Raw genomic sequence first — 121,896 nt, 5'->3', positions numbered from 1 at the left:
TTCCAAAGAAAGATATTGGTAAAGAGGTCCACCTATTCATGTCTTGCTTAAGTCTTGCCATTAGGGGTGAGTAGTTCTTAGAAAATAAATCCTTTAAATCAGAGGTTATATGTATGCCCAAATAGAGAAATCCAGATTCAGTAATGTGAAAGGGACATTGTGATTTAACAGTTTGTGGGGTATTTAGAAACATGGCTTGGGATTTCCCTAAATTAACTTTATATCCAGTAAACTGACTAAATCGATTGATTGTGTCCAACAAATCCCCTCAAGAGGATCCCCTCTTCTTTTTATAACAGTCTGCAAACGTATGGGGACTGAGGAGACAAGTTGCTCAAGTTTAGGAATAGGAATGTTGTCCCATTCTTGTCTAATACAGGCTTCTAGTTGCTCAACTGTCTTAGGTCTTCTTTGTCGCATCTTCCTCTTTATGATGCGCCAAATGGCATGGTGGATTGTGTTCACTGACAATGTTTTCTGGAAGTGTTCCTGAGCCCATGTTGTGATTTCCATTACAGTAGCATTCCTGTATGTGATGCAGTGCTGTCTAAGTGCCCGAAGATCACGGGCATCCAGTATGGTTTTCTAGCCTTGACCCTTACGCACAGAGATTGTTCCAGATTCTCTGAATCTTTGGATGATATAATGCAGATACTGTAGATGATGATAACTTCAAACTCATTGCAATTTTTCTCTGAGAAACTCCTTTCTGATATTGCTTCACTATTTTTCACCGCAGCATTGGGGGAATTGGTGATCCTCTGCCCATCTTGACTTCTGAGAGACACTGAAACACTGGGAGGCTCTTTTTATACCCAATCATTGCCAATTGACCTAATAATTTGCAAATTGGTCCTCCAGCTGTTTCTTATATGTACATTTAACTTTTCCAGCCTCTTATTGCTACCTGTCCCAACTTTTTTGGAATGTGTAGCTCTCATGAAATTATTCTATTGTGAATAAAATATAAGTTTATGAGATGTGTAAATTATTGCATTCCTTTTTTATTCACAATTTGTACAGTGTCCCAACTTTTTTTGGAATCGGGTTTGTATATTGTATCACATCATCTGCATTGTCTTGTATAGTCTGTATTATTTTGTCTTGTATAGTATAATGTTATTTATGTCTGTACTTTTGAGAGTCACAAACAGCTGAAACTAGATTCTGATTAATGTTTTAGCTTCCATGCATCTAACTAGTCTTCTAACATGCTACAATCTTTCATGCTGTCTGAAATCACAAAACTCAGGACTTCTGGTAGTTCCCAGAATATCAAAGTCTACTAAAGGTGGTAGGGTGTTTTTGTATTTAGCTCCCAAACTTTGGAATAGTCTTCCTGATAGTGTTCAGGGCTCAGACACACTTTCCCAGTTTAAAAGTAGATTAAAAACTTATCTCTTTAGTCAGGCATATACATAATGCATCCCATAATCTTGTGCTCTAATACATCTGACCAAATGCACATTATCATTTAGTGCTTGCTAATATTATAAACGGCAGCTACGCTCATTCCTCTTCATTGCTTCTCTCTACCCATCCCGAGGCATCCAGAAATTGTACCAGCTCCGATTATCTTTCGTGCCATGAAGATTTTTGGAACTTCAATGAGATGAGGCCAACCACGTGAGGATCTCGAGGCATCTAGAGATTTACCAGCTCTAATTGGACTCTGCTTCCTAAAGTATTCGGACATATCAAAAGGAGATGCCAACTCCATGTGGTCTTTGAGGACAACCTCCTCATCAATATAACATTTGTCAGACTGTATATTTTCACATCTCCAGTGTCACCCAAATGAGGATGAGGTTCCCCTTTGAGTCTGGTTCCTCTCAAGGTTTCTTCCTTTACTATCCAAGGGAGTTTTTCCTTGCCACAGTCTACTGAGTCATTGGGGATAAATACAAACACATTTAAATATATCTAATATTAATCTTGAATTTTTGTATTATATTAATCTTTATATTAATCTTGATTTTAACCTTTTATGTTTATGTTCTGTATAGCTGCTTTGAGACAATGTCAAGTGTTAAAAGCGCCATACAAATAAATTTGAATTTGAATTTTTTATTTGATATTATTGAATTCATATTATTGATATGAATTTGATATTATTTACGTTAGCTTCAAATGAGAGGTGGGTATCAATAATCACACCATGGTCTTTTACTGCTGCACATGATATAATAGTAAATCCATCTAGATTTACTCTGTAGTTAGAAAGTTTACTTCTGTCTGCCTGTGGTCTAAGCAAAAGCTGATGTTTCAAATAAACATCTGTGCTTTAGTCCATTTCCAATGGTGTTATTGCAGTGGCTTTGTGTTATTTGCTGGGAGAAGGGTGAACATTTCAAGAGGTGGAATGTACTGAATGAATAAATCTGTAGCTAGTATTCAAAAACCCATGGTTGTCAATGGCTGAACATGGTGCAGATCAAACATCTCTTTTCAGGCAAAATGATTTTGACAAACTCATATTACTGTTTAAAGGTAAAATTGTTTTACATAGTAGTCTGTGATGGGTGCATATTACATAAAAGTCTTTAAAAAAGTTTTAAATAATCACTGAAATCCTTTATTTAAACATAAATAACTATTAATTAATCGATTAATCGATTAATTAATTTAAAATAACCCCTAAAACTGGTCTGGGAGCACCTCCCCCATCCTGTACATCTTAATGCTTCCCCTAATAATTAAAAATCTAAATGTACAAATATTCACACATTGTGAATCTTACAGGTGTTCATTCTCTTGTTTACACACCTCTTCTATTATTAAAATATGCTCTTTTAACTTTATTCACAGACCAGCATATTCCAAACCCCCCAACCGATTCTCAATTTTGGAAATGATTATACTAAACATTCATAAAAATAATTTATTCAGAGTTAAGAACAACATGATATGACACAAAAGAGAGAAAAATTTACATTAGTGTCACTGAAGTATGAATATGGACACACAGCAAATTAGCTCCAATCCAATCAGTAATAAAGCACACATCTAAAATCACAGCTGGAACATCAGTGATTCTTATACAGGGTTCTTATTCATACAAAATTCACATTCTACTGAGTCCAGTTCTGAGATCTTCGGAAATGGTAGTGTCTGGTAGTGTTATGAAATGAACTATTTACTAGTCCACTTGGATAAATGACACAAATTAAATATGTGAATGAAACCAATGTCAAGTTAGTGTATCTCTCGATTTCTGAATGAACAAAAAAGTAGGAACAGACAATTTACAGATACAGAATGAGGTTTCCTTTTTTTATGAGTGTACACAAATTTGAATGAAATGAAATATGACTTAGGAAACCTAAGCTAAAAAAGTTAGGAAAACAGCATAACAACCCATAATAATAAAAAACTGGAGACCTCTTTCTTATTTAACACAGCAATACAAGATGCTTGTAGGGATGAACAAGGATGTGTTTTCCATGCTCTTTCTCCTCTAGCTGTTCACACCATTCTCTCCCACTCCTTTAATCAGCCTTTTACTTCCTCTTTTCCCTGCAGGGCCGCGAGGTTTGGCAAATGCCTCCTTGTGAGCATACTTCTTAGGGTGGATTTCCTCATACAAGTACTGCTCTGTCAACTCATCCCCGCTGTCTAACTCCAACTATTGGATAAAAAAGAAGTGTACATTTAAATTGTAAATGTATTTAATTTTGCTTTTGGTTATTTTAACATGGTTATTTATTAAGCTGTATTTGCTCTTCCTATGAACAGGAAGATTGTGTTCTCTTTGACACGTTTCAACATTTGAATCAACGTAAAACCTGACATCACACACACACACACACACAAGCATACATTTAAATTTTAAATGTATTTAAATTTGTATTTGTTAAAAATTGGTTTTTCTATTAAGCTGTATTTGCTCTTCCTATGAACAGGAAGATAGTGTTCTCTTGGTTTCCTTTTACATACCAGGAAATATCTGTGCAACATTTTAATCAAGATAAAACATGAAATCACACACGCAGACACAGACACACAGACACAGACACACGCACACACACAATGCATGCACACAGAGTGTAGGGTTTACTGAAGAACAACCTGAGAGACTTTTAACAGTTTCAACGTCATTGCAGCATCAGCTGCACTTATAGTTAATTAAAACACTATCAGGATTACTAATCATGTGGTATCTGTGCTAACATGAATCATTAACATCTTTGGGTAACAGTATATTATTCAATGTTTTATACAAACTTTTGTATTGTTGATTCCTATTCTCTGAATTATTCGCAGGAATACACTCAGTCAGCATAGAGAGCCCTTGTTTTATGATCATTCCAGTCTAAATTTACATTTACCTCACCACTTTTTACTAGTATTTTAAAATTGTTCTGCTAATATTTCTAGTCTGAAATAATTACTATAAATTCAGGGTAATCTGCTTTTTTTTAAGATATGAGTTAAAGCTGTACAGCCATGAACTCATTTAAGCAGAATATGAAACAAAGGGTTTTGCCTTTGTCATAGAAACATTTGGGGTACATTTGATTGTTACACAGTGGTCATTGTACCTTTTTGACCACCTCTATATGGTAGTCCCGCTCCACCTCCTCCAGCAGACGACTCTTACAGCTGGAATACAGCATTCTCTCCTTAACACTGCATAGATCGCCCGGCATTGAATAGATGAACACTGAGGCATGAAATAAAGGAAAAATTTATTAATTCATTCATTTATTATTATTCAATTTACTCACAATTAAGTCATAGCTAATTCCCACCCACTAGCTGAGCTCTAGCTGGAAAGATAAGGCACAATACTTCATTTACACCATGTAGTACACTTCACAAAGTTGGGAAAATCTAATTTTGTTTACATGGCCTCAACACATTCCCATTTTACAAACTAAGAATTTTATTTTTTTTATAAAAAAATGTTTATCTAGCAGTAGAATAACCCTACTATTCTGTGGTAAATACAAGGTAAAAGAGTGATTGAATTTTATAGTAATTGTCTAGAACTAGAATGGCATACTGCCATCTTGTTTCCTTGGTGTAAATTACTTGATAAAGTTCTTAGCTACCATTAGCATGTGTTTGCATTGATTAAGTTTTTTCTATAACATACACACCTTCAAATTGCCTTAACTTTAAGCAAGCATAAAGGTGAAACAGGAATGTTGGAAACATGTGGAAAGTTTATATTATTAACTTGTATGCATAGCTTTGTTCAAGTTGTTAGAAGTTCAAATCCCAATGAAGTTATGCTGTGTGCTAGCATCACGCAGCTATTTAAGGGAACATGTATGAGGCAGGTAAATAGAACAACTTATACTAACCAACAGACTCTAAGTAGACTCCCTCATGCAAGTGCTTATAGAGGAAGAAGTGATAGCGTGGTGTGTCTACAGGGATCCTGCTGCGAAGATCATGTGTCTCTGTGGCCCGAGTGTGCACCAGATCAATGGTCTCTTTCTCAGTGTCCAACCTCTGAGATAGTACGCACGCACACACACACACACACACACACACACACACACACACACACACACACACACACACACATACGGACACACAGACAAAGCGGCATTACATTAAATGAAAATAAGTTATAGCAGTGGTAGTGATATTTTACAGGGGTTTAGCCAGTGTCATTGCTGATATTGGAGTATATATAAAACCTCTGGATGGTACATAAACATACAAAAAGTGTGTTTTTTGTGCCTGTGTGTTGCAGTATTACCAGCTGGATGTAGTTAATGTGTTTTTTAGCAAGTTGCTGTAAAGCGTGCTTAGCCTCTGCCTGGAGCGGAAAGGCCAGGCCCTGTAAGGTCTGAGGTTTAGTTTCCACACTCATCTCTGAAGTAACCTGAAGAGAAAGTCACACACACACCGCATGGAGGCAGTGTGAGAGAATTATTCTTCCAACTGATCTATAATGACGGCATGCAGCTCAAAAAATGCAGTGGTAAATGTGGGTACGTTCGTGTGTTTATGAATGTATGCATGACATGCACAGTATTATACTCTGAGCGAACTTAGGACAGAACAAAGACACCAGCCTAAGGTAGCAGAATACAAGGAAAGAAAGCTATATATCAGCTATATTCACTATAAATTTGTTCATTTGAATTTGAGTACAGTTTCCACCAATCATTTAGAAATAATGTGGAAATAATTTTAGATAAAATTAAGTTTTGGCATGTCACACATCAAACAAATCTAAAAGATGAAATGTGATTTCAGTAATCATTTGAATCACGTTGGATTGTCCTTCAAAAATGTGTTTAATTAAAACACATTTAACATGTATATATGCCATGCATGCACTGCCTTGTTTTCACACTAGCACAACTAATAACTAACCTTTTCAAGCTAGCACACAGTGAACCGAACTCACAACACTAGACAACAAGCCTAGTCAGAGGTTTATACCTACTCACCTGCTTAACTTTGCACTGGAATCAGCAAAGGAAAAAACATTGTAATTAAAATTTGTGTATTGAAATGCAAATGCAACAAGCTTCAATATTGATTGGATTCATTTAAAACTCAAGAATTCTCACCTCTGTGGTTTTTATTCTCTGTAGCTCCTGCTCAGCACGTGTGAGAGGAGCAGGAGCAGAGATTGATGATACATGACGAAGATAACCCTGAAGACAAACATCTTCCTAATGATGATGAAAACACAAACCACACTCTTATTAAAGCCTTATTCAGTTCTGATGATGGATCAGATGTCACCTGCCCACTCCAACCTAGCAGCAATGAGGTAGGAATTTGTTTTAATACATCAAAATATTTCCTTCAAGATGAGAGTAATGGTGGATACCTATACTGGGGTCAGAGGCTAAATTAAAAATCTGGTGTTTGTTTGTTTGTTTCATTTGAGTCAGAAGGTTATATAATATCGAAAAAAAATAAAAACAAAGCTTTGTTTAATATAATAAATAATTAAGATTCTTCACTATTGATGTCACCATATAATTTTAATTCTGATTTTATTGACCCTTGTAACTGATTTGTGTAAAATGGCAGATTTTCCAGATGTCCAAACAAGACTCTAGTGTCATATACCTTATTTCATATACCCAAATTTGTGGAGTCTCAAGTACATACTGTCATTAAAGTACTAAGGTGACATACCAAATATTAGGAACTTTTAAAATTCTAAACTGTTTCTAAAATTATACTTTTTACACCTTCAAATACTTTTCATTATTACTGATAATTTGTGATGAAAAAAGGTATCAAATTAAAAAAGAAATCATACAATAATGCAAAATCGACGCATTTTTATTAGTGAGTCTCTCTCTCTCTCTCTCTCTCTCTCTCTCTCTCTCTCTCTCTCTCTCTCTCTCTCTCTCTTTGCTTTAACATTTGAGGACATTATTTGTCAAGGCAAAAATGACATCATTTTTATGACCTCACTCAACCCTGTGGAACAGTTTTGGGATGAACTAGAATGCTGACTGCACCCCAGACCTCCTCACCTGAAATCAGTACCTGACCTCACTAATGCTCTTGTGTCTAAATAAACACAACTCCCCAAAGCTACACTCTAGTAGAAATCTAGTAGAAATTCTTGCCAGAGGAGTGGAGGTTATTACATTATCTAAATTTGTGGCCACAATTTATTAATCATAACAAACTCTGACACCTCAGTGGCTCTGTACCCTGTGTGCTCTTTAGAGTCAATTAAATAAAGAAGAGGACATACCACCACATTGCCAAAGAGCTCATCTTTTATATTTCCTCCACCAAATTCTTTCTTCACTGTTGCACGAGTAGCAGCATACAACATCTTCAGTCTGGTCTAAAGTGAGGTTCACACATATTGACAAATACAGTGTTTACTAATGAGATCAAAAATGTCTTTACTGATCAGTGTTATATTCACAATTTATGTATATTAAATATTTTTTGACATAAATATACTGTATATAACGCACTGGAGACTGGTCAGGTGACCAAGAAAGAAAGATCCACTCATATCCCAGTGCATTGTGGGAGTCAAGGCGATACAGGATGTAGCAAGGCTCCTGAGGATCAAGTAAAGGAAGCAGGAAGTTGTCATAATCATTCTCCCAGGACTGAGATGGCTCACAGTATGCACCCAGAACCAACTGCTCTGAAACAGAAACATAAAAGCTCATATCACACACACACACACACAAACACACATATATTTATCCACACATACAGCGGCATACATACTAGCAAATTATAGGAACACATAGGAAAAAAACAACAGCATTACAGCCATATATGCTATGTATATACAGTATGTACAGTGATTTCATCAATCTGTCCATCCATTTCCTAAACTGTTTATCCGACACAAGGTCATGGGTTCCTATCCCAAGGAACTCAGGTCCCAAGGTACAATTTCACACCCTACTGCAGGATTCGAACACCTGGCTCTACTTGTACAATGGCACCTGTCAAGGGTTGGGATATATTAGGCAGCATGTGAACAGTCATTTCTTGAAGTTGGTGTGTTGAAAGCAGAAAAAAATTACATTTACTGCATTTGGGAGACAGCAGGAACTTACTCAGGGAAAGGATGGCACCAGCATTCACTATAGGAGGAAGGTAAGATGGCAGAGGCAGTGTGATGCTCTGGGAAATGTTCTGCAGGGAAACCTTGGGTTTTGGCATTCATGTGAATTTTATTTTAATAAGTACCAGCTACTTAAACACTATTGTAGATCTAGTACACCCCTTGATGGCAGCAGTATTCCCTAATGGCTGTGGCCTATTTCGGAGGATGATGCTTTTTGCCTCACTGCAAAAATTGTTCAGGAATGGTTTGAGGAACATGACAAAGAGGTCAAGGTCCTGACTCAGATCTCCGTCTGATTTAGCATCTGTGGGATACTAGAATCCACCTTACAATTTATAGAACTTTAAGGATCTGTTGCTGATATCTTGGTGCCAGATACCACACCTCACATTCAGAGGTCCTTGTAGGGAGACCTACGCAATACTAGGCAGGTGGTTTAATGTTCATGTTGATTGGTCTATAAATACAACAAAATAATACCACCCCTAGTGTAAAGACCACATAATGCAAATCATCTGAAAATGATGTAGACTGATTGGGAGAATTTGCACTCACACTAAAATAACCAGATATTAAGAACACTGTCAGAGAGCTGTAATAGCTTGTCAATAAGTGTTCATGTCATGTCATATACACATACAGTACAGATAACAGCATGACCTTGCTGGGGATTTCCTGAATGTCTCTTACAGCAATTTCTATTCTTAGCCCTCACACATTCCAATTATCGGTACAGATGCATACTTTCCATCAGCCAATCACTTACTCATGAGCACATTCTGGCACCCACACATTTCTAAAGTCATCCACACACACATCCCCTACATTAATCATTTCATATAAGCCTGCTATGGTGTAAATACAAACACACAAACATAAGGTGCTGAAAGAGCCTGGCATTCTTTCTGCTCTCTGTCACAAGTTAGCAAAGTCCTATGTTATGGATGCCAAACAACAGCATACTCTGTTTCTTATGTTGTAACCAATTAGATATCAGTTACACTTATGACTTAAAAGCACAGCGAATCATAAGTGTTGCAACTGTTTTAGTCTCAATCTCCTACTGAGTCACCCAGTGTTTTTCTGTCCCTGAACAAGTGACAGAAAAACAAGTCTCAGACAACACAGAAAAACCAAACATGTACATCTGACACAACTCAGACACGGTCACATAGTGTGTCACAGGGACATGGTAGAATTGATGTGTCCCAAATCATACTTGATTAAAGCTAGGACAATAAGGGTAAGCACATGAGTCTGATAAGACCTCCTGCATTTCAGTGCCTGATTATCTGATCCTTCTTAATAAACTGTCTGACAATCACAGTGTCCACGCAATATGATCGTGTCCTGTGAAATATAATCAGTCAAGTAGATGTGTAGGACACAACATTGATACCAAACAATATATGAGATTCACAGATTGACAGTCAATAGAAAGGTCTGACACATGGCATTGAAACAGAAAGACACTTTATCCACTAATACTCTATTTGATTGGCACTTCACCTGCACACAGACACACACACACAAACGCACATTGATAAGTCCTCTGATGTCAGACATTCGCATTTTTAATTCATGTAATAGGCAATATTAAAATTACCTACATGAATCAGTGGATGAAAATACACAGTTACCATCCATGACTCAAATAGGATCACCTTAGACTAAATCTCTCAGAAAGGAGGCCACATAATTTAGAATTCAAACGTATTGAGCATCTGCACATAGACACGCATACATACATTGAGGACACAGTAAATCTGTCTTGTCATACACGTTCTAGTATGGAATAAATCTGTTTAGAACATGTCAACCTCAATGTCAACTCTTGTATCACCTGACCTGACCTTTCACAATCAAAATACACCAATATGTCTTTGTCCCTTGCCCCATATTTCATCATCTCAGCTTTAGAAATAACCCAAACAGTAAACAACAAATAAAAAAATCATTTATGACAATAAAGTAAATAAAATTCAGCTTTTTTTTTTTTTTTTGTGAGTACGCAAACACTACTGCGTTAATTCAACTACCGTGGTCTTACTACTGTAATTCACAGATTGTATACTAACTAATATACTGTACACACAGACAAGTTCTATATTTTTCCCACATTTCTAAAGTGGTGGATTTTTTTATTTACACCCAGTGGTGTTGTTTTGCTAAACAAGGTTATTTTTGTTCAGGTCTTAATATGAACTACTCAATTGTTGCTTAACTTCTTTAGACTTATTAAAGTGTTGTGTGTGTGAATTTGCCGTGTCATGCTTACTGAAAAGCTGTAACTCAAGAACATACCATCGTAGCATCCGACAGAATCTATATTATACTTGCGTAAAATATCATTGCGCTGAATGTACTGCAAAAGAGCAGTATACTAAACATTTAGAAAATAGACACACACATCCGTGTTACACGTATACATACATATATACACATATATGTACATATTTTAAGGAACAATTTGATTAAGGACATGTGGCCTAAATTGTACAATCTCTCATAAGCAGTGCTAGCAAGTTTTTTTTTTTTTTTTTAAATATTCACATTGTAGGTCTCTATTAGTAATATTTAGTTTAAATATACAGAACATGAAAATATGTTTTGTAAAAATGCTCCATGGTTTACTTTGAAGTCACTCATAAATCTTAACATTATAGGTTGTAGATGTGAAATTGACTGGTATCTTAAATCAGATTACACCATGAGATTGAACTTAAACACTGTTACGGCTCAGGGTAAATATCTGAATCTGAATCCACAATTCACTCACCGTCTCGGATCAGCACCTGGATGAGACGGCCACTCCCGTTCCTTGCTCTGGCAAGGAGCTGCCTCAACTCATCTGTCACCACCAGAACCAGAAACATGGCGGGTCAGCACTTTTACCCGCCAAGGAGCTGTGCGTGTGTACGGGGAAAAAACCTTGTCAAGTCAGGTGAAGGCCACCTGGAAGATCTTCACTGGAAACAAATAAGAACTAGAACAAGACTGCTCACTAACTGCTCTCAAGAGATTGGTATGAAGTAAGTGTTTCACGTTTTCAGCATGAGAGATCAGTGTGTGTGGCTGAGGGAGAGGGGTGTTGTAACTAGGGCAGGATTGTGTGTGCTGGGCAGAAGGAACCTGATCCTGTTGGCCCCAAATTTAGCAGTCACAGGCTTGGTGTGTCTGGCAATGGGTAATAGATCCAGCAGACTTTACACAGTGAGCAATCAGGAGGCCCAATGAGATCACTCACCTGAGATCTACTGAAGGATCATTTCACAAACTCATCCATCTAACATTCAGTTTTATAAACTGGAATAGAAATATGCTAACACTGCTACTCTGCTTATATACCTCTTCTTGTTTACAGGATTTTAGAATATTAAATATTCATGTAGGTCTATTTGTTTTTTGTTTAAAAGTTTTAAAATTAGAATTAGTCCCAATGATTTACTTAAATTCCTGAAGAAAAATCCACCATGAAGGACACGTAATATTTTTTAAAATGAACATCATTACCAATGATATCTAATATTTATTTTATAGTGAAATTCAGAGTTTTACTTTCAACATGTTGCTCAATTTTTATTTCAGATGTTTAATACCGACAATATCATTCGTTTACCTGCTGATGGAAGCACCAGGTAGATTTAGACCTCACAACATCTTGCCGTTCTTTACAAAAATGTTGATAGAGAAATTAAGTTCTGCGTCTTTTGTTTTTTGGTGCTAACAGTGAAACCCGACAGCAATCCCTCATATCTATCACCACTTAGTTTTTCTACAATGCTTTTGTAACCTTCACCCCATGCTATCAGAGCAAAACATAACCATACCTTTTCATAGGAATAATAAATATACCACCAACCAGCTAACTAACATCAGAATCGCAAAGCACAACAAAACTAATTCAAAATAAGCATTTAATGTATTTCAAAACAGAAATACTTGACTTTGCTCATTCCCTCTGGTCCGTAAATCAGAGCAAAGTCAGCATGAAACACCTCTGAAGCAGTTCAGATTTAAGTGTTTTGGGATTGTAACTTCTGGTGGCCATTTATTGAAAACTTTTACTTTTGTACAAATTCAGCCCAACAGTCATAACTATTTGTGATATAAGGACAATGCATTATTAATAAAAATAAACCAGTGTATGGAAAATGGCTAAAATGTTTTACCTTTATCTACATGGGTGTACTGCTAATTCAAAATACTACTATATTACTACAGTTTAAGCAAGCAGGCTGTGAACTACTGATACTCGTCTGAGAATAGAAACAACATTAAATCAATCTGCATAGTGAAATTTGTACTCTTGGTTTAATAAGAGAAGGCCAGCAGGATATGGACATTATTACCTCCCTCAGGCTTTCACATTCACAAATTAGATTTTTATTCTTAAGGCAATTGTTCAATATTTGACTAAACCACCAATTCTGCTACAATTTGATTTTGTAGCCTCTGATTGGTACAAGACAAACTTTATTCATAATCCAGAGTAGGCCCACTGTTTATTTGCAAAAGATGAGGTAGCATATATTTGATTATGTTCTTGCTGTTGCAGATTTTGGTGTAAGCCATATTCTCCAAACCAACATTCTGATTTTACCATTAAATGATAAATATTTATTGAGCACAGACACTTTACATTTAAATTACATATTCAGGTGTCCCTCATTGCTGACATAAATTAAAATGCTAAACTCTAACCCAAGACCTTTTTTGAGAGCAAACACGATCCTCACAAATGAATGCACATCACAGAGAACACCAATTTACAAAAGAACATTATTTAATGATACAGGTATAAAATGAAAAAGAAATTAGAACATGGCATCACGGTCAGCCTATTTACAGTCCACAAAAAGCAGTTCCAGTGATCCAGAGGCAATGGAAATGCTGCCATCTGCAGGATCAACAACCCATCAACAACAACCAGTTAAATTCAAATTTCTTTAGTGCACAGCTTCATTAGTCATCAATTGTTGGTAGCCAGAAAGCCTGTGGAGGTGGAAGTAGAAGCAAGTTAAATATTTGGTTTTAACACACTTGGCAACTTTTTTAATTAAGAAAGTTCCTGATCCTGGAGCAAAATTCCTATAGTAAAATGAACGAAATCCAAAAGTAAAACGCTATAAAGTACAAAAATGCAATCTGCATCAGCATCAAATATGGAAATAATACGAATAAAGTAATTTAAATTGGGGAAATGGCATGTTTCATAAGGAATTTCGCAATGAAGTCCAATATTACCAAATATCACTATTAATGCAAAATAAGGCAGACAGATGATTGACTGTTAAAAACCCATTTTAATAATAATTAAGTTCAACCTATCAGAAGTCATTTGATGAAGTTAACATTAAATTTAAACTGATGGCATGATAAAGATCCGTAATTCAAATTGTCATTTAGTACAAAAGAACAGCATCTCACCATGTTAGAACAGGCGCTGGCAAAGGTCATGAATTTTGGGTTAAACTGTAAGCAGGTGACAGGACCTGTGTGTTTCCCATCCAGCACTGCTACTTTCATTCCACTCTCAGCGTTCCACACATGGATTTTCCCATCCTCCGAACCTAAAAAAACAACTAGTTAAGCCACAGCCTTTAAGTATTTCTCTAAAATCGGTGAATAGTAAGCTAAAATTGACTTCCTGAATGCTACACACAATAAATAGAAATAGTTTTTTTGTTTTGGACTTACCAATCATGACAAACTGAGAGTCTGGGGTGAAGGAGGCTTCCAGAACTACACCTTTACCGTTGTTGTAGCCCTGCAGGACAGAACAGGAGAACACAGTCTGACTAAAATGCTTCAAAGGAAAAGGAACTCCAGAACTTTCCATAGAAATGTCAAAGGTATTTTTGCATATAATACATTAAAAGTAAAGTTTTATATAAAATACATTAGCATAGTGACAAAACTAACACTATTGGTTGAGAGATCCAGTCAATGAGGAAAGCATACACCAAGTAATTCTGATGATATCCTACTTTTGTGGAAGTGTTCATCTTAATCTATTAATAAATCAAATCCTGTTCTTTTTTCCTTGTTTAAATTGTATGAACTGTAAAAGCACCATCAACAGAGCTTAGAGTTTATAACCTGTATTAGAAATGGTATACATGAAAATCTGACACTAATCTATGAAATAGATGCAATTAGGCTAAATAATTATTTAAAAATTAACAAATTATTTTAAACTACAGAAATGATTTTTTTTATGCATATAAAAATATTTTTTGCAAACATTTTCCATCTGCAAAAATCTCAGTTAATTAGCAATAAAACTACATACACTCCAACCATTGTTTGCTTTGCCATTCCTCACTGGGAGGGATTGCTTTTAGTGAAACACATCACTAAAAGTATTACCGAAAATGAATGTAGCACAGCCCCTTTGAAAGCATCAAGCAGCCTGAGGGTTCCACCGTTACTGGAGATCAGGATGAGTTTTCCATCGTTGCTGAATTTGAGGCCGGTCCACTCGCATGAACGCTCGTACTGCAGCTTAAACGTAGCAAATGGGCCCTAAATGAAGACAATAAAACTGTAAAACCATTTGCAAGGGTAGATTGAAGCTGCACAGAACTAACTTTTACAGAAACTCCTAAAAAGCAACAACCAAAATCTGTAAACTTTATAACAGTGTAAATTAGTTAACTACAAGACTGGATATTTACTAACTTGTTAAATGGCTAAATTATAAATAAACATGCCCATTCTGGTGACATACATTTTTCATAGGCAATTAGCTTATCTAAAAGGTTATGCACTACAAACATCTAACATGACAAAATTCCAGAAGGTGGATTTTATACTAGTCTCTCTTACTTTGTCAAATGAGCGCAAGTCGTAAAGTTTGACCATCTCTGAATTGACTCCTGCAGCAAATATAAGACCCTCTGGATCAAACGAGCACACTGGCTTCCCCTGCAGATGCATTAGACCCTGTGGCAAAAAAGACGATTCAGATCAATCTCCAAACTGATATAAAGCCTAAACATAAAGTCTGACTACAGCAAAAGCAAACAGACAGCTTACCTGACAATTGGGTGAGCGAAGATCCCATAGCCGAATAGTTTTATCCAAGGAGCCAGAGATGAATGTGTCATCAACAGGAGACATAGACAGAGCAACAACCCTGGTTAATTCAAAACAAAAGCCATAAAATCAGCAAGGATGAAAACAAATATGGCTCAGAACCCTAGGGTCCAATTTTAGATAGCTCACAGTAAATGCTGCATAAAGAAACACATTAACTTACCTCTTATTGTGCCCAGGAAAGTAACGAATGTACTTATTGTCATGAAGAGACAAATACCGAATAGTATCTGTAACACAGCAAAAGTGAGAAGCGATTAAGAACACCACATTTTTTTGTATATGCAGACTGCTATGCTGCTATAAACAATTACACATTGACAGTATTTATCATTTCACAGACCATGAAATATTGCTAGTTGGGGAACTTAATTAAAAACAAACCAAAATAACTACTAGAAAAACTTCTGGATGTGCAGATGTCCAGGTAAGAGGGTGAGACGAGCAAGCACCACCCTGGGCAAGGCAGTAGTCTGTACAGTTAGCTCCTTGAATGGGCAGAATCACAGACCCTCAAACTGTACAAACAACTACCTCAAGCCAGAGTGGGCAGAGCCAGGCATCCATGAATGAATGACGAGCACCGTGACGAAAAAATTCAGCCCCATCTTATTATCATTAATGCTTATGGTGTCAGAGCTATCGCTATGGTCAGATATCACAATTGTTTAGTATCATGGTTAGTAATTACTGAAGAACACCAGTTGTTACTCAAATTAACAATCACCTGTGTTGAACAGAACACATTTTTTTCATGTTTAATACAAGAAATCAGTGAAAATTGTACATGTCCACACTGGGAGGTCTGTCTTCCGATGCAAGTTTATTACACCTTAACACAGACTAAGTATATACACAATTAAAGTATAAATGCATTTTTGTCACATTGCCCATTACTAAAAGTAATAGCTATATAGTCCCAGCGGTGTATACAGTATTAAGCAAAGGGGAATGCATACGAGTTTAATGAAATAAGCTTACCATCAATCTTGTTCGAGCTGTACACGACTGTATTGGCGGCGTGTGTGTATCTGATGAGGTCCACACCATACTTTTTACTGTAGAGAGTACGCTTAGGTCTGCAAGGGGAAGTAAGAAAAGGGGGAAAGGAAAGAAAAGGGAAGAAAAAAAAGAAGACATTTAATTGCATAGACTTTCCTAGTGCACAGTGGACTCTACATAGATAAACTACATTGTCAAAATTACGATTTTATTCTAAAGTTTATTACTATAATTCCCCAAATACTTAATTAGTGGAGTTTTGACAGATTCTATACAGATGTTTTTTCCCCAAACAAACGGTTTTGTAAGGATTACTTTCTTAATTCAATTTTAAACTTTGTTGTTTTTATTTTTTTATTTTAAAAATAAACTTGAATTACATTTATTTACAACATGATACAAAGACTTGGAGTTTAGATTTGTAAAGTACGCAATTTAGGTAAACAAACAAACAAATAAATAAATAAATCCATTATAGATGCATAAAAACGACACTACGCAGCTATAATGTCTCGTCTTAAATAATACATAAATAGTGTTGCATAATAAATAACCGTGCAAAAAGCGGAATCTGCTTCAAGGCCATTAGCGCGCATTACACTCGGTATTTACACTCACACGTTACAGTAGAACAGGAAATTATTATTAGCTCGGATTATTTCTATATTTACTGTAAATGTTCTAAAACAAAACCCGATGTCGAGGTGAAATTTTTGCACTGATACCAGATTAAATTGAACCGAGCATCTTGTTGTTGCCTTTTCTCCCATACACCTCGCCTGTTAGCTATAAAGCGAGCTACGAGTCAGGAGTTAACGCGGGGCGGTTAGTGTGGACTACTCGAGGCCGAGGCTTTTCACACTGCAGGCCTCAAAGGATGGTTATGATTAATAACAAAAAAAACCGATCACTTACTTTCCCTCCTGGCAGTCATATAAGACGATAGAGTCGTCGTCGCTGCTCGATATCACCGTCTCGCCATTTGAACTGAAATCAAAACAATTAATTTTGTCCGAATTTTCTCGGAAAACCTTCGCGACCCTGAAACTCCTCAGCACATTGTCTGTTAGCTTCATGACGCCGTGCTGGTTTTATGCCTGGCCAGGCGCAGGCTTTGCTTTCACCTCGAATACGAGCCGGCGAGGGCTTAAATGGGATCTATTTACAAATATTGCACGGTTACGTTTTCTAACAAATAAAGCGCCCGAATATATATTTCATAATGTAAGGAAAAGCCCGCCGTTCAAGCCCGTGAACTCGGTACCGGAAGTGGCCTAAGCGTGATGTAGGTGGGACATCGTATACTACCGTAGTATGCTGTGTTTCTCTTAGTAGTGCACAGTATCAAGATTAATCATCTGGTATATTTACATCAGAATGATCAGTGACACTGCTATATTGTTTGTGCTAAATATTTTCACACTTTTTATATTATATTATATGTCAGGTGATTATTAGAACATTAGAATTAGAACATTAGAATGTGGCATAGAAGCCTTTATTATCGCCACATATACAATACAGCACAGTGGAATTCTTTTCTTCACATACCCCAACTGAGGAGGTTGGGGTCAGAGTGCAGGGGCAGCTATGGAGGAGGGGGGGTTGAGGGCCTTGCTCAAGGGCCCAGCATTGGCAGCTTGGCTGTGCTGGGCCTTGAACCCCGATCCTCCAATCAATATGTCAGGGTGGTTATATTATATTATATTATATTATATTATATTATATTATATTATATTATATTATATTATATGTCAGGTGGTTATATTATATTATATGTTATATGTCAGGTGGTTATATTATATTATGTTATATGTCAGGTGGTTATATTATATGTCAGGGGGTTATATTAGGCAGCAAGTCAACTGTCAGGGCTCAAAGTTGATATGTTGTAAGCAGGAAAAATGGGCAAGCGTTAAGTTCTGAGCAATTTTGACAAGAGCCAAATTGTGGTGGCTAGTCGACTGGGTCAAAGAATCTCCAAAACTGCAAGGCTTGTGGGGTCTTCCTGGTTTGCAGTGGTTAGTACCTAAGGAAGGGTCATTGATGTGCTTGGGGAGCGAAGGCTATCCTGTCTGCACAATCTCACAGAAGTTCATGATAGAAAGGTGTGAATGCACCCTAATCCATTATTTTCAACCACAGCAAGTTAAATGTCTGAGGTATGTTCTTTTATGTTCTGTGTGTTTTGTTGTGTGACTGGTGAAGATATGAAGGTCAAAAATAAAAAAAGTCATATGGAAAACCAACCCTCCAAACATGGGTTTCCTCCATCTTTTATTTTCTTCCCTTGATCTACTTCAGACTTTTTCACCTCTGGTCTCCTGCAAAACCCCACTATCCACCCCACCCCACCCCACTCGCCACAGGTGGAACTTTCTATACCCACCAGGTTTTGAGGTAAAAGGCAGGTTTGCAGACACAGAGGGGAAGCTGGCATTTCTAGGATCAGCATTCCTTGATGGAAGTGGGACACTGCACCACAGGCCTCCCACAATCAAGTAGGAATTATACCATGTATCAGTGAGTATACAAGGGTGTTAACCTTGGCCAGGGTTTCAGGCATTTCAGGTATAAATCCTCACATCCAGTTAAAAAATATAACAACATATAACTTAGTAATCAGTAACAGCAGTCATTTAATTAAAAACATTTGCAGAAATAATTTTTTGGTTACCTGTGACATTTTCATGCTGCCACTCTTCCCTTCTTATCACAGTTACCTGGCTTTTATTTTGAAAATGAAGAACCCACATTGCTTTGTAGTGTGCAGTCCAGCACAGAAAGTGAAACAACCTGTGTAGTACATCATTAGGTACATCTAGATGTACAACATTCTATAAACCTCTTTTGTGGTTAAGTATTAGTATCATGCGTAGTATGCCATTTCATAAACAACCATACTGACAACATACAAAATGGTTGCTACACTAAAACCTACCTTCAGAATAAAAGCTCTAATCAACTTTGGAAATGACTCACATCTCTCCAGTACCCTAACCATTCCATTCTGTTTACGAAACAAGCCCAAAGTGGTGCTTAATTAGAGCCTATGTGATGAATAACACTTGTGCAAATGCTATTCATGTCACATCATATTCATTCTCTAGTTGTTGTACAATTTTATGTATGCTATGCTGCTATCCTGAATACATGCAGAAATTAAGCATATCTAGCTATAATACAATATTACACACCGTGTGAACAGTGCACTGTGAATCACTACAAAACAAAAACACAAGAGACAGGTATAGGTGATGATGCAGATGAATATTATTAGTTGCTCAAGTTCATTTTCTCTCCTACTTGAAAAATACTACGCATGGACATCATATGAACCTCAGCCATATAAACCCTCAGCTAAATGACAAGCCACAGCACTCACAACTCACTCACGCAGGCAGTGAAACATTTCTAGTCTATAATGTGAGGCAATTGGACTACTTTATATACATTTTTAAAACCTGCATTTTTTATGTTTATTATCCATAAACAACATGTCAAGCAAAGAATCAAAGGTGAGTACGGGAGATTTTTTACACTATGCCTGATAACATATTGCAGTGTCTAGAAAACAGCTCTCTTTTGCTGATCTTAACAGAACACACTAAATAACACACAGTAATAATTCTAAGTTACTGGATTTGTAACATTGATTCTGCACTTCAGTCAATGTTTCTAAATCCTCTCAGGCTACTAAAAATGTCAGAGGCACATAGAGGGTAATTCAGTAATGAATCCATCCTCGAGTCTAATCATTAATGTGTTTTATCTTACAGTGCTGCTGAATTTTCACTCTGAATGGACAAATGTTGAATTATTTACATCATCTCTGACTGTAGTGCATCTGTCATTCAAACCACAGCTTAATAATCATACGCTTGTTCTAATATGTTATCATTTCTATAGTACAGCTAATTCACAGGGACTTGTATGGTTGACAACTGGCTGGTTTCTGAATGCTGGTTTACTTTTTAAAATTGTAACCTGAGGTTAACTATTTGTTTATACAAGTTGGTAAGGACCACACATTTGTTATTTGGTCCCGATAAATAAAAACAGGGTTGAAAGAGGGTGTACTTATTTTTTCCCTCATGACTGTACGTAATAGCAGGAACTTCTATAGCATCAGTATAAATACTACCGTAAAAGAGCATGCATGTCATCTCTTTTATTAGTAATTAAAATGAAATTGATTAAATAAAACATAAAAAGCTGCAAATAAAAGCTACATTATATTAGGACTAACACACTTCAGGCTGTTATTGAAAAATAATCAACTCTAGAATGGTAACAATGTTAATACATCTCAATACTTTTTATTTTTCTTTTAAGCATGTTAGTTTGTGCTAAATCACAGTTTTATTTATATGCATTTGAATAGCCAGTGAATGTTCATATCTTAATCCATCTGTTTTACAGGGGAAGATGTGTGCTGTAGGAGACATGTACACATTCACATTGGACCTAAGTGCATTCTCACCAGAGCAAGTGATCGTTACTTCTTCACATAACCTCATTCACGTTTCTGCTGAGAAGGTAAGTAAATATATCTATAGTACCTCATCTTTACTGCACTTTATCTGTGTGGCACTCTGTGCTGTGTTTAAGGCAAGTGTGACCTTACTCGAGCTTGTGATCACTTCCTGACCAGTCATTGTGTTGTTTTTTCATGAATCACTCATCGATGGGGACTAGATGGAATCAGACGGGACAATCGTGAATACATTTTCACACAAATGCCAGTTTCCAGCTGATGTAGACCCAATGTCAGTGACCTCATCCTTGGGGAACAGTGGTACACTGATGGTTAGTGCATGTAAACAGAAAGCTAAAGGTTAGACAATGAATAATTCAAATTCAGTGTACAGTGCAAGTGTGGACTAGGTCTCTACAACATCTGCAGATTTATAAGCTTATACTTTTCTTGACTGTTTTTGTTTGTTGTGATTAATCTATGAAATCCAGATAATTATACATTACTATCTCTTGGGAATTTGACTGTGCTCGTAAAAGGATTTATGGATACATTTAATAGATGTTTATTCATAATGTTATATTTGTTTAATTTGCAAGCTATATGTATGAGGTTTATATACATTAAAATGATAAGAGGATATTTGTTGTTCAGCATGGACAACTTTATTATTGTACCCGATTTGGAAAATGAATAAAATAAATACCAATTCATCAATAATTGTCTTCATGGTCAGACGTCAGTATATGTTGAGGTAGGTATTTAATTCATTGCACTATAAAATTTGATCATTAACCATAATTTGAACATCTTTTCGTGATATCTGACTAGGAAACAAAGAAATCTCATACTTCCTAGTTGGGAAGCATAACATCAAATCAACCGGACTTCTCACAGCATCAACTAGCAAGTCTTTACGTTTAACTGAGAATACTGTACATATCACTGTTTACCTCAGAACAATTAACAGACAGATACATTTTTTGTTAAATCTATAACACTGACTATACAGTTGACTGTTTTAAGAAGAGAATACATCACACATATCACTAACATTAGCTGGATAGATTTTCTCTGTTTCTCATTTTGTAGTTTGAGCATGTGGAGGTTGAAAGTGAGGTAATTCCAGCTTCTCACTAAGAATGATCTTGCAGTAATTACTTTAAAAAGAATATTACTTAATGAGGGCACAGTGCTGAAGCAGTTGGGGTTGAGCTTCACTCACCAGGCTTCCTAAGTTATTCTTTAACATCTGCGAAGCTTTGCATATTCTCCCTGTGACCATGTGGGTTTCCTCTATGTGTTCCAGTTTTCTTCCATCTTTAGAAAAATATAGCAGATGATGGCTACAGGCTACAGTAATTTGCCCCTAGGTGTGAATGTGTGTGCATGGTGCCATTTGATTAACTGGTGTCCCTTACACTTGACATACTAATGTTCAATTTTGGACAAGTGCAAATTCATGTATGAAGGAACTATGTAATAATATAGTAAAGGGCCTTTTAACTGTGATTTAAATCCCTACAAGTTTATAATGGATTCAAAGTCTAACAGGAAGGCAATCAGTGTGCTGTTAAAAATGTGAGCTCATACGATAATTTCTGGGCCGATGTGTCCCGAATTAGACAGTACTGAAGTGGAGGTGTGCATACAGTCCTGGTGCCATAGGTTTTCTGCCAAGGCATTTAAAAGGGGTGTAATTTCACCAAGGCCTCCGCTCACATCGCCTCCAACACGAAACACTGGCACACCCCATACTTCCTGAAAACGTATGATGTCGCTCTCCGTTACATCTGTGTGCATAAATAAGTCAAATCTATACAGTTAAGGTCTATGTGTGTAACAAAAAACATGTTAGAACATGCAGAGGTAAATGTAATTGGGCACTACACATTCATCAGCACTGTTAAGCGCAGTAATATGGCTGCCATTTCAAATCCCAGGGCCAACAAGCTGACACTTCTTGGTCCTTGAGCAAGGCCCCTAATGCATATGTAATTCTCAATTCCATTTTCTCCATCTATCACACTAGAGCTCAAAACTAAAGTATAATAAACATTTCTTTACACAACAATGATTTTTGAACTTTTTAAAAAAAAGTAAGTGTTCACATCAGCTTTGATTAAAGGATACTTGGTCCCAACCACCACTCTGACAAGTCTGTCTGATGGCTCTGTGATCCGAGACATTTGATTGGAAAGATCCTCAAAAGACCCGCGATCAGTGAAGGAGAACAGGAAGAGAATGGCATCTACATGTTCTTTACAGGACTGTTGGAAAATCAGTGATTAAAAGTTAAATCACAAAATTAATCGCAGTAAATCCTGGAAAACTGGGATGTAAAAGTTAGCTAAATGGATCATGTACTAAAAGAAACCGTCACCGTCAGCATGTGGTCGAATCTTCGCATGGCATTCTCACCGCAGTCCCATAGCTGAAAATGAAAGAAAAGAACGCGGCCACCGTCCCTCAGCTTCACAGGCCAAAACAATGCACACGTCTCCATGCCTAAAGAAGTTATGATTTTGGGTAGGGGAGGACGAGGGGGTGTTTACACTTCATTACACTGGCCAAGTAACCACATGTATGAATTATTTTAATGTATGTCTTCATTGAAATTATTAAATCATTTAATAAGTCAGTTAATAAGTCAAATTATTAAATCAGTTTATAAAAATTTCTCAAATGTGTTCACACTGTGAGGTTTTGCACTTACGACAGTACCTGAGGTTTCATAGTGTACGTTGGGCATGTCTAAACCAGCAAGGCGAGCAGCTAGTGTCGTTTTCCCCACTCCACTTTTACCTGACAGGAACACTTTATAGTGAACTATGTCTGCTTTCAAATGTGGAGACATCACCGGTGCTTCCAAAAGACCTAAAATAAAATATGAATGTTACAAAACACTCCCTAGTGATCGATTGGTTAATTAAAATTTTAAAACTTTCACACAGCTCCAAGTTTAATAATCCTGAGCTGGTGTTGCTGGTGGTTCTGTGCACGTTCTTTCCATGTTTATGTGGCTTTCCCCTGATGTTACTGAAAATGATTGATGATCCATCTACCCAGTCCATTTCTTGTAACACTTATCTTACACAGCATTGCAAGACACATAGAGCCTATATCATGGGAATTGGTGCACATGATGCCAACCCATTGCAGGGCACAACCTTACACACTCACACACAACAGACAATTTTATAGATGTCAGTCAGCCTACAATGTCTTTGGACTGAGCAAGGAAACTGGATCACACACACACCAGAGTGTGGATCACACACACACCAGAGTGAACACACACACAGAGTGAACACACACACAGAGTGAACACACACACAGAGTGAACACACACACACACACACACACACACACACACACACAGGGCAGAGGTGTTAATCAGAATTGTATAAATCACTCTGGATAAATCTCGTCAGAAAGCAGCTCCCAAATTTGAGGGTCCCTTATCACAAAATTGCAAACGGTTTTGATTTTTGCATTTTCCCTGCAAATTATCTAACCAATGAAATGTATTTTATTATTACTTAGACATTTATTATAAAAATATGTTGTTTGAAAGGGCTGTCCAGAGAATATTTCAGAACACTGGGATCTAGGTGGGAATACAGCTTGGATTGGAGGGCAGTTCATTGCAGGGAACATGCACACAATTTAGATTAGTCAAACCAGCATGCTTTTGGGAGGAGGTAGGAGAAAGAAATAACTTAAATAACACACAGGGAGTAACCTAGACCTGTGAGGTCACAACATGAGCCACTTTGACATTGTGACACCAGACCACCATATTTATAATGAACACCAGTCACAGTTAGCTATCTATTCTCATTCAGGAGCTGGTGATATTTAGAACAAGAGCTGAAAATTCATCGTTCAGCTGGGATAACGAGAACAGAGACAGAATAAATAACCATTAAATAACCATAACACGAAAAATACTGAGATACTTTACATCTAGAATAGATAGTCACGTGCACACATACAGACCAATAATCGAGTCGTTTCAGTGGTTGCCATAGGGATAACATACCGAACTTTCTCCTCTTTTTCTTGTGCAAAATCTTGTTGAAAAATTCCCGGCTTTCAGGGTTTCTGTGCCAATCTGGCACCATTATCGATCCAGCAGCTACCCAAGCCATTTCTGTCTTCTGATTAAAACTGCAGATAAAACAGCCTACAAACTCAAAGAAGGACCGGAAGAAAGCCACTCTAAGCACGCTGTTATGTAAATATCAAAATAAAAGTCCAAAATACGCGTTAAAGGTTTATTAGGAGAGGAAAGTACATTCCAGTTCTCAACTAAAGCGAGAAAGATAACAACAATGTAAATGTGATCAGCACTGTGCAAGCATACTTTTATACTAAATGTTAAAAAAAGACGCAAATAAATTATTTATGATTTGAGAGTATTAGTGATCAGAATTCCGGCTCTTTTTAGTGAGTCGAGTCATTTGGCTTAGCTGACCAACATGAGCCGACTCTCTTTTTTTTTTGGTTAACAAATCTGTCACTATCATTTGTGATATGTATGACTTGTGTTTGCTTTTTCTTTGCCTACGTATGGCTGAAATGAATTCATGAAATACCTTCTAATGAACAAAATAATATTGATAAATACAGTTAGCATAGCTGAATTCATGTTATTGTGACTGATTTGTAATGTTTTTTTTGTGAAGTTTTACGTTTACATTTGGTCTACTTGCTGTTCTGATACATTTGACTGCATACTTTATACACTACATCTTCAGTGCATCCTCTGTGTCATTCTGCTTCATTCACACAGCTGAGAGTCAAACACACCTCTCATTATTCATGCTAGTAAACAGTTTAGATGTTAACAAGGACATTTTTTTAGTAAGTTACTCTCCAAAGCAGGGGCGGTTCTAGAGGTGGGGCCACAGGGGCCCTGGCCCCTGCTGAAATCTGATTGGCCCCTGTTCCATCAATCATTGACGAGAAGAGCAACAGGAGAAATTTTCACAACGATCACAGATGCAATTCCACCCCCAAACAATTGGTGACACTCGAGCGTTTGAAAAAGGAATGTATTTGCACCGTACTGAATAAATTATTTTGTGTTCTTGAATGTACCCTGTACTTGGCCCCTGAATGTAACATGTGGCCTCTTAATGGCCCCTGTTACAGAAAAATCCTAGAACCGCCACTGCTCCAAAGTGTAACAGCATATCACAGTCAGCTCTCAAAGTTCATCTAAAAGTGTTTCGAACGACACATCACTATACAGACTGCCTTCACACCTGAAACAGGGTCGGAACTACATATAACACGGTAGAGAATCAGCTTCCGTTCCCTCATATTTCATCCACATCACAGGGCTCTCAAGTTTTGAAGACAGGCAAGCGTGTCCCAGTGTCCCGCTCAGAGACATGATGTTTTGTGTTGAGGTGTTGTTCAAGCCGACCATCGAAAATACCCTCGCTAATGAATATGTTTTTTTTTTTTTATTGGTTGTTGCGTTAAATCTTACCCAGAGATTTCTATTTCCGATTGGCTATTGTGTAGCCTCTTTTTTTGATTGGCTGATAAGTGGCAGGCTCGACTATGAACTCCAGGTGAGTTGTTGTTGATGTCAGCGACTGTTTGGATAGTCTGTCAGTCACGTGTTCCAGTATGTTTGATTACTAGAAAAAAAGGGTGGGTTCAAACAAATGGTGCAAAGCTCCAGGTTATTTAGCACATCTGGATGCATATATCAGGAAATGAAAGCTGAAATTCTATCTCATACAGTATTCATCTTTTGAGCTTGAACTATTTTTTGGGGAATGTATAAACACAGTGCATAAACCAAATCCACGGAACTTCTTGTTAGTGCCTGCAACAATGAACCTCACACACCTCATTTGTCCTATTAACACGATAAATAAACAATAGAAAGATATGATAGATAAATGTGGAATCATTTTTTAAAAAAAAATCTATTTGCCTATTATCATCTAATTATCATCAGATTGAATCGATTGACAGTGAAATGTAAAACGTTTTAAATCACATAAACAGAGGCACTGGGCATATTTGTACAGTTATATTTATTAGAGGCCACAGCTCTTGCATATAACAACTGTTGGCTTTGATAAGGCAAACGCAAGAATGAATCCACCAGCTAACTGACACAGAAAAGAAAAACATAGAGCTTTTGGAGAAGGTGGAACCCACAGGCATGCAGTGATGGCTCAGAGTGCAATGTACAGCTGTGTATATACAAAACAATAGTGAGACCCCCCAGAATGGCACATATCTCTGGCTATGTAAGCAATAATTAATAAAGGATTGCTTTGAATAGAACATAAATCCAAAAAAACCAAACCAAAACAAAACAAAAAAGTCAAGAATCGCTTTGCTTTGTAAAAGTTAAAATAAACAAAAATATATTATTTGGTAGTCATTTCTGACATCTAAATAAAAGACGTCTCCAAGAGATATCAAAATGGAGCTAAGAGAATATTGCCTTTCTAGAATACCAATTTATATATAGGTTTTAAGATGTTGAGACAATGCATTGTTGGTGAAATGCAACATATGTTTTTCTATAAGAGTCACAGAGCCTCAGCACAAGTAAAGAAAAAAAAATCATTACATTTTTTAATGGGAATGTGCAGACACAGAGGACATTTACAGTTAACAACTTTTAACTTAAGTACAGATGTTCTTTTTCGGTTTTGTAGCAGTTGGCATCCACTTTAGAAACAGACAAGACAAAGAAAAGGATCCATACACTCATCTTTTACGACAATGTACCATTAATGTATGTAAGAGTATGTCAAAGAAGCGCCATATATGTTATCGCATTGGACAGGGACACACCTAATAATCTCACTCGACATTGTCAAACAAATGGTACTCCATATTGCTTAGGAACACATAGAAATAAATCCCCAAATAAATTAGTCCAAAAAAAATCTCTTACTTTTTTTTTTTTTTAATCTTTATTATATTATCATAACACAGCTAAAATTGTCAGTCATTTTCTTTGTAACTCTTTTAAACATTTCTTTTTAAATCATTATAATTACTATCTTTTTCTGGACTTTAGCTCTGTTTTTGGGCATATCGAGCAAATGATGGGAGATCCTAAGGGTGGCTAACTGGAGTAATCAGAGTGGGGTACATGCATCTTCTGTTACCAGGCTTTGGGGAAAAGGGAGGTTGGAGTAGGGGAAAAAAGGGCTCAGGTTTCGAGCACACCACGTGGCATTCTGCTCTAATCATCCTCCTCATCCTCTTCATCGCTGTCCTTCATGGAAATGCCCTGCATGCCACCCTCTCGAACCGAGGCAGTGGCCTCTTCCAGAGTGAGTCGGTTTCGTACCGTATCGTACATCTTGCTGTTCAGTGTTGAGTCAAGAACGCCTTGCAGCCTAAAATCTCGATATTTTTTCTACAAAAAAAAAAAGCCAAATACTACTGAACATGCTGAGCAAGACAAATCTTTAATGAGAATATATTATACGAATCAGTTCATATATATTTAATAGCCTAAATATTGTATAGTATTACATATAATGAATATAACAGCAGTGTGTGAGTGATATATTGAGCTTTATTTTTCCTTTTTTTTTTTTATGAACAGTTTTGTCCCTCATGATCCTTTAACTATTTATGTGTTGATTTATGTGTTATTTAGGATCTTGATGAAAGCTCAATATATCACCTAACATTCTGGCAGAGGAAACCAAGTTTAGTGTGAAATATACTGATTCTTCGAAGAATTTGTGATGCTTTCATAGCTACTATTGTTTTATTTAATTATTTTTAATATTATTTATTTTTATTTATTTATTTTTAATATCCATTACACAGCTTCTAAAAACCATTTATCTCAATAATCTCCATTTATCTCTTGGCTGTCCCTATGATGATGGATGGCAAAGGGATTATACAGATATGCAATTTCACATTTATGCCCCAGGAAATGGTCAGAGGCAGCAATAGAGTTTCTGGTGCATGAGAACAATTGAAAAACTATTTTTTTAAGGATAGCAATTTGTTTGAATTGAATCCTTAGGGGTGTCAATAACTGCCACATGTTTAAGAGAAAATATAATTATTTCATATAGGAGTGAAGATAAGAACTATTATCTGAGTAAGAATTTCTATTTCATATGTCTATTCTATATGACTATTTTGCTAATCTTCATTAAAAGAAAATCTTCATTAAATCCATAGATTTTTATTCTTATTCTCAACTAGGAAATATGCACAAACACAAACAGACAAATTCTTGTACATGTAGACGCTACAGTACCTGGTAATAAACCTAATTCTGATTCTGATATGAATGAATAAACCATTGTAAGTAATATTAGTATTAAACAAAGTATCCTGAAATACCATTCTTACAGAACAAAGAAAAGCAAAGGAGAATACTGAGTTTCCTCACATGGTGTATGAGCAGTCTTACTTTATTCAACTGCTTCATTCCCAACTACACGGTACCTTTACAATCCTGATGAGGATTTTGAGCTGGTACACATGGAGCTGTTGGTCCATTCGGTCAGTGAGCCAAGTCCCCAGGAGATTCATGGTGGCTGTATACCATTGCTGCAACGTACACAAACACAGCGTTCTCCAGCAACACACACACACACCCACACCCACAAACGAACCCATGCAAGCGACCAGAATATCCAGACACACATAAAGGTATATATATATATGTATATATATAGACGCATATATCCATTAACATTCACATAGATGTAGTCACGCTACATAACGCATGACTGTACGTGTACGTTCTCTCTCCGATACATACGCATATACACGTACCCTACACACGCACCTCACACACACATGCATAGACAAAAATACCAGCATACACTCACACACACAAAATATACAGAATGCATAGCAACATAGACACAGTCACACCCTCACTTAGCAACTGGTTAGTCAGGCAATTTAAAATAAATTTACAGAGGCAGCAATATGACCATCTGCAAAAAAGTATATAAATCATGCATTAATTAGTTGCATAATTAATAACAAAACAAAGTGCTAACTTGTATTATTCTTAGTATATATGTATATATACACAGCATAGTCTGATGTATAGATCAGAATTTTTATGATATTTAAAATAAGGCTTTTCACATTTTTTCTGAAATTATTCACATTTAGGTCTGAGTAAATGGTAAAAATGTGAATAGTTACAGAAACAGGTATAATGTGAAAATCCGATTGTTTTCTGATCATTTTTGGCCTGTGCTATCAGAACTATGCTGAATGTGTTAAAACAAAACCTTGAAATGAAATTTTTGTCCATGCTATCAAATTTAAATCTACAAAACACCCCTAAATTCAACAAAACATTCTTCAAGACAAAGCAGCAAATGTCAGAATGACCATAAAACTCAGAAATCAATATATAAAAGTGAGAATGAAAAGAATCTGCAGGCAAGGCGATTTGTACTGTTATCTTAAACCATTTCCATTCTTTTAAAAGAGCAAATATGTACTGTATAGTGCAAATCTGTAAACCCGGGTGTCTTCGAAATCACATAGCAAACATCTTACGTATAGTTCAAAGAGAACAGCACAGGTGTTGCATAATGGATGAAGTGATAATCTCTTATAGTGAAAGAAATAGTCAACAGCAGGATCCTGTGGAGCGACTTGGTGTATTTGGGAATTGTAATGTGTTTTTTTTCCTTGTAGGATTTCCTTGAAGTCATCGTCTTGCTAAGCTTCTTTCGCTTGCCTAGTCTAGAGTCTTTCCATACTAATGCAGCATTCAGCTGGCTCTTGGAAACTCCTATTTTTTAATTATAGCTGCTGTTTTGAAAAGTTGATATGACCAGATGGTTAGTCTGAAATGCTATTCCCCATATCAGGAGAGTTGAGTACTTTATTAATCCCAAAGGGGAAATTTGCAAAAATTAAATCACAATTATTCAGTTTTTGCTGGTGTCTGACACAACAGGTTGGAATGATTTGAAATTGAAATATTTCTTCTTATAAGTAGAGATGGCACAGATTTCATACCCAAGACCTTTTTCTTTATACCAGCGATTTGTCAATACTTAAAAAAAGGCCAGTGAAATAAAATGAATTTGATCCTGAAACATACAGAAAAGATCTTGTGTGAAATTATACTTTTTAAAATATTTGCAGTCTAAGTGATTTTTGTGTGAGTGCTATGGTATAGCATAGGTTCTGCTTTTAGCTGTGTATTTTCTTCCTGCATTTTAAAGTAGTTTTTAAAGATAACTATATTGGATCGGATACTCCATGTTTCAGAAAAGAACATGTGGCGTTGTGCCATCTCTATTCCTAACATGTATTGTTTATTCCTTGGATATTACTTAACCCTTGTATGTTGTTCGGGTCTGTGGGACCCATATTCATAAACATCAATAGTTTTGAAAAACTTTGCTTCCTTATAAATTTGTTGATTTTTTTCCAGTCATAACTTGATTAAATTTGATTTTCTTTTTTTATTACATATTATTAAAAAACAACAAAAAACGAGTAGCACTTTAATTAAAAAATGTGAAATAATATAGGTAAAGGGCAAATATTAACCATATATGCTGTTTATATTGCTTGTAATTGGGATGAAGTAAACATCTGTAGAGTATTTTAACATAAAATTTTTGATTGTGTTGAATTAAAAACCCAAAAATGCAGCGGGTCCACCAGACCCATGAATGCTGGCTGAGTAACAAAAATACGAACACCATACAAGGGTTAAAAAGCATATCTGTAAAGGTCTCAACTTTTCTACATGTGTTTAGATGTTCTAATCATATTGATTACCTTATTCATCAATATCATCATGATTGTCTTATTTCCCACAATTGCAGAAGACTTGAACTCAGCAGTGGTAGGCTATTTCAATGACTGGATCATTTGAGTGATCAATGACTGCTTTGACCCTTAAAAGGAAAAACCTATGCTGGCATTTGCTGATTAGAATGATTAGATATGTGATTGATTGAGTTAATTAGGGTTAGGTGCTTTGGTTGGTCCGCTTCGAGCAGTCGGTTGGTCCGAGCGTGCAGTGCATGCAGAGGGAGCAGGTGAGTCAGTGGGCCTGTGTGTGTGCGTATGTATGACGTGAGAATTTTAGGAGGTGGTCATGCTAGTAGATGTACACAGGAAGATTATTTGATTAGAAATCATGCCACTCAACAGAATGTGATCAAACAGTAGGACATCTAGAGATAAGTTCCACTTTGTTATAACAAGAGAGTGTGGTGGTGGTGTCCTTAGGGTAGAAGGAGAAGGAAGAGTGTATAGAAAGGGATGGAGTTGAAATGTGAAAAGAGATGAGACCGAGAAGACTGAGATGAGAAAGTCTGGACTTGGCTTTTAGACACTAGTTTATCACAAATGCGTTCTTGCTTCCTGCATCGTTTAGTGCACAGAACTTTAAGCTTATGCTAAATATGTTCGAACACTTACAGTATGTGTGGGTTTAAATGTGTTAGAAATTCTTGGCATTAGTGTTACTTTAAAAATGCTTAGCAATAATGATGACCCACAATTCTGGCACAAGCAAGACATTTAGAGCACTTATTTGATTATCTCAAGGGGATGGAAATTAAAGTGCCTCTAAAAGAAACCCATCCATGTTTTGAGAAGCAAGCAAGTACGCAGAATATAAAACAACTTTTACATACAACAAACTAACAAGGAAGAACAAGTCCATGGTGATCCATAATATGGTACATGGAAAGCTGTATGTCCTTCAGTGTCTCACAGCAATTTAAAGATGAACAAGGTGTGTAGACTCTTTGAAAATTTAAAGGCACTGTTTAAAATGCTCACAAGTTTTATGTCAAACCTTACATCTATGCTCCCTCGAAGAACTCCCTGAGACTATATGAGGAAGAAACCTTGAGATGAACCAGACTAAAAAGGGAACTCATCGTCATCTGAGTGACACCTGAGTGTTCCCTGCTATAACTATACTATGTGGTGTGCTATATAGAAAAAAGTGCATTACAGTTTTAACATGAAGTCTATTTTGAACCATTTGATAGAATCCATAAAGAACCCTAAAAGAACATGTTTGTCTAGGAATATAGCCAAAGATCATTTGTTTCGAATTATATCCACGCACATCATTCTTGTTTATATTTTTTACACATTGCTCATGAAATCAGGTTTCTTTTGTTAGTGAATTCACTCAGGACATACAGCATCTCATCTGATTGCCCCCATAGTAAAGAAACTGTAAATAAAATAATAATCAATGTGAAATAAATGTCAATGGCTTGTAAATGTGCTTAACAGTGATTGGGAAACCTGCCAGCAGACATGCATTAGCAAAGAGTGTGTATTAAATATGCTGAAACACGGCAGAAGAAGCAGCAGGGAAAGCACACGGAGCCTCTTTAAGACACACCAAACTGAGACACACATAAACAAACTGCTCCCCATCACAGACAAATGCTGTGTGGACCTAAATGCACTGTGCTGCATTTTGTCAATAAAGAAAATGCAACCACAAACTCTAAAGAACCCTAACGACACACTCACATGTGCACACAGTCAACAGCAAGATCCACACATATATAGATACAGCACAAATCTACTGGACATAGAATAAATCACCTCCCAGTACACACACAGATCACACAGATGTGCAACACTGGAAGTCAGAACATGAGTCACAAAGGATTATTTCTAAATTAAACAGTGCTCTCTAGTGGGAATCACAATTTACATCACTTTGAACATCGAATAACATATTGCACCACAATTCAATAGTGACATAATTAGAAATATGGAAAAATATGCCAAACATTTATATTGTATTACTCAAAGATCCCATGGAGTGTTTGAGAGCACTGTCATAAATAATCCACTTGGTGGTGGTAGTGACACTTTGCCTTTTGATGTCTAAGCACAAAGGTCCAACACACAGCTAATGCAACACTAGAGCACAAAGGTGCAACTGGTTGTGTTAATGCAACACCAGAGCACAGGACGCTGAACAAGAATTGACAGTAATGGGACAGTGAGAAGTGAGAGACTGAGAGCCTCATGATAAGACTGGTCTTTTTTGTTATGATGAAAGAATTCAGAGCTCAGAACTCAAAATGTGACTTATCCCTCATATGCCCCATTGTTTTGCCACATTTTGGATGGAACCTCCCTTGTCAGGCATGGAGGAGACGGCATCTTACTTACATCAAATAACCTCTCTATATACACCTCCTCATTGACCTTATCTCGCAGTATGTCCTGAGAGTGACGGACAAAGGTCACATAGCCATCAGCAACATCCATTCCTGGTTTCTGTAGAACATAGATCGCAGAGAAAGTTTATTAGACACTCCTGTGAAAAAAAAAAAGAAACTGTTAGTAAATCGTTTACAGCAAAACTGTTTAATACTTACAGGAACATCCACATATTTTGATGCTGCTTTAACCTGAAAACATGCAAAACAAGTCAATAGGGGACCAAACAAGAGATGATGATGATGATGATGATGATGATGATGATGATGATGATGATGATGATGATGAGGAGGAGGAGGAGGAGGAGGAGGATGAGAGATACAGATAGATAGATAGATAGATAGATAGATAGATAGATAGATAGATAGATAGAGTGAGAGAGAGAGAGAGAGAGAGAGAGAGAGAGAGAGAGAGAGAGAGAGAGAGAGAGAGAGATGGTCATGGTTAATACATTAGTCATTTTATAATATGATAGTGATTCTCACCGTGAAGGAAAGGAAGGAGGAGAAGAGAGTTCCTTCATCATACCTAGAGATCTTGGCAAGAACACTCTCCAGAATTGCCACAAACTACATGTGACAAAAAACACCATATAATCCAAAACAGGTCAATGACCACACACTGACACAATTGGCACTGTAAAGTATTTAGCAAATTCAACACATCCAGTATGTTGGCTATTGGACCATTTACCTTAGCCACCAAAAGTGAAATCATTTCCTTCACACTCTCTTCAATAAGCTCATCAATTTTAGAGTGATACTGTTTCTGAAAAGCAACAAAACATGTGCACACATAAAATAAATTACTGCAGTTAACTTTTGATAACAATTCTATAACATTTGACTTGTATAGCACTTTTAACAATGGATACTGCCACAATTCAACTTTACAGAAATAGAGAATTTCAGAATGTAAGTTGTAAAATTTAAATGTGTGACTGTGGTGAGGAAAGCCTCCCTGAGATGATATGAGGAAGAAACGTTGAGAGCCAAAAGGGAACCCATCCTCATCTGGGTGACACCAGATTATAAATAAGCTGTCTTACTTAAAAAAATTGCAATTATATAACAGGAATTTCTATCTAGCTTCAAGATGAAGATAACAGATGATCCAATTTCAGTACTTAAGTTTTCAGTTAAGTTTAACTTAACTGTTACATTTTACACCCAAACCTAAATTTTGCTAAAAATAACAAATGTTGCTATATATTGTCTGCAGCTTGTTTTAAAGACATCTCACTATTTTAGTGAAAGTGACGTGACATACTGTACAGCTAAGTATGGTGACCCATACTCAGAATTCGTTCTCTGCATTTAACCCATCCAAAGTGCACACACACAGCAGTGAACACACACCCGGAGCAGTGGGCAGCCATTTATGACTGCGGCGCCCAGGTAGCAGTTGGGGGTGTTCGGTGCCTTGCTCAAGGGCACCTCAGTCGTGGCCAGCCCGAGACTCGAACCCACAACCTTAGGGTTAGGAGTCAGACTCTCTAACCATTAGGCCACAACTTCCCCGACTTAGAATAAAGACATCTCCATTTTAGAACTCAGTATATTTTAATCTGCCAAAATTAGATGTACATCTTTCCTAAAAAATCTACAGACCGATTATAGTGTGTGTATGAATGGAATATAATTTTGTGGATGTATGTAACAATGTATAAATGTATAAATATCACTGCTGTAAAAAACACTCCAAATGGTTCAACACAAGCTTTTTTCTGATGATGTAGAAATAAAATCTTCTCAGTCTACTAATCCACTAACAGTAAAGTAGTATCTTTTATTTTGCTCCTTTGCACTTTTTAGCTAGACAGATCAATCAGATACTTTTTTATTAGATTAATTAGACCTTTTTATTACCTCCTGGCCCATCTCCATGGCACACAGTTTAGCTGACTGGTCCTTGGCATCAACCATCACGTTGAACATGGTGCATAAGGAGAGTGGGATGCGGAAATCTGTAGAACGGCTACTCTTGGTCAGCTTGGACTCAAAGGCTGTCCTGGTGCTAAAGACATGCAAAGAGTTGGCCAGAAGGGTATTAGTAATTTTACACCTCAACATGCAGACTATGAATTATGCATTCATGATTGGTTAGCTGATACTTGATGTTTTTTGGTAAGTTCAGTGTTTTTCAGGTGCAGTAGGATTATTCAGTTTCAGATAATTACAAAGTGGATATCACATCTTTGCAGCTTTCATTTACGATGACCCTAAAGTGCAAAATCCAAAACTCACCAGCAAATAAAAATGCAAATATAAAAAAAACATCCAAAAACAAAATGAAACCCTGAAAGCAAAAAACGAGGCTGTGATATTCAAGAGACCTTCATGCTCCATTTTAAGTTTTAGTTACCTCTTGTGTTTTTGGTTGGTTAAAGTGTTTTGCAGTTTAGGGCCAATGTATTCATTTTCAAACTCAGCATGCATGTACCGTTTAACACAGGACTCAATCATGTCGCTGGACATGAGCTTCATCCGGTTTTCCAAGTGCTTGGCAAACTCCTCCTCAGGCCAGTGCAGGTCTCTGATGAATGTCTGTAGGGCATCCAGCTTCCAGAACAGATCCTCTGAGGTCCCCGAGCCATTACTGCCAGGTACAGTGACACATCAGAGGTTAAGGGTCAGAGCCTTTGTGAAAAGGCAAAAGCTTTCTATGACTACTCATTACAAAAAGTGTTTCTCCGATTATTTTATGCATACGCTGACTGGTGGTACACATCTGGTGAATATCCAGAAACAGCCTCAGTCAGTGTATGGTAAAATAGAGACATGTCAATAACCTCGCACAGTTGCGTGGTTATTTCTTCTTCAAGTTGGTCTGTAATCATGCACAGGTTAATCAGTTTCACTTCTCTAAAAGGGCAAGAGGGCTTGGGAATGTCATGGTGAGAGAAGGCATGTAAGAGATCTATACTAATTTTAAATATTACTGGATCACTAAAACCTGACACTTGCTTTTTCAGGAACTCTTCAGGTGCTTTGAAGCAATCATTCAGCTGCATAACTACACAAGCTGAGAAAAAGTATACTTTATTACTCTAAATCCTTACATTATCTTGTTAGTGCTGAACATATTACTGAACATAAGAAATGGACACCTTACTGAAAGCCCAAACAATATGATTTGCCTGGACTGCAATTTTGAGGGGAAAAAAAAAACATTACAGGAGCTAAAATACAAATCCAAATGAGAGACAGAAACACAAAGATCAGGCTCTCTCTCACCACCCATGCCCGACGAGGCTGGCGGAGTTCCAGAGGTCAACACATACCATGCAGTCAACTCTGAAGACGTTGCCATCCTGAGTGGAGATAAGTGGGACAGGAGGAGGAGAAGGAGGAGGAGGAGGAGGAGTGTTGTAAAGGTCAGGGAGGGGGTGGTAGCCTACCATAGAGTTAAAACATAAGAGTGACTCAGGTTTCTGAGAGTATCGAACTGCACCCATCTTGGTAGAGTTAAAGCTTTGAAACCGAATATGACCTATTTCATATTGTAGTTTTAGAAATGTTTTGGATAGTATTTACTGGATTAGGATCTTAACTGGTCTTAGTGTCTTGATCACTGAGTGGGCTTCAGATCTTCATACCTGTATAATATGAAAAAGCACATGTGCTTTTTTTCATATTATTCAGGTATGGAGATCCGGAGCCCATTTTGATGGTTAAACACCACAGGAGCTAATCAGTACTTCAGAGAGGCCAGACTGGGAGGTCCACCAACCCACAACCACTAAAACCTTTCAGGCAGACCTAACATCAGTGTTGGTCCGTTAGAAAACCCCTCCACTTCAAAGTAATGGATTTCTTACCTCAGAAGTCAAAGGAAACTATTTAACTCTTAAAGAAACTCTTTACGGCCCCTATACGTCAATTAAGATTCATCATCACCATCATCAGCATCATCACCTCATTGAGCTCCAAGAACGCATAGGGGTAACTAAAACTGCAGTCCTACCCTCAGACATAATTTTAAATGGTGAAATTTTCCTTCATTGGAAGACTAAAGACTGAACGTAGGTTTGGGTTGCAATCCAGATCTCACCACCTCAGTCCTACCTCAATGGCATGCACATTGAGGAAAATGAAAAACTTTTCAGCTCTCATTTCAGGTGAACAAACAACTTGGGATTGCCCCAAATCCCTTGCAACCTACTTGGCATGAAAATGTCTTGAAAGCTAATAAATGCTTTGCTTATAGCCATTTTTACCAATTCAATTCTGCTTAATTAGTTGACATTCTAACATCCATCATTGAGAGGCCAATACATAACTCATGCATTTGTACAAAATTGTATAACATACTGGAGCCTAATTATGCCAGCTTGACAAACATTTTAAAATCTCCTTTTAATACTCTAGACAAATAATTTTCACTTTCAAGTCAAAGCTTGGAATGAAACATCACACACCAAGTTCCAGCCAATTGTAAGTGTTCTACATACTGTAGTTCGACATAGAAGACTTTGACGTTGGATGTTTGAGTTTTAGCTTTAACGCTGTTAGAGAAAGTGCAGTTTAAATAATTGTTATTTCATATAATGAGCAGAATCATGCCTGGGAGATTTAGTTCACAATCAAAATTAAATGCCTGTCTGCCCAATTGACTCCTTTCATAATTCCCCCGATTTCTACTACATGAGCCATCTGCCTTTTAAGAAATTTTAACAATGATTGTCAAGGCACTACTGTTTTTGTTTTCAAACATTCCTCTCTAGTGTCTGCATTTTACCCCAGAGATAAGAAGTAGCTTCAAGAGAACATCTTCATGCCAAGGACACGTTTGAATTAATCAGATCTGTGGTAAACTCATTGAATACACACTCAGAGTCATAAATAGCAGTCATCCAGGACGGAGTGGAAAAGCTAGGCATTTGTGGAAGGTTAACAGATAGTCCTGCTACTGGCACAGGAAGATTTGGTACTTTGGGAATTTGGAGGTTCACATTTGGTAGATTCACATTGGGTAGATTACTTGTTAAACTCCTGCAGAAACAGACAAAAAGAAACAAAAAAATCCATAACAGTGGCAATGTGGAATGCTGCAAAAAAGCAAAGTAAGACATACAGTAAAAAAGTAACAAGTAAGAAAAATTGTAAAGGAAATGCCTTAGACATTCAAAAACAGCAGACACAAAGAATCAGTAGTTAAATGTAGGGAAAGGTCTCTAAAACACTTAAACTGAGGACCTACAGTAAAACCGAAAGATGGTTGATAATACAGACAAGAGCACACATATATACAGAAAAACATATACAGAAAAACAAAGGAAAAAAGCAGCATATCTCAGCAGCAGGAACGAACAGCAGATTGGAAGGTAACACATAGAGTGGTGGGAAATTAAAAACACAAAACATAGACAATAAACGAAAAAAAAAAGAAGCTATTTTCTATTGTACTAGTTGAAGGGTACTCAGTAAGAGCTCCATCAAGGGTATCAAAAGCGTTTATATACAAGCTTACAAAGCTCTAGGCTGATAATCTCCATGGTGCATCTGTTTAGTTGAAAAATATTGATAAAATAAGATTATTAAGGAGAAAGCTTGACAGCCCTTCATCTAAATAAGATTATCCCGATATGGGAAGTTGTCAAATCAACAGGCAAAGAAATATCAGGAAAGGCAGGAAAGACAGAACTGATTAGCACATAAAAGGCATCCTATTTCCTTCAAGCATGCAAAATGAGAGTTAGTCTACAAAACAAAAAAGATGAAAACATGAAAGGCATTGACTGGAGTCTGAATGAGCGAGATTTCTTTTGGACCGAAGCTATCTTCTGTAAACCACCAGTGTTACGATGAACAGATGATAAAGGTTAATCTTCTTAGATTTAATGTCATATATAAAACATATTTTACATATTCTAAAACTGTGATAATAAGGCAAAACTGAGGTGGCTTTTTTTCATTTTGTGAAACTTTAAATAAAGTTGGCGAAATACTTCATTGCCTTATTTGTGAAGCCTCAAGCCAGATATCTACTAGCCTAAATTTGTCCTCACTGTTTGCTGCAGAAATAATGGCTCTAAATGATTATTTATGTAACAAAATTCCCTGTGTTACAATCGCTCTCGGCCTCGTGGACTCAGCAGGAAGTGGTGTCTTACTTCACAGGTTCCCAGGACTCGCGCTCAAATCCCCTAGAAATGGATTGATGGATGGAGGACTCCATTAGATCGACGTATCGCACAACCAGTGGTGCGTAAAGGTCCTGCAAGTGCTTGTGAAACTTCCCATTGCACAGATGATCTAGAACAGAAAGTGTAAAATCAAAGCTTTTTTCCATGAACAACCTATAATTCTTTTCCATGCTCACACACAGCCTCTGCTATGTTGTCCTTAATAATTTCATTGCTACTTGTAAAAACAGTGCTTACAGTCAGCCCGTAAGAAGTCATTGAGGAGCTGGAAGAGAGGGAAACTATCCCAGCTTTCAGGAGACTGGATCTCAAGAGCAGCGTCCATATCGACGCCGTAAAGGGACAGGAAGTGCTCGGCATGCTCCACCATCAGATCTGACCACCAGGCAAAGGCCTTGATTACCAGAGAAAGAGGCAGTGAAAAAAAAGGAAAGATTGAGATACATTTAGAGCAAAATGAGCTGAAAGGAACTGGTTTCTGCCATGTGGTGTATCAGCTTCACAAAACTGAAATTACTGTGTAAGTGGTTGGTGGCGCTACTTCCTATATTAAATAACTTGTTTTTCTTTCACCTAAAAACTAAAGCATTTGTGTCTATAAACTCAATTACATTGTACAAAAGTTCCATATTGAATTTGCAGCAATTGCTATTTTGGATGGAAAAAACTGTTTATTAGACTAAAATTTATACACTTCTTTACCTTGTGAAGTGTTAACAGATATTATGTTCATTCTATGTGACAAAATCAACAAAACTGTATCTTGCAGCAGAGGCCCTGATTTACTAAAGACACCTGCAAAAAAAGCTTATTTACTAACCCTGAGTCTAGAGAACTGTAAAAATACTGTATAAAATACACATCTTACATTCATATTCATATGAATATGTGATTTATCTAAGCTACATTCAATTTAAAACATTCAATGCTCCATTAATTGTGAGCCTGTGAAAAGATTTTCTTTACATACAGTATACCCTATATTGCTGTAATATGTGACATTGTTTTATGTATCTATAGCAAGTCTATCTTAAATCCCCTGCAGCTACTGAGAACAATAAGAACATGCAAATCCTCCTTGAAATATTGTTTTCTCCCCTATTTTGCATTAGGTAGAAAACACAATATCAGCCAATTAGTCTTTGTAAGTAAGCTGCAGTGTGCTTACTAACTGCACTTGCACTTTGTCTGATTGCATATCCAAGCGTTTTTTTGCTGCACTTGTGATTTATTTGGGATCTTAGTAAATCAGGGCCTAATATTTTCTTTATTACCCTTCTACAAAAAGTTTCTGTCCTATGCAAAACACATCAGATGTGCTTAATGATTAAAATTAGGGTGGACATCTTACATTAGGTGCATTTTGTATTTCAACACAGCCTTCAGACCCACCGAATTAATTTAAATGATAATTATTTAACTTTAATAAACAATTATTATTATTATTATTATTATTATTATTATTATTATTATTATTATTAATCAGCCTACATACGAAAGTGGTCCAGACAGAGTACCAGAATATATCAATAACACAATATTTTATATTGTGTATACTTTGCCCAGGGTAAAATTGTTCTATTTTATACCAAACTTTTCTTCATTTAACTCTACAGCCAGTGGAGTCAAGATGCCAGAAGAGGTGCAGTTGTCATGCAGGTGGAAATAGAAATCGCTGCATGCTTTTGCTCTCCAGATGGAAGATGTATTTGTTCAACCATTCACATCACTGCATCCCTGTCACCAGGATGTAGATGTGATTCGTTATCATGCAATCTTGCAATCCCTGGCATGCCTAAGACTGCAAGCATGCAACAAGCTTCATAATAAGGCAAATTTCTATGTTTAGTTATTTATTAGTTATTATTATTATTTTAGGTTTTCTCCAAGAGTGCTGCTCAGTTTTAGACATATGGTGGGATATTAGAAAATGTAAAAAAAAAAAGTGTATTATATACTGTATATAATAACTGGATAGTGCCAAAGTATTCAGGGAACTGATCAGCATTGGAGATGGTTTATCCTTCTCTTCAGCATTATGCTGTTTTGATGTCATACCGTGTCAGCCCACTTTTTTTAAGGCTTTAGCTGAAAATGAACTTACCGTTTGATTAACCTTTGAGTACACTACACAAAGCATAATATCTCAGGTTAGGGACAAAAAAATAATAATAAAGCATTCGCTGTAGCAGCAGGGCAATGTGTATGGCTGAGCTTAACCAAACACACAAAAAGAGAGAAACAGGGTAGCAATGTCAAATCCAAACAACTCCAAGATCCTTCCCCAAGTCCTTTCTTGCAGATCTATTCTGGGTAATAATATTAAATGGTTTGGTCTCTGACAAATGATCATCATATTTAAAATTGACAAGATAAAGCCGAGGGGAGGGAGCTAGGCTATGACTTTGGATTATGATGTATAGAGAGAAAGTAGACTTCAAATTTGGAAACATTAGCAGGAAGGGGCAAACTGACATGGCAAACTCTGACACGCTCTGACAAAACTAGGGAGTGGGGTGGTGCGAGTACATACACATTTCCTTTGGCAAAAAGAAAAAAACTTTCCATTAGACCAACCCCTGAAAGTGGGAAAGCAAGCCTTACAATCAGGTCCTTCAAGAGAGACTAGACAGAGACAGTGCTAATGATCTGAGACACACCATTGGCAGACATAACGCTTAAATTCCCCATACTGAGAGGAATAGGGAATAACAGGAATAGATGCCCCACACAACTCATGCACAAACCATTACTGGGGAAGAAAGGGACTACTTGACTGCATTCAGATTTCTCACGTACCTCCTTTCCCTGCCCAAGAACATTGGATGGATTGAGTGGTAAGAAAAACATGGAAATATTGCTTAACAGAATAGATACAGGGATTACTTTTTCAGACTTATTTGGATTAAAGGGGACACTTTTAAAGTCATCATTTGTGAGATGAAAGTCCCATTGGTTGTAGACCCTCTTGAATAAGTTAAATGCAAGATTTCATCTAATCAGTTCCAGCCCATGTCTAGGCATTTTACAGAACCGCCCCATCCACCCACCCTAAAAATGACAGAAAAGCCCCTAGCGTGACTTGTCATGCTTGAGGGGAAAGGTACAATATGTGATGAGGACTTGAGAAGAAAGGAAACATGGATACTGTACCGACTGGTCTCCTGTACTTGTGACCGCAGCCTGTTAAGCATATTCAAAAAAAAGAATAAATCTATAGAACTCAGGAAGACCACGGATTATCTAAATATTATCTCCATGTACCGTAGGCATGCCAAGCATGGATATCTGTCACCAGCTGGTGGATGTAAATAACTTATGAATCATGCATATTCATATTATAAGTGACTGATTTGTTTTCCTTAATTGCCCACTTTTCATTTTACATGTGATATGCTTTTCCAGAGAAAAAAAAAAAACAGGGTTGTTTTTAAAGATCACATGCAGACAAAAGGTAAAAGAGATTGGAAAAATGACTTAGTGTCAACTCTGTCAAATACTAGAAATGTACATCTTGTAAAGGTAGACACAATACACAACATAAGGTGTGACAAACTGGCTGGATAAAAGACAGTAATGATGTATATGCTCACCTCAGCATGATGGTCTTGATTCTGTTGAAGAACCTCGATGACTAACTCTGCCAGGCGGATAACATGCTCCAGTTTTTTGGCAGGAGTAGCTAGGTTTGCTACATTCTCTGCAGCAGAATAGTCAAACAGGACACTGATAAACAGCAGTGCAGTGAAATATTTTGGCCATGTTAAGTAGGGATAAAACATCAAACGGCCTCATTCTGCATGCAAGAACAGTTATATGATTGATGACGTACAATATTTTGAGAAAAGATTTCTATATAAAGTGACACTTAACTACTTGGTATAGTACAGCATGACTGCAGATAGGTGTTAAAATAATTTGTAAAGTAATAACAGCCAGTCTTGTTTTCAAATTACACTGAATTTTTCTTTTAGTAATTAAACTAAACTAATAAGAAACTAGCAATCCTGAACATGTTATTCATGTCTAATTCCACAGTCGACACAAACAAACAAATTGTCAAACGTTTGAGTCAATGAAATGAATGCAGGACAAACAATGTTTCGTGTTTTCACATATAGTAAAACGTTGTCTGAACACAGCAACTTTAAAAAGACAGGATAACAAAATACAACAAAATGATAAGCAGCAAAGTCTTTGTTTCCATGGAAATGTGGACCAGTTGGTTAATTATTCACTGCTGTCACTGAATACGCAATACACATCGTCTGGCCTGGAGGTGTGGGGTGTGAGGATTAGAAAGGTGTGGTGGGGGTTGAATCGGGAAATTGTCTAAATTGTCTAAATGTTTTACACTAACTTTATAAAGAATCCCTTTAGAATAAATCTATGCATGTTAGCACTACTATAATATCACGGATCAGCGATTTCTCATCAGTTAAATCTAATCATTTTCTAAAGTCACGATGCAATCAACACAAGATGATGAAGTACTGATAGTGGCTATAATGATAATCAAAGGATTATCATAATCCAGGTTCATACTTCATCCGTATTCAGTGTGTTAAACTGTATTTACTTCTCAGTAGTTTGTCTGTGGTTTTACCTCAGTTATAGTACATTGTGCAGTTAGGGACGAATAATAAACTAACTTAAATATGAACCATTTTCTGACAATTTAACACACTGAAAATGCATTTAATTATATATTTGTGATAGATAGTATTGCACAACTGACCAGGCACAAAGAATCATTAGGAGCCTTTGTTCATACTTCATGATATAACAATACAACAACACAAATGTTGTGCAAATTTTGAATACTATCTTCACATACAGTTGTCAGCATTCAGTACGGTGCAAGGAGAGAGACAGACCATGCCATAATATCAGAAGGGAAATATTTTATGCCAAGGGATGTGGCTGGGGATTAGACAGAATGCTTGCATCTAAGTGTTAAATGTTTTGTGTGTTAAGATATATGGTAAGGTCACAGGTCAATGTCAAATATAGCTTCACCTGGATCCCTTTGATCCTTTAGAGTTTTCTCAACTTGAAAGAGAGAGAGGAAGGGAGTGAGAGAGGGAGAAAATGAAAATAAAAAGAAAAACAAAGAGGCGTCATTAAGAACTGTATTGCACAGTGCTTTGTTTAAGTCAGTGACAGGCATCATCTTTTGTAAGCTGAATCTTGTCTGCACTCCAAAGGATTTTCATGTAATAAAATCTAAAATAATTCAAACACACAGTGACTAAAAACGACACAGACATCAAACAGTGAAAAAAGGCACAAAAGAGCTGTTGAACCTCAAAAGAAAAAAGTATAAAATACGCAGACAAATATAAAATAATTCAGACATTCAATGGCACACATTTACTTGGCAGGGAAAAGAACTTGCAGTGGAAAAAGACATACTTGACAAATCGTTGACAGAACCCTCACAAAACATTGACCACAGATCGCATTGTCATGAACAGAACAAACATATGACACCGGTTTAAACACACATGACTCATTGCTCCATTGCGCTAGTCCAGTTCTCCTGGAATCTGACTCAGCTGCTGAAGTGATCTGGAATCCTCAGTGAAACCAGCTAGTACACTACAGCACAGACACACGAGCAGACGACTGAGGAAGATAACAAGTGAGAAAAGCAAAAATGCATTCAAGTCATGAGCATGAGCTTCAAACCAAACAAAAGGACAAGAAGAAGCTGAACAGATGCGTAACTGTGTTATGTCACAAACAGATGTGGCCGTAACCAGCACAACTTCCCGTCCACTCCATGGAATTACAATGGATCGCCTAGTAAATCACAGATGATAATGATAACGTACGGGTTCATTCGATTGTAGTAGCGTCTTCCAGCTTGAGCCTGGATATAAATAAATGTGTGCAGCAAACTGACTGTTTTTAGAAGGAAATGTATTGAATTTGAAATTTTGAGTTTGTTTCTGGAGTTTTGTTGCCACTAAATGTAAACACTATGTGCACAATGTGAGAGCAATGCAAGCTTTTGCTGTTTAGGGTGTAATATTGTGGGTGTAATATTTCTGCATGTTGCCAGTGAAAAGCAATACAATTCATGTTTTTCACCAGTGTGTTACTTTTTGTACTGGAACATAATCTTCTATATGAATAATTACTAAATAAAATCACACACTTAATGTACTGTATAGATGATCATCCTGCTAGTTTAATAGATACCTCACCTGGACTGACTACTGTATGTGACTACGGCTGTTGACCTGGATCTATTTACGATGAAGGATTATTACAGTACTAGTCCATGTTTTCTGATTATAAATGTTAATTCCTAATCCTTGTTTCTAAACCCCTTTACCTTATATCTCAAAAAAGAAAAAAAGACTGAAAATATCATGAAAGACGAAGTGTACAGGAGTGAAGAAAGAGCGATGAATAGGATATGAAGAAATTACTCACGGATGGTTAAATCCATCACTTGTGTAGCCAAGGAGTAGACAGGGTGATCATACATTTCCCTCTTTTTTCCTGAAGAAAAAGAGGATTTGGGCATGCAAGAGTTTGGGGTCAGATATCAGGGGTTAAGGGCTAAAGATGGTGAAGGGCATGTCTGGTGGTCTTTATGCAAACTCATTTGTAATATAATGGCACCAAAATCATTTTGAAAATAGAAAGAGCAGACAATGCTCCTGTTTGTAAATTTTTAGTTCACCATTTGTAACCCTCAAATATCACAAATTATCAGGGACAAAATATTAACAGGAAAGAGCCAATGATATATGGTATAAGACGACCAGTCGGGGGTAGGGGGTAGGGCGGTAGGGGGTGAAGTGTGAGGTGGGATCAAAAGACAGGGGTGTACTCAATTGAACCAGACCCCGTGTCTTTTTGAAGAGAAAAAAGCCCAATTCCAAATAGACCATCATCATCTTCCTGTCATCTTCTTACAGCTGGTTCACCTGAAAAAACAATCCTTTATCCTTGTCCTTTCTCTCCGAGGGCATTTTATACCTGCCATTATTCGCTGTTTCTTTCATTTTGTCCCATTCTCTGATTTGTATTAATGTCTTTCTTAAAGTAAAGCCAACATTTCCCCCAAATTCTTGTTTTTGCCTTCCAACACTTTCCCTAGCCTCAGTCTATTTTTTTTTTTTTTTGGATCTTCCTTGCTTACCTTAAGCCCCTTTCTCAAGTCTCTTCCCAATTCCCTAGTCTCAGACATGGCCTGAAGACCTGAATGAAAGGAAACTCCATAAGGCCAATCAGAAATTTTGGAAGATTTACTTTAATCCAGCCATTGCAAGAATGGTTCGAAAGGATAGATCTTGGCTTTAGAATTGGGCAGAACTGTACACAAAGAAACAGAAAGGTGCAGGGAAATGGACGATATTTTGTGTCTTTATATCAAGTCCCTATGCTCCGTTTTTCATGTCACCTCAAGTGAATGGAAGAAATCAGAAGCTCTTTACTCTAAGAATTTGAATGCATTTTTACTCACAAGGCAATGTGCACAAAACCATCTAAGCTATGGTTAAATAGTTGTTCTATGTTCTGAAGACAACCGTGATGGTCTCTGAAAATACAAAAGATACAGTATAGCAGGTAATCATTTCTGATTAAAGGGCTGTTCCATCAATTGTGCAAAACCTCTTTCCCACAGCATCTAGAAATGGACTGGTATTTATAGAAGCCCTTTGGAAAATTATTTTTAGTGCAATAATTCATTTCCCCCAGGCTTCCAGGATGCACAGACCTATAGACATTTTAAATAAACGTTACCCTAGTTCGATAATTTGTGAATATATGATTAATTATGATGTGTTTAAATGAAATATTATATTTATGGTTAACATAATTAGAGTAATTAGATACACACAGCACTTACAGATACATATCTGCAGGATAGGGACATTCATAAACATTCCTTTAGAGTTTATCTGATTATCTTGACATATGGTGGACAATAAAACAATAAGGTCATGTATATAGATATAGATAGATAGAGCAGATAGATAGATAGATAGAGAGAGAGAGAGAGAGAGAGAGATAATACAGGGCAATCAGTTCCTCTTTCTACTGCATAGAATAATCTGGGGGATAAAAAGATTAAAGACATGACAGTGGAAAACATAAAAGCATTGGTAGTCACCTTCCACTCTGGCGTACTCAGTAATGCGCTGGTAGTTGATTTGAGCTGCCTGCTCCAGGCATTTACGGATGACAGTCTTCACGTCTTCCTGTGGCACTGGGGTCACAATGTCCTTCATCAGAACCTGGTCATGAACAGTACGCAGAAAAACAGGTTACACTATTCTGTGCACTTTAATAAGAAACGCTTCAAGATGAAACGATCTCCCCTTTTCTCTTTCTCTGCTCACATATACTGAGAAACAGAACAATGTGTTTGCTGAAAACAATGGCATCATTACCCTCTCCAGCAGAGACAGAGTGGCTTTCAGTGCTCCCTCAGGACGACCAAACGGAAAACAATACCTATGGCAGGAGCAAAACCACAATGAGTAATAGTGAGAGTGGTATAGTTGTGTCATACAAAACTAATAAAACATTAAAGACAGCCAAGAAACCTGCACTAATAAAACTTCCCATGTATCCTAAACACATTTACTCACCTAAAGTTTGTGATCTCGTTCTCCAACAGAACACGTAACCGCTCTTTGATGTCCTCAAAGCGATCTTTTTCTTCCACTATCACGGTTCCAAGACCATCAGGTCTATTTCAGAAAAAAAAATGGTGCTGTTCAGACTTCAATCTTGCACTAGATTACCTTATTTGATCATGTATGTGCAGCAGTCTGGGAAAACCCGGATGTCGCAGAAATTATAAATAGCAGTTTTCCTGTGTCATAAACATACCTAATGTTCTTGATCGCCTGCACAATGTAGATATCTTTTTTCCTTCAAAGTCTATATTAAGCCATTTTCTTTTCATCTAACTTAATTCACATATATGCTCTATAATGTGTCCCGAGAGTTTAGCCTAGGTGGTGATGTGCTGCTAAATAATATTTTTATTGATGTAAGGCATGACTCAAAATACCTTCTACTTCTGGCTCACAGATTTCTTTTCTCTCACTGTTTTATCCTCATTTTGTGCTTTCAGCTCTCTGTGACATTAGCCTTTTATGGAGTATTGTGGGCGTTGCTAAATAAATAAGCGTCGAATAAATCCGCTATAGTTTAAACATGTGTTTCATTGTTTTGGTAAAAAGAAACATCACATAACTTGAATAAAATAAAGATAAATCAAGCCTAAACTGTGCAAAAGGAAAATATATTTCAGTTTAGCAAAATAATCATTGACAAAAATATCAAAATTTATTCAGATGAAGGGTTTTCCCAGGTCGTCACACAAATTCACAGTACAATGACTTTTTCAGGTCTTATTATCTGGTTTCAGGTCATAAAATCTCCAAGAGATTTTGAACATTTATAGAAATTATAAAAATAATTGAATAGTTGGGAATGAATAAAGGGAGCAAACTCACTCAACATAAAGAACGTGCCCTCAATTATTAAACAAATCCCATGAGATATTAACATTACATGAGATGTTAATCAGAAACCTTATTTTGCATAATATGAGGAGCAGGACTACTTAGTATGAAGGAATCATACAGAATTCATCTGAGTTATTTCAAGTATTAATGAGATACTGAAACAAGTGCCTGAAACAAGTTGCCCATCAGGCAACGCTCATGGCAGGAAATAGGTTCCCTATTTTACGTACTTGCGTACAGATAGCCGTGTGTTTCACAAAATTCATCACTGTGTCTCTGTCTCTAATGTTCAAATAAAAATATTTTGCATTGAATATAGATTAAGGCATCCTGGAGGTGGCAGCAGATGCACGTCCTTAACTAGGACTGAGTCTGAACATAGGAGAATGTTCATTTACTTAATAATTATTTGGTGAACCGCACCGTAAATTAAAGTAAGTTTTTCATGAAGAAGGACATCATTTTTTTTTTGCCTGTGCATATTCTTTAGCAAGACTGTACTTTTAACTTTTAACTGAACTTTATTACAACCAAACAAATTCTAGACCCTCTAACCACAGATGATAAAGACCAACAAAAAATAATCATTCTTAGAAGCACAATCATAATTCAAACCAAAATAAATATATCATTTATTTGCAGTCCTAAAACTAATACATTTCTTTTAACTTCAGTGATTTTTTTGAAAGCCAAGGGGAGTCTTAAACCTATTTTAATAGTCAATTAAAATCAGTCCTCTTTTTTAAAAGGGTAATTTTTTTTATTGTTTAATTCTGTTTTGAATTGACTATTCTATTTCCTGGGTAGGTATGTCCTGTATATTTAATGCTGGAATAAAGGTTTAGTATGTAACTGCTATTTCCTTGCATTTAAAACCCTCTTACCTTTGGAACACTGGGACTTGCTGAGATTTAAAGCTCCTCTTTTTTTTAGACTCCGTTTTCCCTTCCAGCTTAGAGCCAACCCCTTGTAACTCAGACCCCCTCTGACTACCAGGAACATGTGATGAGGTGAGCAGCAGTGAAGCAATAAGATTCAGGAATAAAAACAATGAATGAAAAGAAAGGGTGTCTTAATGGGTTAATGAAAACTATTAAGATGGGGAAATAAATGGATTAATGTTAGAAACAAAGCAAAAAGAATAAATTGAAAATCAATAAATGAAATATGAATGCAAAAAAATGTAAACATATTAATTAATGGACAAATACTAAATAAAAATGATGGTTAAAAAAAGCATTGATGACCCTTCGGTCCTTCATTCTTTTCCTGAAATTTTTTAACCTCCCCAAGACTATTATCACGGACCATTCTGATACCTGTTGCCATGGACATGGGAGGCACAGAAAGCGAAGCTGTAGTGCAGCAGTGTTGGGTCAATCATGTGACCAGCGTCTGCTCGCTCCAGTAGGTCCCTAAGGTAGCACAAGTGCCTGTGGCATCCTCTCACACCATTTCGAGCACAGTATTCATCCAGAACAAAGACCTGACCTGGGCTAAACCAACCCTGCAAGCAAAACGGAGTAGAAAAGAGGCTGAGGGTCTGGTAATGCTGCAAAAAGCAAAAGGGTGTCACATGCCATGTGGAGCAATGATTGGTCATCCAGTCATTCAGCATTCAGCATTCACACAGAAACACTGTCAGTCAGTCAGAGACACTCTTCAGTCCTGTAATACTGTATAAGAGCCCACATGCTGTTTTCTGAGTAGGGTGTCCTCTATCAAGTGGACTGCTTCCTTTTGAAATGTATCTAATGGCAATGCAGTTACTTACAGTTTCTTTGTTCATGTATTATTTGAAATATATTTCAAAATGTCCTGCTCACACAATGTTTGCTTACAAACATCCATTATCACTGTTCTTAATTATTGTGAAAATACTGAGATAAAAATATTTACTCATCTATCTATCCATCCATCCATTTTTTATTCTACTTTTTCGGAGGAAGGTAAAAAAAAAGCACTATCTGCCTTTTTCCACTTTCATGAGCTAGCAAACACTCAGGATTGGCTAGTGTCACTGTGACTGACAGGTGAGAGCAAGTATGCCATCCCGCGCAGTGAGAGAGCATGGCCAATTTTGCTCCCTGAGCTCCCGGACATGAATGGTTAATAAAAACAGTTCTTGATAGTGGACCCGGATATTTGTACCCTTCTATACATCTGTCACACTTACCAGGCATGCAAAGTTGTCATTGAGCCTGTGGTCCAGCGTGAGCCTCTGCATCATCTCGAACAGTGAGGCGTGGTCAAAATTACACGGGTTAGCCGAGATAAACTCATCCATGCCGTGTTTCTGTGCCCTATCAGCATCTGTTCAGCCAGCCACACAAGCCGCAAGGAAAGTCAGGGTGGGGGTGGCGTAAGGAAGATGAAGTTAGCAAAACAGTCTACACAATGGGCCGTATTCCTTCAACAAAAGAATAGCATCTTATTCATCTACTCTACAGCAAACCAAAGACTTTCAGCTTTCACATTGTCAACTTGCAGCAGAAGTCAAGGAGAGTTCAATCAGACCTAGCAATGTGGAACTAGGCAATGCTCAAGTTCAACTCATCAACCCACATTCAAACTGGATGGGCATGCATGGATAGATTTGGGTGCAGTTTCTTCAAACGCTTACTAGGTTTAGCTTGCAAAGACCCCTAATTATAACTCAAGGGAACGTGGATAGTGGAGGAATTCTTAATGATGAATTGTAATGCTTTTTCATTCACATGAAGATAATAGATTCTGCCATTCGCAACTGGTTAATGTCATTCATTTAGAGAGAAATGATGGATTGTGTGCTTGTAAAAATGGAGATGTCAGAAAAACAGGGGGGAGTTTGGTAAGCTTGTTTAATAGTTTTAGATTGGATACACACTTTCTAGGGTTAAAAATTCCAGCGTTTTGTGGAGAAAAAAAAATCTTTTGAGTCCTTCCGAAAAGATATTGTTTCACTAAAAAATAGGCGAAGCGGTCTTCCCTAACATGCTTGTCTCTTATTTTAGCATAACATTATTGTCTGATAATGCTTATGAAGTTTAATTATTATGTAAAATTATTCCTGCATACTTAATCTTCAGTTAAAACTAAATGAAGTGTATCAATTAGTTTCTATTTAGAAAAAAGCCATAATAATATATGCAAGACAAAATGACTAAAAGAGCTACAGAAAGGAACGATAGAATCCGAAATAGTACTGTGATGGTGAATGTGTGAATGATGTGTGCAGCGTCTTTGAGCTGTAAGTTTGTAAGCAGCAGCTAATAATGGCTTTTTATATTAGTATATAAACACATAAACAGGTGAAAATGGTTATGAATGTGGTGACGGGACAGGATAAAGACTTTTTACATAGAGAAACGACAGATCTGTAAAAGGTTTTCTAGCTTTTTAGTTTAGACTTGCTGGATTTATGGGACTTTGTGGGGTTACATGCAGACTGTCAATAATCATTTGTGTTGTAAAATAAACCATAATCTCAAGAATTATTCAGAAGTGGCAAAAAAAAGCAAAAGAAAGGGAGCATTCCTTCATGAGAAAAATAATGCTGAAGGAAAGAGAATGAGAAAAATAACAGAAAAGAAAGAGGGAACATAAAATAAATGAAACATTAAAATCAGACCAGTAACTATGATAAAACTCTGGAAAGTATAATATAGTATGGGCCAGTAAAGTAGATAATAAGTGAGAAAGTGTTACCAAAAGTAAAGCATCTGTGGGGGAGAAAGCGGAAAGATTTGGATAAACAGAATAATAAGAAATGTGGAAGAAACAATCAAAGGCTTGATAGAGGGGTTTATATCAGGCAAAGATGTATAACAGCACTTTAAATATGTTATTTTGCTGTAAATGTCTTTCTTCTAACAGCTTTGCTTTACACTAATCTGGTTATCTCAGTATGTATTATGCCAACATATGCCAGTAGATTTTAATATCTCTGTTAAAGCCTACTTAGTAGGAGAAGTGGATTACATTATTGGATACGTTAATTAATATTATTTTCCTTTGAACGTGAGTGTATGTAAATGCTCCATGATGACCTAGAATCACATGCGGGAAGACAATGAGTCAAACCACTATGCTTTTCAGTGACATGCAAGAAAAGAACTGCTGATACATTTTCCACTAAAGGCTGACTATTTGCATTCCACCTTTTTTTTTAAATCAGCATTTGCAAGTTGACAATACATGAGGATTTTTCAGTGTGTTCGCAACAATTGCTGAGCACACTAGCAAGCAAGCCACCATGGTGGTACGCTAACAGGCTAGCATTACAGTTCTGTTGCAAGTACATAAGTTTAGCATGAAGCCAACAGAGGCTAAAACTGGGTCATTCTCTGGGAACATGGGTTATAACAAAATCAAAAGAAAGGAACAAACAAACAAAAATCTCACCCTTTTACCACCATCTAAATGAACTACATCATATCTGAGTGCTCACCTACTCAAGCAATAAATGGGCAATCAGAACACAAATTCAAAATGGAGTCTCTCACTGCTGGGCTTAGCAGCTATCTATAACAGACCCAGAAAATCTGATTAAAAATATTACAAAAACTGGGAGTATTTCATGGAAACAAAGGATGGCAATACCTAGTACTTGGCATTGCATTGAGAATACTCCACTTACATATTTGCCATCTCTTATAAGCCAAAATTAAATGAAATAAATCAACTTAATGGTAAACGAACCCTCAAGAGTAAAGTGCTACAGATTCTGTTGCCATGAGCAGATAATTTAATTAGTCAATAGTTAAATTGAAATTGAACTTAAAAACATTTCATACTAGATAACTGTAGGTCTGGAGTTCTGTTTATAGACATTTTAGCTGTTTTAACTCTTTGCATAGATGATTTGTGAACTTCAATATCCTGCATACTATAAATATTATACAAAATATTAGACACCGGAGATAGATGCCTAAGAATAGATGCTGAAAAATATTCTCGACTTAGGGATCTATCTCCGGTGTCCAATGTTCTTTTTTAATGCATGGTATATTAACGTTACTCTTGACATATCATCCATCTTTCATCTTTACTCTGAGGGGTCTTCTTACTTCAGCGACACTAGGTGTGTTAGAGGTGTTAGAGAAGGCAATTATGCAAACAAATCAGTCATAATATCTGTGCTTTTTAATAACAAGAGACGAATTAAAAATTCATGCATCCTAATCTGTCAAAAAAAAGTATATTTTTAATAAAGACCTACATCCATTAAATAAAATCATCTACTTTGGTCTAAGGCATGAAAAGATTTGAGAGATAAAAGAAGGAAAATAAAAGAGGAAGGAAAAGGAAGAGTAAAAAAAAAAGAAAAAAGAAAAGACACATTATATTTGTCAGATAATGGTTTTAGGATTATCTGACTGGTGCTAGCTAACAGGGAAGCACTTACCCTTAAGTCCAGCTAGAAGACAGCAGGGTAAGAAGGGACAAATCAGAATAACATAAAGACTAGCAACAAGGCTGAAGGAAAAAATGCAGACACGAAAACCCTGACCCCACTATAGCTGCACGAGTAAAGAAGGGTACAAGCAAAGCATGAAGGAAGATAAACACAATGTAAAAACGACGATTTGTACCAACATGATAGTGCAGTCTGAGCTGGTGTAGGACAATGTCAAATAGAGACAGATAGACAAGGAGGGGGAGATGGGGAAAAAGATAAAGATTGGTGTATCTTTTTGTGTTTTTTTTTTTTTTTTTTTTTTTTTACTCATTACTTGGGTGCAGTTGGTTTTAACAGGATTCTTCAATGTATAATCTATATAGATGTTCTGTAACACTGTACTGGCAAATAATCTTACCTTTTAGAGGTCCATTTAGAGGTCCATATCAGAATAGTTGTAAACTGAATGTTATGCCAGTAACAGTGACTATAAGGATTCTATGAAGGCACTGCATTAGTTAAAAATGTTATGCCTGATTCAGCCAATAATTAAATAAATATTGAGAATTCTACAATTCAAAAATTGGCAAAATCGCTGCTTTATTGTCTCGATATGTTTTAATGGCAAATTCATTGTCTTTAAGGAAAATACCACCCTAAAGCTAAATATATATATGCTTCTATTAAAATATATTTCTGTTGTACTTAGCGTGGCCGTGTTAATTTGTTGCTTTGTGCTGTATCTATTTTATTATTCCCAAGAGAAATTCTACAATCTCAAACATAAGATATAATGGTCAGACTTGGCTATTAGCTCCTTAAAACAAAATGGCAACAGCTTCTTTTCTCACTCGTCATTATACAGCAACATCCAATGGTGAAATAATGAGAAACCCGAAGTTGTGGAGGCAGCAATGTCTAGACGTGATGTTCAGGGATGCAATGCAGTTATACTCAGTTGTGCACAGATTTTGCGTGGCTACAAGATGATAAGCTCACTGATCTTAAAGGTGGTATTATTTTATCATACAGGAGACTGAAATTTGAAACTGTGGAACCAGATCTCTTTGACCACAGCGTACAGACGATGAGGTGAGCGAGCTGGAAAGATTAAATGATTAAAGCTCTGCTGCATTGCTTTCTTTAGGTAGACATACAGTGAGGCTTCGTTCCTACTGCTGCCACTATTTGCTGGTAGTGTAATATAAGTTTACTTATATTAGATAATGTAGGAAATTGATAGCCAAAGTGAACAAGGGCCAACAAAAAAGTTTAACTTTGAAAAAAAAAGCCAACTCAGAACTTATTTAGAAAATACGCTATTGAAGATACTTAAGTGGTTTAGGGTGGATTTTTCCTTTCATTTTACATGTTTTATTTTAATCAGTCCCTCCAGGATTTTGTCGATTTTGTGATTGCAGAAATTAACACCAAATTCACGCAAACTCTATGATATTCCCTAGACTATTACTACATATTTAATAAAATTACCACATATTCTCTGCAGGATTGGGCTAATACACTTTGTGTGACGTTATCACAACACACATTCAGCCAAAGCTTCCTTACATTCACATGCATCAAACATGAGTACCGCGATCACAGAAAGTAATTACATGTGTCCTCAAATGTAATAGTTTTAAAATAAAAATCATGTGCTCGCAATTTTGCGATATCAAGTAGTTACCAAAAAGAAAGTATTTTTGGCTACAACAGCCACATGAAGACACAAAATCCTGGAGAAACTAATTAATCACCAGAAGAAAAGTCAGAACCTTCATAGCATTCTAGAATCTGTTCGAATCAACTGCAATGAATACTGAATTGATGTGTGTGTGCGAGGTCAGTGTGAGGGCTGTAAGTAATGTATGTTACTTCTGTGTGTCATTCAAACCCACCGTGTGTAGACGGTGAGAGTGTAAAACATCTATGGCATGTTACTGCATTTCAGAAGAGCTAAGATCTGTTTTATATCTGAATGACAACAGCTAAATTTAATAAAAACTGCCCATAAGAAACATTTAAATATAGAATAATAATAATAACCGATTTTTAATCAACCTTAATATTTCCATAGCTGTATGAGTTCCACTTAATATGGAATTAAAAAAAGCACAAAATTTAACAGAATACCTCAAAAACAACCTTCTAAAAAGAGTTGTTTGGATACAAGAAAAAAGCAATGATGCTAATATTTCAGTAACTTTTAAAAGTAGCTGTTGGACTAAAAAACCTCAATCTGAACATAGGCTGAGGTTGTAAGATGCACACCAAAAACATGGACATGGTTCTGAATAGCAGGATCTATTTTGTTTTGTTTATACACTCTGTTGTCTCTTCTTGAAGCTTCATTTGCATATCATTGCAGAGTTAATATTTTATTACAACCTAGCTAAACTGTAATGCTCATGTTATTTAGAGATTAATATACATTAGAGATTAATATCCGATATTGATTTTTTATCTGTTATCTTACATAAAGCCTCGTGTTCAAAGTGTAAAAGATAGAGCGCTTTCAGATTATTGCAATCATGTTGTGCTTGTTGCTGTGGAGGTTTTTCACTGTGCACATTTAGTTCAGCAGAGAGCTCTCTGAAGACATTATGTGCAGTGAAAAAACTTTGAATAAAACTGATTTAAAACAAAGGTTGGTTGCTACTCTGTCTTATTTGTAATAAAATCAAACATTACTCAGAATAACTTTGTAAATGGATGTCAAGAATGTACATACTCTATTCTAAAAGTAACTCCATTTTAATTTTTTGTTTGTTTTTGGCACGCAATCAAAAAAAAACTTACACAGAAAATTACAGCTTAGAATCAACACACACTCCACTGTACACACACTATTCTTACCTTTTGCTACTGCTGCAATCTGTTAAGAATGCATGCTATTGTACAGGTGACACATTAGATTCTTAGTGTTGACCAGAGATTAATACATTCACAACGGATCACCGAGGTGAATATTTTGGATAGATCTAGAATGCCTAAAGAATGTGTGTGTGTGTGTGTGTGTGTGTGTGTGTCACTGGCTGATCACTGCTGAGGATTAAGTTAGGTCATATTTCTGTAAGGATGTATACGATTTTTTTTCTTTAAAAGCTTGAAGTGAAATATATTTTACACATTTATAGACTGTGTGCCTGAAAACGTACGTTTGCAGAACAGAACTTACAGAACTGAGAAATGGGTGCATCCATCTGTGCCGATGCCCCACCCTTAGAGTTGAGTTTCTGGACCTGGGTGGGTGGAACCGGCTTGTGTGATTGGCCGGTAGCCCGGTACATGGCCTGCACCCATAGGATGCGGTCCTGCTCATCATCACTGGCGAAGATCACAGTGTCGCCTTCCTTGACAGCATTAAAAAAAGCACGGCCTCCGTCCAAACCTACACACAACGAAGGAAAACATGCCTTTTCAACTGTGACTCAAATGTACAAATTTTAAATGTTTTTTAAAATAAATAAAATTAGATAAAGTGACCGAATTCCAAGTTATGCTAGTATTTCCTCAAGAAAAGTTACTCGTATTCAGAGATACACAGATGCTTAAGTCATTTTTCTAACTGTCCCAGGTTTTTCTTGATTAGGGATGTCAGAGAAGAACAGTTTGAGCAAGCACACACATGCTATGCTTACAGCTCACTTTACATAAGTGCAGTTCATACTTTTATCTATAAAATTCAGTCCTCGAGATAAGCAATGTCTCATATTAAGATTTTGTCTCCTCCAATATCTTCTGTGCAAAAACACATTTTACTGACCTTCAAAAAAACACAAATTTCAAGATATATTATGTATACATCTATCTGTCAGATGGTGATGGTGATGCTGCTCATATTGTGAGAAAGAGAAAGAGCTTCAGATCAAAGTCAGGACTGTAACTGACACTCAGGACTGTAACTGACACTGTAACTGTATGTGTATCTCACACAGCTCTAAGAATGTGTGTGTGTGTGTGTGTGTGTGTGTGTGTGTGTGTGTGTGTGTGTGTGTGTGCGCGTGTGCATGTGTGTTTATGTATACCTGGCTGTGGGTCAGTATAATCCACAGTATACCCATCCAGTTGCAGCAGCTCCTGTGGCTCTGTCTTCTTCTCCCGATAGCTGCACATAGCAAAAGTGTACTGGCTCACCTGTAGCACAAATCACACACAGACACACAGACACACAGACACACAGACACACACACACACACACACACACATTCTCAGATCAAGGACTTGAGTCTTTGCAACAGATTGACACCAACGTTTGTTATTTCTGAAAAGTAACATCCTATTCTGAGTCATATGTCTCATTTTCATTCATCGTCCATGTTTCTAGACATTTTTTCCACTGCATGACTCACACAGCAGAAAACTCAGATGACTGACCTGAACCAGAACAAAGAAACGCTTCTTCCAGCGCTTCCACACATTCTTCCCAAAAGCCCATAAGTACCTATGCAGTAAAACACATCAAGTTTGAGTGAGCCTAAAGGACGAGTCGGAGTATTGCAAAGGAGTTCATACACAATAAAGAAAACACAATGTTACACTACAGAACAATGCACTATAAGAGCTCTGTTATACCATGACACATTATAGTTTGTTCTGCCGTTTAAAGAAAATTTAAAAAAGTGCAACATCAAAGCGGCTCTCTAGTTTGGATCATCAGTTCTATCCATACCCGCAAGCCTTCATGTTCTGGGGCTTGTCCATGCGAACAGCCAGTTTGATCCTCAGGTCTTGGTCCGGGCAGGCCTTGGTCACAGTCATCTTATGCAGCTCAGACTGCTTAGGACTGTTAGGGGTTGGGTGAAGGACAACCTATTCAACAACCAGAGAGGTTTATTACAGTTGGTTGTGACAGTATGTGATTTTGCTCACTTAAACAAGAATAAAGGACCATCTTGTTGCCAACATTTTCAGTTCAATCTGTTTTCACATATGCAGCATCATTAACAGGATAAGCACTCTGAAGGACACAGGTCTCTGTATGAGCTGAGCTAATATGTACGTGTTACACTTCCAGTCAGCATTTTTTAAACGCTTAACATTCAATTAATATTTTTCTCATCCTTCTGAACACTAGGGAGTTGAATGTTGAAAGAGTTGCTGCATGTATGGCACGTTATCAGAAGGGAGCAAGCTTTTCTTATCGTATCTCGTGTCATCTTTCTCAATCCGGCTCTCCTGTCTGACTCTCCACTCACCCCACCTTCTGCCTCTCTTTGATAAGTTAACGCAATCTTCGACTTTGCAAAGTTTAAAGAGCTCTGAGCTGACTTGCTCCTCGGAGGAAACACATCACACCTCCCAAGGTCAAGCTGCACAAGCTAACAACTAGAAAGACGTCAACCAATACACAGTGCTCATATTAATTTGAGCTGAGTCTGAATATGTTCACATATATATGTAATAACTCCACATTTAGCCAAACATGAAATTTTCTATCTATCTATCTATCTATCTATCTATCTATCTATCTATCTATCTATCTATCTATCTATCTATCTATCTATCTGTCTGTCTGTCTGTCTGTCTGTCTGTCTGTCTGTCTGTCTGTCAATCTACAGTATCTATCTATCTATCTATCTATCTATCTATCTATCTATCTATCTATCTATCTATCTATCTATCTATCTACAAATCTATTACAAACAGCCAGACAAAACAATTTTTTTTTTAATAAAATTTGATTTTATCCTAGGGGGGCACGGTGGCTTAGTGGTTAGCATTTCGCCTCACACCTCCAGGATCGGGGTTCGATTCCCACCTCCACCTTGTGTGTGTGGAGTTTGCATGTTCTCCCCGTGCCTCGGGGGTTTCCTCTGGGTACTCCGGTTTCCTCCCCGGTCCAAAGACATGCATGGTAGGTTGATTGGCATGTCTGGAAAATTGTCCGTAGTGTGTGAGTGCGTGAGTGAATGAGAGTGTGTGTGTGTGTGTGTGCCCTGCGATGGGTTGGCACTCCGTCCAGGGTGTATCCTGCCTTGATGCCCAATGACACCTGAGATAGGCACAGGCTCCCCGTGACCCGAGGTAGTTCGGATAAGCGGTAGAAGATGAATGAATGAATGAATGATTTTATCATGCAGAGGACTAAACAGTGAAAGTCACAGTGTGAAGTGTGAACTGGACAAGACTCTCCAAAGGGAAGTCAACTGGGTCTGAAATAGACCTTTCTGCTGTGTGGGTGTTTGTGTGTATATCAGCAGGGAGCATAAAAAAGACAAAGTGAAGTCGGCAAAGGGACAATATGGCTAGACATTCTGAACTAAACAGGCTCCTTTTTCCTTCAGATGCTCTAAACATACAGTCAATACAGATCTTTCAATCTAAAATAGCTAAAGATTTATTGTCATTCAGCTTCAGATGTATATACTCACTCATATCAAATAACTGCTCTATAGTAAATTGTTTTTATTCTGTAAATACAATCAATTATTCAGGTACTACAGTAATGCTAATAGCATAGTTACTGTTTGTAGGTTCAAGAATGAAAAGTTTGTGTGCATGCACTGAGGGATCCTGGGAGTAGTTACTTACATAATTCTGTCTCTAGGGAAATTGACAAACATTAACTTGAACATTATACCACTATGAAGTTAGCTACCCAAGATTCTTTTGTAATTCTGTAAGCCGTTGCCAGGCGTACGCTAGCAATGTTTGCATACTAATGTTTTCAAGTGTTCAGTGGCATGATTTTCTCATAGGAACATTTTAATTACATAATTACTTCTATATGCTGCAATGTCAGATTTAATCAATGCAATACAATCTTCTGCAGCATTTTACAGTTGTTTGCATACAGTGAATAAGACTTGTGATTTGGTCTGTTATCGCAGGCAAAGAGAATGACCTGGCATTTCAGAAAGCTAGAACTATTAGAATCAGCCACAGAAGCAGAGGAAGTGATAAAAGAAGGAGACTCGTACCCTGCCCAGCTCCTTGTCCTCCAGAGCTAACACTCCTGTACTCTCTGTGAACAGTTTGACCTTCACTGCCGGCAGAGGGTGTGTAGTGGTGAAGTCTCCTTGAGTTCCCCATCTGTACACACACACACACACACACACACAACACACACAACTATCACAAATGCCCACCACGCATCAATTATTTTAGCAAAAAATGCATAGATAGATAGATAGATAGATAGATAGATAGATAGATAGATAGATAGATAGATAGATAGATAGAAAAAACTGTGATTTGAATGTCTTGGTACATCTGCTGTATTTTGGAAATACATTACATCCTTCCACAACGTTACATACAACGTTACATACGTTACAAGATTTTGTACCGTACCTCATAACACTACAGACATGATCTATTTCAATCCTGTCCTCCTTTTCACTCGCTTCCTCCTTTCTATCTGTTGGCTTCTTTCAGACATCTAACCTCTCTTGTAGTTCTGCTCTCTTTCCAGCTCCATGCTTCACATTCTCTCCTCTCTCTTAGCAGATTTACTCATATTCTGAGCAAAGCCATCACATGAGGAGGAGCACAATAAAAGGCAGACTGCCTGTACATCTCCAGTCTTCTCCAAGCTCGACTTGCATCATTTCTAACACTTATATGAAAGTGAGATACTGCAATGGCACAGCGAGTGTGAGAAGATAGAAGGTGAGATGGAAGAGAGCGAAACATGTATAAATCTTGCTGCTGCTCATAACGTATGCAGGAGCAAGAGCACATTTTCACTGATTCTGTTTTAAATTCTTTGATATCATTGATATGCACTGATATGTAGACAGACAACCCACTAAACCACCACATGTTACTAAGTACACATCCGCACAGGGTGGAGTGAGATAACCCGACAATTTCACAGTGCTGCACTATAAAATGCCAGTGTGAATGAATTAATAAGTTACAACATTGAAAAAGATTTAGTAGAAGCACCAAATTGCATGTTTAATATGGTCCCCTGAACAATCATCCATCTTCCAGTGCATACACTTCCACAGCCTCAATGATGCGAGGCTGAACTGGCCCAGTAAAGACATGAACACGTGACATCATCTGCTGCCGTGGAAACAGGCTGCACGTGTCAGAGGCAGCAGTCAAATGAGACTGGGTAAGTGTGTAAAAAAATGCCTTTGTGAGTAGACAACATCCCCAGTTTACCTTCAAACTACAAAGAACTGGCAAGAGTCCATAAAAACTGTAAAGCTATAAAACGCTTTAATGACCATGTGAACACTACAACAACATTAATGTGTATGTGTGTGTGTCTAAGTAACAACCTGTTTTTTTGACTCTTTCTCTGTGGTTGGTCAGGCGGTGTTCATTCCTCACCCAGTATGTTTGGTTCCTCTTGTGATGGGACGGTTAACATTCTGGCAGCGAAGGTGCTGACACTGCAATACACCATGTATCACACTACACTTCACACTACATATACTACTGTGTGTGTATGTAAACAACACTGTGGCTTCTTTCTTTCTTTTGTCTAGCTTATTCAGATAGGTTACAGTTATGTTTAAATCTAAAATATAAGCATAGCCTAAATCAATTTCCCACCCCAGCTTTCTATCTTTCTGTCTCTGCCCTATTCTTTCTGTCTCTCTGAGCGGAGAGAAAGAAAATGGGAGGAATAGAGGAGAGGGTGTCCTTGGTGGCTACTTCATGCTGAGTTTTGTCATCATTGTTGCAAACCATGAAGGTGACCTTGTTCTTCAAGGAAAAAAACGTAGGAAACAGATGTATACATATATTATATTATACATATACTGTATATATATTTGACACGATACAACACCCTTAAATTCTTGTGTCTTCTGTATGAAGCAGTAAGTTGTGAATATGTGAAACTATGCGCTGCATGTGATGATGGATCAAGCTAATTCTCCTGTGATGTCATTATACTTCAGTCCTGGAGGTTTGCTCATTTTCACTCTCAATCTATTTTCCATTCCCTCAACACTCTCTCTCTTTTCACACTCCCTCTGTCTGTCTCTCTGTTGGTCTCTTTTGGTCTCTCTCTCACTCTCTCTCTTTCTCTCACTCTCTCTCACTCTCTCTCTCCATGTTTTTAATCAGTTTCTCCACAGCTGACTACACTTGTGAGAGGTAAAAGAGGCTGCGCTCTCTCTCTTTCCTCCTTCCGTTTTCTAGTTCTTTCCTCCCCCCCATCTTTTTCAGTTCATTATAAATTGGCACCTGATCCAGTGACAGAATAGGGAGCCTCAAAATAGCTCAAAATCATGTGCTTCTCCCCAGAGCCTCTGAGTGTCCAAATGAGTGCAGGCTAGAACACACAGCACCTGAAGCAGCACTGCCGTGACGTGCACACAACCTCCGGTCTGGGAGAAGCAGCACTCCGGAGAATTCTAACAAACCACAAACCCGGTACACTACTTGCAGGTTTGGACACATGCAGTAGTATAGTACTGATTTTTAATATTGTGCAGTGATATAGCCTAGACTACATGAATATCTGCACTGCAGAAGTTTAGGGAAAATTGTCATATAATATTACAATCAAAGATGAGAATGGGTTCTCTTTTGAGTCTTCCTCTAAAGGTTCCTTCTAAATGTTGTCTCTGGGAGTTTTTCCTTGTCACCGTCACCTCTGGTGTTCTCTTTGGAGATACATTTCAGTTTAAAATTTATATTTATATATTTCTGTGAAGCTGCTTTGCAACCATATTTATTGTTAAAAGCTCTTCTCAAATAAAATTAAACTAAATTGAATGAAACTTGAACAAAGATTTCATATTTAAGATTCTCATCATATTTTTAAAGTGATCATCACTATGAGAAAGTCAGAACAGCACATTTTTTTGGAAAATTTTTTTTTTTCCCGATTCCTGATGTCATGTATTGCTCAAGGTTATTGAAGCAGATTTTATTTTTCAGAGATAAGGTAAGGACTTGTCTGTGTCAGAGATTAGACTTGAACATTGTTTATTTCTGAATCCAATTTGCATAAATGTGGACTGTGAACAACATTCTACTAAACACCCACTAAAAATATACTACTGTACCTCAAAGGTGGCATCAGTGATTAACATCAGTGATTAACCTGTAGCATTTATGACCAGAAAACATTGCTCTTTACAGCTTAAACAATGATCAAAAAATATAAGTCAGCAAAAAAGGGCAATTCACTGAAAGGGAAATGATACAGGACTTTTTAAATGAATGAATTCTGGCCCTGTGAGTCTACAAAAATCAAAAAGTCATGACTGTGGGTTTTGTGGTAAAATTTTGTTTTTTTTTTCTCTGCCTTCTCTCTGGGCACCACTCAACCACTGTTTTATAAAGTATTGCAATTGAGCTCGCTGTAAATGGTTGTAAATAAATGTAAATGGTTTAAGCATTGATTAAATGCTACTTCTTAATCAGATGATGTAATTTAAATAAAATGGTCTCAGCTGGCATCGAGTGTGGGTGTAAATAGCAACAAGGGTATCTTACGTCGGTTTGGAAGCCTCAGCCTGGTCCGTCTGTAGCTTCTCTCCTCCCTCCACCTCCATAGTGCAGTACACAATACGGTTTGGGGCCAAAGATTTCAGCCCCTGCACCTCCATGATCACTACCTACACAAGACAGCCACATTTAACACTTAATAGTAATTCTGATGAATAAGCAATTATTTTGGATAAAGACCCTTACTGAGGTGTATGCCTCGATACTTAGGGCCAGTAATTTTAAATTCTTGGTCAAGATAATCATCCTTAACCAGATCTCAGAGAATCTCTATATGCTCCACATAACAGTTGGTCCGTTTTTGGTGTCTGTTTTCCGTAAACTCCAAAAACTTAAAATAAGTCATTTATAATTTATTTTATCAAATCTTTATGATTTGAGCCTCAGTAATGTATGGAAGCAAAATATAGTGGTTTCAGTTATTATTGCAGAGGATATTTAAATTATTTCACCAACTTTTAAAATGACAAACAAATTATAAAATATAGTAAATTATGATTTTCTAAAATGGTTTCCCAAGCAATACTGCACTGTAATTATTACATTTCTATGTCAATATGCATTGCTGTGATTGTGCTTTATTGCCCACTGAGGCAGAAAAACAATTACGTGAGGAGATAAGCATACTGAGCAGGATAATTCATATGAGCACAATAAAAAAGCATTAAGAATGACTTACTAAAAAGCTCGGCAAAAGCAACCGTAGCTTTATATTTTAGCATTACAAGTTAATGCATTAAAATATGTGTAAAAAATCACAAATGAACATTGCCATTTCTAAGTTAAAAATAACTATATATTATCTGAATTCAACAAACACACTGTCCTCCTTTATGTACAATACACAAAATGAAATACAAGCATTTCTGCCTACAAGTTTTTTTTAAACCTTTACAACATTCCTTTTAAGAGTTTAAGAGAGTAAGGAGAATTCAAAAGAGTAAAGCCTTGTTCTTGAAATCCAGCTCATTTGTTCATATCGGAGTAGCCCTTATAGATAACAGGAGTATGATTTATGGTCCTGTACAATCTTTTGTTTGATCAAGGTTACAGTTTATGAAAAATGATTCTGATTATGAAGCATCAGAACTAATGGGAAAATCCATCCAAGTTTAACGTGATCATTTAATGTTTTCCTACATTACCCACAATGCACAACATCATGCAGAAACAAATTGCAGTTAATGTTCATAACAAACATCGGATGGCAAAAAACTCTGGTGTGGGAGTTGATACAAGATGGGATGGTTTGAGTATTTCAGAAACTGCTGATCTCCTGAGATTTTCACACACAACAGTCTCTAGAGTTTAACCAGAAGGCTGCATAAAAAAACTGAGTGAGAGACAGCTGTGTGTGGAAAAAGCCTTGTTGGTAAGACAGGAAAATGCCAGATCGGTTCAATCTGCCAGGAAAGATATAATAACTCAATACATCACTCTTCACAACCATGATGAGAGGAAAAGCATCAGGTTCCATTAACTGAACAGTAACTGAAGCTAGATTTTATGCGTTGTGCTGCTGCCACATGATTGGCAGGATAAAAAAAAAACGCATAAATGTTTAGGTATACCTAATAGAGTTGATGTGAGTGTACATCAAGCCTACCAAAAGATACCAGTGCAGCAGTGCTTTAGTCATTTAGTCTATCCAGTTCACTCACCTCCTGACCTTCACTCACTCTGCAGTAAATAAGCATAACTGCATTATTTAACTGCACTGCATCTTGGAGCCAACATTTAATGTCCCCACTTCTGCTTCTAGATCTGATTTGAAAAACTGTGAATTTAAAAAGAAGCTTTCATTCTTTTTTCAGGAGCTAACAGCAGAACCTAAATATGATCACTTATGTGTAAAATCACTGATATGGTTTTGCTATTAAACGTCATTATATATGTGCAGCAGCAATGTCCCCCTGTGACATCAGTGCAGCAGACAACTGCAAATGTCTCACAGGAATAATGAAAATACAGCATCAACAAACAAATTATCACCAGCATTGCTTAAGACACCAGAAATGTTTGATATAAACATGTTTAATGTGCTTCATTGTGGAGTTATCCTTTAAGAAATAGGTATATAAGGGTATAAAGGTATATAAGAATCATCGTTTTCCCCTTGGGTTTGAAATTTTGAAAATGAATATGCTGTGGTATTTAAGCTTGTTCCTTTTCACTCAGAAACCTGAACATGCAGTGTGTGACAATTCTCTATCCAGCATCCTTTTTATCAGATGCTCCTGCTGTTTCAGCATATCCCAGAATAAGTGCTGCTCACTTCACTGCTGAAATCAGCTTGAAAAAATCAATTCCCCAGTCCTTAGAACCCACAAAATCAGAGCACTGACACAAAACAGACATCCCATGTCTCAACCCTGTAAAGATCCATAAACCACTACTTCGCCAAGTACTATAATGAATGCAGTCCTGCTGTAATATAATAAACAGCCAGGAGGACAATCCAGCAGAAGATACTTTAATTTCATCAAAAAACCAAACAAAAGAAAAAAAAAAACATATATTACTCTTTTTAATATACTTCAGACCTATCTCCTGTCTGTGCCTGTAATGCTACAACATTCAAGTGTGGAAATTTGGTGAAAATCGATGCCTTATAAAGGCATCAAACTAACACTGTAGCTGCCAATGCTGCTAAATCTATAACTGTCTCAGATTCTCTATCACAACTCGACTGTTCATGAATTCCTAATGAGGAGAGTCCAACCTTAAAAGCTGGCAGAGGACATTTTATGGAAATGAAGAGACTGGATATTTAAAAATAGAACAGTATAATGTATGGAGAGAAAACCTCATCAGATGCACCCATCACAGCAAATATTGATTATAAGATTTACATTCTACTTATAAATCAGATTTTGGAACAAATTATTAAATCTCATTCCCTTATGTATCTGAATGACACAGCATATAATAAGAACAACATTAAAAGCACATTTAGCTGATCTTTCCCAGTGACATTAAAAGCACATTTCTGCTTGAGAGAAGAGCAGCGTTGTAGGCTGTGAGTAATGGAAGATTTCTATAAAATGGTCACTGACAGTGACACAGAAAGACAATGATATTAGGCTCTGCACCAAGAACACACAACGAGGTAAATAGTGCTCTTCGTATCATCTTCGGACTGCAACGTGACTGTATGTGTTAAAGATTTCTTTTTCCAAAAATATGCCCATTTTATTTTAGAAGGAATTGAAATACAGCTGATTCATAAATGATAATCTAAAACCCTTTTTTATTTTTTAGAAACAACTCCATTTGCATTTCATCCCCAAGCAACACAATATCCCTCCAAATTGAACCTTCATCAAAAATACACTTAGGAAAGATTATAATTGATTATGTGCAGTAGCCACACAAAAAATGAAGAGGAGGAAGAGGAGGTAGGATATGAGGTATTTTTACTTCATAATATAATATGTAATATATTTTCCAATAACATAAGATACCAGAGTATTTTATTCCTCATATACCACAGCTATTTCCCTTCTAAGCCACATGATAAGCTACTTAATGGTATCACTTATGTTATAGCAGCCATAAACAGTCATTCCCTAACCAGCATTTAATTTTTCTCTGGACGTTATTAAGACTTAAAACCTCAGATATTACCAACAAACCAAAAAACTGCCCTAGATTTCTTCCATAAATTTTAAATAACTATTTCCTAACAGAAACTTAACAATCATTATAGATTTTCTTTGTTAAATACCAAACTTTTATTATTAGACATTGATTATTTAGCACAACCACCATAGAACTGCCTGTGAATAGTTTGTCATTATAGTATATACTACTGTATATAACACGTAAGAATGCATTAATTAAAACCTATGATTTGTTTAGTGCTGTGCTCTTACAGAATGTTAATCAGCACCTTCTGACCAATCAGATTCGAAAATTCAGAAGCACTGTGGTAAACGTCTTTCTGTTTTCTTTCTCCCCTAAAACACCCTAATCCTTTGTCTTTTAAGAAGAAGCTCAGAGGAATCAATTCTGATTCCTCAGAATTGTAAATGTCTGTAACCTTCACATATAAACAAGAGCTATTTCTCGAGCCATTTCTTGGTGAAAGAAGCATATTAAAGGACACCATCTCAGTATTTCTTGAGTGAATATGTAATGTATGGCCTTAGAGTGCAATATCCAGAGCAATTTGAAACATAGCCCAGTACTCCTGATGAACAAAAAAAACCACATAACTAAACTAGAGAATGAATATCAGCAAGCATGGACAACTGGGACAAAAATACCTCTCCTCTTATCTTACTAATCTGATGCTGAAATCATATAACTGTACACTTAACATTTGCCTTTGCGGAAGGAGATATGTTAAAGTAAACTAGAAATCTCATATGCTACATTGTTCTCTGAGGAATCAATATCTCTGAAACCTTAATATAGACATGAGTTAAGTATTGGGTTAAACAGATATTTAAAAAAACAACAACTTGTGATATTCACTGCAAGGTTTTCACAATATCAACATCCTTCCTGTACCTCTAGTGTGAAGGAGAGAACCACATCCGACTTGGAGAGCTGGTTCTCATCCTCCTGGCCCATGTCGATGATGGATGTGTTGTGTCCTCTTTTCAGCTTCTGAAGTTTGAACTCTCCTCCCTTGGACACGGGCATGCTCTCAAGGTTAGCCATGAGCTGGTTTACAGATGACCTGAGCTCCTCAATGTACATGGCCTCCATCTCCTTTGACACAAACTTGGGAAACTTGCCTGCCTGTTGTTTAAAAAAGTGAAAAAAAAAATGCCTGTAAGTTTAAGGGTCTGTGAATACAAAGCCCTGTAATCCTAGCAAAAATAGGAATTTAAATAGAATAACATGCAAATATATTTCAGATATTTTACAGTGCATTATGTTCTGTAGCTAGCAAAAAAAATACAAATATATCACAGAGAAAACAGACGGTGTCTAATATAATTTTACTAAGTAATAGAAGTGATAGAAGTCAGTATTAAAATTTCAAGGCATTTTTATACACAGGTCATTGTACATGATAAGCTATTGTCAGATAATGTGATAGAACATAAAAATTAACTACCTTAGTACTGCACACATCATAAATTAAGGTGTAAGTATTAGTAATTTCTGTATTTAGAGTGCAGGCAGATAAATGTGTACCCAAGATGTGGGATTATGGACTGATCCATAAATGAAACTCACCCTGGCAATCTGATCAGCCATCTGCAGACGCCCATCCAACTCCCTCCTGATCTGAGCAGCCTGCTCATCCAGATTATCCAACTATAAATCACACACACACACACACACACACACACACAAAATAATTCTTGTTCCCTCAGCATGAATCAATCTCTCCTAATTCTAATAAGTTTTCACATCCATTTCTAGCACAATTGAGGTCATCAAAGGTCACCCTTCATTCTTAAACATGGGACAGCAGGTTTCCAGAAAGAGATAAAAGGGTCAAAGGGCAATTACAGAGTTTAATTTCTAGTTAGGTCAGCTGATTAAACTGGAGTGTTATGAATTAAAACATGGCAGTAGGTCTGATGAAGATACATTGAGAGCATGGTTATAGGTCTCCAACCTTTTTTTTCAGTTTTTTGAACTCCCAAAATGCTGATTAGTTTCCTAGAAAATACACAGATTTTAAAGTCCATTCATAATGCTCTGAAACAGATAGACTTTTCAACTACATGACACAATTTCTGACAGAATTACAATTCCTGTAGTTACAACGTTCACTGCAGATGTTCATCAAGCAATCAGATTTGGTATAAGGTTTTGGAAATTCAACATTACTATATTACTTCAGCACACAGTTTCTGCATACAAACAACTAGAAACCCTGAGATCATCAATAACATTGCTGGAGACAAATAAGATTCATCTTATTATTGGACCTTAATCATTTAGTGTAATGAAACATTCCATATTATCATTTAACACCATCTGTGCTTAGTGAACTGTGCACATGTCCCAGCACCCCACTGTCTGGAATCTGAATCCTATTAACTTTTCTGAAGATGCAAAATATTTTGCTAATCACTGATTGTATATACTTCAGACCTAAAAGCACGCTTTCCACATTGTTACTTCCTTTCCTTTCCATACTTATTTGTACGTATCTATATGCATAGTATGTACAGTATAGGAAATCTGTAGTGTGTGTGTGTGTGTGTGTGTGTGTGTGTGTACACATCATTATGTAGCTACTTTCAAACTGAACTCATGTGCACATTGTATTATCTAGTACATCCCTCCTGCCCAGTCAGCCTTCATTTCCTATGTATGTCACTGTCTTGCTCTCACCCACGCAGCATCTAGGGGCTGCAGCACCGGAGCAACCCGTGCTGTGGCAACTGTCACTGTGGAGCGGGATACCCCATCACTGTTGGCAGACACAGTCGTGTCCCCAGAGCCCACCCTCTGTGGGTCGCACTCCTGGGGATCTGCTGTAATTAAACATGGCACGACATCCACAGGAACCCTGTGAGGCTGTGTGTGTGAGTGTGGCTAATAGTCTAGTAAAGGAAAGGACAGTGCTGTCAGTGAGTGGGTGGCTGAGCCCTGCTAAATAGGAACATCACTTGTGGCAAACCGTTCCGAAGTCTGTGCCTTAATGTGAAGTCTATTTTTGTAATCTTGTAACGTGAGTAAAGAGAAAGTGTGTAACAAACACTGCCTGTAACCTTGAAGGTCAAGTAATGTAGCAATGCACATCACCCAGGGCCTGCAGATGGACAAAATGAAAAAACACCAGCAATATCATCAAAATCATAAACAGCTTTACTAGACTGCCAAGCCGAGGACATCAAACAAATGACATGTAGTCTTTAAAATAGATTACTTTACAAGAGATACCAGTTTATGCCATAAAACCATTTCTCCAGTCATCCATTTTCTGCACTGCTTCGAGGTCATTGGGACTTGGGGCATAGGTCGGGGACACCATTGATGGGGTGCCAAGCCATCAAATGGCACACACTCTCATACACCCATTTACACACAGCAGACAATTTTGAGACAACAAACAGCCCATTACTCATGTCTCTGGCCTGAGGGAGAAAACTGGAGTGACCTTGAGCAAAGCCCTGAAACACAGGAAGAACAAGGTGTGAGGTAAATGTGCTAACCACTAAGCCAACGTATCCCGAATGTAAAACTCATACTGACATATTTTTGTAATGCCATTTCATGAGATAGAAGTCACAACAAATGCAAAACTGCTCAGTGACTTAATAAAGCTACAGAAGGAAAAAATATTCTTCCACCTTCTCTTTGCTCATGGCATGACTCCATTTTGTTTGATGCATGACTGGCATGATTTTTCCACTTGCCCATGGTTCCTGCAGGTGGCCTGGAGTGCACCGGTATAGTGGGCTTAAGTTCTGCAGCACTGCTCCTGTGTTGTACCTGCAGGAGCTGTCACTCGTCTTGATCAAAAAATTTCATAGTCCCAGCTGCTGTTTCTATGGAGATAATCCATGATTGGTGAAGCTGGGCCATGTTTTAGACCTATATGTGCTATCATAAAAGCAGAATTCATTATAATGTTCTCTCTGCCTTTTTAGTCTCTGTGGAATGGTTTCAAAACAAGGTCTGCAAAGCTAAGCTTCATCTACACAACTTACTACATGATACTCATAGCATCCTTGAAGCTTCATGCTTCATATTTAATCTCCTAGTCCTGTAAATCAGGTAATATCTGAAAGGCCTAAGGGAAGCTACGTTGCAGTGGACATCAATACAGTGGCATCTCTATGTTGAGTTTGAGTGTATTTAGTAGAAGTGTGCTGGTACAGTAGCTGCCTGTCACCAGAGGGAGCTCCTGGCAGCTGTTAGCCTAGTTTCATCAACAAGGTAATGGACAGTGGCAAGGCTCCTATGCATTAATAATGGATGCACAGTTTTAGATTTGCTGACAGCAGTCTTAAATGTGAGGAAACAGACAACAGATCACAAAAACTACTGTCTCTGTGACTCTCACTAGGAGAAAATCCATAGTTTCCTGCTGCATGTCAGACTCTGGCAGAAACATCTGAGTATGTGAGAGTAGATGAGGGAAGCTGTCACAGGTGGTTGCATTTGGTGACACATGGTGATTCTTATACCTTAATATGTTGGCAAACTTGAAACATACAGTATGGGTCAGACTACAGCTAATCTAGAATCTACTACTTTTGCTTACACCCTCCTGAAAAACAATCTATAGCTTAGAAATATAACGTTTCTCGTATGTAGGGGTAGGCTACTTGTACATACATGAAAGGTACTGTTATGTTTTTGTGAAGTACTGTAATGACTGAGAATTAAAACAAGAGTAAAAACACAGTCTCCCACGTAAACCACACAGGAATCTACAACAGCCTTAATGCTTTTGCAATTACACAACATAGCACAACACAAAACACATAGCACAAGTTGTGTTTATGCAGGGACTTTAAGGTGGGGGTGTTTACTCCCAGTGTGAAGAAGACAAGGAGAAGCTTTAATAGTTTCACAGCAATGAAAGGAAATAAATGATTTGCTGTGGAAAATTGAAATCCCACCTCACTGCTTTGGTTGCATTTTGGAAATGATTAAGCTAGCTAATGATTTTTAAATATGGTCCTTGGGATTTAGTGGGAAACATTAAATTGCCACGTAGGTAGTCGAACAGAGAGATGTGTTTTTGCACTGGGAAGCCAACTTATGCCAACCTGTCCCTTACCATTTTTGGCTGTGAGTGTGTGCTGTGCTAAGAGACTGAAAAGTGAGAGAGAGATCAGTGCAAGTAGCTAAAACAGAAAGAAAGGGATAAGAACAAAATGAAAGGTAGACAGGGGGCTAGGAACATAATTAGACTGGTCCTAGAAGAAACTAAAGCCTTCCACTTCCACATTAATAATTAGGTGTGTAGTAGCTACAATGCTACCAATCTACCATGAATCATTGACAGATTCATAGAGCTACACTATAGAGAAGAATCCTAATCCTAATGTGTGTGTGTGTGTGTGTGTGTGTGTGTGTGTGTGTGTGCGTGTGAGATAACCCTGTGGTCCTCTCTGGGCTGTTGGTTAGTGGAGCACGTAATTAGCTCCAGCCACCAGCTGCACAAAGCCACTCTCTATTTTGTCATCTATTAAGTCTACATCGATTCTTCACAGCATTTCTGACTTGCACAAACACACCCACAAACATTTTTCCTGTCTATCACGTTGATCCTCTTTCTGGGGAATCAGAAGGAACCCACTCACCACCCCTAATATATTCCTGACTTTCTCAAATTTTTAATCCTCAGCAACATTAACATGTAAAGACACTCTTAAGCAGCTCAGCAGTTCCCTTATACTCCCAGGGAAGGTTAGGGAGTGTTTTTCCTAACATGGGTGGTGACCAAGCAACCTGAATGATTTACTGAGCTGTGATGAAGGACTGAGAGATAGAGCGAGAAAGAGAAAGAGAGAGAGAGAGAGAGAGCTGTGCATCCTGGATTCAAACACTATCCTAATGCCTCTTTACGTACAGTAAGAGACTGACATGTTCATTGCTCTCATGCTCCGTTGATGGTCATTAACTAATTCAATCAGCACAAGAGCGCTGCAGAGAGAAGGGAGTTGCAGAGTGGATCTTGAGGGGAAATATTCATGATGGCAGGGAGATGAGTCTGAATCAACCATTTACACCCTGTTCCACCAAGAGTTAGTACTAAACTAAGTTTTATGAAGAACATAATGTCTGACAAAAAGTCATCTTATCATATTTGACAGTGTTTTAACAGATCACCAAAAACTAGAGTTTAAAAATATACAGTACTGTGCAAAAGTCTTGTACATTCTGGATTTTTTTTTTATTATTCCTTATTATTATTCACACTCTTATTAAGAACCCCTGTGTAGCTGCACGTACATGCAGTTATCCAGAAAATTATATCATGCAATCATGTGGCAGCATTGCAATGCATAAATTCATGCAGATACAAATCAAAAGCTTGAAACATCAAATTGAGAGAGAAAATATGATCTCATTGACATTGACCATGATATGTTTATTGGTGCCAGATGGGCTTACATTTTGAAAATCCTGAAATTTATTTGCATGCTTGGATAATTGCATTAATGAGCAGGTGTATGGGTGTTCCTAATAAATTGTCTGCTGAATCTATTTTTTTGTCTTTTGCATTAGAGAATCAGTAAAAACTATTGTTGAAGGATTTTTAAGATATAAGAACAAAGATGTTTGTAATCTACTTACTGGTTTTATTATAAAACTGTTAATGGCGTTCCTAACGGAACATTTTGAAGATATTCTTATTGATTTCATTTATTTTTTTACTGCTCACTATTTTATAGTATTGTTTATATTTTATAAACATTTTATTTAATTATTTCTGAAAGCATCTTTGCTTATCAAATATTTTTCACCTGTGCCTCAGACATTTTCACAATACTAGATTAGCCACAGGGTGTAGTGGATCGATCAAAACAGTGGGGAATCATATCAGACTGTGTAGAGAAGTCTTTGAGATAATCCAGTATCTCATCACAGGTCACAGGATACAAGCAGGATCAACAGGCAGGAATCATCTACAGGGACAAGGGCTGGACAATCGTGTAAACCACAGTGGTGGGAAGTAGGAGTGGTGATTAAAGGAGAAATCCAGTGAGACTACTAGCTCTGGACAAATAAACAACTAATAGTGAACCAACCAGATATGTTGATGGCAGATAAGGTGCAGAAAACTGCAGTGTTTATAGACATGAGTTATGGTAACATCAGATGGAATAAAAGGGATTGAACATGTAACCAGGAAATGCATGACGTAAAGCTGTTGGCTTGCTCCAGGGTGTGACTTTGGAGCTATAAGAATGGCTCCAACAGATTAATAAAATGCAGACACCATTAACTTCACTCCTTAATAAGTTTATCAATAAATGCTTAAACTCACCATTTGTGGGTCCATACTTATTTTATTTATTCATCTTTAATAATGTCTCTTTATCCTGATCAGAGTTGAGGTATGTCTAGGTTTATGGTATCCCAGGAACACAGGACATGTAATAAGAATTCACTCTTTGTGGGATACCTGTCTACTTCAGGGCTCCATGCACACATATTCACACCTGTAAGCAATTTAGAGTAGTCAAGCCACCTACTAGCAAGCTTTTGGAAGGAAATCGGACTAGCCAGTGGAACTGCCCATGAATACGTGAAGAACATTTACATTACATTTATGGCATTTGGCAGACACCATTATCGAGAATAACTTACATGTATCTCATTCATATGACCAAGAAATTGAGGGTTAAGGGATTTGCTGCAGTGGCAGCTTGGTGGCCCTGGAATTTGAACTCACCACTGTCGTATCAGTGGTCCAACATTTTAACCGCTGAAAAAACTCTACACAAACCGTAACCTGAGCTCAGGACTGAACCAGGGACCCTGTATGCTAAGTCACTGAACTGCCTAACTACATATCAGTACTATTAATTTTGCTGTAGTGACTGAATAATTCATAACAGTTCATGAATAATATGATTTAGTACGAGTATTTGAATAATATGCTAAAAAATCTAAATGGCTAAATAATGGAATTCTGGAATGGATGTATTCAGTGCCATACTTATTTGAAAAGCGTTGACACAAGAACTTCAAAATGTCAATTAAACCATCTTCATCTATCAATTAATACTAAACATTGCTCCTTGCCATAGCTCAGGTAAAAAACATGCTTTAGTACAGTTCTTGTGTTTTACATCTCAGTAAGAGATGCCATACAGATCTGCAGGATCAGCAAGAGTTGTTTGTGTCTTGGTGGTCTCATTAACTGCATATGTAGGTCATCAGCGTTATACACTACATTTTCCTCGATGCGGTGGCTCACCAAGGGTGCGTCTTGCAATATTCGGTACCACATTATGCAGAGTCAACAGTAATACAAAACTTGACTCCAGCATCTCTCTCTCTCTCTCTCTCTCTCTCTCTCTCTCTCGCACTCTTTAGTATTCGGAAACTGAAATTCCTGCTGGATGAAGAGCTTGTTAATGGAAGATGATGGACCACTTGTTTTATTTGTGATGATGTGAATGTGTGTGTTAGTGTGTGAGGGGGCAGGCATCAGCACAGTTGCTCTGGCTGTGTGTGTGTAGTGCCAGACAATTTCTGCAATTACATGTGATTGTGCTTTCATTAAATACACTCCAGGTGGTGTATGAGTCGTCTATTGGCTGTCAGAGAGAAAAATCCTCCTACGTGTGGCCTTGAGACCAACATAGGAGCAAGGGGAAAAAAAAGGGTGAGTGAGCTGTTTGCCAGTCACAAAAAGTAAACAAGCCTGGTTTGATGTGTTGAGTACAATTTGATGTATAAGGATCATAGACATATTTGATGTGTTTTAATTAGTTTTTGATTGATGTGAGTACATTGTATGACAGAGGCAAGCTACTGTCTAAACAAAGTTCCACAGGTTAGCTGTGTTTAGTTTAACAGCACGGTCATGTACATGCATTAGTTTTAACCAACAAATCCAATAAATAGCTGATATTATAGACAGGAAATCATACCAAGTTTCAGAAAGAGAGTATTTTAAAGCAAACATCCTTAATCTCAATCCAAACCATATGGCTCCTCAACTATAACTAAATTAAAGCTGAATTATATCTACAATGCTGAATTACTGTATTCTTTTGTTTGCATCTGGACTCATGAACAATTTTTAGACTTAATTCTACACAGGATTTTTTCTATAGTGCAGTCATTGTAGTTTTATGATGCAAAATGCTTCTGCTGTCACTAACTGGCAGAGTAATGGTGACAGCTAAGCCCATGACTCATCCCTGATGTCTGCTTGCTTTGCTTGATGGAAGACAAAAATAGACGTCTGGATTGTTTCATGCTTCAGGGATCTAAGGATGAAAATATATCTAGTGTGGACACCTTTGAACAGCTGGAAAGGTTCCACCTGATCTTTTTAGCTGACTCAACGCAGGTTTACAAGACTGAGCATTTTAAATGCACTTGAGTGATATTTAAAAAAAAAGCGTGGTCAAATGAAATATAAATTAGTCTTGGATTCTTGTTTCATCACCAAGGCTGCTTAGAAGAAATATATTAACACTTATTTATTAACAGACCTCATTTTACACTAAAACTAAGTTGTGTTTCTGTTGTATATCACAATAAATTCACCAGGCTTTCCAGTGCAACAACTTCAGATTGTGTCTCTATTCCTGTGTTGTCCTTGTCCTCAGAATACCCAGGATGCTTTCCTTTGAATTATTGAATTATTTTCTTTAGTCAAATCAAATGTCAATGTCCATAGCCTGAAATCTCTTTAGGTTTACAGTACAGTATAACTGACCTAACACTTAAATGCCTTTCCACCGTGGTTCTTACAGTACACTTACCTGACAGGCTTGATACAGCAGCTGGTGCTCAAATTTCTTGATGCCAAGGATCTGCTGGAACATCTCATAGAGCTGGTCTTTGCTGAGGATGAGCTCGGATGCAGCACTAGCAGTCATGCGCTGCTGAGCCTTGCGAGGATCCTCGTCTCCACGGTAGATGGTATCAAACTTGGCCATCCAGGAGCTCAGAACCGTTTCTTTACTCAAGCCATCAATCTCAGGCAGGCTGCGGACGCGCTTCTCAATGTGGCGCTTGAACACTTCCCGACAGTCAACAGCAGAAAAACCTCCAGTCTGGACCATCTTTGCCACACGATCGCTCTTCAGAAAGACCTAGTAGACCAAAAAGAACTCTTTTAATGTATTCTTTAATCGGGTAATATAAATGCAAGCTCATAAATGTTAACAAAATACTTTCATGTACTGTATATTTTTATTTCCAAAATACTGAAAATATTTTGTATAGCGACAGTGTGCAGTGTCTCATGTAATTCTAGTACATTGCAGATTGTAGGTGATACAGCAAGAGAGCTGCAATACAACAAGAAACCTTTTTTTGCTTGAGCTAATTACTTTTGAAAGGCATCACCTTCTGTTCACGAGCAGCACAACCGCTCTTCTAAATGCTTAGACTCATCAGAGAAGTCTTAAGAGGCTGATTACAGGGATAAACATTAACTATAAACCTTTTACTTGCGCTACCTCATTTCCAAAAAATGAAGCATCTAACAAGGTTATCACATACAGTAGTATACTGCTAACAGCACAGTCTTACCATAAGTACCACTGCTAACAGCACAGTCCCACCACTATCAAGAGATTTCCATAATTCTTAGTAGCACCATCAGTGACTCATGACCATAGATTTTGGTGTGGCATGACAACATAAATAATACAGAAATCAAACAAAATTAAATTAAGAGGCTCACACTTATACTATAACCAATTGTCTCTTGAATTTCTTAGAGGATTTCTGAGACAGTTAATTGAGATTTAACAACATAGAGTCAGACAAACCTTTGTCTTTGTTCAACTGTTTTTTTTTCCTGCAGTTATGTTCTTATTGCTGTGTGTGAAATAAGCTAATAATATTAACCAGGGTTGCTGGGTTTCAAAATTTCAGGACAAATTACTTCTTAAAAAACCCACAAAAGGCCTTAAACTAGCCATAAAACGGTCAGGCACTAGAAAACACATATTTTTTTTTGTGTGAGAAACATGAACACATAGACATTATCCACTCCACAATCCACTGTTTTTCTCTTTCCCCTTCCTTTCTCACTGTTTTCCTATTTGCACTATGTCTTACAACAGAAAGGGTTCTGTATATTATAGATTCAGTGTGTACTGAAACTCTGTCTTTGTGTGAGTACAGTAAATGTATTAGATTTAATTACAATTATTTTCTACAAACTAGTTTGGCAACCACTGAGTAGTTTTATATTATGCCAATTTGGAAGAAAAACGTCCCATCCCTGCAAACTGTGTCATTAATTGTCCTGTTGGCTGCTCCTCCTCTACTGAAAATATTCACAGTGTGATTTGTGCCCCAGTGGGCCTATGATGGTGCCTGTTGCATATCCCATTTTGACCAAAAATGTAATAATAACTCTGTGGTGCTGAATGGGGCAGTAAGCATGAGGCTCCATGATTACCCAACATCTAGAAAGGTGACCAAATCAGGTGACATCTGTCAAATAGCAATATTTGTTATAATCCCTGGTCAAAAAGGTAATTAGGATTTCAAAAGAATCACATGAATGATGAATATTTGAGGATTAACATTTGTTGAATAGTTGATATATTGCATATGGTGGAATCTTAGGATGAGCTGCAATGTGTGTGGCACTTAGTTCTTGATGTTTATTAAGATATAATGCTCTTAAAATATTTGCAAGTAAATGCTCTGATCATATTGTTTTCATGTTAATCATATAATGTTTTAAGGGTATTCTGGTTTAGTTGTGGAAACTGGACAGCAAAACACTGCAAAATCGAGTGCCATAGAATTATTTTCTTGCACTTGTATGAACCTGTGAGCGCTGCTTCTCTGGAAAGTGCACTTGAGTCAGTGTAAAATCTCCGTAATGATTTAAATCAATAATGATTCCAACTGCAATATGCTTTGGGAATATTGAGTCTCTGGACTCTGCTTTAATATTCTACAAAATGATGGATTTGCCTCTGTCTGTATAATATATTGAAATAATATAGAAAGGTCATTAAAGCCATGGAAAGAAATTGAACCTTTAAAATTTTACAGCCTTGAAATGATGCAGCTAGTGAAAGCAGAAATGTTGCATAAAGCCACAAATTCTCCACCTTTCGCCATCTCTCTTGTTCTCTGAATTATTCAATCTCTCTTTCCCTTCTGAAAACAGGCAAAGGGAAAAAAAAGTCTGATTTTTTCTCTGTTCTTGCTGCAGTGGCAATAGAGTGAGGTTTAAAGGGTCTGACTAACATCCGGAAATCCCCCCGCACCCTCCCTCAAACTACACACACACACACACACACACACACACACACACACACACACACACAAACATACTGTCTCCTACCCATGTCTCAAATTGAGTTATATGGTCTTGCGAGTGAAATGTGATTTATGTTGTTTTTTCCACATTGGGAAGGTCTGCTAGAGCTGGCAGCTGCTTTTCCCTACTTTAAAAGTCCCTCTCCACTGCTATATTCAGGAAGACAGATTAGACTCTAAATTGCTGTCTGGTAACGATCCAAAACACTGATTCGCCTCATGCCTCTTTCTACCTGTGTATACAGTTACAAGCTACTGTTTTTAAAATGAACTGTTTCTGGATGAAGGTGACCATGGAACTGAGTTAAAGTATCACTCTATTAATACAAGTTTGATATACAGATCATACTGTACATGGTGGATTCTGATTATATGTATGAGACAGAATACTAGTAAAACTATCACAATCTAGTAAACCATTCATTACAGTGGATGCTTTCTGATACTGGTCATAAAAGCCAAATGGTTTGCATGTTAACACTGTGCTACCACACTGACACTGACACAGACACATACTCACATGCACACACACACACACACACACACACACTTTGTGTGCAATGATACTGTGAAGTGATGACCGATCTGTCATGATCACAGTGTAACTGGGGAGTATGTGTGTATGTGTGTGTGTGTCTGTCTGTCTGAGCTCAAACAACAGTAAGTCCTTCACCAGCACAGTGTAGGGTGTTGATAAGCCTTCAGTCCTTCAACCGACACCTAATGTGTTACAAAGTCAGCGAAGGTTTATGATAGTATTTAAATGTAAACACTTTATTTTAACAATTCAATTTATACTCTTTCAGTTTAAATGCATCAGCATTCCTCTGACTGTGTGTGTGTGTGTGTGTGTGTGTGTTTCTGTTTTAGTGAAGATATGCCATAAATCATAGGACTAGATCACAAAAGTAGGTTTGGCATATTATGCAAATTAGCTAACAATCTAAGTGGGTGGAGCTCCCCCCCCCCCCCCCCAATAAAAAAAAAGACAGTTCCAAGTACTTCTTGCTTGGCCCACATTACAATGGTGCTCACAAAAAGTGATGTTCTATCTTTTTTACTTTAGCAAGGAGCATAATCCCAGAATCTGTGTCTTAAATGCTATTGTGATTCTGCATTTATCAGCATAATAATTAGCAACTACAGAAGCCCAAACCATAGCAACACCAGAGAATGATATAATGACATAGTAACCTTACCACAACAATACTTAATGAGTGAAGCCATTAAGCATACAAATGTCCTCACTGGGTTGGTGTGTCTGTATGAGTGTATGCATTTATATACAAGCTAAAAGGAGTCATTTGTGCCCCAGGAGAGCTGTTTAGAACTGCCATATTTTTGTTAAGTATCTTATACAGTGACATGCCCATGAATTTGCCGCTATGAGATCACAAAATAAAATGCAATTTTAGCACAATAAAACTATGAGTGATTTTATAGTGTTATAAAATGTCCGTAGGCTTTTTTTTCAATTATATATCCTCTTTCAATGTAGCATTATGGCCCTCTTAACTGACAGTAAAAAGTTATAATCAAATATTACCTTAGATTAAAACATCTGACCCATAGCATTTTAACTACCACACTAAAAGTAAAAAAAATATACAAACTGGAAAGTATACTGATCAGTTAGTATTGAAAACTCAAACAAAATGGAGGATTCTGTGTGTACCTCAAAGTAGCTCTGAACTGCATTGATGAAGGCCTCATCTGCCACAATCTGAGTGTCTCCTTTGAGAAAAGACTCAAAGCGATCCTTGGTGGTCTGAAGCTGCTGCTTGGTGATCTAGAGTAGGAGAGAAAACAAAACTGCCTCAGTGGCTAAGCCATGATAACACAAACATACAATATGCAATATGAGAGAGAGAGAGAGAAAGAGAGAGAGAGAGAGAGAGAGAGAGAGAGAGAAGAATGTAGGCCAAATAAAAGCCATAAATATTCCTCAGCCTTTACTGTAGATTCCCGTAGATTTCGTTTATATTTCCCTTAAGATGAAAGCTTATTTTTTAAAGATTTGCTATAAAGTTTTAAAATCGGAGAAGTCCCATATTGCCCCAGAACCAATGTGTTTAAAGAATATATAGAGAGCCCATGGGCAATGAGGAGATAAAAGGGATAATTCAGTGATGAACAAAGAGATATCTTAATCAGTTCAGGCTCTTTACATGACTTATTTCTCTATAACAAAATAAGCTGTGTTGTTTGCTACTGACATGTTCATCTATTCATTTTGGACCTTATAAAACCACAGTTTAGTGACTAAATCATGAATCTCTTCCAAAGAACCATGGCTTTTCTTCTGTGCCAGTGTGGAAAACAAAACAAGGGGTTCTCAGCTTAGTTCTCAAGGGCCTCCCATCAGTCCACAGTTTTCTATTTGAGCTCTTGACTCACCTGACCCAGCTAATCCCAGTTCTTGTTTACCTGGCTCAGATGTGTAGTGAGTTGGAACAAAATTAAAACATGTACGCATTGTGGATTTTTGACGACAGGACTAAAGATAAAATAAATGCCTCTACCTTTCCAATTAGCACTAGTGAATGTGACTTCCACAAAATAACAGTTATACAGGTGTTATGTAGATGACAGCTTGACAGCATGACAATGTAAACAGCATCCCTGTTTGAAAGAAACTAGTGAATGTTCAGGACCATTAACATCTAATCCTTGCTCTAAAAAAAGAAAATTACATCCAGCAGCAAATAGGCTGCATATATTACCCCAAGACACCAAGATTATAATTAAACTATTTTGTCCGTGCCAAAAGTTTTATGTAAACTAAGTAGCTGTTATGCATGCCAGACTGCTGCAGTTTGCCTGAAACCATTTTAAATTACAGGAAGTTCTTCTGTAATATGTAATTGCCCTAAAAAAAAGAATACAATAATGAGGGATCTAAAGAGGAAGCCAAAATTCTTGGTAAGATTTACAGCAGTTTTGTGCCAACAGGGGACAGGAGTTCCAGAAATCACAGTTGGCATATTGAGCACAAACCATTCATGTATCTATTTAATCGATACACTCTATACTAGCTATTCATCTAAATTGCTAACCAGCCAAACTCCCACCGCACAGCTTCCATTAGACAAACAGTTGTCTATATGAAAAATCGAGATTGCTGGATGAACCTGATTTAAACATGTATAAAGCAAAAAGGTTGTGAGATAAAAATAAAGAAGAGCTTTAAAAAAGCCAAATGAGAGAATGTAATTCTGTACAAACTTAGCATGCTATCACTAGCACATTACAGATTTGGCTTGGTACATGCTATGCACCAAATTCACTGGACCTTTTAAAAGCCTCATTATATAATTACCTAATAAATACCAATATAAGCAGGAAAAATATAAGTTGCCGTTCTTTACAACAAAGTTACCCACCTAACTAACCTAATTAAGTGATAGATATTGCTAGCAGTTGGATGGACAGTTAAGCTAGCTAACATGCTTTGTATAACCTCTTGAATGTTTTTAAATGTTGTTACAAATTAATATGTTAGCAAGAACATTCCTCACAAAAGTCAAAATTTGTATATTTACTTTAATAAAAAAACAGAAAGGAAAATGCTAGTGACAGAAACTGATAACTGCTAATGACATGGTTGAGCTTATTTATTTAGTCTTGGAGTGAATAGGTTCATTAGCAGAAGCTCATGTGAGATTGGTTCATTAACAAAAGTTCATTAACTGTGTTTATTATGAAAAGCAGAAATAAATATGAACATTAAGAAAGTTAATAAATTTTAAGAATGTGCATAATAAATCATCTAATAAACACACAATAAGCCAGCTGATGAACTGTTTTCCAGAACTCTCATCTGGATCAGGTGTATTACTCTCTAAATAATAACATGCATAAATATCTTTCAACATGTATATATTGATATCTATGATTTCTTATATGATCTTATATGATATATGATTTCTTTTTTAATTTGTATAGATATAACTAGTTTCATATCTGTATAGTTCAGTAAACAAATAGCTTGATTTGTCAATCAGCTCTTTAATAGTAACAATAAATAAAAAATAAAAAATAAATAAACATAACAGCAACAACAATGACATTAACAATAATAATAATATTATGAATAATAATAATAATAATAATAATAATAATAATAATAATAATAATAATAATAATAATAATAATAATAATTTTTTAATAATAAAAAATAAATAAATAAATAAATAATAAAAGTTACCCCACATTCTGTACACTTAGTTGTATAGTTCACAACTAAACAATACAAAAAAAAAATTTTTATTCACCAAAAGACACTGTGGCACTTTTGCTCTCTCAGATTGGTGGTCCTGTTGTATGACATGAGATATGTTTAAAAAAATTGGAATTCAATATGAATGAAAAGAAATAAAAATTGTCTTCTAATCTTCTGATAAGAAGCACATTGTCTAATATGTCAGAATGAGGAGAATTATAATTGTCCATTATTTCATTATTTTGCCTGAAGCATCTCGATGTTTAATTGGTTGTGGTCTACTGTTCTCTAGAGAAATAATCATTCTGGGGTGTGTGTGTGTATTTGTGTGGGGAAGAACAGAAATGAATGTGTGTGTGAGAGAGTTTGCTGCATGTGAGATAGATTCTGGTGTGGGAGGAAGGTGGAAAAGTACCATGTAGAGTGTGCCTGTGAGGCATTACAGCACCATCTGTGTGTTCATCTCCTTGCTAATGTCCTCACACTCACTTGCATAGAAATGGACACACATGCTTTATTAGTCCTTTCATTATTTGCCGAACTTGTCTTCATGTTGTAAAAAAAAGTAATCAATGTTTTCAGGTATGTTATCAGTATGAATGAAAGAAATATGGACGTTACGGTTGGGGTCATACAGCTTTCTTTGAATATTTCTTCTAAACAACTGGACTTGTACATCTTAAAGATGTTTCATTGCTCAGCTACTGAAATTCAGCTATCTTGGTTTACTCTTATAGAACAGACGTGCAGGTGTGTTTCACCAAAAGAAACAGATTTGCCTGTCAAGGATTAGAGGGTTCTCCAAATCCCCAAATTATTTCTCGTTCTTTTAATTCAATTATGTACACCATGTAAATATTATCTACAATAGCGGTATAGTAGAAATGAAATACACTATGTACAGAAACCTGACCCTCATATTCATATGTGCTCTATATGTGCTCAAACTGTTGCCACAAAGTTGGAAGCACACAACTGGACAGAATGCCTTTGCATGGTGTAGCATTAAAATTCCTGTAGTGAAAGAACTCGAGAGTCCTGCAAAGTCCTAAGAGTCCTCACCCTAGGCCTCTTCACCTAAAATCAGTAACCTCACTAATGCTCTTGTGGCTGAACAAAAACAAATCACTACAGTAACACTCCAAAATCTAGTGCGAAGCTTTCTCAGAAGAGTGGAAGTTATTACAACAGCAATAGATGTTCAGAAAACACATATGGGTGAAATGGTCAAATAATTTCTATCTAACTTTTGGCCATATAGTGTAAATTTCTTGAAACTAGTATTCAATGTTTCTATTTCTGTGTGTGCGTCTCATTCGGGAAACGAAAGCGAACCTGGATGCAGTGCATCAAAATGGAAGCATAGGTCATACAGGTTGCTTTCTTAATCGCATTAAAAGCACTTGAGTCCTATTTACTTAATGATTTTTCAGTCACTGGTTTCACTCATTCGTATGTCTGGCATTGCGGCATTGCTCACGCTGCATCTCCGCCTGCATCTAACCTACACATCAATCCTTTTTTCAAAGCACCCTTATTAAGGGTTGCTCTATGGCAGCCAGAATCACTAGAGAAGACTAGAAAGGACAAACACATAAATCAGCCTTGATATGTCAGCGCAAGGGCAAAGAACACATACACACACATGCATACTTGTACAGATGGCCAGTCTCTGTTAGTGTGAAGTACACTGAGAAAGTGTGACTTAGCATCACCAATTTTTTGCTAAAAAGCCTGACTGTGACGGCGATCCTTTAGTCGTGTCGGAAATTCTATTTTGATCCAACATACACCAGGCATCCCATATTTCTTTATGTAACCTAGCATAAGTTTTTGCTTGAACATATTTAGTTCTTTTTATTTGTTTTATATCTCTTGGACTGGAAACAAGACTAGACAAGCCAAGCTTTTGACATATCACAGTGACTTAAAAAGCATCTGAGGAACACAAACTCTTCCCTGTCCTTATTCCAACAACATGCTTTTGTTGGATTTTCATCTTTATTTTACACAATCTGACTTCCCAATTATTCAACCAGCAGATGATGGAAGCTTGTCTCCTCCACTTGAAGGAAAAATAAATCTATTTATTAAGCCACAATAACAAGAATGTTTCTGATAATTATGACTTTTACAAAATTACAAATTATGAGATTATAGGCATTTATAGGTAATTATAGCTTTTGAAGTTGGTTTACATTTGATATTCACTGTACAATTGGACATCCGATGCCAACAGTATTTGTCAAATGGTTCTGATTTACATATGCTTCATCACCAGACAGCACACTCATGGCTACTCTTTTTGTGTGCTCTTCTTGTATTTTAGGCAGTTTTTCTAGTGCTAAGCAACTCTAGACACAGGCTAATAAGGGACAGTGAACAGTGGTCAAAGATCACATCTCATTTTGTGCAAATGCCAAACTGACTTTTCCCTGAACCTGTAAACAACTGCAATGCAAAATGCTCTCACAGGCTTCCTCACACCTCTCCTTTGTTTTGCTTGGTTACGTTTTAGTTATGTCTATAACCAGTCTAAATCTACCCGGTGTCACAAGCGGCTCCTGGTCACACATGCTTTAACAATAGGGATCAGTCAGTCAGTCAGTCAGTCAGTCAGTTAGTCAGTCAATTTGTTCACAGATGATTTTCTCACATGATGTATTAATTTTCACATGTAAGCCATGCAGTTTTATCTTTTATATGTGATTGTGTTCACATGATGCCAAATGTGTTTACTTAACATAACATGGTGAAATGCACCTTGGCACGTTTGTTTCTTGATCGTATATATTACTCATAAAATCACACATTAAATGTATCTCATTGTCACAAGTGTTTTATATATGCTATGCATTTCAGTAGGATTTGTGATATTTAAGATAATTAAGAATTCAATTTCAGAGCAGTCTTGTATTTATTTCAGAGTATCTTTGTGTGTGTGTGTGTGTGTGTGTGTGTGTGTGTGTGTGTGTGTACCATGATAATTGCACAAGGGCAGGAATTTTCACTTAGGGTTCAAATATGTTAATGAGAAAGATATACTGTGCTTACATTTTAAAGCCTGCATGTTCGTAGTTTGTAATACATTCAAATTAAATCTACTTTTACCGAGACAACTAAAACTGCAACTAAATTTCCCACGTATTGGATATTTCTAGAATTAGACCTCCATATTGGCTCGTCAACACAGAGAGAGAACGAGACAAAGGAATGAAAAGGACCTTTGCTTTATATTATGTAAGTACTCAATGGGTAATAAAAAATGAAGGTGCTTGCCAAATTTAGAGGCAAAGAAGCTAAAGAAGAAATGAAGAGGATATTTTATGATCATGACGCACACACATTTCATCAAAGAGGTAGCCAAGCTTGAGCTGGCGCACTATCTGTTTTTTTTTTTTCCTGAAATATACATAGAGCCCAACATGAAATTTGACTTTTCTCATGCTCTTGATGTCGTTCTGAATTTGAGTTGCCGTACACTTGACAGTACATTCTGCGTTGTTGTGATTTTCCATCCAGGAGGATATAATGGATAGTGTCAGTTTTCTGGTTTGGAGTTGCCATTTAAACAGAGTCCATAAACACCTGCACATTGAAAGGTGATGTGACATAGTGTACATAGTGCTTGATTATGCTGGTTATGCTGCTGGGGTAAAGCCACAGTAAAGCATGTATAGCATATTCATGTGGATTTTTAAAGAAAAGTCCGACTTCTTTATAATTAACATGTGAGTTTCAGCAGCTTCCAGGCTTAATTTGGCAACCGATTTCTATTTTACACTCTAGCAATACTCTCAGTGTTGATAGCAGCAGCAGAGAGATTTAGCCATTATTTCTTCTCTACCTAAAAAGACTGATGCAGCAGCGCTTTAGGTCTTTATTCTCCCCAGCTTTCTCACCTACTCATCTGCACACTCTGCTCATATAGATAACGTTTCCAAAGCCTTGCTTATACCACTGTCAATGCCATTCTGCTTGTCATATTGTAGATTGCTTACTAGGCATACCCAATTGCTGCACTACATTGTTAAACTATGAGTCTGAACATAGTGACTGAGAAAAGAATTTCTTGCTTTCTTTTTTCTCCTGCTAAACCTCTTTGTGCTAGAAATGCCCCCTTTGACACCACAGCAGCACACAAGTCACAGGAACAATAGAAAAACAGCAACTACCAACAAGCTAGGACCAGAATAGCTACACACCTCCTATGTATTTCAATATAAACATGTTTGTATTTTAGGGAAGAGTTTTCCTTTCAAACCATGAGTATGATTTAAAAGTACAGAGTACAAGGAACTCATAAAAGAAACATCCAGTCACACAGAAAACAAGATCCTTAAATAAATAATAATATATAATAAAATAATTTAAAAAAATAATCTCCTGCTGCAGGTTCTGCAGGTTTTTGCAATATTTACTTAAGGATATTTCAGCCACACAAACAAGCGAAACTACAAAGTTCCACAAACAAGGACCAAAGCAAACAGACATACCCTTTGTGTATATACACAGCATTCAGTAGAGCATCATCTGCATCTCATTCATATCCAGTGCACTAATCAAGAACAAACAGCAACTAGGAGCCAGATGCAATGAAAAACCAAGCAGGCACAGTCTGGATCTCTGGGAGAACTGTACCAAGAAAGGAACAGCACGTTCCAGTTACTCCTCAGCTCCCTGTACACCTTCCCTCCCTGAACCTCCCATCATTTCACTCTCTTTCTGATGAAAGATCGCAGATTTACCGCTGAAGCATTTTTCGGTACACACTGAGCCAAAAGAAAGGCCTCGCCATTTCTAAGGAGCAATCTATACCTTCTATCTACTGGTCTCAAGCAGATAAACCAGATTTACACCTTCTTTTTTTCTGTTTTCTTCAGAAATAAAGTGATTTTGCATTCCTGGTGTGATGAGCCTTTGTTTTTTGGAAGGAATGAAATAGTAATATTTGCTAGTAAAACCACGTACTAGCAATATTTTGGTAAATTTCACAAAGTATTGTCACTACATTTGTTGACACTGAAAGAAATATTTGTATCCTTTCCTATTTTGTCCTTTTCCTAATTAAATCATTTATTTTGCAGATCTTAATAGTTATGCTGTGGGGAAAGAAATGTGATGCTTTGATCATGGTGATTGTCAAACCCTAATAAGGTGCGAACTGAAAGATACACTGCTGAACACTTTCCTCAAAATCACTACTTGTGCAGCACTGCAAATGTAGATACTGTACAATGCAAAATTCTGGGTCCTCTGAACTCAGCTTAATGTCTATGAAGAGTTTCTTTGCATGTTCTCTTATGTGGGCTTTTCCTCTGAGTTTGCTGGTTTCCTCTCAGCTTCCAGAAACATGCAAGCAGGTGGATAAGCTTTAAAGAATTGCCCCTAGATGTGTGTTGATTTGTGTGTGTGGTGTCTTGCAATGGACCTGTAGTGTATATGTAGGGATAGGCTGTAGGCCTGTAGGGATATACTCTGACTCCAGATGACTAGGATAAAGTGCTTACAGGAAATGAATGAATGAATCAACATGCAGATTCAACTATGTATTTGTGAATTATTCATTTATATATCATTCCAACATGCAAATCCAGCCACAAAACAACAGAAGGCTTTCGAGAGGATACTGACAGGGGGCAGAATGTTCTTACTAACTGTCAATGCATTGGAACCATTCACACATTTAAATTCAAAGCAGCCAGCATCCACTGGGAAAATTAAAGGCATTTTTCTTTAGTCAGTGTATTACTGTAACGTATATCAAATTCATCCCAAAGGTGTTGAGTGGGGTTGAAGTCAGGATTCCACAGCAGCACCACTTTGCATTTGCATTGTGTTGCCTTTTTTTAGGCCACCATAATCAGGGGATTAGTTTTGGCTGTCTGCAAATGAAGACTGAACACCCACCTCTTAATAATTAAAAAATAAGAAGACCTGAATTTTATCTCCTCTGTAACAGGGTTTGAGCTTAATAATATTCTTAGACACATACCTATTTGTGCTATCGTGTTTTAATAGGAACCGTAAAGCACTTCTGTTAGTTGCTCTGGATAAGGGTGTCTGCTAAATGCTGTAAATATAATTGTTTTGAGAGAGGACAGTGAGTTCATTGAAGTCGATTTCTCACTTTATAATTGAAAACTATAGAAGGTAATGTAAACCTGGTTTCTCATATATACTCAGAATAACCAGCTGAAAAGCACCACATCCAGCTTCATAATGTGCATTAATCATTAGAGCTTTAAATAATACATCACATAGCAATCATAGTCTTTCACATTCTGTAATTAGCTAGTCATGAAAGGCTACATTTTTTGCATTCTATTATTTAGTTTTTCCATTATATTTAAATCAATTATCTGTAATCATAAATGGTACCACTGAGCAACTGTGTGCTCTAGTGAGAGAAATATCTACGAAATTTACTGTGATCTCTCTGAGCAATGTCGAACGTGTATAGACCATTTCAAAGCATTTGTTCTTGCTTCACCTCTGCTGACCTCAATGGTCCAGTTTAATGACGCAGTCGATCTCTCATCAGTGATATACTGTAGGGTATCGTCTGTCTACTGTGTGATTTTATCAGTTCATTTCACAGCACCTAAGGTATAACTTACAATCTTTGAATTTTATCTTAGCTAATAGGATTACAGCAGATACAAGGTGGACCTGCACACTGACCTAATGCAAACAGATGTGTGAATATCTGTATCAGAGCAGGTTAATTGGTTGGAGGGCAAAAAATTTTCTTATAGAAAAAAATGAAAGAATTTGTCTATTTTGTGAAAATGGACATTTCAAATGGTCTGATGAATAAGAAATTATTTAGTTGAACAAATCAAATTTTCAAAATGTGGGGTGAAAATCTCATGAATTATTCTCAAACAAGCTGTTTGCAACAAGCTTTTGTTTATTTTAGGCATGATTACACTGTGTGACCATGCACACGACAAGCCTTATCATCTAAGAACAGAGCCGAGATGTTTGAAAGCTCATATAGTGTACAATATGCATTGGTATGAATGTGTGTATGTGCGTTTGCTAAAATGCATGTGTTTCATGCATATGTTGTGAATTTTACACTAATAGGTATTTAAGGACATTTAAAGCATTTAGGAGTGAGAGACGTTTACCTCATAAAAAAATCTATCAGTTTTACAGTCCTCTTGTGAAGTTTTTTATTTGGAGGCAAAGAAGTGTAATATTATCTAGTATATCCATTTAATATCAATATTGAGATACAATCCACCAGCTATGATTTTTGAGTGCTTGAATTGCAGGTATTGCCAGAATTGTGGACACTGTAATCGATATTTGTACCGTTTCATATTTTGTCCTAATTAAATAATTTATTTTGTTGATCTTAATAGAAATTCTGTGTAAACATACAGAATTTTGATGTTTGATTATGGTAGCTGATAAGCCCCAATGCACTGAAATCTGAAAGATGCACTGCAGAACACTTACAATAAAATCACTATATGCTCAGCATTTTAGACATGCATGAAAATCTCGGTCTTCTGTCCTCACTATCTGTGAGGAGCCACGCTGCATATCCTCTGGTGTGTGTTTTCTCTGGGATTGCCGGTTCCCTCCCACTTTCCAGAAATACACCAGGTGATGGGTTTGAAGGTGCACCAACATGGCTGTGATGTTTGGAAGCTCATATAGTATATGCATTGGTGTAGGTGGTGTGTGTGTGTGTGCCTAGTCAAAACCCTGTGTGCAAGTGCATGTGTTTTTGAATTTTAAACTAAAAAGCATATAGAAATTTCTACAAGCGATGAAAGTCACACTTCTTATTTAACATTTATATACAACTATACACTTATTCAACAATATATATAATATCCATAATGCAGATTATATATTTTTACTTGTCCTATGTATAGTTGTGTGTTTGCGTGTATAAATGGACAGAAAAAAAAACAAGTACAGTTTGATAGCTAGACATATTTACATACCATCAAACAAGAGAGTATCTCTGCGTGCTCTGTACCTCCTCAATTATATGCTGTTCTAGGAGAGATTGCAATCGTGTCCATGTGTAAAAGCCGGCACATGAGATAATGTGTGTACCTGCAAAGGAGAGCTAATGTGCATGTGGGGGTGCGAGCGTTTGTCTGGAACTCTCCAATTTGAGTTAAAAATAAGGAATTGAGTCATATGACATGGCACGCTCAGCAAAATGGCATCTAAGATCCATCTAGGAATGCCTTCTGTCTCACACCACAGAGAAGAACTTTACAGGGAAATACATGTGTGACCATTGTCTGATGCGCCTTTATTTTTCCTACTGTTAGCATAAGAGACCATGAGCAAAAAGCTGCATGCTATTCAACCTTCAGGAAGAGGGAAGGTTATGCAGGCCTGTGCCAACGGGGTGTGAGTAGGAGAGGGGGAGGTGTTGCTTAATGGATAATGAGATGTAGATGGAATGTAGCTAATACACGAGGGTGTGTGTGAGCGGGTGTGGATGGGAGGATCGAGTGAAATAGCCACTCATCTTTAGAATACGGCAATCTGCTATTGTGCTTGCTTGCATGTGTGTGTTTGTATTGATCCTAAATCAGCTGGTATGCTGTTGTGCTTAATGATGAGAAGGCGCAGTCCACCTCCTCTTTCTTATGTAACAAATACCATGTCTTTTCTGTTAGTCCTTTATGTTTGTATAAGAAAATATGCTGCATTTTTATTATTACCATTATTCTGTATGATTCTTTAGAAGTAATCAGGCAAGGCCAAGAATTGCTCAACATTTCATATTCATTCATGAGAGTAGAGCCAGCCAAATGCCTCGTCATGATTTATTTTTCACACCTATTCACAGATATAATTCAAATTCGTCCATTCTTGTTAAAATAAGGGTTTCCATTTTGAAAGACTTGCACTGTGACAATGCATCTACACACACTATGGTGTCAACCAAGGAGTGTTAAACCAACAATGTAGTTATCACTTCATTTCCACTGTAGTCAAATGCTTGCCCAATTGTAGTCACTGCTTCGGCAGCAGTTTTATTAAGCAAAAAAAAATATTCACACAAGTTCCTTGTTTTTAGTAACATTGTCCATGATGACAGGTTTAAAAAAAAGGAAGGCACATAGCAGCATGTAAAACCTGAAGTGACACCGACAGCTTTTATGTACTTAAATGCAACTTAAATGTATTCTGTCTATTCTGCCTTTTCGCAGTCTGCTTTAAAATATTACATATCAACACCAACAGAATACCACATTTACACACACACATACGCATGTGTGTGTATACTGCATTTTCCACTCTATTATCGTTTCCCTAAACGCCACCTCTTTTAGCCTCTTCTTTATCTGCCTTCTTTATCTAATTAAATTTCCTCTCATGTGATGAACTTCTTATTTTAGATCACAAGCTCAGTCTCCTCTGCTGTTGCTGAGACATGTCTTCACTAGACTACATGACCTCTTCGAGTGTATAATTTTTATTCTTTCCAAGAACCTTATCTGAATGATTACATGACCAAATACAATATTCAATAAAAATCATGGTCCATCTAATGTCTGTCTTTATAGGAAGATGCTAGTAATGTCACTTTATAGTTTGCGCATACACTGCTGTCAGCTCTGTCCTAATCTCAGACTCTGCTTAGCTTGACAGAGTGAGTGTTGAGTGCAGCTTTTCATCATTCTCTTCTTAAGTCAGATTTTTATATTTGCCTTTTTGAACTGATGAGATCCCACAAAACCAGACCGGTCTGTAATGACATTTCGGTCATATCTGGGCTTCTATATGATTAAATGGTGATACTTATCATTTTCAAATGTAGCAAAGAGCTGAAGGTGTCTGTTATCCCTTAGACACACGAACAGAGCTCAATAGATAAAAAAAGATCAAACGAGAAAATCAGAGAAGAAATGCAGTTGAATTTCTCACACTGGTCACTCGAATACATCCATACATTCCTAACCACACAATCACACAATAATGCTCTGATTTGCATCCCCTTTTTGAAAAAAGAGGTAATCATGTGGCCTGCAGCTCTGGGTTCTCACTGCACAGGAGGGCAGTGCAGTCAGTCTTCATCACAACCCATTTAACCAGCAGAAGTGCAAGCCTGATTGAGTTACTCATTACATATTCACTAGGTGTCTTCTTGTTTGAAGAAGTCCTCTGAGATTTTATCACAAGATCCCCACAGCATGAATATCATAAAACTAAGACAGTCATATATATATATATATATATATATATATATATATATATATATATATATATATATATATATATATATATATATGACTGTCTTAGTTTTATGATATATATATATATATATATATATATATATATATATATATATATATATATATATATATATATATATATATATATATATATATATATACATATATAGACAGACATACTGATCATTTTGATCATTTTAGTACAGCTGCAGGGAATATGTGCTTTGAGGTTGATCTTGTAGTTGGTTGTATGCCTTAAAAAAGGTCTAATTAAGACACATTTGGTTGCATTTCCCTACAATTTCTTACCTGTCCATATGACTTTTTTTGTGAATTGTGATGCATTATGGTCACCTGCATGACTTTTATTTTTTGTGATTACCTACAGTATATTGTTGGACTTGTTAAGGACTTGTTGTTACATTTAAGCAGTAAACAGTTAAGATATACACTGTTAAAATATATTTGTTTAAAAAAAACAAATGAAATATGTGTGGCTATGATGTTGACTGTTAGACTACACTATACTAGACTAAATTCTAAGAAAAATGAGAAATGCCATGTATCTACTGTTTAATATTGATAGAATGAACTATTGAATTCTCCATTCATAATGAACTGCAAGTCAACTAAAAGGACAACATAGCACAAAGACCAGAAAAAATAACTGAAATAAATATTTCACCCAGCGATGGCCACCAGCAATGGATTTATTGGGAAATAAATTCATTTACCTTAATATTTCCACAATCCTGCTTTGTCAAACAATATATCAATTTGGTGAAATGAAAGAGGATAATCTGCAATTAAGTTTTTAAATTATATATTAAAAGTCTTTATACAAGTAGTTTGCCGCAATACAAAATGCAAAGCTCAGTACAATTTCGTATATTGTATACACATTTTCAAAATCTTGATGTTATAAATCAAAACGCAAGGTCAGACTGTAAGTCTTTGTTTAACATACATCTTAAAGTTTCATGGCAATACTAAATGATCCAAACCTTAACACAGAAATATTTTTAATGAAATGGCATGATTAATGACATGATCATTAATCAATGATTGCACCATTATAATCAATGACTGATAATTATTTTTCACAATGCTATTAATAATAATATTTAACAATGTTTTTAAATTCAATTCAGTTAAATATTTATACCCATTTCTTTGTTATTACAGCAAATTGGTGAAGTGGAAAGTTATTAGGAATTAATTTGAATCCTTCTAGCTAGTAATATTTATCTTAGTCCAAATTCAGTCCCAATTGATTTTTAATGCATACATTTCCAACACTATCAGTCCTGTATTCTTTGTACTTGATGAATGTCCTTCAAGGGAATGATTTAGATTGCACAGAGATTGAAATGTCTCTTTTGCGCTTTAAGGACCTTAGGAGTGACTCAACACTAAAATGAATTTCTATGACCCAAATATCACCAGCCATGACTCACTAAACTCAGCTGACTCCCAATGGGAGAACCAGAGCCTTGTTTCTTGTATGAAAGTGAAATGGTCAAAGTTCACATTGTACTACACAGGATTAATATGTGATTTTGCTATTGTGTCTTTGTACAGTATTTGAAACAAAATGTTAATGTTGTCACATTGAAACCTTAATTAGGGCCATAAGGTCCTCCTGCAAACAGATGTAGACTTTAAGTGTTGGTCATATGCAGTAAAATACTGTACATGACTATGGAGCCATAGTTATTTGAAGGATTATATTAAAATTATGATGAAACAAATGATTTTAATTATCTGGCAGTGACTGTAGATGGTTTGTGACCTCAGGCTGTTAAGAACTTGTTGTAAAATGTAAATGTTCAACCTCGATCAATAACTGAGGAGAATTAGATGGGATCTGTAGTGCGCACATGCAAGATCAGGACCAGATACAAAGAGTGGAAACAGTATGAAACACTGCAGCATACTGTGATCAATAGCCTGAAGCTTTACTCTAATTCCGATGGTTATGGAGGGATGGAAGAAAGAAAAACGATAGCTGGATGATAAAAAAAAAATTAGATCTACTATATGTGCTCAGAAAAGAGAAAAGCAGAGCAACACATTGAACAAATATGCTGAAACTTAATACCATGTTTGTTTGCTATAGATAAAAAAAAGAAAAAGATTTACAGGGTAAACAGGAAACTAGAAAGTGAATACCTGGGTTTTATAAAGTAGATTTTATTGCTTCTACATTTGAAATTCAAATGTTTGTAAATACTAAGGGTTCCTCTGTCCTAAATTGGGTCAATTGCACTGGCTTTCATTCAAGTTTCATCATTTTAGATTGAAGTATATTCAGTGGGGAAACAAACATTTAGTGGATCTCACATTAACATCTGACACCTAAGGTCACACAGGCAGATGAAAGAGCTAATGTGGAGAGACATGATGGATCTAAGTCCCAAACCGCATGTTACTGATGGTTTGTCTACGTAGTACGCCATCTTTTGGCATACTAGGTGTAGTAGGCTATTTTTGGATATAATTTTAAACGGTAGTTTGCTAGTAAGGGATTTAGGTAATAGATTCTATCATCAGCCCGACGCGAGAACACGTGGGTCAGGTGACTCTCCTGGGGCCGTGACGGAGCTTTATTTTGGTCCGGCTGCTCTGTCGCCCTTTCAGGGAATAAGCACTTAACTGGAAGTCGTCTTGCGCTGTCATGGATGTGGGACGAGCTGCTTTTTGGGGTCACTTTCAGCCTAGCATCTACATCCCAGATTCAAGGATCTTTGTGCTTCTGCTATCCCGTTCATTCACACACCTCCCCCACTTGTCCCACAAAACAGAGGACTGTGGTGACCTCATACATTTATCACTGCTAATGCGTATATATATATATATATATATATATATATATATATATATATATATATATATATATATATATATATATATATATTCTACAAACATGTTCATGCTTGTTATAACTTAAAAGAATAAAGCAAAAGCATGTGCTTCACAAGGTGAGATGAAAGGAGGATGCACCGCTGCTTTCGTTCTCTTACCTTGAGCTGTCTCCTCGCCATGTCGGTCGGTTGCTTGGCGTTGAACGGATACGCGATGCATCGCATAACGAAGACGTAGAGCTGCAGGCGCTTCTTTCGCTCCTCTTCCTCCCGCTGCAGCTTCTCGACATCTTCCTTCTCGTGCTCACTGGCGGCGGACGGGCTCGGGCTGCTGGGGCGGGCGCTGTTCCCACGGCCCCCGGGCTGCAGCCGTTCCGAGCTCTCGCTTCCTCTGTTCGGCGACACGCGAGGACCTCCAGTCTGCGGCGCCAGCGTCTCTTTGCTTTCCTCTTCTACTATCCCGTCCGATTCCTCCTCGCTGGATGACGGGTCCAACATTTTTGCTTCAAAACAGGCACTCGACTAAAAAGAAAAAACGACAGCCTGCTAAAATGTAAAACCAGAGGAACCTAGTTCGGCGTACAGACGGAGTAGTGAATTGAACTACGGTGCGGTGGAGAGCGTCTTGTGTCCCAGCGAAGAGGCAGCGGACGCCGGATGAGACAGACACTGCAATCTCTCCGCACGGGCAGCGCAACGATGCTGACGCGCCCAACCGTGGCTCCGGTTAGCCAATCACGGTGCGCAGAAGGGGAGGAACGGCGTGGGAGAGAGCGCGCGCGAGGCAGTGGCGGGGACGCGCTGGCGGGGCCGAGCTCAGGAAATCTCTCTCTCTCTCTCTCTCTCTCTCTCTCTCTCTCTTTCTCTCTCAATGAAACAACGAGCGTCGACGGCCACTTCCTGCCGTGCAGCTGTCCGTGGTGCTGAAGGCGCTCCAGGGTCGCCGCATTCAGAACGCACGCGGTTTATTTAAATCGTTATTAAAGTAGCGTGCTCTGAGACATACAGACTGAATTAGAGCCAGCCAGCAAAATCATTATCTCTGGACATCAAATGCGAATTACAAATGGCATTAACATGTATTTACGTCACACATTGTTGATTCTATGGGTAGATGAAAATCACAAACAAGGTCATGCTTTCAAATACAAACCTGAAATGGCGCTGTTACACCTGTTCATAGAATACAGGGACTGAAGTTCCACATTTTCCCTGTAGGGGAAGATACGTCTCACACAGTACAATGCAATACAATACAATGTCTGCCTCTGTGGCTAAAGTGACATTTCTAAAGGTCATTTTGAGGTCAGACTGTGTGGCAGCCAGCTAGAATAGAACACTGTTCCTCTATAGAAGGATGGCACAAGGACCTAACAAACACTTTAATCACTAGAATCACTTAAAATTTTCTAAAGGCTTCATCATTTAAAAGGTTATCACAATTATGAAATGTAAAATTTCTATCTAAAATAGGCCAAGATACAATCTTTAACTCAGTGTGTTTTTTGCTTTTTTGCTCCTCATCTTCAGTTCTCTCTCTCTCTCTCTCTCTCTCTCTCTCTCTCTCTCTCTCTCTCTCTCTCTCTCTCTCTCTCTCACACACACACACACACACACACACACACACACACACACACACACACACACGCACGCACGCACACACACATTTTACACAAACATACATTGCAATATGCCAGGTGATTAATAGTGATCTGATGATCTGAGCATAAATGACAATACATATAATACATATAATATATTGCCCCAAAAGCAAATGCAAAACTGTTCAAATCTGAAATCTGTATCACAAATGTACCAGGCACTCAATTGTGAAAAACTTTTAATAGTATTGCTATGTTTATAATTTTAGATATTTTATAGTTCCTGATACAATCAGAAACTAAACAATGTGGCTAACACTGGTTTATTTTTGTTGCCACCAATACATAATTTCTATTTATAGCTGATATCTCTGAAATGCTCCTTAAGCAATTTTTTATGATCCTCAGAAAAGATTTGCTATGTTATTTGAATTCTATTCATACAGGATTAAAAAAAAACATTAAGAGAAGGGGGTGGTTAGCACATCGTGTGTGGATTGGGGGTTGGGGCATTTCCACCTCTGCCCTATATGAGGGGAGTTTGCATGTTCTGCAAGTGCTATTGGGGTTTCTGCTGTCTGTTGAAACATGTGTTCTTGGCTGACTGATTGATATTTAAATTGTTTGTAGTTTATGATTAAGTATGAGTGTGATTGTACTATGCAATGGGTTGGTTCCCCCTCCATAGTGTCCCACATCTTGTCCTCAATTCACCTGGGACAGGCTCCAGGTCACTGTGATCTTATGTAGCATAAGCAGTAGAGAAAAGGAATGGATGGAATTGAGATAACAAGGAGATAGAGATAACAAAGTATTCTTTTGGGAAAGCTTGCATTGCCAGTGATTCTTGAATTTAGCACATTAGTTAGTGAGGACTTCAGGAAGTTATTGCACTTAAGACTATAAATATAAACGTCTGACAGCTCAAGATACTGCAGCAGCTGTTCAGTAAAAGGGTAGCACTTGAAGCTCAGACTACATCTGCTAAGCATTCATAAGCCTGTTCAATAAATTATGAAACCAGCATACTTTGTATCTTCAATATTGAGACAACATAAAAACAAAACAAATTTTGTTATTGAGCCCCAGGCAAAAATTCACCCACTGGCTCCATATGACTTTTCCTTTACAAATGCTTAGCAGTGAATCTTCTTGCCTAAGGACAATGGATTTTGAATATATTTGTAAAAAGCATTTCTTATTCATTAATTCATCTATCTATCTATCTATCTATCTATCTATCTATCTATCTATCTATCTATCTATCTATCTATCTATCTATCTATCTATCTATCTATCTATCTATCTATCTATCTATCTATCTACTGTATCTATCCTGGTCAAGGTCACTGGTCACTGTAGATCTGAAACCTATCACAGCAATGCTGTGTGAAAGGAGAGAGAACTCACCTTGGATAGGATATGAGTCATAGGGCACTATTCACACAGATACATTTACATACTTTTTTCTATCTTCCTGCATGTTTGTGGACAATGAGAGGAAACCAAAGAACCTGGAGGAACAAGCACAGGGAGAACACGTGGCAAAATTCTATTTAGACAACATCCTGAGATAATGTTAACATTAATAATGAATATGTTGTTTTGAGGTGTTACTAATGAAATGATATTGTATTGATTTGCAGCTGCACGACTACTGAACACAGGACTGAATCTGATGCACTGGACCTGTGAAGCAGTAACACTACCTTCTTGCCCTCTGTACCGCCCACATTTCACATTTCACAAATACTAACTGTAAAGGAAAAAAGACTGAATTGTTAAGCAAATGACCGTGCAAGGGACCGTAATAAAGAAGAAAAGTGCATCCATAATATAACATTAGCTCTAATAGTCTGTTAATATGCATGATTGATGTTCTAACTACTTGTGTACTTAATAGTACATAATAGAATGTGAGTTGTTTTATATATTTGCTGGAGTGCCTCCATAAATATGTATATCTAAGGAATAAACATGATTGAGTGTGTTCACCGTTATGCTATTGGCTATATGAAAATAATCAACAAGCAGTTGCAGCTCACAACAAAACAGAGTTACTGAGTTATCTATGTGAACCTTTCTGCAAGCTGTGATTTCTGTTGTGGTCTGTTATTATACACCATAAAACTATGATTTAGAGTGATATACATGCACAGTCTGATAACCATGCAGACATTCTATGCATTTTCAGGACATATGTGTAAACAAGTTGTTATGAACAATGAAGCGTCACATTTCCACAGTAGGTGTAGAATTTTGAGAATGTTTTAGTGTCAGTAAGAAACATTATCTATAATTTTCTTATTAATAATTTCTATTTGAGATGTAAAATAAAGCAGTTCTGCTACTAGCCCTGTTTTCTAACCCATTCTCTTTCCAGTCTATGTTGGTCCAGCGGTTCTTCAGTTTTCCGTAGCTTCATCTGCAGTAGCACTCTCTTTGCATCTTAACCATTAATAATTAATAGAGTCTCAGTAATGACAGTTTAATAACCTTACCTTGTGTGTCAGGCTCTCAAGTCTGCTGCTGAAATAGAGACTAATTCCAATCCCATGCCTGAGATAGTTTAATATCAACTTCATAGCTGTGACTCTAATTTGCAGGGCTAGCCTTGACTTGTATTATTATTAACCTTAATTATTAGACACAACATATAGGATTGTATCATAAAATGAAACCTGTCAAAAACACTACTTAACTACCCCCAACCCCAACACCACCACAACAACAATTATTAATAATAGCAATAATAATAATTAATAATTAATAATTAGAAGAAGTAGAAGAAGAAGAAGAAGAAGAAGAAGAAGAAGAAGAAGAAGAAGAAGAAGAAGAAGAATTATAACCATAGATGAAAATGGAAAGATACGCATGGAACACAGTGTGTTCATAAGGCTGCATATGAGGTTGTAGTTCATATATGCAGTATTGTTCATGTTCTCCTACAAGCACATTGTTTCTGCTCTCCCCCTCACTGTGAAAGGCCAATAGATCTTTTGAAAAACAAAAAGCAGGGAAAATTACTACACTGGTAATCAATCACAGAAACAACCATATTTGCATATTCATGAAGCCGCCATACAATCCATTGCCAACATCAGCTAGGGAACTTAGAACTGCATGTGAATGTGTGGGCAAAATAAACACTATATGCTGTTAGCAAGATGCATGAAATATGAATTTAAACCCATCTGGGGTATAAATGTGTCAAATATTGAATAAAGATAAATCATAATGATATTAATATTGCAAATGAACATATATGAAATGAAATACTTGTACTGTATGTACAAATATACTATGATAATTGAGGGAATAAGTGCAATTGTGTATTTGGTGTTTGTGTGTGTGTTTAGCACTAATGTTATGAGTAATAGAGGTCATACATTGGGCACTGACACTAAGTGTGAGAATGACAGTCTGGTGAAAAAAGGCAGGATGTGAGTCTGAAAGCTCACAGTCACAAAGCAAGTGGCTCTTTGAAATATTAAAAACCATGTGAGCGATTCATACAAAACCATCCCCCCCGACACCAACCCCTTATTTCTGTCCTCTTCTCTCTGCAAATAAGAGATTGATGGAATAAGGTCAGTGTACAGTACAGTAATTTATCAGTGTTCAACACTACTCAAATGCAGCTATTGCTTTATTGGGCACATGCCCATGAAGGTGACTCCTATCATTGGTGATTCCAAAGAAGTATGTACAATTTAATTTTATACAGAACTTTAGAAATAAAAACTTACATATTTACAGCAAATGCTGAATGTACATTTATAATGATTGTAAATATGTACATTCTGAGATGATTTTCTGTTTACCACAGTTGTAAAGCATAGTCCTTTAACCATAGACTTCCTTTTAGCTCAAACCTGTCTGGCCATTCTCCTCTGAACTCTGTCTCTTCAGCAAGGTGTTTCTGTTTCCAGAACTGCCTTTTTCTTGATTTTTTGTATAACAATCTTCTAAAAATGTTTCCCAATTTAAACATTTGATGTGAACAGAAACATGTATTCCTATTATACAGTAGTGGCAGGGGAGTGTATAATATCTTGCATTCTGTAGAAGGTATTTTACTTATGCTTGTATCACAGCCTTTCACAGATTATTTGGATGTCTTAGGAAGATGTTACCTCTTTCTCTCCCTCCCTCAGTGAGAAACAGTGCTGGTTTTGAAGAGTGCCATCTTTTCTAAATATAGAGCTCTACTAGGCAGAACAGCACAGGCTGTGAAGTGCATTTTTGCTCAATTCAGAGCCAGCTCTCTGGCATTCTAAATGCTCCAACTGATCTGAGAACTTCTCTCCTTCCTGAAGTCGAAAAAGAGAATGGATTGCTGGTCAAAACACTAATACTGAACTGCCTGTACATTCAAACTGATTAGAGCATCACAGCTGCTTCTGAATTGTCACTCTTTTTTCATGTCCTGCTTCTCAGGGATGAAGGAGATGGAGATGCAAGAAAGAAGCCAGAAAAAGAATCATTAATTATGCAGCGTTGAACAGCAGCCTTCCTAACTTCAGCTTGGTGAAAACCTCTTTGTGTCAAAGTGTCAGGCTTACTCTCCATGGGGACATAGAAACCTTTCCTGCTTCCTAATGCAGAACCACTAAGCAGTCTACTCAAATCAACCTCCACAACAAATGCATCAGTGAGCCAGAGCTTAATGGAAATTATACCTGCTATCTATCTTAATGAGAGACAACAAGCCATGATCTGTAGAAATGCTTATACAGAGAGAATGTGTTTTTTTGTAAGCCTCTACTGGTCATAGTAATGAATACAGACAACAATTCTCATGCATCTATTGTTAGTACATCCAGCTTTCTCAATGCTCAAAGATAGGCTTCGTTCTACCCTAGAATACCCAGAGGCTGCCTTCCTTAATAAAATTCTCTATGGTATGTTCACAGGAGTGAGTCAAAATGAAATTAGGTTTAAGTGGTTCCTGGCATGAGGGAAAGAGAGTCATGGAGCTGATTGGTGTTTTAAAGAATAGGTCTGAGAGAACTCAGAGACCAGCAATAATTAAAGAATTCCAATAAAACACAAGCTAGTGTGCAGGTCTGTAACTTTGCAGTATCAATTAAAGTTAATTATGTTTTTGCCAAGATAAATGACCCCTGCAGTTTAATTATCACTTGTTTCTGGCAGAAGTGTATCAGTTTATTGAATTGCTGGGAACATGTCAAGTAAAATATCTTTTTCAGTACAGGTCTAAACAGAAACAGCTTATTGAAAGTTAATTTTGGGAGATGACAGTAAAATAAAATTAATTCTTTTTACCATACATATTCATTTGAAATATTTTTATGACACATTTAAGCAGAAAAAATGTAAAATACTTTATTTCACAAATCATACATGCATGTTTACCATTGGCATATAAATAATACATTGTGTTTAGTAAATGATTTTCTTATCGATCATTTACATCTACAGCATTCAACAGACATCATTATCCAGATTGTCTTCTAGAAGTGTTTTCTGATTGCCATTAGAACATGCTCTCATGATAGTTAAGTATGTCAGTGTCAAAGAATAACATCAAGCTAAAGCCCTGTCAGAGAAACAAAAAACCCTCACAAGATGTAAATTAATGCTCATTTAAGTGCTTGTTGAAGAGGCAGCTCTTTTGTCTTCATTTAAAGACAGACTGTTTGGACAGCCAGGGCATGTTTATTCCACTAGCGGAGTTCCAGGACAGAGACACATCATGATGCATGTCTACCTTGTAACTTAATGGATGGTGGTCTAGTCAAACTCCATGCTGAAGGCTTGAAGGGAATTCACTGCAGATCATGGTCTGATAAGAGCCTTCAGGTAGATGAGGGTTAGCTGTTTTGGGCTTTTTACTGAAGCAGTGGTTTTAACCTTCTATTTATCAATAGTAGGATAGTTGGTTGTCCAGAATTCTTGGTGTAATCTGAGAGCTGTCTGGGGAAAATACATGATCTTGATATGGAGATACATCTCCAGGGATATACAGCAGCTCAGTCTTGCTGGGATTAAGTTTCAGCTGATGAGCTGCCATCTATGATCTGCGTTTCATTCAGATTCACTGTCTGAAGAAAGAAATAAAAGGATGAGTTTGCTGTCAATAGCATAACAGTGGCATGAATAGCCATGTTAGAATATTATCTCACTGAGAGATCGTGTATTAATGGAGACTAAAAAGGCTCATTACGTACCTTGAGCTGTTTATTCTCAGTCTCAAAGAGCATATTAGCTCCTCCAGTGGAGACTTATGGTAGCACATCATTTGCATGCATACAGGAAAAGATTAATGACAAATTACTGAACATATTAATTTAGCATGTATAAAAAAACTTTATAAGGTATATGCTTTAGGTAAAAGTGGCATTAAGGAAGATAGCTGTACACATTTGATTTTACAGACCACTGAAACAAATCATGATATGATGTGCTTATGATAGTGCTACAGAAGGACAGGCATCATGTCCTATACAGTTTGGAACAGTAGATGGTAGCAGAGTGTTATGCAACGTACACTTAGAGAAAGTTCTTCTGCTCCTGTCTACTCAATATGCAGGGAATTGCTCATCTGTGTTTAAAATATATTGAGATATTGTACTCTAGAATTCAGTAGAAACTGAATATTAAATTCACCTCCCACTTTTCCACTGTAGTTTATTGTGCTGGAAACTGGTTTTAATCTCGAAAACGGTGACCTACATAACAAAAGCTAATATCTATAGGCAAAAGGGTGACCTGAGTGAAATCAATTAGAAAGTTATATCCATCTGTCCATCCATCCAATATCTGTTTGATTCATCCTACACAGCGTCGAGGAAAACCTGGACTCGCACACTTATTCACACATAATGGACAATTTAGAGATGTCAATAAGCCAACAACAGGGGGAAAACATGTAAACTCCAAGAAGGGCTGTGGTGAAAACCAAAACCCCAACCCCAGGGCTGTGAGGCAAATGTGCTAACCTCTAAGCAATCATGCCTCACTGAAACGTATATGTAACCCTTAATTACTAATTTTTGGCATTAGCTAAAATATTGGACAAATTTGTTTTTAGACTTTCACCTCAGTGTAAATTTCTTTGTCACTTTGGGGTTACTTTAGAGTTTAATACAGTTTAAAGGTGACTTTAACCAGCTGAATCTGAAGACATCTTTATTTCCATTGGTTTATATCTGACTTATTGTTTTGCCTTTAACTTACACAAAAGATCTGGCAAGAAGTAAGCATTGTTATTTGAACCTCTTAACCCATCAAAGGTTAAGAAGCCTTAATTATCCAAAGACTCCTTCAAGACATCCTTTTTTCTAAATATACTGTATACACACTTGGGCCAATTGTTTCTGGATTTGTGGATCTGATCTTAGCCTCCTCTAAACTGATGCCACAAAGTTTGAAGCATATACTTTATGATGTATGAATGCTGTATATTACAGTTTCCCTTTGTTAGAGTAAAGGGTCCAAAACCAAACATGTTCCAGCATGAAGATGCCCCTGTTCATGAATCAAATACAACGAAGACATTTTTTGCCAAGGAGTGAAAGAACTTGAGTGTCCTGCACAGAACCCTGACCTCAACCCCACTAAACACCATTGGGATGAACTGGAACGTTGACTGCACCTCAGACTTCCTCACCGAGCATCAGTACCTGACCTCACTAATTGTGTTAGTGTGTTTACTAAATGTACAATTGTGTTGCTGAATGAACACAAACACCCACAGCTCATCTCTTTCAAGAAGAGATGAGGTTATAATAACAGCTTAGGAGGACTAATTCTGGAATGGGATGTTCAACAAGCACATATGAGTGTGATAGTCAGGTGACCACAGACTTTTGATCATTTAGTCTGTATATCTCTTAGTCTGTATATCACAGGATTCTTGAAATTGATTTAAAGTGTTTAAAGGCTATGAATTAAACACAAGAATATCTAAGAATCCGCTTTCCAGTATTCAATAGGATAAATATTTTAGGTATTAATTTTTTAAATTAATTACAAGGTTGTCTTTCCAGTGAATCTGGTACAATAAATAAATATATAAATTAAAAAAAATAATACTAATAAATAAATAAATAAATAAATAAATAAATAAATAAATCCACATGCCTGATCATTATGCTTCGTTTTGGATATGTTGTAAAGTGCTATCAAGCCACTAAGGTTAAGAAAAATAAATACGAAACTAACACTAGCACTATTTTCAACATATACTGTGAGTTATATGTGTGCCCAGAAGAGGGAGATCATACTGTATCTAAAAATAAAAGACTGTTTGTCATTGTTACCCACAAAATGATAATATTAAGCTGGATATTGTTTTTTTTTTATTTGTTTATTCCTCTTGTGCAGAACTCACAATGCACACATACGTTGTTGCTGTAGTTTAATTTTCAGGATTTGTTGGGTTTTGTTGCACATTTATGTGTATATATGTATACATGTGTACGTGTGTGTGTGTGTGTGTGTGTGTGTGTGTGTGGTCAAACTGCAAAACACAAACAACTCAAATTACTAAACAGTATTGCCCACATAACCAAATGCAATTTAGAACTAAATGCAACAGTCATCTTCAGGGCATCTTTCATTCATTCATTCATCTTCTACCGCTTATCCGAATTACCTCGGGTCACGGGGAGCCTGTGCCTATCTCAGGCGTCATCGGGCATCAAGGCAGGATACACCCCGGACGGAGTGCCAACCCATCACAGGGCACACACACACTCTCATTCACTCACGCAATCACACACTACGGACAATTTTCCAGAGATGCCAATCAACCTACCATGCATGTCTTTGGACCGGGGGAGGAAACCGGAGTACCCGGAGGAAACCCCCGAGGCACCGGGGAGAACATGCAAACTCCACACACACAAGGTGGAGGCGGGAATCGAACCCCGACCCTGGGGGTGTGAGGCGAACCACTAAGCCACCGTGCCCCCCCTCAGGGCATCTTCAGAGTTTTAAATACATTTTTCAACAAGTCACTAAATTTTGCAAGATTTTTTTGGTCCTTAATAAGTTATGGGCATTGACAAAGACATTCTGTCAATTAAAACAACTGAAATTAATTAGGACTCACTGTTTCAGTACTAACCAAAGAGATACAACATGCGGATTAAAAGCACAATCTGGCAATTTGTTGCTTTTTATTAAACTATCCAGTTTTTTTTTGAAACAATGAAATTAAATTATAAATATAAGAGAACAAAAACTCTATCCATAAAACTTATCCATCCATGTGATCAAAGAGCATATCAAAACACATAAATAAGAGTATTGTTTTGCAATTTGTTGACTTGAAAAAGGTCAGTACACATCTTTGTTAACAGCAACCATTAAGAAGCTGAAAAGACCCAACAAGCAATTATAAGGTTAGTTGGAGAGAATACCTCCCAGAAAGAGAATTACAGGAGTTGGCTAAGCAGGAGATTAGAATGGTGCAGCTGGTTTCCTTTGAGAATGCCTGGAAACGTTGTTACAGTACATAGCAAAAGAATAAGCCAATACAGTACATATTAGATCAGATCTTGACATTTCTTCCAGCAGTCTTAAACCTTTCACCAGCTTTCCATTTGGACAGAGTATGAATGGAGTCTCAAAGCTTTTCCATATTTTTGTTGAGTAAGAATATTATTGGTAGAAAGGCATCACAGGGCACCACTCACAGCCTTGCCACATAAATAATATATTAATTTTAACAAATATGAAATGAGTAAGTGCATAATTATGGAGGATATTGTCTTAACCTAAAGCTTCAACTTGTGGCTGTTTCTTCAGAAATACAAAAGAAAATTCCTCAAAAATTTTCTCAAGCCACTACATAAAGCCAATCCATTTCATTGTTTCTTGGATGACATCGGTGGCTGAAGTCCATGATATCCACCAAGCTTCGATATAGAATACCTGAAACCATTCGATGGCCTCAGCTTGATTTGAGACAGTAAAATAAATACTGTATATTGTGATAAACAATTGTTTTGAATCTCTATGAAGAATGACATGACAAAGATATAATGTAAAATATAATTTAACTTGAAATATTAGATTTATAAAACTGTTTAGCCTACAAATGATCAGTAAATATCAGAGAATTGTTTTTGCAGATTAAATATTCATAGTACAGTTGTGGATAATGGAAAATGTACCAGAAATAATGTGTTTATTGGTATATGTTATACTTATGTGTTTTATACGCATGCAATTGTGTGAAATTATTAAAACAGATAATTATGGAATAATAAGGGATTAAAATGATATTCTAAATTAAAGTTTAAAAGAGCTTCATTTAAGAAGTATTGCCTATATATGTAAATATTTAGACATGCCAAATATTCAATCATTATGAAGTGCAAAATTAGTCTCTCTCTCTCTCTCTCTCTCTCTCTCTCTCTCTCTCTCTCTCTCTCTCTCTCTCTCTCTCTCTCTCTCTTCCTGCCTCTACCTCTCTGTTCCCCTCTCACACACACAACACAACTCTGCCTGGTTCCTGTGTCGAAGCATCTGTGTAGTGAATTCTTAGTCGCTTAGGGAGCGAGCGTTCACTCCTTTACTGAGAGATATACTAACTGATGAACAGTCATCCACCTCAATGTGTATGGTCATATTTGCTCCGGTAAGACTATATAAGTTTACTTACAAAGGCCTCTTGAATTATTTTCTCTTTCAGATAATTTTGTGTTTGTGGTATAAGTGATGTAAATAATTATTTACATAAATATATTTTAAAATGTGTATTCAGTAATTATTTTTTATCAGGTTTGTGTGAACCTGTGAGAAACTGTTTGATTATTTCATCAGATTTAATCACAGTGAGGGGTCCCAGCATCTGTCTCTGCTGTTTGTAGTTTTTCCTTTCTGAATAATTTATCTGCTCTTACTGAAAGATCGATGCTAATCGCTGATCAGTATTACACTGTGTGTAGCATTTCAATATATCACACTATGTGAGTTTTATTACTATGATTCTGTTTTTATAGAACATTTGATGTTTACTATTCAGTTCATTTGTTTAATTGTTTCGTTATTCTATGGCTTTATCTATCCCTTTACTTTACATTTTATTATATACTAAGCTAATATTTTTTAGATTTTAATGTATGTATTGTAAGTATATTGTGTCACTCATAACAATAGTTCTATTCTTCTTAATAATAAAGCTTGTTGAGGGCATAGTAGAAAAGCAAAATTTTTCACATAGAGAGGGGGCAATGAGCATTAAGCAGTAGGTGTTTTGTTTGATTTGTTGATTCACTTTGTTTCGACAGATTTTTGCTGTTTGTGCATTTGCAACATGTGGTGGATATTCTGGTCAGATAATGGTTAAAGTAGAATGCATGGATAAAACCCAAAGAAATATTAGCATCATTTTTGGCTATCCGTTCAGGTGAGTACAATTATTTCTTTCAGTGCCCTCAAAGTCATAGATCAACAGATGTTAGACACTTCTGTGGCAACATTAACCCACAAATTGCAGTGAATCGTGCCTTTAACACTTGAACAGACAACTCTCAATAAAGCAGAGGCTTGCAGCCACTGGGGTCTCAAAAATACGTCCATAGCATCAAATGCCTCGGAGGAAGTGTGTGAGGTTTTTGCCCTCCCACACTCGCACTGTCTTGTGATATGAAGTGACAGTTGCATGGGCTGATGACTAAATTTAGTTAGAAAGGATACATTTAGAAAAGCAACCACACAAGAAATATCTTTCACCATAAAATAAAGAATCGTTTAAGTTAATCAAATGATTTTTGTAGCTAAACTTATTTCTTTATTGTAGACCATAATTTACTAACCGTGGCTAGATTTTTTTAAAGTTTAAAGTTGTCTGCATTTTGAATCCTTATATGTTTAAAAGTACAAAAACTTGATTTAAATTACTTTATGCCTATCTCTGTTTCTTCATTTTGATACTTATCTTCAATTTTCTGTAATTCAACATTTACAGTAATTAAGATTGTTTAAAGATAAGTCAGAAATGTAAGCAAGACAAATATTTCAACCAGACATTAATTACCAGACTCATGAATACATGTAGAATTAATGAAAGAAAAGCCTAAAGAACTCAATTTAATCATACTCTGCATGTAATTTTTCATGTTTGTCTAATGCATGATATTTATGTTCTTTTCCCTCAAACATCATTTCCAGTAATAACAAGTGATGACAAAATGGTTTGGACATAAATGCAGATGTATTGGTCTTTTATATACGTACTGTACAGTATGTATAAACATGAATTATTGATGTAAAAATTCACAAGGACACACAGGGTTTCTGCCAGCTTCACATCGTCCTACGTGTCTGTAAAGACAAATGGTAGACAATATACTGACTTGTAAATGTAAAAATTAATATTTTATAAATATGTATAGTATGATACTGGAATAGCATGTTATATAACATGCTGCAATTTCTCATATGCTGTTCCTCCAGACTGCAGCAGGTGCACTTCAGTGTCCCTCTTTGTGAGGGTAAGAGGTATGAGACACTCTTCCTCGAGGGAGACTACTCTCCTTCAGCACAATTCTTTGTTACTGTGTCTGTGTTAGCATTTCTCTACTCGCTCCTAGCTACAGTAGTCTACATTTTCTACCAGAACAAGTACAGAGAAAAGAACAGAGGTCCTCTAGTGGTGAGTGATGTTCTTATGATGTTCTTATTTTAGAAAGAAGGTAGACATAAAAACCCTTACAGAAAAATCACAAATATTTCTCTTTAGTGTTTTTTTTTTTTTTTACAAATTGATTTATGTAAATAACTTGTGGTCACTTGTAAGTAACAATAATAATAAAAAGAATGTGTATTTCAATATGCATCAATTTTATGACTAGAAATTGCATGTGACATGTCAAAAGAACTATTCATGCAAGTGTAAGACTTCCACGTAAATATAATGAACATAATTTTTGTCATCATTTTCTATCTATAAATAGTTCTCTATAAATAAATTGACATTACACAATTTAAACCACATTACCCTACTTACAAAAAAATTAACAACTGAAAATGCTTTTTTAGATGTGAAAAACACATTACATTAAATTTATTATGTGGAAAATATAAAAAAATTATATACCCTCCACTGTAGGAGATGTGAGAAAAGTGACTAGCAAAAATATACAACACATGAAGCTAGTAGGGGCCAATTAGCAAAGTTATGATAGCTGCCTCTTCTTGTGTTTATGCTAGCATTAGAAACAAAAAATTTTATCGTTTTTTACATTTTTACATTTTACATACTCCGCAGGATTGCCTGGTGACTGTGATTTTCTCATGTCTGTGGCTTGTGAGCTCGATAGCATGGGCTAAATCTCTCTCTGGAGTAAAGACAGCCACAGATGTGAGTCTGATACAGATGCTAATGTCTGCCTGCAGAGATGAAGAGAACTTGTGTGAGACACTAGAGGAGCCGAGCTGGACCAATCTTAATGTTTCAGTGGTATGTTCTTTGTATCATCAGAATGAATATAAAAAACGTCTGCAAGCTATTACAACAGATCTTGAGTCTATAATTAACTATTGTGCAATCTTTGCTAAACCCTTGCTGATGTCAGAATCTCTGATATTTTTAAACTGCATGAGGGACAAACTCTATAGTCATTTTTAACATGTCTAAAGACAAGCTTAATTGAGAAAAATTGAGTGTATATTTTAGATGAGTTTAATTAAACTCAGTAGAACTTGCAGAAATGACAGTAGGATCTGCTGAATCTGATGTGGAGACTAAACTCACTTGGGGTACTATGCTGAATTGTCCAGTCTTGATGCTTTGAATATTTTGTATTATTCAGTTGAGAACAATTCAAATTCAAAGCAATATTAGGGCAATTAAAGAAATTTTGAAATCGTCCTATTCCATTATACCAGATTTAATGTCACTACAGAAATATGACCATCATTAATCAGGAAAAAAAAAGTGTGACAAATCCTGTTATAATTGAACACTGTTTCAAACAAATTAATGTCATAACTCCTAATGTCATATTTGTTTTATGATTCTGAACCCTCCCTTCTTGCCCCCAGGCTTTTGGCTTTCTGAATTTTTCCCTGTGGGCTGGTAACATTTGGTTTGCCTACAAAGAAACAGGCTTACACAAGTCCGGTCAACGATATCCCTCCAGAACTCCCTCTGAGAAACGCAGTGGTAGCTTCAGGCAGTACAGTCAAAGCAGTTTTGACCAATCTGGAACAGGTTATGGACAGAGACTCTACAGCCAGCCAAGTTTTGACCTATCAGGTGGAGGCCTCAGCCTATTGCAGACCAGTCTGGCACAACCTAATGTTTACAGGCAGATGGGCAGTCCCACATCTAGAGGACCGCTCATATTTGTCAATGAAAGTCAGTGAGATAAGAGAATACAGAGTGGTTATGCTATATGAGGGAGATAAGTCAGGAGACAAGACTGTGAAAAGTAACTGACTAGAGATACACTAATCTCTGAAAAGTAATATGAAGTGGAAAAAAGACAGTAAAGGAATGAATCTAAGACACCATATGTGGAAATTGTATGATTATTGGTAGAATGGGCAGCAAGTTTAAGTGTTTTATTTAGATTAGTTTGGTGATTTTATATTTTTTGTTAATTTAATTATTATTAAGTGTAGTTTAAATATAATGACAGTTGTATATGATATTATATATTTTATGTGAGATTTGTGTGAGAGTGTATAATATTACTTTAATAGGAACACCATTGCCACTATTTATACATGCAATTATCCAATTAGACAATAGTGCATCCTGCAGATACAGGTCAAGAGCATGAGTGAATGTTCACATCAAACACCATAATGAGGGAAAATGTGCTCTAAGTGACTTTAACCATGGCATGGTTGTTGGTGCCAGATCAGCTGGCTTGAATATTTCAAAAACTGGGATTTTCACACACAACAGTCTTTAGAGTTTACAAAGAATGTCTTGCAGGTTTCAGTAAGTCAGTCTTTACAGCCATGGTGAGCAGAAAGCATCTCAGAATGCACAATACATTGAATCTTGATGTTCCTATTAAAGTGGTCAGTGATTATAAGTGGATGTAACAACACATTTCATTATTTATTTGGGTTCTACCACTGTAAAATAGTGTCTCTGGTATATTACCCATTTACAGTTTCAAATGTGTAATGTAAATGTAATAATTGCTTTATGTACTGTATTGATATTGTAACCTTATAGGGTTTAAAATTGAGAAATGACAACCACAGTCTGACACTACGAGGTGTCTGAAGATGTAAAATGACTGATATGAGGGCTGTATTATTAATGGCTGTCTGTTCATAGTGTTCAGTGCAGTGCAGAAAGTGTGTCAGAGTCTATGCAAGTGATGCAATCATGTTGTAACTTGCCTATAATGTTGATCTCTCTGATCTAACCTTGTCAAAATATGGAAATAAAAACACTACAATTCCACCAACTTGCTGTGATGACTGTTACATGAATATAAACATAAGAAAGACTTGGATCGCTGAGGTGTATTTTTGTTGTGCATCTTTTTTTGGGTGTAAGTGGCTTTTATCAGAGATCAGAAGTGCTGAATATAAATATAAACATAAGATTAAAACTCAGAATCAATTGCATTTTTGCAAGCTGCAATACACCATGCTGAGAATGTACAGTATACACCACAACAAGATTATCATAAATAAGGATGCAGTACCTTTAAGGATTACATTATGTGATATATTGTGGTTTCTACTTTTTGCAGCCATTGATCAAGAGATTTTATTACTTTGCTCTCTAACATTTTCTTCATTTTGATGTGTTCGCTAATATTGTTTTGATACTTTTTGTATATTCATTGCATCTTCTCTTGTAAATAAACCTGCTTCTTCTCAGCTCTGGACAAAGAAATGGTGAAGATGCTAGTTCTTCTCACGAAGCTTTGTTAATGAGAGGGTAGGAGGGTGCAATTAAGATCTCTAGGTCTGTCAGAGTCATGGCCTGTCCTCGTGGCTACAGACTGTTTAGCATTCTCCGACCCACTGCAGTGAAGCTAACTGCCTGCAGGTGCCTAGCCACTGAAATTGTAGCTTTAGGTGACTATAGCTATAGCTGATGCCATTTAGCTTATAACAGGAAATGAAAGGTTACAACTTAAGAACTGTCTTCAGCTGTTAGTAGGGTTCAATTACAGAACATGAATTCTGTGTGTTGTGTGTGTGTGTGTGTGTGTGTGTGTGTGTGTGAGTCTATGTGTGTGTGTGTGTGTGTGTGTGTGTGTGTGTGTGTGTGTGTGAGAGAGAGAGAGAGAGAGAGAGAGAGAGAGAGAGAGAGAGAGAGAGAGAGAGAAATCAGGGGGAAATAGGGAAAAAGAGAAAAGAAGCTTGTGAGCAATAATTGCAGTGTTCTTAAATAATGAACGCTGTTGTTCCAAGCTGATGATGATATAATCAGCAGTCTATTGATAGGTTTTAGCCATATGCCATATTATTCACATATGAGTAAACAAATGTGAATGCTTCTTTCTCTGGATCAAGTAACATATGAGTAATTTCCATCTTGCCAAGATATAGACTGATTTAAATGGAAGGTTTTCTATGTTCAGCTGGATGAATTGAAAAAATCATTAAATGTGTGTTAGACATTCTTAGAAAAAGACAGGTTTTATTATTTGGGCTGGCAGTTAATTTCAGCGATACAGAATTACCATGGTGCAGCAAGGAGTTCTTTCAATACACCTACAGAGAGTTCAGTATAAAAGTTAATCCCAGATTCAGCTGAGTGGATGATAAGACACCATGTTGTTAGTGATTTGCTGGTACAAGTGTATGTAATGGGGAAGTGAGGATGACTCTTGCTATCCTCTTCCCCCTCCTCATTCTGTTCATCCATCTGTCCCTCCTGGCTCTTTGACAGTGCTCACCAAGACTCATAAATGAAAAAAGATATATAATAGAGGTCTCAGATTTGTGCACTGTAGCACTCCTGTTAATATTTGTAATGATTTTAATGTAATGTAATGACAAATATCTTATAAATATTTGTAATGATACATATCACAATTACTATTAAAACAGTATTTAATATGCCGTAAAATTGCCTGAAAATAAATGAATCAACAATTAAGAAGAAAATACATTTTAAGCAATCTTCTACTGTATAGAGAAGTGTTTCCTGAGTAAATACTGTAGAATGTCTTGAGAGATGTCTTTTAATTTGCATGCACCACTGGGTAATAAGAATTTAATTGGCAGTTATTTGTTAGCTGTTGCAAAGAAAATAAAAAGTTACTTTAGTGTTTGCCGAAACTGAGGTTTGTATACCCACATTAAGTGGAATTTATAATGTTTTAAAGTGCTATTAATATTATTAAAAATATTAAAGGGTTGTTGTCTATCATGTATCCAGCCTATGAATATTAAGAAGATTAGAAATTAATAGTAAATATTAAGATAAGATTAGAAATTAGAGCCCTGGCCAGTATTATATAATACGGCTATTATGAAAAAAAGAAAAAAGAAACAACAAAATAAAAATCTCCAATAGTTTTTATGTAAAATTAGACACAATTAACAAATGTAGAATACGGATGAAAAAAACTTCTACTACTACTTAATATAAATAATAATAATAATAATAATAATAATAATAATAATAATAATAATAATAGTATTAGTAATAAAAAAAAGTAAATCAATAAAATGCATAATTCTTCTCACTTTAGTTATTTATTAAGTATAAACTGTAGTCCATCAGAATCATACACTCTGGCTTGACTGGCCTCCTCCATGTTTATCAGAGAGATAAAAGCACCCAGTCTCTGTCCAACTCCCAGTGTGCTGCTCCTCATCCCCAAGCAAACATCCTAGTGACATTTTCTGTTCCTCCACCAGTATTAACTATATCCAGATATACTGTACATTTGTGTGAAGTAATATTCAGATAGATATCACAAACTAACAAAACCACAGCACTGTTCTGTATTTCTTAATGATTATTTTGTTTGATCATTTGGAGCCTGTAGAGAAGCAAGCAGCTTATGGAATCGACTGCCCTCTGTTGTCTGATCCACTGTTACAGCAACAGCTTTGATTGTAAATAATCTCATGTTTATCCATTAGCTATCTGAATAAAAACCAACAAGTGTGATAATTTGGTGAGTTTACATAACATCTACCTTGCAGAGAGAACCCAGTTTATAGGAGGTAGAGGAGTGTTCAGGTTTTACTAAATGTAATTTGTACATGTTTCACTCAGGATGAAACTTACATAGACAGGCTTTCAGGTACTCAGTGTGTTTTATTAATTGTGGTAAACAGGACAAATACATACAGTAACTCAAAACTGTTGTCAAGAAACATGGAAGGATAAAGCAATGTGTAAACAACAAATAATGGCAGGAAAAATGTTTTATACTGTGTAGTAGTACTGTAGTGTGTATGTTAATAATCAGGTAAATGTGAACTTGATAGCATTTAGAAGATGCAGTTCATCGCAACCATATCTGAAAGCCACACTGAATTCTGGGATGTCTCATGCAATATTTGATCATGTATGATATCGCGATTTTCAACCAATGATTGATAATAATGGATACTTAATGCTTACTGGTTCAGAAGATGGATGTTTATAAGAAGGAGCCAAATGTATTCTCTTTAATATCAGATACATTTTTTTAGGGGTAGTAAAATAAATTATTTAACCTGTGTCACTGTTCAGGTATTACTGTACTATATTTCTTTGCACTCCATTTGTATCAGATAAGAAGATACACCTTCTTTGACAATATGGATTCTAAGAAATCCGGTTCAAGAATCTGTTCGCAAAGTACACATATATTCAGCTAATAATTAATTTTTTTAAATACTTTAGGATTATAATTCTGCTGAAAAGTAAAATATAATCCCTGAGTTAGCACTGATCAGTAGTATAGGAAGACAATATTCATGGAATATGACTTCTTTTGTGATTAAAACTTTAAACAGTACTATTACCAACCACGTTATTTAACTGGGATATATTTGGCCAGATGGTAATGGTTTAAAATGCAAATCATTTACTTAAAAAAGTTCAAATATCTATTATTTGTAACATCACACTGTTACATTATGGTCATGTATATGTGAGCCAGTCATGATTGGTTAGGTCTGTCAAGCTTTCAAGGCACTGAGCACAAAGAGGGCCCAAGGGCATCTTAAAAATGAAAATTCCTTCACGGCATCAACCTGTCAAGGGGTCCACAGTTTCAGATGGTACTGTGCCAATTTATTGCTGTTTTATAATTGAGTTCTTTGTACTGACATCCTGGGGTAAGAAGTAAAAAAAATATTTGACAAAATAGTATAAAATATTAATAGTAAGGACCTATACAAAGACTATTGAAGAAGACCCATTGAATATATGGGGTTTTAAGGGTTAATTTTTTGATTTGGATTTTTTAGGATCAATATAATAAAAGGTGCTTAATTCACCCAAATAATGCAACAACAAAGAACTGTTTAAGGAACTGCAGTATGCCAGTTGTGGATTTGTATCCAACATTTAATTTAGATTTTTTATTTGAACATATTTCACCAGGGGCGGTTCTAGACCTTTTTTAGGGTGGCTTCAGCCCCCTGTCTGTGATCTCAGCCACCCTAAAACTATAAGTATATCATTTTTACTTTCAAAAATAAAAAATAAAATTACGTTAAAATGCAGGACGTGTCGTCGATGGGAAAGAAAATTATTTATCAGTTTGATCCAAGAGTGAATTTTTTTACTTTGCTTTTACGCGCGTGCGTTGTAGTCTTTCAAAAGTGCGTCATCAGCTGTCTGCTTTATTAGAACGGAGACGCACAGGCACGCGCAGCGTGCACGCGCAGTCAGAGTTGGAGGCATTTATCTATAACGTTAATGGGCGGAAAGCCGCAAAGACGGCAACCAAAAGCAGTGAAATGTCACTATTTTTATTACCAGAGTTGTAGCACAAACAAAATAATGCAAACAATCCATTCAATACTAAATAAAAATAACATTTATTGATTTGGTCTTTGTCGTGAATATATTTTTTATTAATGACTGCATTCATTGGACACACTGTTCGTAGAGAATGCACACATACATAAACTGATTTGATTCAAGACTGGCATCATTACATCATGCATAAAATTTTGGTGTCCACTTTTGCCATTTTAAATAATACCACAACTTTTGGCTTACTATGTAGTCATATAATGTAGTTTTAAATTCTCACTGAGGGCTAAGTCCCCCTAAAAATGAAATCCTAGAACCGCCCCTGTATTACACATATAATGTTCAACCGGCAGATCTTAAATCTGAGTAAGCTTTGTGAAACTGACAATAATATAATTAGTCCATTAGATGGAACTATTTCCCCTGACAAGAGAAGTTATTAACACTATGAATAAGTAGCAAGCTGATATGTCCTAGTTTAAATAATGGCCTAGTTTAAATAATATAGATCATACAACTCAACAAACACTAACTGTACTTACTGTACTTTGTTTGAAACATCCATTCACTCCTTGTTTTGTGCTGTAACAGCCTATTTACAGGAAGTCGACAAGGCACAATAAATGACGGGAGCTTTACCCAAGGTTGTAATTAATTATTTAAGTTTAAAGATTAACTCATAACAAAATGCTTGTTTACAGTTTGTAAGAAATATTGCAGTGCATTTGAGATAATCAGCAGCAAATAAGTGGGTTCATGGCACACTGTGTTTTTTTCTGTATGTGTCCATTTTTTGATGCATTATTGTTCTAATAATGTGTATATATATATATATATATATATATATATATATATATATATATATATATATATATATATATATATATATATATACGTTCTAATAATGTACGAGTAAACCTGAGAGATCTTGAAGCAAGCTTTTAAACAGCGGTTTATAGATAAATATGTTGCAAAACAAATGACATCTTAGCAAGTTAAAATATCTTGAATACAGTCAAACTGATCTAGCATCTATACAGAGGTAGCTCAAGTGCTTGGGTGTTGATTGGAAAATCAGGGTTCAAGCCCAAGCACTGCTAAGCTGCTACTGTTGGGCAATTGAGCAAGACCTTTAACCCTCACTGGCCCAGGGGCTGCACCTGTGCTCTGACCCCAACCTCCTCAGCTGGGATATGTGAAGGAAAGAAATCCACTGTAATATATGTGTGGCAATAATAAAGGCTTGTTCTTCATATTTTCCTACTGTTAAAATTTATTGGTAACATATTCTGCTAATTTTAAGCATTAATTTCTAGAAATAAGCAAAGCTATCTGACAATAGAATAAGAAATGTAAAGTGTAAAAATAATAAAATATGCCT

At 36.7% G+C, this 121,896-nt stretch overlaps 6 protein-coding genes across 15 annotated transcripts; 2 read left to right on the top strand and 4 right to left on the bottom strand.

Annotated features, from left to right (window-relative positions):
* Positions 1-2,867: 2,867 nt before the first annotated feature.
* On the bottom strand, positions 2,868-11,683 carry LOC132844475 (twinfilin-2). Its single transcript, XM_060867959.1, has 9 exons — positions 11,316-11,683; positions 7,923-8,101; positions 7,691-7,786; positions 6,537-6,641; positions 6,414-6,428; positions 5,714-5,839; positions 5,310-5,460; positions 4,542-4,663; positions 2,868-3,625 (listed from the first exon to the last, which is right to left on the bottom strand). Exons 1-9 carry the CDS (start codon positions 11,410-11,412, stop codon positions 3,458-3,460), a joined length of 1,059 nt encoding a protein of 352 aa, XP_060723942.1. The 5' UTR covers positions 11,413-11,683; the 3' UTR covers positions 2,868-3,457.
* Positions 11,684-13,304: 1,621 nt separating this feature from the next.
* Positions 13,305-17,952, bottom strand: wdr82 (WD repeat domain 82). Its single transcript, XM_060867960.1, has 9 exons — positions 17,555-17,952; positions 16,619-16,716; positions 15,801-15,867; positions 15,578-15,677; positions 15,368-15,484; positions 14,909-15,064; positions 14,237-14,306; positions 13,967-14,109; positions 13,305-13,531 (listed from the first exon to the last, which is right to left on the bottom strand). The coding sequence occupies exons 1-9, from the start codon at positions 17,713-17,715 to the stop codon at positions 13,502-13,504; spliced, it is 942 nt and encodes a 313-aa protein (XP_060723943.1). The 5' UTR covers positions 17,716-17,952; the 3' UTR covers positions 13,305-13,501.
* Positions 17,953-18,915: 963 nt separating this feature from the next.
* LOC132844478 (heat shock protein beta-7-like) lies at positions 18,916-21,602 on the top strand. Of its 2 annotated transcripts, none has more exons than XR_009648346.1 (3): positions 18,916-19,162; positions 21,062-21,178; positions 21,338-21,550. XR_009648346.1 is itself a non-coding variant. In XM_060867962.1 (3 exons), exons 1-3 carry the CDS (start codon positions 20,137-20,139, stop codon positions 21,479-21,481), a joined length of 282 nt encoding a protein of 93 aa, XP_060723945.1. In that variant the 5' UTR covers positions 19,813-20,136; the 3' UTR covers positions 21,482-21,602. The 2 variants fall into 2 exon arrangements, 1 of the variants encoding a protein (XP_060723945.1); XM_060867962.1 differs by lacking the exon at positions 18,916-19,162 and adding an exon at positions 19,813-20,157 and having other exon boundaries at positions 21,338-21,602.
* A 215-nt stretch (positions 21,603-21,817) lies between these two features.
* cplane2 (ciliogenesis and planar polarity effector 2) lies at positions 21,818-25,352 on the bottom strand. The gene is made up of 5 exons (XM_060867961.1): positions 25,162-25,352; positions 23,841-23,993; positions 23,500-23,624; positions 23,250-23,386; positions 21,818-22,932 (listed from the first exon to the last, which is right to left on the bottom strand). Exons 1-5 carry the CDS (start codon positions 25,268-25,270, stop codon positions 22,704-22,706), a joined length of 753 nt encoding a protein of 250 aa, XP_060723944.1. The 5' UTR covers positions 25,271-25,352; the 3' UTR covers positions 21,818-22,703.
* A 1,809-nt stretch (positions 25,353-27,161) lies between these two features.
* Positions 27,162-99,682, bottom strand: cadpsb (Ca2+-dependent activator protein for secretion b). Of its 9 annotated transcripts, none has more exons than XM_060867949.1 (31): positions 99,180-99,682; positions 83,387-83,500; positions 79,179-79,511; positions 70,990-71,070; positions 70,312-70,545; positions 65,785-65,906; positions 62,295-62,406; positions 60,044-60,183; positions 59,749-59,815; positions 59,400-59,508; positions 58,550-58,762; positions 52,168-52,304; positions 51,311-51,498; positions 50,876-50,980; positions 49,104-49,205; positions 48,903-48,966; positions 48,623-48,746; positions 46,933-47,001; positions 44,082-44,188; positions 43,642-43,671; positions 40,726-40,882; positions 40,456-40,597; positions 39,173-39,334; positions 36,783-36,938; positions 36,209-36,356; positions 35,034-35,108; positions 34,826-34,909; positions 34,499-34,531; positions 34,290-34,397; positions 29,586-29,690; positions 27,162-28,527 (listed from the first exon to the last, which is right to left on the bottom strand). In XM_060867949.1, the coding sequence occupies exons 1-31, from the start codon at positions 99,516-99,518 to the stop codon at positions 28,351-28,353; spliced, it is 4,137 nt and encodes a 1,378-aa protein (XP_060723932.1). In that variant the 5' UTR covers positions 99,519-99,682; the 3' UTR covers positions 27,162-28,350. The 9 variants fall into 9 exon arrangements, with proteins under 9 accessions (XP_060723932.1, XP_060723933.1, XP_060723934.1 ...); XM_060867950.1 differs by lacking the exon at positions 46,933-47,001 and adding an exon at positions 45,508-45,540; XM_060867951.1 differs by lacking the exon at positions 50,876-50,980.
* Positions 99,683-111,106: 11,424 nt separating this feature from the next.
* Positions 111,107-114,970, top strand: synprb (synaptoporin b). The gene is made up of 5 exons (XM_060867091.1): positions 111,107-111,236; positions 111,889-112,007; positions 113,057-113,255; positions 113,871-114,062; positions 114,647-114,970. Exons 1-5 carry the CDS (start codon positions 111,213-111,215, stop codon positions 114,968-114,970), a joined length of 858 nt encoding a protein of 285 aa, XP_060723074.1. The 5' UTR covers positions 111,107-111,212.
* Positions 114,971-121,896: the final 6,926 nt, after the last annotated feature.

This window comes from Tachysurus vachellii, chromosome 4 (genome assembly GCF_030014155.1).
Source record: "Tachysurus vachellii isolate PV-2020 chromosome 4, HZAU_Pvac_v1, whole genome shotgun sequence".
Classification (NCBI taxonomy): Eukaryota; Metazoa; Chordata; class Actinopteri; order Siluriformes; family Bagridae; genus Tachysurus; species Tachysurus vachellii.
Note: the sequence above shows the minus strand (reverse complement) of the source record. Positions and strands in the feature narration are given on the sequence as shown.

Coding starts and splice junctions, on each gene's coding strand:
- LOC132844475 (XM_060867959.1), bottom strand. CDS start 11,412: ATGTTTCTGGTTCTGGTGGTGACAGATGAGTTGAGGCAGCTCCTTGCC. Junction 7,787..7,922: donor GGTCACCTGACCAGTCTCCA/GTGCGTTATATA, acceptor ACCTCACTTTAG/ACCAGACTGAAGATGTTGTA. Junction 4,664..5,309: donor AGTCTACTTAGAGTCTGTTG/GTTAGTATAAGT, acceptor TTCATGCCTCAG/TGTTCATCTATTCAATGCCG.
- wdr82 (XM_060867960.1), bottom strand. CDS start 17,715: ATGAAGCTAACAGACAATGTGCTGAGGAGTTTCAGGGTCGCGAAGGTT. Junction 14,307..14,908: donor CTGTGCTACATTCATTTTCG/GTAATACTTTTA, acceptor TCTGTCCTGCAG/GGCTACAACAACGGTAAAGG. Junction 13,532..13,966: donor CCAGCGCCTGTTCTAACATG/GTGAGATGCTGT, acceptor CCACCTCCACAG/GCTTTCTGGCTACCAACAAT.
- LOC132844478 (XM_060867962.1), top strand. CDS start 20,137: ATGTCAAGCAAAGAATCAAAG. Junction 20,158..21,061: donor TGTCAAGCAAAGAATCAAAG/GTGAGTACGGGA, acceptor TCTGTTTTACAG/GGGAAGATGTGTGCTGTAGG. Junction 21,179..21,337: donor TTCACGTTTCTGCTGAGAAG/GTAAGTAAATAT, acceptor GATGGGGACTAG/ATGGAATCAGACGGGACAAT.
- cplane2 (XM_060867961.1), bottom strand. CDS start 25,270: ATGGCTTGGGTAGCTGCTGGATCGATAATGGTGCCAGATTGGCACAGA. Junction 23,625..23,840: donor CGTACACTATGAAACCTCAG/GTACTGTCGTAA, acceptor TAACTTCTTTAG/GCATGGAGACGTGTGCATTG. Junction 22,933..23,249: donor AGAGTGGTGGTTGGGACCAA/GTATCCTTTAAT, acceptor TTAACTGTATAG/ATTTGACTTATTTATGCACA.
- cadpsb (XM_060867949.1), bottom strand. CDS start 99,518: ATGTTGGACCCGTCATCCAGCGAGGAGGAATCGGACGGGATAGTAGAA. Junction 48,967..49,103: donor AACGAGATCACAAACTTTAG/GTGAGTAAATGT, acceptor CTCCTGCCATAG/GTATTGTTTTCCGTTTGGTC. Junction 43,672..44,081: donor ATCAAGACCATCATGCTGAG/GTGAGCATATAC, acceptor TATGCTTAACAG/GCTGCGGTCACAAGTACAGG.
- synprb (XM_060867091.1), top strand. CDS start 111,213: ATGTGTATGGTCATATTTGCTCCG. Junction 111,237..111,888: donor GTATGGTCATATTTGCTCCG/GTAAGACTATAT, acceptor TTGTTTCGACAG/ATTTTTGCTGTTTGTGCATT. Junction 113,256..113,870: donor AGAACAGAGGTCCTCTAGTG/GTGAGTGATGTT, acceptor CATACTCCGCAG/GATTGCCTGGTGACTGTGAT.